At 32.3% G+C, this 116,664-nt stretch overlaps 3 protein-coding genes across 9 annotated transcripts; 1 reads left to right on the top strand and 2 right to left on the bottom strand.

Moving 5' to 3' along the window:
* Positions 1 to 14,034: 14,034 nt before the first annotated feature.
* On the bottom strand, positions 14,035 to 50,150 carry LOC134681040 (density-regulated protein homolog). Its single transcript, XM_063540422.1, has 7 exons — positions 50,038 to 50,150; positions 32,799 to 32,937; positions 29,441 to 29,460; positions 23,258 to 23,348; positions 20,278 to 20,445; positions 18,938 to 19,077; positions 14,035 to 14,129 (listed from the first exon to the last, which is right to left on the bottom strand). Exons 2-7 carry the CDS (start codon positions 32,899 to 32,901, stop codon positions 14,085 to 14,087), a joined length of 567 nt encoding a protein of 188 aa, XP_063396492.1. The 5' UTR covers positions 32,902 to 32,937; positions 50,038 to 50,150; the 3' UTR covers positions 14,035 to 14,084.
* Positions 35,667 to 38,396, bottom strand: LOC134727714 (uncharacterized). Its single transcript, XM_063592098.1, has one exon. The coding sequence runs from the start codon at positions 38,394 to 38,396 to the stop codon at positions 35,667 to 35,669; it is 2,730 nt and encodes a 909-aa protein (XP_063448168.1).
* LOC134681039 (kinesin-related protein 13-like) lies at positions 49,909 to 102,206 on the top strand. Of its 7 annotated transcripts, none has more exons than XM_063540418.1 (15): positions 49,909 to 49,924; positions 53,002 to 53,072; positions 57,539 to 57,594; positions 59,971 to 60,069; positions 61,001 to 61,753; positions 63,911 to 64,103; positions 67,694 to 67,860; positions 71,387 to 71,488; positions 73,004 to 73,175; positions 75,367 to 75,459; positions 80,380 to 80,468; positions 83,832 to 83,932; positions 84,937 to 85,522; positions 92,580 to 92,678; positions 100,481 to 102,206. In XM_063540418.1, the coding sequence occupies exons 2-15, from the start codon at positions 53,024 to 53,026 to the stop codon at positions 100,523 to 100,525; spliced, it is 2,604 nt and encodes an 867-aa protein (XP_063396488.1). In that variant the 5' UTR covers positions 49,909 to 49,924; positions 53,002 to 53,023; the 3' UTR covers positions 100,526 to 102,206. The 7 variants fall into 7 exon arrangements, with proteins under 7 accessions (XP_063396488.1, XP_063396486.1, XP_063396490.1 ...); XM_063540416.1 differs by lacking the exon at positions 49,909 to 49,924 and adding an exon at positions 50,114 to 50,216; XM_063540415.1 differs by lacking the exon at positions 49,909 to 49,924 and adding an exon at positions 50,119 to 50,255.
* The last annotated feature ends 14,458 nt before the right edge of the window (positions 102,207 to 116,664 follow it).

Here is a 116,664-nt window from a genome sequence, read left to right as displayed (position 1 = left end):
ATAAACAATTTCAAGATATCAATGATACATTTGTTTCCTTGGCAAACACAGTAAAAGTGCAAACTAGTTCAACATCAGCCTCTGTTGAAGAAGTGTTAGAACAAACCCAGATCATAAAAGCGGACATTAACTCTAATAACAAAACGTTCGTTGACAAATCTAAGAGTTTATGGGATAAACTTAACTCAGTATTCCAAGAAGTTAAATCATTAAATGCATCTAACGAAAATATCGCTATGCAAGAAAAAGTTGCCCAAATACATACCAGTACCCCAAACAGCAAAAGGAAAAAAAATAATTTAACCACAAAAAAATGACACCTGGAACATACAGTAATGCAGTAAAAAGTGGATTACAGTATAGAACAAGCAAATCAACTACTCCAAACACACCAGAACCGTTTTTGAGACAAAGGTGTGAACAAATACCAAACGTTCAGTATCATGTGACAGAATTGGAACGTCCCAAATATCCATTATTTGAGAAAAAGAAAAAAAAGAAAAACTTATTTCTAATAGGAAGTTCTACACTAAAACGAATGTCGGCCAGAAAAATGACAACAAATAGCATAACAACAAAAGTAAAGACTATCCGTGGAGGAAGAATAAGGGATATTGAGAATTGCCTTATAGAATATATATCTGATGGCAAACTCGACTCTGTTGATGTCATAGCTGTGCATGTTGGAACCAACAATGTGTCTGATAGAGATACTGTTCGTACTATGATAAAGGATTATAAAAATCTTAATCACACGGTAAAACAGAGCTTACCGGAAACGCAAATAATTATTTCATCAATTCTACCAAGGCCTACAGATTACAAGTCAAACCATATTATTTCTGAAGTCAACCAGCAGTTACTAACAGTTGAAGATAATCAAGTGAAAATACTGGATAACACGTTAGACTTTTTGTACGGCAATCGTCCTAATCAATTGCTTTTTCAGGACCATGTACATACCAACGTAGACGGTGCTAAAGTTCTAAGCCATAACATTATTTCTTGTGTTAACACAATGCTTAGATTGTACGATTCAAATTCACAATTTGAACAAAATTTTTATTCGGAGAGGATAATAGGGAGGAGATATGCGCCATTAGAGACAACCAATCAAGATTATCAACATCCACATTCATTTCGTCCAAACGTCTGGAATTAGAAGAAACTTTTGAATTCTGCTCAAGTCAAGCACACGATTGTATTTTATATCATTCTATAGTTATTCTCATTGTATATGTGTGTATTGCTATTTTTCTTCTTGAGCAAAAATCAGAATGCTCCAAGTATTTCCAGATCAATCCTTTTATATTCCCACACAAATCCCTTAACATTTGTCACTTAAATATAAACCATGTTTTACCAAAATTTGCCGAAATACAAATTATACTTAATTTCGGAATCAAAATCAAACACGCATGTTTTATGTTTGAGTGAAACATTTTTGTTAAAGAGTGTCAAAAATAAAGAGATCAATATTCTAGGGTACAATTTACATAGAAAAGACAGAATTGATAAAACTGGGGGTGGGCTTTTACTTTATACTTCAAAACAAATAAATACGCTTAGAAGGGACGATTTGGAAATTCAAGAAATTGAGTCAATGTGGATAGAAGTTATTAATATTCATCAAAAGCCTATTTTACTAGGTTATGTATATAGACCACCTAACAGTAATGCTGACTGGGTTTCTAAGTTTGAAACCATGATGATAAAAGTTGACACTGAAGAAAAGGAAACTATTATTATGGGAGATTTTAATATTGATATAATGTCAAGTAAAAAACATGCTAAGTGGTCACACATCAAAAATATTTTCAACATGAGTCAAATGGTTACAGAACCTACCAGAGTAACTAAAACTTCATCTACTTTAGTTGACCATGTGTATTGTAATCTGCCAGAAAATATTAATTATATTGCAGTTCCAAAATATTCAATCAGTGATCACTATCCAGTATGTATTTCTCATAAAAGAGGGTTCAAATCGAAAAAGCAAATTCATGATTATATAACTTATAGATCTACAAAATATTTCAACGAGACTGATTTTATTTACCATTTATCTCAGTGTCTCTTTGACAGTATACTAGAAATTGATGATCCTGATGAAGCGCTACTAAGTTTTATAAATATTTTTACTGAAGTGTTAATCAAAATCAGTGGATAAATGATGAAATTAAGGAGGGCATGAAAAAACGTTATTATTATCATAAGAGAAAAGACACATATAACTATAAATTTCGGAGAAACAAGGTTAAATACCTCATAGAAAATTCAAAACAAAATTTTTATACTTAAGTATTAGAACAAGAAAAAGGAAATAGCAGTAAATTATGGAAACACTTGCATAAGGTAAATGGTAGTGAAAATTATCATAACCATGCAATCTTAAATAACTGTAGCAATAAACTAATTACAGACCCTAAAAGCATTGCTGATACTTTCAATAATTATTTTACAAATATTACTGAAAATGTTAATCTTAATTCAAACTCAAGCACCAGTTGTTCTGGAAAACTTGATAATTATATTTCATGTCGTGTACCAGAAAATGTCTTTTTTACCATACCACAAATAACTAATGAATTTGTTCTCCATCAATTAATCACACTTGATGAGAAAAAAGCAACAGGTCTTGATAATATCAGTGCAAAGTTTTTAAAAATGTCATCACACCTAATTTCAGTTCCATTATGCCACATTTTTTATTTAAGCATCAGAAAATCAGTATACCCATCGTTATTCAAACTGGCTAAAGTTCTACCAGTTTTTAAAAATAAAGGTTAAAAAAATGATGTTTTTAACTACAGACCTATTGCAATTTTACCATTACTGTCTAAGATCCTTGAGCGACACGTAAAAACTCATTTGATGAATTTTCTAAACAAATATAATCTATTGTACATGTATGTCATGCAATCAGGCTTTCGTGCAAACCATTCCTGTCAAACTGCTATGACTTCTTTGTTAGATAAATGGTTAAAAGCCGCTGATGAAGGAAATTTAGTAGGGGCAATATTTTTAGATCTGTGTAAAGCTTTTGATCTTCTAAATCACAAACTGCTCCTTCAAAAATTACAAAAATATAAATGTTCTTATAATTCAATTCATTGGTTTACTTCGTATTTAGCTGATAGACATCAAGTCGTATCAATTTCAAATACTTTTTTCAGATGTATCTACATTAAAAGCAGGTGTACCTCAAGGGTCCGTTTTAGGTCCTATATTATTTTTAATATTTATTAATGATTTGCCTTTGTGTAATCCTAATCATAATCTTGATCTTTTTGCTGATGATAGCACTATTTCTGCAATTGAAAAAGACGAAAGGTATATAAGTCAGTCACTCAATGTTGTATTAGAAAATATTTGTCAATGGGTTGATGAAAACAAAATGTTAGTTAATGTGTCAAAAACTAAGACAATGTGTATAGGTTCAAAACAAAAACTGTCTGTGATGTGTAATGACACATTAAATGTATTCATTAATGGCCAAAAGATTAATGAAAGTCACTGTGAAAAAGTCCTGGGTATTTTTGTTGACAAAACTCTTTCTTGGTATGATCAAATTAATCATATAATAAAAAAAAGTTACTTCTTCATTAGCTTTATTAAAAAGAATCAAGAAATACTTGAATCACAATGCACGAATTCTATTTTACAATGCGTATATTCTTCCAGATTTGGATTACTGTTGTTCTGTATGGGGAAACTGTAACAAGTTTTTAGTTGACAGTTTACTAAAATTGCAAAAAAGGGCAGCTAGAATTATTTTAAACGAACACGATATTCGTAAACCATCTATTGAACTATTTAACCCATTAACCCCTAATGACGCATATAGGCGTCATGGCGACAACCATTCTTTGATGGCACGTATGACCCTCCATACCTTTTTTGAATTGCCCAACTTGAACTGTCATGATAGCAGGGACTTCAACCAAGCAGTTCATGGTCCATTACCTCTTGTCAGACGTCTGTTCATGAAAATATGGCACTTTGAAAGCCGTTTAAGAGTTCAAAATCGGAAAAAACGTGAAAAGTAGCCAAAATCAGGTGGGGGTGGGCATCTGTTGATGGCCCCTTCTTAACTGGTAGTCATTGTAGGTATACACTATTATCGTAAATGCATGCATAGGTGGTATAGGAACACAAAGAGGTATAATATGGCCAATAGGAATCTAGTCTGTAAAATCTAGGTCACCGTTTTGTCAAAAATCCGTAAAATCGGAAAATAGACGGAAATTACCATTTTTCAGTGGGGGTGGGTTCAAACCCACGAGAAAATCTTCGACCTTCTACCCCACCCCCCACCCATGCCATCCGCCCCCAAATTTCAATACATAGTTTAATAGATGAGCAGCAGTTACAGCATCAAGAGTCTGCTAATTTGCATATAATTTGCATATTATTGCAAATTTTCGAAAATGCCTGATTTTCCAGAAATCTCTTAGGGGCCAATGAGTAAGGAATCCGGAATTATTCCTGTTACTAAGAGAATATTTTACCACAAATCATTATTTATGTATAAATCAAAACACCAACTGGCACCAAAATATTTATCCAATCTTATTGTGCCTACAAGTAGTAAAAAGTAAAATCACAAAAATACTGAACTCAGAGGAAAATCAATTTGGAAAGTCCATAATCACATGGCAAAATCAAAAAACAAAACGCATCAAAAACGAATGGACAATCATACAATACTCGACTTTCATCATCGGATAATTTTATTGTCCCTAAATCAAATACAGAATTATACAAATCAAGTTTTTCTTTTAGTGGTCCAAAAGTGTGGAATTCACTGTCCAGTAAAATTAAAAAATCAAAAAGTATATCTGCATTCAAAAACTCTTACAAGTCATTTTATTTTTGAAAGTGTTAAATTTATAAGTTAAGCCACAATGTATACCATAGTATGGCACGCCTGAACCACTTTTATTAATTAATCTTAGATTATCTCAGATAAATTAGGTTTATCTGAGATAATCCCGGTTTATCTCAGATAAACTTAGATTATCTCAGCTTAATTCAAATTCGAAAAAATCCTAGTTTATCTCAGATAATACAGAAAATTCATTATCTGGAGAAAATCCCGATTTATTTGAAAATATTAAGAAAAGCTAGGTTTATCTGAACGATTTTCAGATAATCCTAATTTATCTCCAGATAATTGATTATCTGAATTTCAGATAATTCATTATCTCATTTTCCAGATAATTCAGTTTTAAAAATACCAAAGAATAATGTAACGAGTGTTCTGATTGGACGACAATCGTTTGCCAGATTATTTTTTAAAAATACCGTCAGATAATTCATTATCTCATTTTCCAGATAATTAAGGTTTATTACGGATTCTAAATATACCAAAGAACAATGTAACGAGTGTTATAATTGGACTACAATCGTTTGCAAGATTTTATATGAAAAATAGTTTTTATACCGTCCTTTTTTAGAAGAGGGGCGACGTTCTGCACACGGCACGCAATTAACAAACTACTTACGGTGTGGACATCATCGTTATTGACACCTGGACAAGCGAAATTTGTTGAATAAATAAAAAAAAAACCACTGTGAAATACAGAAGGGCTGATTAGATACAATATACATCATATACTTTAAACATACTTAATAAACACATTTGTTAGCTGTTTTGACGCTAACTGACTGTTTATAACTGACGGCTAATTTCCGGGGGCGACATCGCCGATAATAATTGAACTCTCATATTCATTTAATCAGTCGATTTTAATATAGAAAATTCATTATCTGGAGAAAATCCCGGTTTATCTGAAAATTCTGAGATAAACCGGCATTATCTGGAAAAATCGAGATAATCCCGGTTTAAATGAGCTTAATGTAAAAAATTGAGATAATCCTAGTTTATCTGAGAAAATCCTGGTTTATCTGAGATAATTTAGGATTATCTATAAAAGTGGTTCAGGCGTGCCATACATAGGTGTTTTTGTTGTTGTTGTTATATTACTTTATATACATCTATTGTTTACATGTGTGTAATAGTAGAATAGTAGAGGGTCTGAATGGGGGGGGGGGGGGGGTCTGTTATTCTGTAAACATTTAATTTTCACCCCTTTTTTCTCTAATCTTCAATAAATAAGTCTATTCTTTAAAAGTGATTTTTTTATGCATTATTCATATTGTTAACATTGTATGTAGAGAGCCTTATTGAAAATTGGTTAAATCCAAATCAGTATTATTATTATTATTATTATTATTATTATTATTATTATTATTATTATTATTATTATTATTATTATTATTATTATTATTATTATTATTATTATTATTCACAAAAGCGTATTTCTAATGTGAATTGGATCGAATTCGCGAATTCGAATCAATTCGTCTATTTCGAATTATAAAAGAAGAGTGTGTAAACGCAATTAGCGAATTCGATCCGCATTCGATTCGAATTCAATTCGAATTAAATGTCCGTGTGAACGACACATACATATAAGATTCGTGTTGCTTATTCTTAAATAGTTGTCATGTGTACCATTGTATGTCTACTTATACGGTTATACCTGTCTTTTTCATTTTTAGCCATGACGTTGTCAGTTTATTTTCGATTTATGAGTTTGACTGTCCCTATGGTATAGTTCGTCCCTCTGTTATATATTCCTAGCAGAAATATTCAAAAGAGCAGACTCATTTGGCGGGTGGGGGAACCTACTAGAAAACTTTTTGGTAGGAATTTTTCATAAATTCCACCTAGCCAAAAGAAACAAAAACAAAGGAAATGCATGGAATATCGAGTGTTAGGACTGGTCATGGTATTTGCAGTTACCACTATCAAAAACTGGCGAAGCCAAAATCAAGTAAATTTTACTTCTTCTAATTTCTCCGTGTGCACGCGTTGTTTTCAAGAATGTACCATATTGTTGGGCGTGCATGTTATTAATATCATGCGGCCTTCACGATTACCGAAATAATAACTACCGATATTTTATTCCAATAATTTTGTAACGTATGATAATCGTAACTGGATTATACGATGGTGGTTACTTGGACATGATAATAGTAACTTATCAGTGATAATCGTAACTTTCTTTATATGTTATATGATGGAGATGGCGACTATACATCGTGTTTGGATATAATTTACTAATAAACATTTTGCTTTGTAGATAGAATCATATTCAAAACAGTGTGGTCCTGGCCATTGATTGACGATCTAAATTATCCCATTGACTGGGACAGATTAGGTGAACGTTTGTCTGTAACGAGATGTAAGGAGATGCTGAAACGTTTTTCATGTTCACATGTTGTTAATGAAAACTTTAATGTTTAAATGGTTCGTTTTCAAGTAAAGATATGAGTATATTCAATGTTTAAAAACATTTTTTCATACTTTTATAAGATTAATATTAAATGTGCAATAATTAATTCTTGTTTATTTAGCAAAACAAACAACAGTTGCATTGTTTATCTAAGAACATTTTACTGCATAAAATAATGTGGGACATTCAGAATTTTTCATATGGGACAATCAGAACTCTAAAATTTTAAAAAGTGGGACAATCGGGAATAAACCACTGACGTAGTTGTACTACGTATTGACGACAAACAATATTCCTACGACTTGTGCCATTTGGGAAATCTAAACAACTTGTCTTTAGAGATTTTCGGCGATTAAATATTTCATACAGTTGTTTTTTGACATCTTAGCCAAAAGCTCAGGGGATAATAAACTACATAAGGATTCCTAATGTGCTGTACTTCCTATGTGCAACTTCAAAACTTTTGGGTGATTCGACGATCATTTAAGGTTTTTTTGGTCATATTTTTTGTAATCCAGAATTAAAAGTATGAAAATACTGTCCAATTAGTTATAAATAACATAATATCCAGCTAGATAATAACAATGGCACGTATTTCAGCATGTATTAGGTAGAACACAAATCTAGTGTGCTCGCATGAGGCAGCTTAACTGCCTAAAAATCATTAGACTGGAGCATAATTCGAAATTGATCTTTCACTTGTCATGATAAAACTATATACCGAATTTCAAATCAATATCTTTAAGCACGAAGAAACAAAAGTGCACACGCTGACATGTCTCGCCTTCTTTACTAATCATTGATATTATGTTGGTAGTCCTAAATATATAAAGGTTTATTACAACTGTCACACAAAGTTAACATTAACCAAGAAAACTAAACATTGACCAATGAAGCATGAAAATGAGGTCAGGGTCAGATGAACCATGCCAGGCAGATGTGTACAGCTAACAATTCTTCCATACAACAAATATAGTAGACCTATTGCATACAGTATAAGAAAAACAAACCAAAACACAAAAACTTAACTATAACCAATGAACCATGCAAATGAGGTCAAGGTCAGATGACATCTGACAGTTGGACATGTACACCTTACAGTCCTTCCATTCACCAAATATACTAGACCTATCGCTTATAGTATCTTAGATATGGACTTGACCACCAAAATTTAAACTGATCCATGAAATGAGGTCGATGTCAAGAGAAAACTGTCTGACGGGCATGACGACCCTGCAAGGTACGCACATACCAAATATAGTTATCCTATTACCTATAATAAGAGAGAATTCAACATTACAAAAAATCTTCTTTTTTTCAAGTAGTCACTGAACAAAGAACAATGAAAATGAGGTCAAGGACATTGGACATGTGACTGACGGACACTTCGTAACATACAGCATCTATATACAAAGTATGAAGCATCCAGGTCTTTCACCTTCTACAATATATTTGCTTTTAAGAAGTGAGCTAACGCTGCCGCCGGATCACTATCCCTATGTCGAGCTTTCTGTGACAAAAGTCGCAGGCTTGACAAAAAAGTATGGAAAATTGACAGATGGACAGACAGACAGAGTGCAAACATTAAGTCTCCACCGTACTGCTTTCTACAATGAGCAAAGCCCACACCGCATAGTCAGCTATTATAGGCCACGATATGACAATTTACAACAATTTAAAACAATTCAAACGAGAAAACAAATATGTAACACATAAGCAAACGACAACCACTGAATTACAGGCTCCTGACTTGGGACAGGCACATACATAAATAATGTGGCGGGGTTATAGGGACCCCCCTAACCTGGGACAGTGGTATAACAGTCCAACATAAGAATTGATCCAGTGGTTTCAGAGAAGATTTTGTGAAAGATTACCAAAAAAAATTGTTAAAAATAACTATAAAGAACTCCTTAACAGGTCAATTGACAGTTTTAGTCATGTGGACCTATTTAAGGATCTTACTTTGCTGAATTTTTTTTGCTGTTTGCAGTTTATCTGCATCTATATTAATATAAAGATAAAAACCAAAAACTGCAAAAAATTCTTAAAATTACTTTTTTTCTAAATTGTTGTCTGATTTATCTGGAAATTGAAAAACAAATATACAAATGTATTCCTGATGAACATTTTTACCCATGTCAGATATACTCTGAATGCTTAAATTTCGGAGATATTATCCAAAAATTTCATTGTACTCCTACGTTCTATTTAAACAATGTTCTGTTTAATGTGTCATTGCTTTTATTATAATTTGACTAATTGATATAGTCTGTTTGTCCATCTGTCGGTCTGACAGTCTGTCCAGCTTCAGGTTAAAGTGTTTGGTTAAAAATTTTGGTCAAGGTTAGCCAGTTGAGATAAAAATTTGTAAGGGTTCCGCGGAACCCAGTGTCTCGCCTACTATTGCTCTAAATCACAGGCTCAACAAAAATGAGGAAAAAAATCAATAAAAATATTCCTCTTGATATTATCTTTTGATTGTAAGAAGCTTCTGTCCAAGTTTGGTAAAAATCTAGGATAGTAAATGAATCTAATAAATGTTTTGAAAACTTTAACTGCAGACTGTATGCAATGTTAACTGGAAGAAAGTCCAAATTTACTTCTGGATACTATCTTATGATCATAAATAAGCTACTGTCCAAGTTAGGTACAAACCCAGGATAGTTTAAGAAAGTAAACTTTAACCACAGAGTGAATGTAATGTTTCCCCGCAGAAAAACTAAGTCCATTTAAAAGTAAATACGGAAAACATGGATTTATTTTTTCACAAAATTTACTTCTGGATACTATCTTATGATCATAAGCAAGCTTCTGTCCAAGTTTTGTACAAACCAAGGATAGTTTAAGAAAGTAATTAAAATTCTAAAAACTTTAACCACAGAGTGAATGTAATGTTTCCCTGCTGAAAAAGAAAAAACTAAGTCCATTTATAAGTAAAATACGGAAAAAATGGAATTTTATTTTTACAAAATTTACTTCTGGATACTATCTTAGGATCATAAACAAGCTTCTGTCCAAGTTTGGTACAAACCAAGGATAGTTTAAGAAAGTTATTAAAATTCTAAAAACTTTAACCACAGAGTGAATGTAATGTTTCCCCGCAGAAAAAACTAAGTCCATTTATAAGTAAAATACGGAAAAAATGGAATTTTATTTTTTCAAAATTTACTTCTGGATACTATCTTATGATCATAAACAAGCTTCGGTCCAAGTTTGGTAGAAATCCAGTATAGTTTAAGAAAGTTATTAAAATTTCAAAAACTTTAACCACAGAGTGAATATTTGTGGACGCCGCCGACGACGACGCCGACGACGACGGAAAGTAGGATCGCTTAGTCTCGCTTTTTCGACTAAAGTCGAAGGCTCGACAAAAATGTTAGCTTTTTATACCTTATATGGGATTTGCATATTGTTAAAGACTGTAATGTAATTTCAACGACAAGGCTGTCAGAGTGACAGCAAACCGGATTTTTCTGCAGAGGTGCAACCCTGAACAGTTGAGCTAGTCTTGACAATACGTTTAAAATTTAAACAACTCTGAATTTGGGTTGTGATTGAATATTTGACACAGCATATGTTTGTGACACAAAATGAATGTGGTCAAAGAACTGAAATTGGACATTAACCTATTATGGTCCAATATCCAAAATCTAAGTACGTTGTTATCATCAGCATATCAAAGAAACCCAAGAAATCAATTTTTGGATGAAATCAAACAAAAGTTTAATTTAGGACCCTTTGGATCCCAACTGTTCCCAAAAATTCGAAATCTGAATATACATTGTATGTTTATTAATATACAATATAAGTTCTTTAAGGAGCTTACTTAAAAAAAAATATATATAGCATTCCAAAAAATAGTGTTTTTTTTTTACAGAATAACAAACCAACCTACCACAAAAATTTACAAACAATTAGCCAAAGAAAAGAAAAAAATAACACAAAAATTTAATTTATCATTAATACAATGTCTTTTATAAATCTATAAAACTTATCTGTAATTATCTTCAAAATGTCTAAAACATAACAGTTACCCTTCCCGAGCACCTGAGATCATCCCTAGTTTTTGGTGGGGTTCGTGTTACTTATTCTTTAGTTGTCTATGTTGTGTCATGTGTACTATTGTTTGTCTTTTTCATTTTTAGCCGTGGCGTTGTCAGTTTATTTTTGATTTATGAATTTGACTATCCCTCTGGTATCTTTCTTCCCTCTTAATTTCTTACTATATTTATACAGTCCTATATAGATTATAGTCACCAGCATTTCAGAAACAGAAAATTTGGAAATAAATCTGTCACTCCAATAGTGTGATAAGCCATTTACTGAAATGCTTCACCAAGGGCAGCCTGATACGACCGCAGCGTTTGAAACCTGAAAAGTTGGGGCAAATATGGTCAAAATTCAAGCTTGATTCTGTCTGAATTAGGATTGTGATCAAATTTCTGACACAAAATAAATGTGATTTAAGATCTTACAAATCTATTGTGCAACTGAAGGTTTAATTTTTCTTCTTGAAACTTTTTTTTTCAATAATTGGAAAAAAAATCCCCCTTACTTCTTGAATCCCTTCTTGGAGCAATTACCCCCAAATGCAATCCCAGCCTTTCCTTTGTAGTATGGAACCTTGTTTTACTATTCTAGAGAGATCCGTACACTCACACACAACTTATTGTCTGGAAACTACAAAAATGCATGTTTTTTGTCCCTTTTTTCCTAAACTGTTGGCACAATAACCCCCCAAAATGAATCTCAACCTTCTTCTTGTAGTATCAAAAAATTTGGTACAATTTCAGAGTAATCATAAAATTGAGAAAGGAAATGGTGAATACGTCAAAGCGACAACCATATACTTATACACAAGTTATTATCCTGAAACTAGAAAGTGCTTTTTTTGGGCCCCTTATTCCAAAACGGTTGGGACCATCATCCCCAAAATCATCCCAACCTTCCTTTTGTGGTAATAAACCTTCTTAAAAAATTCATAGAGATCCATTCACTTAAACTCAAATAATTGTTCGGAAACTAAATGTGTCTTCCTATGACGATGCAGACGATGACATCATACCATTATACGATCCCAAAAAATATTTTGCAGTCGTATAAACACACTTAGTGTAATCAAACTTTTTATACCAGTATATAATTAACAATTTCTGTTCATAGAGAAATAACTGAAGCACATTAGAAGTACAAGTACCACTTTCGGATATTAAAAAGGATGTTAACTCAACAAGAAGATATCTGAAATCATGAAAATTGCAATTGGCCTTCATTTAGTCACAGGAAACAACTTATCTAAATTTGAAAATATTTCTTCCAAGGCTTTTCATGTAATTGAACACACATGCCCGCCAGCCGTATATCCCTAAATCAATAAAAGAACCTTAGTGAGCACGCTCACATACCCCACGTCCCCACATTGTCATTGGAGAAATTAAATAAGTGTAAGGAAAAAAATTGTATAAGAAAAAATATTGAATAATAATTTCCTGTCAATATGCACATCTACATGCATAGTATGTCCTTATTATCTACAAAATTTCATGAAATTCTGTTGTGTGGTTTCAGATGAGTTGAGATGACAAACTGTTGCAGAAGTACATTGAAGCAAATAAGTTCAAAGGGGCATAACTCTTAGAAAAAAAATGAATAAAAATGTCTTGTCGATATGCACATCTACATAGTATGTCCTTATTATCTGAAAAGGTTTCATGAAATTCTGTTGAGTAGTTTCAGAGGAGTTGCGATGACAAACTGTTGCAGTAGTACACTAAAGTAAATAAGTTCAAAGGGGCGTAACTCCTAGAAAAAAAATTGAATCGCAATTTTCCTTCAATATGCACAACTACATAGTATGTCCTTATTAACTGAAAAGGTTTCGTGAAATTCTGTTGTGTGGTTTGAGAGGAGTTGCGATGACAAACTGTTGCAGTAGTACATTAAAGTAAATAAGTTCAAAGGGGCGTATAACTCCTGGGAAAAAAATTGAATCGCAATTTCCCGTTGATATGCACAACTACATAGTATGTCCTTATTATCTGAAAAGGTTTCGTGAAATTCTGTTGTGTGGTTTGAGAGGAGTTGCGATGACAAACTGTTGCAGTAGTACACTAAAGTAAATAAGTTCAAAGGGGCGTAACTCCTAGAAAAAAAATTGAATCGCAATTTCCCGTCGATATGCACAACTACATAGTATGTCCTTATTAACTGAAAAGGTTTCGTGAAATTCTGTTGTGTGGTTTGAGAGGAGTTGCGATGACAAACTGTTGCAGTAGTACATTAAAGTAAATAAGTTCAAAGGGGCGTATAACTCCTGGAAAAAAAATTGAATCGCAATTACCCGTTGATATGCACAACTACATAGTATGTCCTTATTAACTGAAAAGGTTTCGTGAAATTCTGTTGTGTGGTTTGAGAGGAGTTGCGATGACAAACTGTTGCAGTAGTACGTTAAAGTAAATAAGTTCAAAGGGGCATAACTCCTAGAAAAAAAATTGAATCGCAATTTCCCGTCGATATGCACAACTACATAGTATGTCCTTATTATCTGAAAAGGTTTCGTGAAATTCTGTTGAGCGGTTTGAGAGGAGTTGCGATGACAAGAAACAGGACTGACGGACGGACGGACAGACGGACTGACAGACGGACGGACGGGTCAAAAACATTATACCCTCCGCAACTCGTTGCGTGGGGTATAATAACACATTTGTTATTCCAATGAAGTAAGTAGTGTAAATTATCATTTTAATATTTAAAGAGTAAAATGCACTGTTCTCATCACTTTTTAAGGTCACCAACATCATCTATACTATCTTCATCAATCTGAAACAAACAAAAATCAAACATTAAATGTTGTAACTTTCATCTGTAAACAAGAGTGCACACGCTGACATGCCTCGCCATCTTTACTAATCATTGATTTTATGTTGATAGTCCTAAATTTTTTGTATAAAGGTTTCTTGCAACTGTTAAATAAACTTAACATTAGCCAAGAAAACTAAACATCAGAGCAACCATAACAGGCAGGCATGTACAGCTAACAATTCTTCCATACAACAGTTAAAGTTGACCTATTGCTTATAGTTTAAGAAAAACAGACCAAAACACAAAAACTTAAAACTTAGCAATGAACCGTGGAAATGAGGTCAAGGTCAAATAAAACCACTGACATAGATCATAAAATATTTCCATACACCAAATATAGTTGACCTATTGCCTATAGTATTAGAAAAAAAGACCATAACTCAAAAACTTAACTTTGACCACTGAACCATTAAAATGAGATCAAGGTCAGATGACACCTGCCAGCTAGACAAGTACACCTTACAATCATTCCATACACCAAATATAGAAGACCTATTGCATACAGTATAAGAAAAACAGACTAAACACAGAAAACTTAACTTTAACCATTGTACCATGAAATTGAGGTTAACTTCAGATGACACCTGCCAGTTGGACATGTAACACCTTACAGTGTTTGGAATTTTTTCTTGAGTCACATTATAGAAGGGCAGACACGAAAACTACTAAACTTATAGATTGAAATGTTTTCCGTCCGTGGTAATTTTTTAAAAGAAATTGGAGGATATGCATTTTCTACATCCAACTTGAAAGATGCTCATGTCGTCGACCTGATATCTGATTGTTCTGCTTAACTATGTACTAGATAAATTGAACACTTATGCAAATGGTGTTTTTAAAATAAAACACTTCGTTATTGGGAAGAAAATTGTAAATTTGTTTGTTTCTATTAACTTTTATGTTTTTTGTCACTATAGTAAACATTACAGTACACATTTATCTCCTTCTCTAACAAAGAGCTTCGATTCTTTTGTTCTATTTCAACCGGTTTTCCGGCTGTTTAAAGCAGTGTGAGGGAGGAAATCCAACATATTATGTTTGGATTACATTTGGATTATCTCCCTTACACTATTTTAAAATTGTCTCAACTGTCTATTAATGATAGGAAAAGGAAGACATTTAAAAATACCTAGAGAAAAAAGACTATGCACATCCTGTAATACAATGGAGGATGAAGCCCATTTTATTTTATACTGTAAAAAAGTCTCAGCTTTATACAACGGCAGAGGTCGAACCCTAAACAGTTGGGGCAAGTATGGACACAACATTTAAGCTTGATACAGCTCTGAATTTGGATTGTGATTAAATAGTTGACACAACATAGGTTTCTGACACAGAATGAATGTGGTCTAAGAACTTAACCTTAAAAACTTAAAATTTTTAAATTGGACATTTACCTATTATGGTCCAATATCAAAAATCTAAATACATGGTTAGATCCAGCATATCATAGAACCCTAAGAATTCAATTTTTGATGAAATCAAATAATGTTCAATTTTAGACCCTTTAGACCTCAATGTGGACCAATCTGATAACAGGGCACAAATATTAAAAATCTTAATATATGGTTAGATTCAGCTTATTGAAGAACCCCATATATTCAATTTTTGTTGAAATCAAACAAAGTTTAATTTTTGACCCTTTGGACCTAAATGTAGACCAATTTGAAAATGGGACAATACTGTGCAATTGAATATTTCTTGCTATTGCACAAAACTGTGCAATTGAAAATTTCTTGCTATTGCGCAATATTGTGCAGTTAGATATTTCTTGCTGATGCCCAATACTGTGCAATTGAATATTTCTTGCTATTGCACAATACTGTGCAATTGAAGATTTCTTGCTATTGTGCAATACTGTGCAATTGAAAATTTCTTGCTATTGCACAATACTGTGCAATTGAAGATATCTTGCTATGGCGGAATACGGTGCAATTGAAAATTTCTTGCTATGGCACAATACTTTATATAATAATTTTTGACCCCAATTTGGACCTACTTGAAAACTGAGCCCATAATCAACGAGAGGCTGTCAGAGCGACAGCAAACCGGATTTATTAATATTTATCTGTATCCTGGCATTTTTCAATATTACAAGAACCATGAATGATGCACGGTTAAAGTGAAAAGCATCAATATCAAACTTGACGTCCATTTTGTCATCAGTAAGAACATATTAAAATCTGAAAAGCTTTGGTTGATTGGTTCATGAGTAGATGCAACAACATGACTGTGAACACAATTTTTCAATCTTTCAAGAACCCTTACTCTAGAACCGTAAAAGTCAAAATCGTCATTATTAAACTTTACCTTCATTTTGTCGTCAGTAACAACATTTTAAAATTTCAATAGCTTTGGTTAAACGGTTCATGAGTTAATGCCAATTAAGACCAATTTGAAAACAGGACCAAAAATTAACAAGAGGCTCTCAAGAGCCTGAATCGCTCACCTTAATTCTTTTGGTTAAATCTCTCATCAATGATTATTTTGGCTTTTCAATTTATTTAAATGTTCTTTGGATCGTCCTATTTTCTTCAAAAGCCAAAAAAAATAATTGTTTTCTCCTATGTTCTATTTTAGCCATAGGAGCTATGTTTCTTGACATACAAGGAAATAAAATATAAAATTTATATCAGATACTCTGAAACTCATTTAGCCTAAGTTTGGCTGAAATTGATACATCAGTTTCAAAGGAGAAGATTTTTTAAAGTAAGTCAACATGATGAACAAATTGTGAAAAAAGTCTTTAAAGGGCAATAACTCCTTAAGGGGTCAATTGACAATTTGGTCAAATTGACTCATTTGTAGATCTTACTTTGCTGAACATTATTGCTGTTTACAGTTTATCTCTATCTATAATAATATTCAAGATAATAAACAAAAACAACTTTGGATACAATTTACAAACTAGATACCCTAAGGAACATTCAGTTAAAGTTTGGAAGTATTTGGCCCAGAAGTTTCAGAGGAGAAGATTTTTGTAAAAGATTACTAAGATTTACAAAAAATGGTTAAAAATTGACTGTAAAGGGCAATAACTCCTAAAGGGGTTAACTGACCATTTCCGTCATGTTGACTTATTTGTAAATCTTACTTTGCTGAACATTATTGCTGTTTACAGTTTATCTCTATCTATAATAATATTCAAGATAATAACCAAAAACAGCAAAATTTCCTTAATATTACCAATTCAGGGGCAGCAACCCAACAACGGGTTGTCTGATTCATCTGAAAATTTCAGGGCAGATAGATCTTGACCTGATAAACAATATTACGCCATGTCAGATTTGCTCTAAATGCTTTGGTTTTTGAGTTATAAGCCAAAAACTGCATTTGACCCCTATGTTCTATTTTTAGCAATGGCGACCATGTTTGTTGATAGATCAAAACTTCGGATACAGTTTACAAACAAGATACCCTACGGAACATTCAGTTGGAAGTTTGGAAGTTTTGGCCCAGTAATTTAAGAGGAGAAGATTCTTGAAATAGTTTACGACGACAGACAACGACGGACGACGACAGATGACGGACGCCAAGTGATGGCATAAGCTCACTTGGCCCTTCGGGCCAGGTGAGCTAAAAATCTGAATACACAGTTAGGTTTGGTATTTAAAAGAACCCCAATAATTCATTTTTTGATGAAATCAAACAAAGTTTAGTTTTGGACTTTTGTGGTCATAAACCTTGTGTTAAAATTTCATAAATTTCTATAAACTTATACTATAGTTATTGTGCAAAAACCAAGAAAAATGCTTTTTTGGGACCAGTTTTTGGCCCCTAATTCCTAAACTGTTGGAACTAAAACTCCCTAAATCAATCCCAACCTTCCTTTTGTGGTCATAGACCTTATGTTAAAATTTCATAGATTTCTGTTTACTTATACTAAAGTTATTGTGCGAAAACCAAGAAAAATGCTTATTTGGGCCTTTTTTAGCCCCTAATTCCTAAACTGTTGGGACCAAAACACCCTAAATCATTCCCGACTTTCCTTTTATGATCATAAACCTTGTGTTTAAATTTCATAGATTTCTATTTACTTTTACTAAAGTTAGAGTGCGAAAACCAAATGTCTTCAGACGACGACAACGAAGATGAGGCCAATGTGATACCAATATACAACCAAAAAATTTTCAATTTTTGCAGTTGTATAAAAATTAAATATCTTCTTTGCCCATCAACCTCAAAAGAAGTAGAAAGCTTAGGGTCCTATTTTGAACAGGCATTAGAACTGAGGTCAGGGGACTCTTAATTTATTTATAAAATATATTTATATATCATATAGATAGATTGTTTTGCTTTTTTTGTTTTTATGGTTCTGATTGTTAAAATGTATTTTGTGTAAGTTTTATATTGTTTGTCACAAACTTATTGTTCAGAGTTTATAAGACAATAAATATTTGAATTTGAATTTGAATTGAATTGAATTAACCAAGAAACCCGGTTTTCCCTCTTTTTGGCCAATAATTAAACTGTTAGAACCATAACCCCCAAAATCAATCTCAACCTTCCTTTAATAGTAATAAACCTTGTGTTGAAATTTTATTGATTTCTATTTAATTAAGTTATCCGGAAACCATCTATTAATGGACGATGCCTACAACACAACGAAATGTGATACCAATATACTTACTGTAAGGTTGTATAAAAACTTCATTGCTGTCCTGTTTGTAACCTTACAATCATCTTGAACTTCTCAATATCTTTGAAGGGGTCTTCAAACATAATTTTTGAAAATAAAAAAATATTACAACAAACTCCTTGTTTACCTGGGGCCATTTCTCAGGAAGGAAGTCAAACAGATCATCTTTAACATCTCCTTGTATTTCTATTTCATCTTCTCCTTGTATTGATGACCCACATGAAAACTTTTTAGAAAATGCTTTACTTGCATCTTTTAAATCTATATCTGAAAAGAAAAAAAAGCTCAATGCAAATGATTATTTATAAAATAATTATCAACCTACTTATGCAGATTAAACCAACATTTAATCCTAGCCGTAGGTTATCTATGATTGGCTTAGAGATCATGTCAAACAATACACTTTGAGAGGCATCCAAAATTTTAAATTAAAGTTAGCCTTTTCAATCATCACTTTAAAAGTGCAACAAAATATTAAAAATAAAGAATTAAACCCTGATTAACACTCATAAGTTTTTTCCCTCAAGATATTGGCTATTGTTTGGTAAACACTTCTTTATAGAAGCTGATCCTATTTGAAGACACACTCATTTGTCTCCCTGTCTTCAGTTTTAGAATATTGAATATACATGACCTAGTGCAACTAGAAACAAATATCACCAACACCACAAAATAGAATACATCTTTATATTTTTTTAACAACAGCAATCAGTGGTTTTCATTTGAAAGCTTTCCAACTATCTATAATTTTTTTCCAAGTACTTTTTTCAAGTATTTTTTACTTGAAGAAAGAGCATAAAATTTGGTCAATTTTTCACTTCAAACCTTTATTTTCAAAGGGTACCAAGTGGACAATATTAGTTACATAGTGTGTTAGTGACCTAATATGATATATGCAGGGTCAGTAAATTCCATATAGCTCTCACCCATAGGGAATTTACTTAACATGTATATATCATATTAGGTCACTAGCACACTATGTAACAAATTTATCTTACCGACTATCTTTATTTGTTGAATTTAGACTAAAGTTGTCTTATTAGCTTTCATAATACATCTTCTTATTTCTGTATTAAAGTGTTCAAGTGTTCAATTTTAAGAACCTTCTTCAATTGGTCTGCACTAAACAACTAATGTAAACGATAAATATTTATTATCAACAACCTTGATATCAACAATATTAATCAGAACTTTAATAGTTTTAAATAATCAAACAGTTCCCAAGTCGTAAATCCACAACTAACCGTGTATTGAAATAAGCCCCGCCTCCCTAATAACCTAATATTGAATATACACGGTCTCCACGAGGTCGCTTTTAACCAATCATATTCCTAGAAATGTATAAGAGGTAAGATAAGTAGGCAACCTGAACAATAGTTCAAAATGATGTTATGATGGTATGACAAAATGGCAGCAGTACAGACATAGGTAACACTAAATACAAAAGCTACTTGAGGAAGAACTTACCATAAGTAGCTAAACCCATAACAATTGTAACCATTTTCTTCTTTCCTCTCTTTGCTGTGCCTATTCGAACACCCTGTGGTTCTGTTTTTTTCTTTGCTTTCATTTGTCCTTTTCCACCTCTTTTTTGTCTTTTTTTCTCTGCATCTCCCTCCCCACCCTCCTCTTCATCTGAAAACATACATGTAAAGAACTTGATTTAAAGATAGTTGTATTCATTTTCAAACGAATTATTCTAAATAAGGACTGTTCTAGACTGACATGTGTTGAGAACATTATGATTTGTACTTAATTTTATAAAAATTTAATTAAAAACACTGTAGCTACTTCCCAACAAACACAAAACACATTCAATTACATGTAGAACAGCTCAAATATCTACGAGCCCATATGCAATATCCATTTTAGGTGGCAGTAAAGAGTACAAGTAATGTTTTCCCAATTTTTCTGTTCCTATCATACATGTCATATATTTGGACATACATTTTTTTGTATATGATGGTTAGTTTAAAATCTCTTTTGCTCTCTTCACTTTTAGTCTACAATAAGGGCAAAATTGATTACAGAACATACTCAAGTTCTTGTTAACTTATGCATATCATGTTTATATTTTCAGGCAAATTCCTGATATCAATAAAATGCTTCGCTGAGCGCAGCCTGATACAACCACAGAGGTTGAACCCTGAACAGTTGGGCCAAATTTGCACACAATATTCAAGCTTGATACTGTCTGAATTTGGATTTTTATCAATTTTTTGACATAATACAGGTTTCTGATACAAAACAACTATCAAGATCATTCAAATCTATTGTGCAATACTGTGCAATTAAAGATTTCTTCTTGAAACTTAAGAAAAATTTTGAAAAAAAAATTGAACCCTGTTCAACTTTTTGAATCTCCCCTTGAAGCAATTACCCCCACACTTGATTCTTGCCTTTCCTTTGTAGTATGGAACCTTGTAGTACAATTTCATACACTTAAACACAAGTTATTATCTGGAAACTAGATATATAAAATTGAGAAAGGAAATGGGGAATGTGTCACAGCAACAACAACCCAACCATAGAGCAGACAACAGCCGAAAACCAATGGGTCTTCATGGTAGCAAGAAACTCCTGCACCCAGAGGTGTCCTTCAGCTGGCCCCTAATCAAATATGCATACTAATTCAGTGATAATGGACGTCATATGTATGCTCATTTTTGGCCCTATTTTGCCTCCTTTTTCCTGCATATATGGGGCAATAACCCCCAAATTTAATCCCAGCCTTCCTTTTGTAATATGGAACCTTGTGGTACAATGTCAGACAGATCCATACTCTTACATACAAGTTATTGTCCAGAAACTACAAAAGTGCTTGTTTTTTGGCCTCTTTTTGACCCTTAATTCTTAACTGTTGGCAACATAACACCCAAAATGATCCAAACCTTCAACTTGTGGTATTTAACATTGTGGAACAATTTCAGAGAAATTGAAATACTTATTTTCCTGAAAGTAGAAAAATTCTTGTTTTAGACCCCTAATGCCTAAACGGTTGGGACCATCATCCCCAAAATCAATCCCAACCTTCCTTTTGTGGTATTGAACTTCTTATTAAATTTCAAAGATATACATTCACATAAACTAAAGTTAATGTCCTGAAAACAATGTGTTGTTGTTTATACTTTTTGAAGTCATAAAACACATTATTCGTCAATGCAGATTAATCCTCTATCCAAAATTCCTAAATCTGCTTTGATCAAAAACAAATAACAAAAAAGAATTACATCTGCTGTCAACATATCAAAAAGTGCCATCATTAGAAGAAGAGATGAGCTTTTTATTTTCTATGTTTAAGTTAACAAATGATCTCCTATAAAAGAAATCAGTTAACCTGTTTCCATCCTGTCCTTCACATTGTTTGACCCTAGGCTTGTACAAGATATCAAATTGACAAATAATATAAATGACATTGACTTTTTGTAATGTATGGCACGTTTTCAAATCTTTTAAAGATAATATGTTCTGAATTGTGAAAGTGAACATATTAGTCAATAACAAACTTGACCTTTATTTTTATCATCAGTAACAATATATATATAGTAAAAGGGGGGGGGGGGGGAATAAAATCACAAAAATACTGAACTCCGAGGAAAGTGCCCAATCAAATGGCAAAATCAATCAAACGAATGGACAACAACTGTCATATTACCGACTTTGTAAAGGCATTTTCAATTGTAGAAAATGGTGAAATGAACCTGGTTTTATAGTATAGACCTCTCACTTGTATGACAGTTGCATGAATGCATTGGCTAAACAGAGAGCCATCTTTCAATATATCAAAGACCATAATTCAGGAACACAAAAAGTGAAAATTGGCAATACTGAAATTGACTTCAAATTTTGTTATTAGTAGCAACAAATTAAAATTAAAAAGCAATCTTTGTAAGGTTTATAATTTATTGCATGGAAACATTCATATTTTACAATCTAAAAATGGTCATAACTCAGAGACAATTGTCAATATCAAACTTGGCCTCCATTCTTTCCATCAGAAAAAACATACATACATGTAAATATGCATTAACTTTTAGTTAGTTATCCTCTTCCTAGAGATGATGAAGAGCTTCACATATTGTATATGTTGTGTGCATGTAATTATTTTGTATTCAGGAGTTGGTCATGAAGACATACTCAAAACTTATAAAGAATCAAGTTGACAATTTGGTAATAATTCAGCATAAATTTACCAGGATTTTCATCTGATGTGTGAACAGTGTACTTTGATCACGTCGCTCTAAAACCACTCTAGTAGCTCACTTCCGCAGACTTTAATTATATACACAATTCACCATAATTTTGAAGACTATGGATATCTCTTTTGTTGCAAATATTTCTTTGTTTAATTTAAACATTTGATTTTCCTCAAATATAATCATGATAATTACTCATGATATAACCTTAAGTAAATTTCAAACAGATTTTATACTATCACTGTCCAAACCTTTTATACTCATGAGCCTTTCAAATTCTTCTGGAAGATTTTTCTCCAACCATTTCTTGCATTTTTCATAATTTGGATAGTATTCACAATACTGAAAGTAAAAAAAACACTAAAAAAAACCTAGTCTTTTATTCTATACAAGTTTATCATGTAATTATGATAATACACTAATTGTGTAAGACCCTCATGGGTAGTCAATGTCTTTCAAAACACTAGTAGTGTGTTTAAAATATTCCAGAATAGATGTATGTATAATTAAAATTTTCTTAACAAGTTGCTAGCTTTTTGTCAGTCCTTTTTTCTTATAATTAAGATTCAACTATTCAAGAATAATAAAATAACTGAGTTCCAATGTCACGGGTATTGTTAATATGTTATCTGATCAAGGTACAAGGACAATAACTAAATAAACCAATCCTTCACAGTGTACAGTAAAGATTCAATTTTAAGGCGAAATTGGCAATAAAATCAAACTCATGTTTTGAAAATTTTGTTTTCACTGATCATGACTATTAAAACCTTAATTTTGACATTCAAATAGTTTTAAAGATTTACATCATATAAAATGAAAATTTTATTTAATATCAAGTTGATGTGACCACAATCTGGTCCGAGAACACAATTAATTCGTAGTGCATTTCTTTTAGAACATAAATAAAAATAAAAAAAATCCCACCTGCGCTTTCTCAATGAAATTTTTACAGTGTGTTGTACTACTTTTGGGACAAATTATATCAAAATTATAGAAAATTTCATCGCCTCTAACTCAAAATATGGACAATTTTGTGTTTAGGGTGTCTTGAAATCTTTTGACAGCTTCCGAAGTGCTAATTTTTAACCTTTTTCAGCTGGACCAAATCACTACTTTCCTGTAAAATTCTGGACCCAAATTTTTTTACAGTGTAATTTCACCCCCCTACTTACAATTTGAGGCATTAAACATGGAGAAATAAATTTGGAAGGGGTATAAAAATTATTGGCAAGTAACCCACTGTTAACACTAGGGACTATATTCGTGAACAACGAAAATCAAGGACGACAATTGTGGTCTCGGACCTAATAGGATAGAAAGAGTTGACAAATCTTAAAAAAACTTGGTATGACCAAAGCTTAATAAATTATAACACTGCTTGCAAAGTTTCATAACAATAGGATATATATTATAGACAATATGTTAAATTCTATACTCATCTTTGCGCGTTAAATTTTGACGTTAAAATTGAATAATTTCAACTATCAACATTTTGGGCTTTGAAAATTAAAATATTGCAAAAAAATACTTTTTAAATGCTCTAATATATCATTTGTTATGTACTTAAAGCAATAGAGTACTCATTTGATTTATCAGACTTAGCATAATTATTCAAAAGTCAAATTTATATCAGCCTGGGCCTAAAAATTGAGGTTTTTCAATGAAAGGGGGCCTTACATGAAGATGTAATATTTTCCAGCAATTTTAAATTTGTGAACCTTTTTGGTTATAAATAATCCTTACATATGTATTGAATGTACTTGAAATGGATAGAAAAGTCACAAATAACATATCATATTAGTTTAAAAGGGTCTTAAGCCAAGTAAGACTGGAAAAAAAATAAGGGTAAATTTAGGCCGTGCCACATATTTACATTAAAAAATGCATATTGAGGCTATAAGAAATAAAAAATTGTGTCTTTTTTATCATTTCTATACTCATGTGCCATGATACAACAAATCTGGGCACAAAAAGGCTCTTGCAATTAACCTTTCTTACAGACAGTATGGTTTGATACAAAGATTTTTGCCTTTTTAATGAAAAACTTGAATGCAATTTTAGTCTCAACAGGCTTATATTTAAACCACTTGCTATCCTACAGAAGAAAAGAAAGATATCATGTGAGATGGAACAGGTACAATAGACATTGTAAAGTGCTTTTGATACAAATTTAGTGAGGTCTTTATTGTGGACTTCAAATTTTATGTACCAAGAACCCCACTTTTGACTTCATCCAAACAGGGCGTTAGACAAGGGTCATTTATACAACACATTTTGTACATATTGTCTGAGATAATCTTCTTTTCTGTATATTCTGAGTTCATAAACAAGTAAAAGAACTAGATAATGGCATAGAAACACAAGTATTGTCACATGAAAACCTGTCAGATAGAAAGTCAGGATGCCATGTATGCATAAATATTGAAAAAGCCTTAAAATGCCTATTTTGACCATAAAATGCCAAAATTGGTCATTTTTGCAGTAATTCTATAAAATAAAAGTTTAAATCCTTTAGTTTCAAGCTATTTGACTTATTGACACCACCAAATCATTTAGGGAAGTTGCCAAAGTACAGATTCTATATTTACAGACTTCACCTCTTAGGTCCGAGAACACAATTAATTCGTAGTGCATTTCTTTTAGAACATAAATAAAAATAAAAAAAATCCCACCTGCGCTTTCTCAATGAAATTTTTACAGTGTGTTGTACTACTTTTGGGACAAATTATATCAAAATTATAGAAAACTTCATCGCCTCTAACTCAAAATATGGACAATTTTGTGTTTAGGGTGTCTTGAAATCTTTTGACAGCTTCCGAAGTGCTAATTTTTAACCTTTTTCAGCTGGACCAAATCACTACTTTCCTGTAAAATTCTGGACCCAAATTTTTTTACAGTGTAATTTCACCCCCCTACTTACAATTTGAGGCATTAAACATGGAGAAATAAATTTGGAAGGGGTATAAAAATTATTGGCAAGTAACCCACTGTTAACACTAGGGACTATATTCGTGAACAACCAAAATCAAGGACGACAATTGTGGTCTCGGACCATCTACTGGTAAACTGCCTTAAACCAAATCTTTAACGTCATGATAAAATCATCATATGACCAAGTTCATAATTAAATATATATATATAGTCAGGGATCTCACTAGGAATTTTTCATGGTGAGTCCTGGGACTCATCACTTTTAGAAATGGTGAGTCCCAAAAGATTTTGATGAGTCCAGGATGCATGTATTTTTTTGGTGTCATAATATAATGAAATATGACGAAATACAACTTAAACAATGCGTGTTGGGTTGGTAGTTTTTATTAAATCAATAAAAATTATGACCTCTTAATAGTTATTGTTCAAAATTTATACATGTAACAGACTTCTTTCTGAGTCTGTCATATTCTGTCATATTCTTGATATGGGGCCACATTGAAAAAAATGTTGGTTTGTCAAAGCCAGAGTTCCATAAAATAGATTTTTTGTACATTTGGTTGAATAATTTAAGTTTGGAATGTTGTGTGTGTCAACAATTTTTAAATGATTTCAGTTGTCGTTTGCTTTTAATTAAGTGAATTAGTAATTTCAACATCCTTTGGTTGCTATGTAAAAATGGTATATTGTTATGTATATTGTTAAAAACTTCATTATTTCTCAGGTTGTGAGTAGAAATGTACAGTAACAAATTTTCTTTTGTTGTTGCAGTTTAGTTGTCCGTAATTCCTGCAAGTTAAAAGATTTTGCTTTAGATAATTTTGCATGTACTGTCGTCAAATATTCTCTTAGAATAATTTCGGTACAAGAGCATGTATCTTAGTTCCTTTAAACTTGTATCCCTTAATTCTCAATTTGAAATGATAGTACATATGCATTTAGCTAGGTTATATGGTATATTGACTCTAGTGTGTTTAGGATGACATGATGTAAAAAGCAGATATTGTTTGGCCCCTAATTCCTACATGTTTGGGGCAATTAACCCCAAACTCAATCACTGCCTTCCCTTTGTAATATGGAACCTTGTCATGCTTGTGGTACAATGTCAGAGAGATCCATACACTTACACACAAGTTAATGTCTGGGAATTAGAAAAATGTTTGTTTTTGGAACTTAATTCCTAAATTGTTGACCCCAAAACCCCTAAAATCAAACCAATCCTTCTGCTTTATTAAACATTGTAGTACAATTTCAGAGCAATCAAAATACTTATACAGAAGTTATTATCCTGAAACTAGAAAAATGCTTGTTTTGGGCCCCTTATTCCTTCATGGTTGAAATCAATCCCAACCTTCAATTTGTGGTTTCAAACCATCATAAAATATTTCATAGAGATTCATTTACCTAAGTTATTGTCTGGAAACCAATGTCTTCAGACGACGATGTCGACGATGCAGACGACAACATCATACAGTGTACATGTGCCATTTTACGATCAAAAAAATAAATACTAAGATGTCAATTTGTATTTGGAGCTTATTATCGTTTACTTTTCTGCATTGGCTAGAGGTATAGGGGAGGGTTGAGATCTCACAAACATGTTTAACCCCGCCACATTTTTGCGCCTGTCCCAAGTCAAGAGCTTCTAGCCTTTGATAGTTTTGTATTATTTTAACTGTTAGTTTCTTGTGTACAATTTGGAGTTTAGTATGGTGTCCATTATCACTGAACTAGTATATATGTATATGTTTAGGGGCCAGCTGAAGGATGCCTCCAGGTGGGGGAATTTCTTGCTGCATTGAAGATCTGTTGGTGACGTTCTGCTGTTGTCTGCTCTATGGTCAGGTTTTTGTCTCTTTGATACATTCCCTAATTTCATTCTCCAATTTATCATAGACTACATGTACATTTGCTTATACACACCAGGATTTTATAATATTTCTGAAGACTTTCCCTAATTTAAATAATAACATACTGGGATTTTAAATCCATATATTTCTCATTATTTACCAACCATAAGACATGTAGATCAGTTTTATACTATGTCAATAGCCTGTCATCTGTTGCAATATGCATTCAGGACATAATTAAAAACATTTGCCTTAATTATGATTAAACTAAGTACTAAATAGGACCACTTTTCTTATTGCAAAATTTAATGTTTTATTGCTAACATGTCCTTTAATGTATCTCAATGTATGTAGGACTGACCCTTTATAATGAAAAGGATGTTGACAATCAGAAATAAGCAAGTTTCACATTTCTGCTGAAATTTTGAAATCTTTAACCCTTAAACTAGATACCATTGAGATGGGAGCCATCTCTGTGGGCCCCGCTGTCAATAACGTGGGGTAAATAAGTTGTATGGATAATCTGATATGAAGCATTATTCGAAGTCTCATGTGTGATTTTATTCTAAGATTTTAAGTTAAAACTGATAAATATTCTCAACTTACTTTCATAGTATAATAGTGATATGACTGCATGATGTGAACTCATTGTTGACTACTTTAAGGTGACTTCTGGATATATGGATTGATGTTTGAACAATATGTTGAAAGGTGCTGCCCAATTGATATTTGTCACATATTTTTAGAATTATGCCTTCAATATATTATGACCCACCAAGTATAAGTATGAAATATTAACGGTTCTCGAGAGGTAGAGCGGACACAATTTGGTAAGAACAACGAACGGATGGACAGACTGACGGACTGACCTTTGACCTAGGATGCATACATTTTGAGACATTCTCTGGTGTTGGTTAATATATATGTTAAGTTGAAAATGTTTGTCAGGTATAAAGTATGAAATAATAACAGCTGACCTCTCAAAATATAGTGTGGATCAAATTTGTTAGCGATGGACAGACCAACAGATAGACAGACCTTTGAACTAGGAAGTTGTACATACATCATGAAACACCCTCTGGTGTTGGTTAAAATGGATGTCAAGTATAATATTTGAAATCATAATGGTTCTCAAGATATAGAGCGGACACGATCTTCACCACAGGACACGGAGTTGTCAACTGAAACCAAAGTTTTTTTACTTTGACCTTTGACCGAGGAAGTTGTACATTCATCATGACACGCTCTCTGGTGGTGGTTAAAATGGATGTCAAGTATAAACTTTGAAATTATAACGGTTATCTAGATATGGAGCGGACACGATCTTCACCACAGGACACGGGGTTGTCAACTGAAACCAAAGTTTTTGACCTTGACCTTTGACCTAGGAAGTTGTACATACATCATGACACACCCTCTAGTTTTGGTTAAAATGGATGTCAAGTATAAACTTTGAAATCATAATGTACATACATCATGACACTCCCGCTGGTGGTGGTTAATAAACATGTAAAGTATAAAGTATGAAATCATAATGGTTCTCTAGATATGGAGCGGACACAAAGTTAAAGTGTTACGGACGGATGGACGGACAGACTGATCACTATAGGGCGACCCGCCTAAAGGCGGGACCCTAATTAACATACTCACTTCTAATGGCATAGTGCATTCTGAAAAATAAAGAAACAAAAGAGTCACATAAGAGTTGTGACTGTGCCAAGATGACTTATTTCAGATATGATACAAAATAAGTTAAAATTGGTAAAAAGACAGCCTGTACATGCTGTATGAGCCAAAAGCTGAAAACGCAATTACAGATGTGTATGGCTTTGTTTGTATATTGCTGATCATTTTAAGGGTGACAGTTCCTGTCTATCTATATAGATGTTTTACAATGTTTTAGGATGTGGCAGTTGCATATATATGATATGTTCTATAATTTTGCTTGTGAGATGTTAACATCAATTCTCTGTAATAAATTAATGGACCAAATATGAAAATTTTTGGCCAGATTATTTGTACAAAATGATAAATTGTACACAACATATACATATGATGTCACGTGGTTTCCATGGCAACCAGACTATTCAGAATTTTTTTATTGATTAATTTTTTCGATAACTTTTTTTTAAAGTTGAAATGGTCCAAACTAACCATGCTAACAGTCAAATTAAAAAAATACAATTGTTTTTCGCATTATAACTTTAGTATAAGTAAATAGAAATCGATAAAATTTCAACATAAGGTTTATGACCACAAATGAAAGGTTGGGATTGATTTAGGGAGTTTTGGTCCTAACAGTTTAGGAATTAGGGACCTAAAAAAGGTCCCAAATAAGCATTTTTCTTGGTTTTCGCACAATAACTTTAGTATAAGTAAATAGAAATCAATTAAATTTTAACACAAGGTATATGTTGGATTTGATTTTTGGAGTTTTTGTCTGAACAGTTTAGGAATTAGGGACCAAAAGGGTTCAAAATTAAACTTTGTTCGATTTCATCAAAAAATGAATTATTTGGGTTCTTTGATATATGCCAAATCTAACCGTGTATTTAGATTCTTATTTTTTGGTTCTGCTTTCAAATTGGTCTACATTAACATGATTAAGGTCAAAGTATCCAAAATTAAACTTAGTTTGATTTTCACAAAAAGGACTTAAGGATACAGGTCTGGTTCATCAAAGAATAAGTCAACAACAGAATCATTCTCTGATTGACTAGTAATTCCTAAAATGTTAAATGAAAACAAAACAAATAATCCTACTATCTATGAGAGCCTAATGTCAAAGGTCTCTGATATGATTTGCATAGACAGACAGATGAGATGGATGGAGACCATCGTGGGCATGACATTGAACAATAACAACCAGATGCTCCCCAGGGCACAGCTTTATACTACGGCAGAGGTTGAACCCTGAACGGTTGGGGAAAGTATGGATACAACATTCAAGCTGGATTCAGCTCTAAATTTGGATTGTGATTAAATAGTTGACACAGCATAGGTTTCTGACACAGAATGAATGTGGTCTAATGAACTTCAATTTTTTTTCTCACTTTGAGCAATTTACTATGCTGTTGAATATTAATCCTCTCAATAAAATGTTTGAAGAAATTTCCTTTTTTTTTTATGAAATCTGAATGAGAAAATTGACCCACCCCCCTTTTGTTTTCACATCCCCCTTTCCCTTATTCCAAAACTGATCTCAATTCAAATTTCTAATGGAGTTTGCAACAATAACTGCTCATTAAAATACATCATAAAATATCAAAATGTAAAAAAAAGTGCTTGTTATCACTGAATGGTAAAGATTGTTTTGATTTATCAGTTGGTAGTAAAAGTGAAAATACATTGTATAAAACAATGATTTAAGTTGATTCAACTACTATTCTGGACAAAGAAAGATAACTCAAATTTTCAAAGAATATTGAAAATATCTTGCTATTGCACAAATATTTATTCTGGACAAAGAAAAATAACTCCAATTGAAAATTGATTGCTATTGCACAATATTGTGCAATTTGATATTTTGTGCTATTGCGCAATACTGTCAATTGATGATTTCTTGCTATTGAACAATACTGTGCAATTGAAAATTTCTTACTATTGCACAATACTGTACAATTGATTATTTCTTGCTATTGCTGAATACTGTGCAATTGAAAATTTCTTGCCATTGCACAATACTTTATATAATATTTTTGAATCCTGATTTGGACAAACTTGAAAACTTTGCCCATTATCAAAAATATAACTACATGTTTAGATTCAGCATATCAAAGAAGCCCAAGAATTTATTTTTTGTTAAAACCAAACTTAGTTTAATTTTGGACCCTTTGAACCTTAATTAAGACCAATTTGAAAACGGGACCAAAAATTAAGAATCTACTAACACAGTTAGATTTGGCATATCAAAGAACCCCAATTATTTAATTTTAGATGAAATGAAACAAAGTTTAATTTTGGACCCCGATCTGGACCAACTTGAAGACTCGGCCAATAATAAAAAATCTAATCTAAGTACATTTTTAGATTCAGCATATCAAAGAACCCCAAGGATTCAATTTTTGTTAAAATCAAACTAAGTTTAATTTTGGACCCTTTGGACCTTAATGTAGACCAATTTGAAAACAGAACCAAAAAATAAGAATCTACATACACAGTTAGATTCTGCATATCAAAGAACCCCAATTATTCAATTTTTTAATGAAAAAAAACAAAGTTTAGTTTTGGACCCTTAGGGCCCCTTTTTCCCAAACTTTTGGGACCAAAACTCCCAAAAACAATCCCAACCCTCCTTTTATGGACATAAAACTTGTGTTTAAATTTCATAGATTTCTATTTACTTATACCTGTATACTAAGGTTATAATGGTGCGAAACCAAGAATAATGCTTATTTGGGCCCTTTTTTGGCCCCTTATTCATAAACAGTTAAAACAAAAACTCCCAAATTATATCCCAACCTGCCTTTTGTGGTCATAAACCTTGTGTCAAAATTTCATTGATTTCTATTTACTTAAACTAATGTTTTAGTGCAAAAACCAAGAAAATGCTTATTTGGGCCCTTTTTGGCCCCTAATTCCTAAAGTGTTGGGACCCAAACTCCCAAAATCAATCCCAACCTTCCTTTTGTGGTCATAAACCTTGAGTTTAAATTTCATAGATTTCTATTCACTTTTACTAAAGTTACAGTGCGAAAACTAAAAGTATTCCGATGACAACGCCAACGTGATAGCAATATACGACCAAAAAATTAAATTTTTGCGGTCGTATAAAAAGTAGGTGTTCATGGTGTTTGACAGATTGGAAAATAGATCATACATTACAAAAAAATCACTGTCCAGCAGGTCAATCTGGTATAGCTGCTGATCAAATATAAAATATTTTTTCCCATACTACCTGAGAAAAGTGAGATAGAATTATTTGTTGAAAGAACAGACAAAGTGAATGCAGCTATACACCACTCCTAGAGCAATGTAGAGTGAATTATAATATTTGCATATAACATACCTCCACAATAGAAAATCTGTATTGGATATGTTACACCAGGCTGTGGACAAGCCAATGGCAGAAATTTGCTATTTCCACAAGTCTCTGTATCTGCTGCTGCCATTCCTTTCAACAACAAGATTCTTTAATGCGTGGAACCCTAAAATATATATACAACACATACAGTCAGGGTTGTACAAGTTATTTTTAATTACTTGAAGAAGTAATATTAATATACTTATAAACATGATATAAGTAAATTTGTAGGATACTTAAAATATAAGTAAATTTCTAGGATACTTATACAAGTGAGTTTTATTTACTTGTATAGGTAAAAAAACAAGTGAAACTGTGAGATACTGCTCACTGATGATACCCCCGCCGCCAGTGGATAATATTAATAGTGTAAAAATATGCAAGTGTTCCGTAAACAGGAAGTTGTTGAGTGATGAATCTGAAAACATATCACACAGTATAGCTGACTTATATGAATCCTGAAACCAAATTTCAGAAATCCTTGTATTGTAGTTCCTGAGAAAAATGTGACGAAAATTTTCAACTTGGCTATCATGTGTAAAATCAGATAAGTGTTCGGTAAACAGGAAGTTGTCAAGAGATCAATCATCACATGGTATAGCTGACTTAGATAAACCCTGAAACAAAATTTCAGAAATCCTTGTATTATAGTTCCTCAGAAAAATGTGACGAAAAATATTCATGGGACGGACAGACTGACTGACGGACTGACGGAAGGACAGACAGAGGTAAAACAGTGTAACCCCCCCCCGCTAAGCAGTGGTATAAATATTGGCTGAGTTATGGCCCTTAAACATTCAGATTGTTTACTTGTTGAAGTAAAAAAGTCATCCTATCTTCTTTTATTGAATTCTTATGATTTCTTTGCTCTAATAGAATCTTCAAGTAAATAAAAATAACTTGTATACACAATGTAAGTAGTACCCCTGACTGACATACACATACAACATTTTTGTACAATAAATATGAAATGACACAAGCATTATGCCAGTTTTGCATGGCAATACATATTTCCTTACAGGTTAAAATTCATAGTAATGGAATGAAATTCTAACTTGATCTATAATAATTATATATAACTTGTCATGGTGTAAACTTTGTAAAAATATCAAGTCTTCAAGCAGGACGAAAAAAAACCGATGAAACTGATTCAATGAATTATTTCTTAAATGAAGTACATACATGTATCCTTTATCAAAAATAGATTATTAATAATAAAAGAGTTCACTTTATCCAAAAAAAAAATATATATATCATGTATATATATAGCATTCAGAAAATTAGTTTATACAGAATAAAAGACAATTTACCATGCTGGCCAAAGAAAAGGAAAAAATTCCAAAAATTCATTTATCATAAGACATAATATATGGACATAAGACATTTTATTTCACTAGAACCCCCACTTGGGGTATGCCGTATGTTAGTACACCATTGTTTTACAAACAATTAAAGTGCGAACATATTTACATTAGAACAACATGGTTAACAAAGGTGCAATTATAGTATATATGGACCATAATTTGGTATTCTGCCTTTGGTTTCTTTTTGTATCCTTTTTTATAAGTTCTAAAATTTTAACTTTTATTTTGTGTGTTGTGTTGGTGTTAGAATAGTATGAATGGAACAATTGAGTTTTTCGAGAAAAAATTAATACATTTTGATTCACCGTTTACGTGACATGAAACCAAACAGGAAACCAATCTTTATTTTCTTTATTTTGCACAATATAATTCAAAAGGCATAAATAAACACCATTACTAGTGTTACTTGCTTCATGTTAATATTTAAAATCTATTTTCAATGTTATATTAAAGTTTTTTTTAAACCTGACAGGAAACCATAAGAAACCGAAAGCATTTTTTTAGTTTTATTTTATTGCAAAATCTGCTTAAAATAATCTGAACAGTATACTTTTTCTTAAAATCCATCTTAAATGTAACAGTATTATAAAACTCCTAAATATGTGCTTGTTTTGAAAACAATTAGTACAATTTATTCAGAATTTTCCATATTTTCTTCATTGATACAGGATACCATAATCGTTGTATCTTGATGTTTAAGCCAAAAAAATGTATTTATATTTGGTTTTGATATTCCAGTTATATACAATTTATTCCAAATCATTGGCAATGTAACATTCTTCAAATCCAGTAAAGAAAAAAACTTTAAACTTGGAATTTAAATCTTTAAAATAGGCACAATGTGATACTTGTGACCTGTACACCATCTACATGGTTTCCACATTTTAACCTACTTTAGTGGGCTAAAATCAATAAAGTACTTCCTTTCAAGTCATGCATGGTAAAAGTTTACTTCTCCTTTGACAAGTTTATTGCGTTTCTGATAAGTGTTTGCAGAACATGAATAAAAAATATTAATTAAAAACTGTGACAAAGATTCCAACTTTGTACATTCCAAGTACATGTATAACGGTATATGTTAACACATGTTAGTTACACCATTTTATTCATCCAAGAGACAATTAGCATCTTTAAGACAAAAGAGCTTATTACAGAGAGTAAGAGTTATCTTTCTTGATAGTGATTTAAGTTATCAACATTAATTAAAATGTCTTCTTTTGTAACGTTAATAAGTCTTTATGAGATAACACAATTCTTTAGCTCAATGAACAAGATATGGTGATTAACTAATTTTTGATGTGACTGTCATAGGATAGACTGTCCTCAAGTCACGGGGATTATTCTGCCCCTTTTTCCGAAAACAAAGAATGAAAAAATTAATTTTGATGTAACCTTCATGGGATTGGACTATCCTCAGGTCACGGGGATTATTCTGCCCCTTTTCCGAAAAACAAATGTAAAAGTAAATGTAAATGTTAATGCTATTGATTCACACAAATTCTTCAGGCATTTGTCCTTTCTGTAGCACATTTAAGAGTTCAATTCCAGAAGCTCCTCTTTTGGTCATAGAATTTGCTAATTGGACTTTTCCTGGACACCATTTTACTTCAACACAGCTGTTTTCAATCATTTCAGATATAGATGCAATGTCTATTCTTAATCTTTTGTCCTCTACCAACTTGGTTGATTTTAATGCCTCGGTAACACTTTTGTTGTCAATAAAAGCTGTAATAGGTATAGTTCTTTGTGCAACTCCACAAATGTCCTCAATAATACTCCGAAAATATAATGCTGTTTCTAATCCATCCTGCAGACTTAAAGCTTCTGCAGCTATAGTAGAACGAACAACCCTTTTGATCTTATTGGCTTGCCATGAAATTGGACAACATTTTCCTATTCTATCTTTTATCCAAACAATGTGAGCTCCTGTACTCCCTTTACCATCATTTATATTTCCTAATGCTGCATCACTAAATACAAAAAATTCCCAGTCTTCTGTTTCCTTTCCTTTTAATGATGGGAAAAGCTGAATAGGCCTTATGTCTTTTAACTTTCCAATGTTTTTAATAGCACGTAAAAGATCACAAACTAATGCACTTTTCAATTTAGTACTTAAATCAACAAGTTCAAAAGCCAAATCTGGTCTTGATCCTTGCACTGCCCAGTTCAGTTGCCCAACCATTCTGCGATAATCTTTCTGCTCTTCTTGGGTAGGTTGTTTCAATTTCTGAAATGCACGCTGTGGCTCTATATGTTGGTGATCTAGTTTTTCCATGTAAATTGAATGATCAAGTTGTATACCTTCATTGTTTTGCTTTATCATAAAACCTATATAACGAAAATTCTCTTCTTCAATTTTTCCTGCTATAAATCTCTTCCTCAATTTTTCCATCAGTTTCTCAAATTCTTCATTTCCTGCATGGAGAAAGTCATCTACATGACAACAGAAAATACCTTGAAGAGATCCCTTTACTGTCAGAATAAACAAAGCAGGGTCAAGTTTTGATTGTCTGCATCCTAAATTTAAGAGTTCATCCTTAACACTTATATAAAACTGCCTAGCGCCATCCTTTAGTCCATACAATCCATGTTTAAGTTTCCAAATGAGTCCTTTTGGTGTATCACTTTCAACTGGAGGTTTAATATGGACATCACGATCTAATTTCTTTCCTTGTAGAAATGCTGATTTAATGTCGGTAGTTTTTATTGACCATTTCTTGCTTGCAGCAAATGTAAGGAATATTCTAATAGATCCTTTTCCTATTGTAGGACTATCTTTAGGAATGAAAGAGTGTTCTTCAAAACCCCGAGCTACTAATCTAGCTCTAGTTTCTCCATTTTTATTAGTTATTACCCATCTAGTAGAAATTGTCTTTTGACCACCATCTTCAACTTCCTCATAAGTGTTAAATTGTCTCAGCTTTTGTAATTCTAGTTGCTTTGCAATGTCACTATCATTTTGATCCACTTCATCAGTTGTTTGAACTTCAATGTCATTGGTCTGGTCTTCTAAAATATTCCATTCTAGATTACCCAAGTCTACACTTTTTTGTTCATCGCTTACATGATCTTTCACATTATACCAACTTTTGTTCCCTCCTGTTGCTTTGCCCGCTCTTCCAAGCACAGTTGCACTGATCCATTCATCTGAGCCTTGTAGTTTATATCGAATGTTATCATCTTTCTTTATAAGCTGTAAATCATGACTAACAGCTGTTGCTTCATGAGATGGATCTTCTTGAGGTGCACTTGTTATAGTTTCTGAAATAATGTCAAAGGATTTCTTTTCTTCATTAGTTTGTTCTTTAATTTCATTACTAATAATAATGTCACTTTTCTTCAACGCTATGTTATCTTGTTCTTTATTTTCTCCCAAATCAGTATTTATTTTGCATAATCTGTTTGGGGATACTCTAACAAATACTCCACCGTGTCTGACAAAAACAACTTTTCCATCTTGAAATACTACTTTCCCTGGTCCGAGCCAACGTTCTTTCCCTTCCCTTTTGTAAAACACCATGTCACCATTCTCATATACTTGTTCAGCTGCTCTTACTTTTGAGCGCAAAGCTCTGCGGATTCTTTCGTCTGCTTCAGTTTGAATATAAGCTTTTCGTGTCTCATGTAAAGTATTTAAATGTTTAGCAAATGCCTCACTACCAGTTGTTCCCTCTAATGCTGGTAGCTGTGCATGCATTAAGTTTGGCAAATTAGGATTTTTACCAAAAACTAATTGGTGACTGCTGAAACCATTCCACATTTGCAGTGAATTCCGTGCCATATTTGCCCATGATAAAAGTGTTCCTGATTCTACATTTTTATTTTCAGCCTCAAGTTTCATCAGCATAATATCAGTAATAGCATGTACACGTTCACAAAGTCCATTCTGATATGGGCTCATTCCAGCTGTTGTACATACTTTAACATTTAAAATAGATGCTACCTCCCTCATCTCATCAGAACTAAATTCACCTCCATTGTCAGACATGAGAGCTCCCATGACTCCGAAAATTCCTACCCAGTTTTTCATTAATGCCTCTATTACATTAGTAGGTTTCTTTCTATTTATAAAGACTGACACTGTATATCTTGACCACATGTCTATCATATGGAGAATCCAACGGTCTTTATACTGTTTCAAATCTATTGTAACTTTTTCGTTAAATTGTTTTGCCATAGGCATTGAGACTACTGGCCTTGGTGGTGTCACAGCATACATTTTACATAGATCACATTTAGATTAAATTTCTGATAGGTCCTCATCATATTCCTCTTTCCAAGTCCCAGCATCTTTTAGCAATGCCACAAGGCGTTTTTTAGGTGGATGTGCAAATTGACGATGAAGTTTGAGTAAAGCTGTTTTTCTTTTCTCTACATTCAATTCATCTAACCTGACAGCATTTACTTCTTCTACTTTCAATGTTTCTGTCTTATCTATGGGTATACAATAGTGCCCTGATGATGTAAGATTCAGTGATACTTCCTTTCCCATAATTATTGCTGTGTCATTCTCTAAATCCATTTTTACTCCGGCCTTTTTCTAGCAGACCTTGAAAGCAAGAGAGGGATATCTGAATCAACCACATCAGTTTTTAGTTTCACTTGCTCACCAACCATACAAATAGGCAAATCATACTCTCCAACTGATTTGAGCCTGGTTCCTCCTCCAAACTTGAATACTTTATGTCCGCTGCGATTGACAACCTTTTCACGATCCTCTTCATTCAATGAATAAAGATAACTGTTGAGCCATGTTTTTCCACATACTGTACTACTACATGCACTGTCCAATACTGCACAATTACGAGCATCATTTCCTAGCTGTTTAATGTCTTGTTTTTGGTATCCAGTGAATAAAACAGCATGTTCTTCCTCTTCTGTAATATGGACTTTTGACAGATTTGCCCAGCTGTCTGGACATTTTGCAACAAGATGTCTGTAGGATCCACATGATCTGCATGTTAAAAGTTTCCCATCTGGTCCTGATGGGTTTAAATTCTTTGCCCTTCTTTGAGATGACTGAAATCCTTGTCCACGTCCTCCACCTCTGCTATAGCGGCCTCCACGTTTATAGCCATAGCTGTTACCCCTTTTCACATAACCTGCAGCCCACAATGCTTCCTCGTTTTCAGCCAAAAAAGTTGGTTCAAGTTTTATACTTTGAGCTACACCCTTCACTTGACCTCCTTCTCCCTTGAACTTTTTCAAAGACCGTTTTGCTTCTTCATAAAGTGTCATTTTATTTTCATAATTCATCCCAGTCAAGACTAACATCTTTTCTTCTTTTGATATGTTAGCTTTCCTTAACAATTTGAAAGCCAAGATTTCCGAGGGCAATTTCATGTTTTTCTTTTCAATTTTTCTGTACTTGCTGTCAAAATAGGCAACATATTCATTGATTGATTGACCTTCTGGCCTTGTATAATCTTCGAAATCCTCAAATTTTTCTAAGCTATCTGCAAGGTCATCCTTAGCCAGATGCTTGTCAAGAAAATCTACTAAGGTATTTAAACCTGTATCTTTCTTCAAATCATCAAGAACAATTTGGTCAAAAACTTTTTCCCTAATCTTAGTTTCATCATCTTCAGGTAAGGAGAGTGCTACTGCAATTCCTCTTTTCTTTTTATCTAGGTCTGTTATTTCACTCCATGCTAATAGTTCTTGTTTATATAGTTCATAAGATTTAGATTTGTTGAATGATGGGAGGTTAATTCTGGTTGACATGATTGTTTTTACTTTTCCCCCTTTTTTTCTTTTTTTGTCTAGAATTTCTATGCATACAAATATTAAGCTCTCAGGAGGTCAGATACTCTTCCAGTATTGTTAATTTCAACTTTTATAACACTCTTGACAATTACACTGGACACACTATCTCAAATATTTATGCACGCTCTGCTATCATTGTTAACACATGTTAGTTACACCATTTTATTCATCCAAGAGACAATTAGCATCTTTAAGACAAAAGAGCTTATTACAGAGAGTAATAGTTATCTTTCTTGATACAGTGATTTAAGTTATCAACAGTATATTAACATGTATTTTTTATTAAATTATATTTATTCACCTAAAATATCCAGTAATATTTACTGCTGAAGTTAAATCAATCCAACGAGCATTGGTACAATGATAAGAGACGTAATTTCGATTGATTTTTCCAAGGACTCTTCACGTCATTATCGGGAAACGAAGTGTGTTCTAACGTCTGTCAAATATGAAATCGATTTTGCCAAGTCATTGGGCATTTATTTTCACACAGGATCGTATGTAACATTATGCACATAGGAAAAATAACAGACCACCGGCGCAATTGTATTTTCCTCTTTTAAACAAGACGAAACAAGTCTACAGATTATGTTTGCTAACATCCCGTTGGAAACAAAAACAATGTTTAGACCCAGTATTTCCTACATCCGGCCGTAATGGCGTTATCACATGTTAGTCACATGTTTCACGTATGACAGGAAATGATTAGAACTTAAGGACAAAAACAATTTTAATAAATAACTGGACTTCTGTTTCTTGTGAAATGTAACGCATAACGATAACGTAATTTTCTTACTTAATTATTACGAAGATCAAAACAAGAATGTAAATCATCTCGGATTTACCTGTTTGAACATCTCGCGAGAGTTTATATTTGCATATTGCATATTGTTTTTAAGAATTCTATTACAACAAAGCAGATTACATCATCTAAAAATTGCGTTACGAAATCGGACACAAAAAACACGCCACTGTTCTTACATCTGCTACATAAATACTTATAGTTCTCTGCATTTTCTTCTCACTATTCTTATTGGTCGATGTTCTTTGTTATTTGAAAGCAAAAGTTACAAATTTGCCGGTGACGATTATCTATAAATCAGTCAGCGTAATGCTCTTCGGAAGGAAGCAAAAAGTAACGCGAGAAACGACACAAAAATACGGTTGTAGAATCTTTGAAATTCGTATATTTTAATTTTTTTCTAGGGAAGAGTAGCATACACTTGTATGTTGATAAAAATAATGGCTTCTTTAGATGTAGTTGCAACTTTCCTTACAGTAATTCACATTTTATCACTTTTCTATAGTTATAGAAAACAGAGCCCAATAGCAAATTATGGTCCATATATAGAATATTTAGACAATATACGTAAAGTGTCTTGAAATATGAAATCTATTTGTATGAGGCTTAGAAACGGGGAAAATGCAAAGTTCTATCGATAAAAAAACATAAAAAAAATATGAAACAAATGTTGTTATAAAAAAGTGTTTTGAATTTCCCTACTGGGGTACCTTTTTGGGGTATTTCCCTATGAGCGTAGTCCAGGCGGTAAGAAATTGAAATTTTTAGGAATTAGAAAGGGGAAATGAACTTAGTTAATAACATTTAATTAAAAATAGTACTAGTATATCAATTACCAATTTGCAGACATAACAAGTTTAAATACATAAATGTTTAATCATTGTTACTACACGTTGTCATGGTTGTGATGTGACGTTGTTGATGAAATACAGTAGTTCAGGTAAGTACATGTAGGCGGGGCTAATAGGTTAGTTGAGGTCATTGACGTATAAAACTAACGTTTATACGTCATGTACGTATAGCTTTATCTATTTGGTAGAATAGCTGATTGCAGTATAAGTAATGGTATTCTACCCAATTCTCCATAAATCATACAATGAGCAGTACTTTTTTGAACCTTCAAAATTATTTTACAAAATTGCATATATATGCAAGTTTTCTATACCATTACATCATTAAAACAATGTCTTTTAAAACCAGATGCTCCACAGGGCGTAGCTTTATACGACCGCAGAGGTTGAACCCTGAACGGTTGGGGCAAGTATGGACACAACATTCAAGCTGGATTCCGCTCTAAATTTGGATTGTTATTAAATAGTTGACACAGCATAGGTTTCTGACACAGAATGAATGTATTCAAATGAACTTAAAATTTTTGATTTCTCTTAGAGCAATTCACTATGCTGTTGAATATTGAAAGTCTTCCAATCTAGCAGTGCGGTGTGAATTGGGCACTTTACCCATTAGCATTAAATGTTATCAACTTATGTTTAAATATTATGAGCGTCTCAGTAATATTGGTGAACGGTCTGGTGGTCCGCATGAAATTCTCAAAGCTGCTTTTGAAGTGGACAAAACTCTCACAAATAAAGAAAATTCATGGTCTTATAAACTATCTGAATTAATGAAATATATTGGAATATCCTTTAACAAGCATTGTAATATTAATTTCAAACAGAAACTAGAAGATTTCTACAAAAATAAAATTATTTTTGAACTTTCTAAGATAAAAGATGGAAACTGTGGTAAACTTTTATTTTTTAGTAAAATTTATACTAAATTTAAACAACAAGAATATTTAAATTTTAATATTCCTAAATACCTTAGAAAAAAACTCACTAAATTAAGAATAAGTGCACACTCATTAGCAATAGAAACTGGGAGGTATGCAAGACCAAAAATACCATCTAATGAGAGATTTTGTAAATTTTGCACAGAAAAAATTGAAAATGAGATTCATTTCTTGATTGAATGTCCGCAATATAAAAACATTAGATCTAAATATAAAATAAATGATATTAATTCAAATAATTTGGATGAAAATTTTACCAAAATGTTAAATCCTATGTCTGAAAAGGAATTAAAATCTATTTGTATGTATATTGAAGAAGCTCTTGATTTGAGAGACCACCATACCGTTTCATCAGATAATAATCTTTTACAGTAGTTTGTGCATATACATATATATATATCTTGTATTGTGTGTTTTAAGTAAATATACGAAAATCTATAATAATACTGAAATATAAGTCTATGGTATCAATATCAGTCTATAATGTATTTGTATACATAGAATTGGCTCATGACTTGTTACATGAATCTTTATTTCATTTATATGTTGTTTTAATATTATAATTGTCTGTATTTGGATCACGCCTCTATTGTGCTCTTTCCAATAAAATATTGAATTGAATTGAATTGAATATTAATCCTCTCAAAAAAATGTTTGAAGAAATTTTCTTTTTATTTATGAAATTTAAAATGAGAAAATTTTAACCCAATTTTTTATTCACATCCCCCTTTACCTTATTCCAAAACTAATTTCAATTAAAATATTCTAATGGAGTTTGCAACAATTACTACTCATTTAAATACATGATGTAAAAAAACTGCTTGTTATCACTGAATGGTAAAGATTATTTAAATTTATCAGTTGGTAGTAAAAAGTGAATATACATTGTATATTGTATATAACAAAGATTTAAGTTGATTCTGGACAAAGAAAGATAACTCCAATTAAAAAAAATTCTTGCAGATATTTCTTGCTTACTATACTGGACAAAGAAAGATAACTCTTAATTAAAAAAAAATTTGCTATTTTACAATATTGTGAAATTAGATATTTCTTGCCATTGCACAATACTGTGCAATTGAAAAGACTTGCTATTGCACAATACTTATTATAATAATTTTAGATCCTGATTTGGACCAACTTGAAAACTGGGCCCATAATCAAAAATCTAAGTACATGTTTAGATTCAGCATATCAAAGAGGCCCAAGAATTTATTTTTTGTTAAAATCAAACTTAGTTTAATTTTGGACCCTTTGCACTTTAATTTAGACCAATTTTAAAACTGGACCAAAAATTAAGAATCTACATACACAGTTAGATTTGGCATATCAAAGAACCCCAATTATTCAATTTTTGATGAAATCAAACAATGTTTAATTTTGGACCCCGATTTGGGCCAACTTGAAAACTGGGCCAATAATCAACCAGATGCTCCGCAGGGCGTAGCTTTATACGACCGCAGAGGTTGAACCCTGAACAGTTGGGGCAAGTATGGACACAACATTCAAGCTGGATTCCGCTCTAAATTTGGATTGTGATTAAATAGTTGACACAGCATAGGTTTCTGACACAGAATGAATCTAGTCAAATGAACTAAAAAAATTTGTTTTCTCTTAGAGCAATTCACTATGCTGTTGAATATTAATCCTCTCAAAAAAATGTTTGAAGAAATTTTCTTTTTATTTATGAAATTTCAAATGAGAAAAATTGAACCCAATTTTTTATTCACATCCCCCTTTCCCTTATTCCAAAACTAATTTCAATTAAAATATTCTAATGGAGTTTGCAACAATTACTACTCATTTAAATACATCATAAAATATAAAGATGCAAAAAAACTGCTTGTTATCACTGAATGGTAAAGATTATTTAAATTTATCAGTTGGTAGTAAAAAGTGAATATACATCTTATATTGTATATAACAAAGATTTAAGTTGATTCTGGACAAAGAAAGATAACTCCAATTAAAAAAAATTCTTGCAGATATTTCTTGCTTACTATACTGGACAAAGAAAGATAACTCTTAATTAAAAAAAAAATTGCTATTTCACAATATTGTGAAATTAGATATTTCTTGCCATTGCACAATATTGTGCAATTGAAAAGACTTGCTATTGCACAATACTTAATATAATAATTTTAGATCCTGATTTGGACCAACTTGAAAACTGGGCCCATAATCAAAAATCTAAGTACATGTTTAGATTCAGCATATCAAAAAGGCCCAAGAATTTAATTTTTGTTAAAATCAAACTTAGTTTAATTTTGGACCCTTTGCACTTTAATTTAGACCAATTTTAAAACTGGACCAAAAATTAAGAATCTACATACACAGTTAGATTTGGCATATCAAAGAACCCCAATTATTCAATTTTTGATGAAATCAAACAATGTTTAATTTTGGACCTCGATTTGGGCCAACTTGAAAACTGGGCCAATAATCAAAAATCTAAGTACATTTTTAGATTCAGCATATCAAAGAACCCGAAGGTTTCAATTTTTGTTAAAATCAAACTAAGTTTAATTTTGGACCCTTTGGACCTTAATGTAGACCAATTTGAAAACGGGACCAAAAATTAAGAATCTACATACACAGTTAGATTCGGCATATTAAAGAACCCCAATTATTCAATTTTGATGAAATCAAACAAAGTTTAATTTTAGACCCTTTGGGCCCCTTTTTCCTTAACTGTTGGGACCAAAACTCCCAAAATCAATACCAACCTTCCTTTTATAGTCATAAACCTTGTGTTTAAATTTCATAGAATTCTATTTACTTATACTAACGCTTTGGTGCGAAAACCAAGAAAAATGCTTATTTGGGTCCCTTTTTGGCCCCTTATTCCTAAACTGTTGGGACCGAAACTCCCAAAATCATTACCAACCTTCCTTTTGTGGTCATAAACATTGTGTTTAAATTTCATTGATTTCTATTTACTTTAACTAAAGTTATTGTGCGAAAACCAAGAATAATGCTTATTTGGGCCCTTTTTTGGCCCCTAATTCCTAAACTGTTGAAACCAAAACTCCCAAAATCAATCCCAACCTGTCTTTTGTGGTTATAAACCTTGTGTCAAAATTTCATAGATTTCTATTAACTTAAACTAAAGTTATAGTGCGAAAACCAAGAAAATGCTTATTTGGGCCCTTTTTGGCCCCTAATTCCTAAAATGTTGGGACCAAAACTCCCAAAATCAATACCAGCCTTCCTTTTATGGTCATAAACCTTGTGTTAAAATTTCATAGATTTCTATTCACTTTTACTAAAGTTAGAGTGCGAAAACTAAAAGTATTCGGACGACGACGACGACGACGACGACGACGACGACGACGCCAACGTGATAGCAATATACGACGAAAATTTTTTCAAAATTTGCGGTCGTATAAAAATCTAAGTACATTTTTAGATTCAGCATATCAAAGAACCCCAAGGTTTCAATTTTTGTTAAAATCAAACTAAGTTTAATTTTGGACCCTTTGGACCTTAATGTAGACCAATTTGAAAAAGGGACCAAAAATTAAGAATCTACATGCACAGTTAGATTCGGCATATTAAAGAACCCCAATTTTTCAATTTTGATGAAATCAAACAAAGTTTAATTTTGGACCCTTTGGGCCCCTTTTTCCTTAACTGTTGGGACCAAAACTTCCAAAATCAATACCAACCTTCCTTTTATAGTCATAAACCTTGTGTTTAAATTTCATAGATTTCTATTCACTTATACTAACGCTATGGTGCGAAAACCAAGAAAAATGCTTATTTGGGTCCCTTTTTGGCCCCTAATTCCTAAACTGTTGGGACCGAAACTCCCAAAATCAATACCAACCTTCCTTTTGTGGTCATAAACATTGTGTTTAAATTTCATTGATTTCTATTTACTTTAACTAAAGTTATTGTGCAAAAACCAAGAATAATGCTTATTTGGGCCCTTTTTTGGCCCCTAATTCCTAAACTGTTGAAAATAAAACTCCCAAAATCAATCCCAACCTTTATTTTGTGGTTATAAACCTTGTGTCAAAATTTCATAGATTTCTATGAACTTAAACTAAAGTTATAGTGCGAAACCAAGAAAATGCTTATTTGGGCCCTTTTTGGCCCCTAATTCCTAAAATGTTGGGACCAAAACTCCCAAAATCAATACCAGCCTTCCTTTTATGGTCATAAACCTTGTGTTAAAATTTCATAGATTTCTATTCACTTTTACTAAAGTTAGAGTGCGAAAACTAAAAGTATTCGGACGACGACGACGCCAACGTGATAGCAATATACGACGAAATTTTTTTCCAAATTTGCGGTCGTATAAAAATGAGTTATTTCCCCTTTGAACAAAAAACTAGTAATTAATAAGTATTTCATTAAAAATTTAATTCTAGGGAGAGGGCTATAACTGGAATTCTAGCATGTCTAGACAGTTCAGCACCCAGGAACAATTCAGCACCCAGACAAATTGGCACCTTATGAATTATTTATCTTTGATCTAAATATACATTTGTAGTGAACCACAAATTAAATGGCCATGGAAAAATAATTGATGGTTTCCCCAAAGCTGACCGGGTATTTTTTTTACCGCTGGCTCATTTAATTTTTCTGTGAAAAAAATAAATATATTTTTTTTTAAATGTCAGATTAATGCATGTTCCCTAAAATCTACAATACAGTTTAACACTAATGCAGTCAATTAAAATTATATAAAATCTACAAGAAATCCTTAAAAGCAGTTTGAAATAAGTGAGTCTTGAGTTGCAACCATTCCAAGTTGATAGAGGGATGTGTGTCGGAGATGTTAACTTTGGGAACAAGTTTATTTCCTAGGTCCTATTTTGATGTTTCCTGAAATTAGTTCTGTTTTGTCGCTACAAAAACTCTGTGTGAGGCCAAGGTCATGTCGTGCTGCTATGATCACCCCTCCATGAGGATCTCCTTTTCTATCCCTACGAATGATGTTAAAACCTAGGGAATCTGGGAAGATCTCCTTTCTATGAATCTTGTCAGATAGCCAACTTTCAGTTCCAAGTATGACGACTGGTATTGTAGATTCCAGTAAAACTTGCAGGTCATTACTTTTGTTTTTAATACTCTGAAAATTGAAAATGAGTATTCTGAGTGAACTCTGCTGTCGTTATAACCCTTTCACCGATTGCTGCCCTGACAGAAGTTACTCCGAGACGATGGCTTCCCTTGCTACTATTACTCAAGTGGAAGATCTTCATAATAAATGTCAATAAAAACTTGTTTATAATTATTTGTGTATTTATTTCATTCACTAACACCATGTATTCCGCTCTTTCACCCCAAATCGTAATTTTTTAACCCAAAACGGCAAAATTTTGAAAAAATTGATGAGGCTGTACATATTCCTCACCCTGATCGATGTCCATTCCAAGTGTTTTGTACATAAAACGACATTTTATGTCAAAAAAGTATACTAGTTTCGCTTCAATTCTTCCATATTCTATCAAAAAAAATGTTCCCTCATTCAAATTCTCGTAAATTCTGTAAATTTCCTCTGATTTTGACACGGTTTTCAACAAACGGAACTGCCATGTTTACATTTTCATCCGGGTTATTCATCAAAGAAAGATAACTCATGTTTGCCGTGGTGTAGTGGTTAGTGCATCGGACTACTAACACAAAGGTTCCTGGTTCGATTCCCGTTTGGGATGAAAATTTCAGGAACTCAATTTTCGGCTCTCCCTTGACACCATTTGCGAGTATGGTCTTGAGGAAACGATGATAGTCCGTCGGACGGGGACGATAAATGGCTGACCCGTGTTAAGAGAGAGCCATATCTCTTGCACGTTAAAGACACCCTTGTAGATTTCGAAAAAGAGTAGGCTAATGCCGCTACAAGGCAGCACTCGCACCCGAAAAGTGGAAAGGGATTAATATAAGTTGTAAAACTTGTTTCCCAATCCACTATAAACAAATATGTTTAAACTAACTCATGTTTGCACTGTTTGAGTTGGAAATATAAAAGAGGTATTCCGATCCCGGTAAAACAGGACTCATCGTCAGCTGTCTGAAGCGTGAATCCCGGTAAACCAGGACTCGTTGGCAAAAGGGTTAATGGTAAAGCCTTTGGTTTGTTTGGCTTTGGTGATGATGCGGCTTGTGGATGACCAGGGCTAGACATCAGAGAATTCGACACGCTAGCATAACTCTGGTTTGATGATAATACTGAGTATGTGTTACTATTCTAGTAGGTCGTAAAGTACAGTTGAGTAGTTGCAGTTGTTACATACTACACAATGCCAGGAAACAGATGTGTTTGCTAGATCTGTGTATTCTAGGGTATCAGGTCCGTTCGCGCCCAATACACTTTCGCATCCTACACGTTCGCACCTCGCACGTTCGCACCCAAGGTTCGTTTGCACTCTACATGTTCGCGTCCAATTTTAATTCAAATTCCAGTAGAATAATTGGAAAATCATGATTGTTGTTTTAAATTGCTTTAACTGAATGTATTTGGCTTGGTATGAGTAAAACATTGAAGATTTTAAATGAAAAACACATAAAAGATAATTGTTTTTAACAGCTTGGTCCCTTTGATCTGAACAATGAAACAATAAAATATAGCAATACACTATTATAATCAAAACATGATTAAAAAAATATTCAACACACCAGAAAAAGTCGGAAATTCACTTTATTTTGAAACAAATCAAAGAAAAAATTATAACAATACACTTAACAAAACATGATATAGAGTTATTCAAACAAATTAAAACGTTGACAGAATCTCACTTTATTTAGAAAGGATTATTTTTTTTTAACAATTCACTATCCAAAACATGATAAAGATTTATTCAACACCAAGCAAAATGCTGTCTAACTTTATTTTTGAGACAACGACAACAAATACACTTGCCAAAACTTGATTACAAAGTTATTAAACACAAAACCGATTAAAATTGGGCGCTAACATGTAGGGGGCGAAAGTGAAAGGGGGCGAACATGAGTGGGTGCGAACTTGAATGGGCGCGAACGGACCCGGATTCGTATTCTAGTGTGTCTATTCCAGTGCATGTGGCCTGGTACCAGTGGTCGCATTCGTCACATTAAGGGCTTTTTGACCCCATTATATTAAAATGGGTACGTTTTTTTAGGCAAAAATGGCACACCCCTACCAAAAAAATACCCCCCCCCCCCCCCCATATTTTGTATTAAAAGTTTTTTTAGATATCTTTGCTATTCCCGTGATATATCTCTGACATGTTATAGATTAGCATATTAAAAATATTGAATAAACAGCAAAAGCAAGGATTTGTATAGTAAGATCTTAATAAAATACTATAGTCTTTACAAATACTTTGCAAAACATACATTTTTGTGTACCACTTACTGGGGGATTTTATTAACACGGAATAAATTAAAAATTGAAATGGTAAATGAAATATCCTTATATAAATATATATTTAAAGGACTGGGAGTTTGTGTAACAGGCAAAATGTGTTAATCATGCATTATCATCATCATTTTTATGTAGAACCAATTTACCCTGTTACCGGAAGTAATATTGTACATTTGTACTTATAAAGGATTGATTTTATCTTGAGTTCTATTATCGCAAAATCTGGTCTTTATTCTCCCCCGGAACCGGAAAGAAAAACAACAACTGTAAACAAGTTCAAACCAATATTGAATAACGTACAAAGACTACTGTAGGCGTTATTCTTGTACGTCAACGTACAAAAATAATTATAGATTTAATTTATGTTAGTCCTTTTTCTAAAATTTTATGATATTCTGTATATAAAAGAACTTTTAAGGTTACCATACGAGGTGCACCAAAGACTACTGTAGCCGTTATCCTTGTCACATAATTATTTATGATATGATTATGAGGCAGATGTTATCTGTGAGTGTTAACCCCCAGTTTTGAAAATTGAAGGCCTAGCTAAGCATCCACTAAATGTATAAAACTTATATTAATTTTGCATATCAAAAATATAATATCCTATTTGGATTGTGATGGTTTTTTTTTCATTCCAGCAGAAGGTGTTAAAATCTGTCTCAAGGTACTTGTTACTTGACAATGCTTTAGCGTACATTTTTCCTACGATATATCTTTCTACATTATACGAAAACTAAAAATCTGGACTTAGAATAAGGCGTATACAACATTGTACAATGGTATAGGTACATCACATCATGAAATTTGAGCCTGTGTATTGTTCTCAATGAACCTCCAATTATAATGGGTACAAATTTAATCGGCACCTGGTCAAATCGACACCTTAAGAAAAAGTCAAATCGGTACCTGGTTAAATCGGCACCTGGTCAAATTGGCACCTAATTATTAAAATCGGCATCTGATAAAATTATAAATGATATAATATAATATAATATACATGTATCAACACATATTAATCATTAAGCAGTTAAAATACATTTTATAAAAAAAATAATTTTATAAGTTAATCATGTTAATTTGTTTGAAGTTTTCTCAACATTCTTTGACTGATGTTTTGATTAGACTATTCTGTGCATTAATTAAGTAATCACTTTTATCAATCAAATAATTAACATGTTTGTTGTTATGAAGTCAATGACCTATATGTAATACTATAGTCTGAAACACCAGGGTCACAGCATCTGTTTACTATCCAGAGTTCTTATCAGATCCTTACTGTTACCACTTTTATATATGAGAACTGTTTCTAGATCAGCATCACTTGTGTGCTTTATACTTGACAAGACATGTACTGTATATAGTTTAGATTAGAATAAAACATCTGTATATATAAAAAAATAAATAAAAAAAAATGAATAATTCTTATACTTACCATTTCCCTGTGAGGATTAAACAGCACCAACAGTCATGCAAGATCTCAACTGTTCCAAACATGCATAACAAATATCCATTACCTTAGCTTGATGACATATTAAGTTGAACAACAAGAACAAAAACATACTAAAATTCACAGAGATGTTTTAAAGTCAATATTTGTACATTTTAGATAAAACCTTCATATTAATGAAAAGAATAGGATTATTCAACATATTTTAAAATGGGTGCTGAATTGACTACAATTGGTGCCAATTTAACCAGTTGCTGATTTGACTAGGTACCAATTTGACTATACCAGGTGCCGATTTGACCAGGTGCCGATTTAACTGGGTGCCGATTTGACTAGAATTCAATTATAATGATACTGAAAAAAAAATATATCACATCACATACATGTAGCATGTATAGTGCGCAAGTCCAGAATGTTCTCCATGAAGCTACCATGATAACAATAATGATTCAGAAGTACATCACATGATATAGTGCAAATCCAGTATTGTTCTCCATAAATCTCCCATGATTCTGATTGAGAAGTACATTTCTTTATCATGTTTGTGTAGTCTTAAGTTCAGTATTGTTCTCCATGAACATTATATATATATATATGAACCTCCCATGAAAGTGATATTGATTCAGAAGTTCTTCATGTCATTTATAGTTAGTTTTGTATTTTTATGACCCCGCCTTAATGGGCGGGCATTATACTGATACCAATAGTATATTCACCTGTTACCTACTGTGGATTCATTATTATTCGTTGTATACCAATTTTCGTGGATTTCGTGGATACAGGAGAACCACGAATTCAAATGTTTAACGAATTACAAATTCTCTTAAGGAATATATGCAAACCACGAAATTAAATATCCACGAACAAGCAAGTTTTCATCAATCCATGTAAATTGGTGCCCATGAAAATAAATGAATCCACAGTATCTACATGTACATGTATATCTATTACCTTATCTGTACATTATCTGTACGTTCCGCATCTGACAGGCCCACCACCAAACGGTGTATTTAGGATTTTGCTATATCATGTATATACACGGGTCATAATCAAAGGGGTGACACTTCTAAATTCAATCATTGTCAAATTGTTCCCTATTGTAGTATTTCAATCAGTGAGACTTTCTACGATATACATGTACGAATACTAAAAATCTGGACTTAAAATAAGGCATATAGGTACAGTTTTTCAATTTGTTAGCAGGCATGACGTAAAACAGAGAATAAAAAAAACAACTTTAATTTATGAATTATAACTACATTGTCATGATTGTGTAACATACATGTAGTACAAGGCTGTTGATTAAAAAATACTCCATTCCAGGACTTTTTGTTTTCCAAATAATTAATATTATCAATTATTGATAAGTTTCAGGTCGACAGGTTCAAACAGAAAAATTTTGAAAGCAGAGAAAACTGTGTATCTTATAATCGGCATGACTATCAGATGACAATACCAAATACTAAAATAAGGCTTACCCATACATGTAGTTATATACTTAAATTCAGTCACAGACCGGCGATATCAAGGGTGTGTTCTTGTTTATTTTAAAATGAACCTACATGTATAATGATTATGATACTTATATATCTTTTGACTTAATTGAACAATGACAGTTCTAGTGGGATCAGAGAGTGACTGTATTATATTATAATTTTAGGTCCTAAATTTTTGTGAGACTTATGAGTGACCAACAAGAAACACTATGGACTGCTTTAATGGATGAATCAGGTATGTTCACTGGTTTTTTTCCAAAACATTTATTGTGTGTACATCAAAGTGTTTATGTATATACTTTTATCACCTCACTTTAATTTTCCCTCTCCAACATGCCCAAGGGGCCATCCTTCAAACGATATATTAAATATTTGTAACAAACATACATTTTGTAGGTTACTACATACTTCTGTAGGTTTAACACCTCTATTATTCTTGTAATCTCCATTATCTACATTTGTACTATGTCTATTTATATGAATTAAAGGAGATGCAGGAAGTATATAATATATTGATTGATTGATTAATTGGTGGTGTTTTAACTCCACTTTTGATTGCAACTTTTGGACTATTTCATGGCAGCCAGTTTTTATTGGTGGAGGAAGCTGCCAGGAGTTCTAAGAGAATACCACCTATGTTTCGATCAGAAAACTGACAATCCTAGTCAATTAAGATTGGAGTCGAGTGCACTCACATGAGTAGGGTTTGAACTCACAACCTCAATTTTGACTGGCTATTGATTATATATTACAGCACAAGAACTACTTAGACCACTTGGCCACTGAGCATGATGAGGCCCCTTGATGTATATATATATAAACATAGTATCTAGAGGAAAGCATTTGGTGTCCAACAATGAATTCACACTAGTCTAAGTTTTAAAAAGTATTGAATGACATTCCAACTTGCTTACATGAACATTTGGCAGGGTTAACAATTTTTTCAACTCTCAGCCTTTTCATGTTCCAATAGTATTATACTGCCATCATGTTATATACAAGATGAAAGTAAAATCCAATAAGGTTCAAATCAGGAATATCATATACTGTGGATTCATTATTATTCGTTGGATACCAATTTTCGTGGTTTTCGTGGGTAAAGGTGAACCACGAAATTCAATGTTCAACGAAAGACAAATTTTCTATAGGCTTGTATGCAAACTTTTGCAAAACCACGAAATCGAATATCCACGAATATGCAAGATTTCTTTGATCCACGAAAATTGGTACCCACGAAAATAAATGAATCCACAGTACATGTAAAGTATAACACAAATACAAAGTTGAATATTAGTAAAATAGTCTAGAAGAAATTCAGATTCAAAGAATGCTTGCAGTATCTGAAGGAAAGCTTAAATGCTTAATATAAGAATTAAAACATAAAAACAACACACAACTTAAGCCAGTGAAGACAACTTTAGCCAGTTAAGGTCTTATGGCCAAATTCATGTTTTATTTTCTCAGGACAAACATTTTTTCTTGCAAATAAGAAACTACAGTATATAAATTTCAGATACATACACATGATACAAGAAAAAAGAAAGGGGCAGTTCCGGTAAGGACCGATTTTGGCCTCAAATTCTAGGTTTGTTTAATAAAATATTTTTGGACACTTTTTAAACACTTATGTGTCTATTTCAATTGATTCAATTGGTTATGTGAAAGATTTAAACTTAGTAAGTCATTAAAAACGCTCCGATTCAAGCTTAAATATGAAAAATCTATCAAATATGCAAAAAATTGTCAGTTTTCAGATGTTTTTTATATGACCGCAAAATTTGAAAAAAATTTGAGTCATATATTGCTATCACGTTGGCGTCGTCGTCGTCCGAATACTTTTAGTTTTCGCACTCTAACTTTAGTAAAAATTAATAGAAATCTTTGAAATTTTAACACAAGGTTTATGACCACAAAGGAAGGTTGGTATTGATTTTGGGAGTTTTGGTCCCAACATTTTAGGAATTAGGGGCCAAAAAGGGCCCAAATAAGCATTTTCTTGGTTTTCGCACTATAACTTTAGTTTAAGTTAATAGAAATCTATGAAATTTTGACACAAGGTTAATGACCACAAAAGAAAGGTTTGGATTGATTTTGGGAGTTTTGGTTTCAACAGTTTAGGAATGAGGGCCAAAAAAGGGCCCAAATATGCATTATTCTTGGTTTTCGCACAATAACTTTAGTTTACATTTGTAAGTAGATAGAAATCAATGAAATTTAAACACAATGTTTATGACCACAAAAGGAAGGTTAGTATTGATTTTGGGAGTTTAGGTCCCAACAGTTTAGGAATTAGGGGCCAAAAAGGTACCCTAATAAGCATTTTTCTTGGTTTTTGCACCATAAAGTTAGTATAAGTAAATAGAAATCTATGAAATTTAAACACAAGGTTTATGACTGTTTTGGTCCAAACAGTTTAGGAATAAGGGGCCCAAAGGATCCAAAATTAAACTTTCATCAAAATTGAATAATTGGGGTTCTTTGATATGCCGATTCTAACTGTGTATGAAGATTCTTTACTTTTGGTCCCATTTTCAAATTGGTCTACATCAAGGTCCAAAGGTTCCAAAATTAAACTTAGTTTGATTTTGACAAAAAATGAATCGTTTGGGTTCTTTGATATGCTGAATCTAAAAAGTACTTAGATTCTTGATTATTGGCCCAGTTTTCAAGTTGGTCCAAATCAGGGTCCAAAATTAAACTTTGTTTGATTTCATCAAAAATTGAATAAATGGTGTTCTTTGATATGCCAAATCTAACTGTGTATGTAGATTCTTCATTTTTGGTCCTGTTTTCAAATTGGTCTACATTAAAGTCCAAAAGGGTCCAAAATTAAATTTAAACTTAGTTTGAGTTTAACAAAAATTGAAATCTTGGGGTTCTTTGATATGCTGAATCCAAACTTGTACTTAGATTTTTGATTATGGGCCCAGTTTTCAAGTTGGTCCAAATCAGGATCTAAAATTATTATGTTAAGTATTGTGCAATAGCAAGTCTTTTCAATTGCACAGTATTGCGCAATGACAAGAAATATCTAATTGCACAATATTGTGAAATAGCATTTTTTTTTTTATTAGAGTTATCTTTCTTTTTCCAGAATAGTAAGCAAGAAATATCTAATCGCACAATATTGTGCAATAGCAAGATTTTTTTTTAATTGGAGTTATCTTTCTTTGTCCAGAATCAACTTAAATCTTTGTTATATACAATATTACTACCAACTGATAAATTAAAATAATCTTTACCATTCAGTGATAGCATAAGCAAGCAGTTTATTTACATCTTAATATTTTATGATGTATTTAAATGAGTAGTTATTGTTGCAAACTCCATTTGAAATTTTAATTGAGATTAGTTTTGGAATAAGGGAAAGGGGGATGTGATTAAAAAAATTGGGTTCAATTTTTCTCATTTGAAATTTTATAAATAAAAAGAAAATTTCTTCAAACATTTTTTTGAGAGGATTAATATTCAACAGCATAGTGAATTGCTCTAAGAGAAAATAAAAATTTTAAGTTCATTAGAACACATTCATTCTGTGTCAGAAACCTATGCTGTGTCAACTATTTGATCACAATCCAAATTTAGAGCTGAATCCAGCTTGAATGTTGTGTCCACCATACCTGCCCAACTGTTCAGGGTTCAACCTCTGCGGTCGTATAAAGCTAAGCCCTGCGGAGCATCTGGTTGTCAAGTGGCCGCATCCGTGTTCATCCTCAACCTTTATATATATGTTATGTATTATCATCAAATACACATTACATTTCATTATTATGAATGAACATGAATGCAATGCGGCCACTTTCATTTAAAAGACAGAAACCGTCTAAAATATTACTAAAATGCTAAAATTGTGAAGATTTCTGTAATTTAGCATGACTAAATGATGTTAGTACCCAATATATGTACATTGTATTGTCTAAAACATCCAATATTTGTGAAGCAGAACCATTCTACTTTCCAATAAATAGCTAAAAGATAACATTTTCACAATTTTGTAAAACTGTCATATTTTGGAGCCAAAAATGGGTTTTACTGAACCTACTCCTTTGTTTGGAAACACAATGTTGACTTTATAATTTTTCTGATTTTCATCGAAAACTATTTTTTTCCTCAAGAGATTGCAATCAAATATTATAAAAAGAAAACACTTTACCCTCAAAACTCATCAAAGATATCAGGCTTATACATTTTATGTGTACGCCAGACATGTTTTGTCTACAAGACTCATTGGTGACGTCAAGTTGGATCAAATTGATGGATGTTTGTGAACACTCAACCCTTCCCTTACCTGGGGACTGGTTTCAAACTGCTATGTGGAACATTATAAGTACAGGCAGACAATACTGTTGTTCATGATGTTTCATCAAGAATGAAGAACTACTTCTGCATGACATGAATTTTTACAATACTGTAAATTCAGAAATTATTGCATGCATTTATTATTGCAATATTTGAGAATTAAACAATAATTAGAGATTAATTATAAATGCAATTTTATGAAAATCTGGATACAGATATATGTATTCAATATAAGAATGAAATGTTCTATAATTGCAATATTAATACTCACCTAGTCACATTATTTGCATTAATAAAAACCTCCTAATAATTTCTGAATTTACAGTAACTAATTATCATATGATATTTCAGTTTTGTATTAACATGATTAAATCTATTGGTTTTTGTGTTATTTTTTTGTAGAGATTTTTCCTGTGCCAACATCAGATGATATTCCAACGCATAGTACTCCAGTTAAGGTATGATTTATAAGAAAATAGATTTCAACACATATTATCCAGGTGAAATAAAATCTTTGAAAACTATTCCGACACAGCTGTAATTTTTTTTTTATTAAATTGGTACAGCTTTTACTAAAAGATTGAGTATCCACTGGGGTATGATAATTTTGCATTTATGACAATAAACAACTTCAAGATCATTTTTAAATCCATAAATAAAATTGACAAAACCATAGTATTACATCAATGTTCTGATATATAAAGTGACAAAACCATAGTATTACATCAATGTTCTAATATATAAAGTGACAAAACCATAGTATTACACCAATGTTCTGAAATTTGATTTGTTACAGATTGAAAATTGATGAATAGGCTGTGATGCAGTGGTAAAATATTAGGCAAAAGTTCCAAATGAATCCCCAACAAATAAAAAAACAAACATATTGACACATAGGTATTGCTTTCTAAGGACAGCATCAACAAAGTCAATTGTTAAGTTTTCTACTTATTAATAAAGTGAGTTGGAACAATTTGTTATAGATCATTGATATTTGACATAAAATTGTATGACTATATCAGTTTGACTACTTTTTAATACCCTATGCTCAAGGTCATGGTCCTGTGACTTTTGAATTAGCAATTTTCAATGATATGTTAATTAAATAAGAAATGTTGCTGTCCATCAGATTGTCTTTTTTTGAATTTTATGACAATAGACAGATGTCAACAGTTTATCTTTGATCATTTTTGAATGATATGTAGGCAATTGTGCTGCACTTTCTTGGTAATTCTGAAAAATCTATAACATCACCCTGGATTGTTGTCTTAAAGTTTACATTCATCAATAACTTTGTCTAAGCTTTATGGAATTTTATGACATTCAGACAAAAGCTTGTAAATGACTGAAACACAGTACCCAGAGCAAATTTTGAAAATATATAATTCCATTTTTTCCTTCTTTTACTGATAAATGGATTTCAATATTTTTTACAATTAACAAGAAGGTACAGTCATGACAGTCTGGGTTAAAAATTTAATATACGTCAAAAGTTTGTCAAACCATCATACAATTTTATAAGACTTTGGCAGAATCTGCTTTATCATGTTTATCATCATGATCATGTTTATGGTTAAATAATGTCTAAAACAAACTTTAATTATTTTTTTTTTTTCAATTTTCAGTACATTTCTGATAGAGGGACTTGTTTTACAGTTTAAATTCACATTTTTTCCTTAAGAAGAAAGATAAGAAGTTAGCAAAAACCTGTAACTCTACTTTTGCTATATAGATGTTGCTCTTTTACTAAATATTAATTCAAAATTTGGTGGCTATTTTGAACTATCCCATCAAACTAGAGATAAAGGTTTAAAGGTTACAACAGATACAGTTAAGTCGGCCTCATATCTTGACTTACATCTAGAAATTGACAATGAGGGTCAGTTGAAAACAAAACTTTACGACAAAAGAGATGATTTCAGCTTTCCAATTATGAACTTTCCATTTCCAGTAGCAACATTACAGCAGCACCTGCATACAGAGTATATATCTCCTAATTGATATGATATTCCTGTGCTTGCATTTCCTATCAGGTTTCTTGATAAAGGGTTGCTGCTCACAAGGAAGCTATTAAACCAAGAGTTCCGAATGGGGATCAGAAGTTGAAATCATCTCTTCGTAAATTTTATGGACACCAACACGAGTTGGTTGACCGTTATGGAATAACCGATTCACAAATGATATTGGATATGTTCCTTATGTAGTAATTACAATCCCTTCCCTTTCATGAATGTGACCTACCAATAATTAGACTATTACCAGATTTGTTATAACATATAAGCAAATTGACGGGTGCCACATGTGGAGCTGGATCTGCTTACTTCTGTTTTTTGGTGGGGTTTGTGTTACTTATTCTTTAGTTTTCTACATTGTATGTTGTGTCATGTGTTCTATTGTTTGTCTGTTTGTCTTTTTCATTTTTAGCCAGGCGTTGTCAGTTTATTTTCAATTTATAAGTTTGATTGTCCCTCTGGTATCTTTCTTCCCTCTTTTACAGACAGTCTGGGATTGATTTGATAAATTTGAAAACCTTCATGGATTGAAATGACATTTGGACAGATGCTTATTTTTTTACCATGCAAAAATGCTCTATATTCAAAGGAAGCCATTACTTTTAATAAATCAAAAGACACTACTTGCTGTCATGTACAGTTAGTTGATGGTAATGGAATAATATTTCACAGATGATAACAGATATGTTCCTTATGTCTTAAGTAATAATACATTGATATTAATTACGAAATACTCCTATAAAAATCCCACAGAGTCCCTATCTTAACTACAATCTGTCCCTTTTTCCTGATTGTGACCTACAAAATTTGACTTATTACCAGGTTTTTACTAACATGAACAACATGATGGATGTCACATGTATAGCAAGATCAGCTTACCCTTTGGGATCTGTAGCACCTGAGATCACTCCAGTTTTTGTTGTAGGTCATGTATGCTTACTTTTTAGTTTTGTGTACTGTTGTTTGCCTGTTGGTCTTTTTTGGTTTTAAGCCATAGTGTTGTCAGTTCTGATATCTTTGCCTTGTTTTTATATGCATAATAATTTTTCACCCACTTGATTTAATTTTAGATAATGTTGCAGTAATTTGAAGGGTGTCAGTACTATATGAATTCACTCTTTCTACCTGTTTTGAAAATTATATAGTTCATAACAATTTCTCATTTTCTTATATGTGTGTGTTTATTAATTTGAAAATCTTTGTTTGCAATATTTAAGAAATAAAACATGGGGCTTGAATTTATACTAATTTTACCATCATGGCCCATGGGTTGGCCCTTTGTGCTAAATACTTTACCTCAAGTGACAGCGAGGGGTAAAATAACAGCATACAGGGCAATTTTTTTTGGATCGAAGCGCTCTAGGTGAAGGCAAATATTTGCCATTCCCATAAATAAACGCACTATTAACTTAACGTAATGTCTTATATGTATAAATAAAAAATAGCTTGTAACAATTTTTAGCATCGCTTGATTATGTTTCCCAAATGTGATGATTTTCTGTTTTACAAGCATGTATTTCAAGTAAAATGGTTATATTCTTACATCATTGTTCTTTGACGTCAGGTAGCTTAATAAATAAAAACGCATAGGACGTTGGAGTACGATCGAAACAGCATTAACAATACACAGGTGTGTACCTACTCAAAGCATATGAAGCATGTCATAATGAATTCAATTTTTTTCATGAGGGCCTGTGGGAATATTAATTTTGTAGCTTACTGTGTGATCCTCTTTTAATGAAGAATTATTATTATTATCATGGGTATTAATATTATACTGTTTTTACTATAAATATGTATGCAATTATAATTGAATTTACAGTAATGTGAATTGAACTTTTTGATTTTGTAGCATTCTATTCCACCATTTACGACAAAGAGTAGATCTCATTCCAAAAAAGTATTAAGTGTTCCTCCACAAGGTTTATCTCATCCATCAACCTCAGCACCTTCAACTCTTTCACTCAAACACTATAATGAGGCACATTCTCTTAAAGATTATGAATATAAATATGGATCATGGGACATAGATAAAACACCAAAGACCAATGATGTACCTAAAGAGGACAATAAATATGTACAAATATTCCAGGATGTTTCTAAAGAGGAAAAGAAATATGTACAAATATTAAAGGATGATAATCTTATCTCATTACCTAATCAATTAGAAAATATGAGACATGAAAATCAGCATTCAGAAAACTCTAAACATCTTGGTTTACATAAACATGATAAATCAGGTTCAAACACGGGAACCAGAAATCATTCTAATCACAACCATAGCCGATCACTTAATCCAATCAGTTCACTATCAACTAACAACCAATCCTCTAAGGTACCTGAGGGTGTAGATGATTCTTTTCATGGTCTGTTTAATAAACATTCTCAACATTCTGCAAACCATGTGAAGGAGTTGTTTAATTCTGAACCAAAAGACAAAAAAGAGGACAATTCTAAGAGAGAACACACTATTCATACTGGGTCATTCAGAGTTCAGACTGACAGTGTAAAGGAAGTTGTTGATAACAATGACAATGCTCCTGGAAGTCCAAGGGGTTACTTTCGACATGGTAATGGAAAGCTGACCGAACAGTTCTCTCTGAAGGTAAGTACCTCTAAAAGCATATAAGCGATTTGGGGTCTTTTTGGTGTTCATTCAGAAAATGATAATGCATTTTAAAAATGGCATCTTGAAATCACCAACAAAGAGATATATGCAGACACTTTACACTTTTATCGGTAATAAATTACAGTACAAACCTTAAATTGCATGTTTTCTTATAGTTGTGATAGCAGAATTTAAAAGGATGTCCAAAGACCTAACTTTAAAACTAGATTTATGAACTGAAAAAAAGATCCAAAGAATCACAGACAAACTCTGCCAAAATCACAGTAATTTTTAAGGAATTATATATACATTGTGTAGTTCTTTAAAGTCTCAGTATCATAACTCTTTTTCTAGCTAATAGCAGGTTAGGCTTGGTATTATGTCACTTTTTTATAGATGCTTACATGTGTTCCTTGTATTTATATGTTAAATCAAATGGTTGAATAGGACAAGCACACTTTCCATTATCTTAATTAATTTTTTAGTTAAATAATCAAGAATTCTCATAATATTCTAATGACATAATAAAGGCACCTTTAACCAATGGAACTTACCTAAAATAAATCAAATTAAATATATACAGCAATAACTGCCCTCCTCTATGGGCAAAAAAAGATTTGGTTTTGAAGTTTGGCTGTACCTTTGTATGTGCATTCATTGTAGGCTGTAAACAATACACCTACTTTATGTACTTAATGATATCAGTGGGAGATCCAGGGGGAGGTTTCGGGGGGGTTGGTGGACCCCCTTTTTTCAGTCGATCAATGCATTTGAATGGCGACATATAGTTGGAACCCCCTTTGTCCTGGGTTGGGACCCCCCCCCTTTTTAAAATGGCTGGATCCGCCCCTGGATATGATATGTACAAGGATGACAGTAATATATATACATGTAAAATGATGTATAAGATACACATTAAATTATTTACAAATGTTGATAAGATACATAATCAATACTAACCCTTGAATTAATACATGCACTCATGAAGTATACTTAAGAAATAATTCATGGAAGCCATATATTGTTAGAAATTTACACATGGCCTGAGTCGCTATTTTTAAATTTAATTCTGAGTGTTTGTGTCGTTTGTGGTTTTTAAATGGATTTTCGAAGGAAAAATTGGTTATTGATTTGGGGATGTTCAGCCCCCAGGCTGCTGCCAAACAGTGTCCATTCATTGATATGGAAATTTTTTGACAATTTTTTTTCAAATTAAGATATGTTGTTTCCTGTGACCAAATGAAGGTAAAGTTTAATTTTCAGGATTTTAGCTTTCCTCATTGTTAAGTTATATCCTTGCCAATAGCCAAAGTGGTACTTATTATGTGATTGAGTTATTCCATATGAACAGAAATGGTAAATTTGATTACAGATAAGTTATAGATTTTTTGCAGACATTGTATTAATGTTTTAAAAATCCTTATTTAAAGGACTGGATACTCAGTGGGCAGTCACTCCTATAAACACTGATAAAGAGTAACACCCTACTTAGTACTAACTATATCAGCATGATCAGGGAAATGTGTCTTAATAGTAAAACTTGCCTTGCTAATCAATTTTGTGATTTTTTAAAAGTGTATACTATTTATCTATTATAGTTTTTTTTCATGTACAAGACAAAAACCCCCAAAAATGACAAAAAATCACCATTAAATAGCCATTAAATAGCAATAACTTCAAGGAGACATCAGATGATTTCCTCTACCTTGTCTTAAATTTTTTATCCTCTTTTGTGTTTTGAGCAAACGCTTAAAAAGATTGTGAGTTTAATCAGACTAAATGACCAGCAAAGCATGCTTAAAAAAAGGACAAACACATATACAATGATATATGAATACAGTTAAATAAACCAAGATATGATTTTTCAATATAAAACAATATTTTTGTAAACAGATATAACAATTGTCAATTGTTTGCTACATTTCTGGGTATTGGGAAAACTTTTTTGCCATTCCCATTTATTAAAAATGTTCAAACACTTTTAACTACCAAAATTAATATTGGATTCTCTATTGAATGAACAAATTAACAATTTCATGAATTTGTGGACTCTAAGATATATACATTTGTATTCAATAAAAAAAAAAAAGTGTGGCAAATGACTGAACAACATGTGTAGTATTTTTTGTTTTCATAGTCTTTTTTGAATTACAGGGAAACAGTTCAAGTATGGATACATCAACTATAAATAAGCAAAGACGTGAGATTCAGATGCTGGTTGGTGAGTTGAGAGATCGTGATCGTGAGCTTAATGAGATGACACAAGCACATCAGCATCAGTTACAGGCATGGGAACAGGACAGACATAGGCTATTAGCACTTGAAGAAAAATGTCATCAATATCAAGGTATTATATTCATGAACTATATGGGTGATTTGAACATTGTTTGTTCTGTTATCTTTATATCTTTATACAAACAAAAATATGTGTACACCCATGAAAGGTCAACACCCTTGTCAATACTTTCAATGATGATGGAAGGTAAACGGCCTTGACTGGCTTTACAGCCCTCACATGGTTGGTAATACTTTCAAATTGAGTCGAACTGATTTATATACTCAGTTTCATAAACTGGTTACAATTCTATTAAAATTTAAAGAAGTGTTGTGGTTGTTTCCATTTCACTAGTTTAATACTGTTATACATTTTCTCATATGGTTATATATAAGTTTGTTATATATTTTTTTCGCATGCAGAGATATTTGTAGTGTCACACTGCATGGAGTGTGATGCAAAGGAGTAGAGGCAAAAGGGCTCTTATTTGGCCTAAATATTCCTGCAAATTTAAAAGTTACATGTATAGTACATATTCTTACATTTGTTCAAACTAGACTCAGGTGCAAGGTTTTTATACGACCGCAAATGTTGAAATTTCGTCGTATATTGCTATCACGTTGGCGTCGTCGTCTGCGTCGTTGTCGTCGGCGGCGGCGTCCGAATACTTTGTTTTCGCACTATAACTTTAGTAAAAGTGAATAGAAATCTATGAAATTTTAACACAATGTATATGACCATAAAAGGAAGGTTGGTATTGATTTTGGGAGTTTTGGTCCCAACATTTTAGGAATTAGGGGCCAAAAAGGGCCCAAATAAGCATTTTCTTGGTTTTCGCTCTATAACTTTAGTTTAAGTCAATAGAAATCTATGAAATTTTTACACAAGGTTTATGACCACAAAAGAAAGGTTGGGATTGATTTTGGGAGTTTTGATTTTAACAGTTTAGGAATTAGGGGCCAAAAAAGGGCCCATATAAGCATTATTCTTGGTTTTTGCACAATAACTTTGGTTTAAGTAAATAGAAATCAATGAAATTTAAACTCAATGTTTATGACCACAAAAGGAAGGTTGGTATTGATTTTGGGAGTTTAGGTCCCAACAGTTTAGGAATTAGGGGCCAAAAAGGGACCCAAATAAGCATTTTTCTTGGTTTTCGCACCATAACGTTAGTATAAGTAAATAGAAATCTATGAAATTTAAACACAAGGTTTATGACCATAAAAGGAAGGTTGGTATTGATTTCGGGAGTTTTGGTCCCAACAGTTTAGGAAAAAGGGGCCCAAAGGGTCCAAAATTAAACTTTGTTTGATTTCATCAAAATTGAATAATTGGGGTTCTTTGATATGCCGAATCTAACTGTGTATGTAGATTCTTAACTTTTAGTCATGTTTTCAAATTGGTCTACATTAAGGTCCAAAGGGTCCAAAATTAAACTTCGTTTGATTTTGACAAAAAATTAATCGGTTGGGTTCTTTGATATGTTGAATCTAAAAATGTACTTAGATTCTTGATTATTGGCCCAGTTTTCAAGTTGGTCCAAATCTGGGTCCAAAATTAAACTTTATTTGATTTCATCAAAAATTGAATAAATGGGGTTCGTTGATATGCCAAATCTAACTGTGTATGTAGATTCTTCATTTTTTGTCCCGTTTTCAAATTGGCCTACATTAAGGTCCGAAGGGTCCATAATTAAACTAAGTTTGATTTTAACAAAAATTAAATTCTTGGGCCTCTTTGATATGCTGAATCTAAACATGTACTTAGATTTTTGATTATGGGCCCAGTTTTCAAGTTGGTCCAAATCAGGATCTAAAATTATTATATTAAGTATTGTGCAATAGCAAGTCTTTTCAATTGCACAGTATTGTGCAATGGCAAGAAATATCTAATTTCACAATATTGTGAAATAGCATTTTTTTTTTTTAATTAGAGTTATCTTTCTTTGTCTAGAATAGTAAGCAAGAAATATCTTATTGCAAGAATTTTTTTTAATTGGAGTTATCTTTCTTTGTCCAGAATCAACTTAAATCTTTGTTATATACAATATATATTCACTTTTTACTACCAACTGATAAATTTAAATGATCTTTACCATTCAGTGATAACAAGCAGTTTTTTTACATCTTAATATTTTATGATGTATTTAAATGAGTATTTATTGTTGCAAACTCCATTAGAATATTTTAATTGAGATTAGTTTTGGAATAAGGGAAAGGGGGATGTGATTAAAAAATTGGGTTCAATTTTTCTCATTTGAAATTTCATAAATAAAAAGAAAATTTCTTCAAACATTTTTTTGAGAGGATTAATATTCAACAGCATAGTGAATTGCTCTAAGAGAAAACAAAAATTTTAAGTTCATTAGAACACATTCATTCTGTGTCAGAAACCTATGCTGTGTCAACTATTTAATCACAATCCAAATTTAGAGCTGAATCCAAGTTGAATGTTGTGTCCATACTTGCCCCAACCGTTCAGGGTTCAACCTCTGCGGTCGTATAAAGCTACGCCCTGCGGAGCATCTGGTTAGAAAATATAAACAAATTTTATATTGAATGGGTTACCCTGGCAACAAATGATGACAAAATTTGCATATTTTGTTTAATTTATAGATTTGCCTTGTTTTTCATCAAATTTAAAGTATATTTTAGATTAAAAAGTATAATCACACCGAATAAACAGCTTTATATTTGGTGAGATTATGTAAATAGTTATAATAAAGCTTTCCTTAAATAGTTTTTTTGTTTATTATATAAATCTTGGCTGCAGATGATGTTTCTTCAAAGGGAATAAAGTTGGACAACTACAAAAATTCTGAATTTTCATATTATTTATGAAAATGGAACATATTATGACGTTATTGTGACGTCATCAGATAAAAATCATAAAGGGGCACTAGCTGTCAAAATCACATTCACAGATTTGACTGAAATTCTCATATTTGAAATTTATAACACTAAAACACATTTCCAACTTATAACAAGTCTAAAATAAACAGTTAACAGTGCATATATACTTGATGATATATATCAGCATTTCATGTGTTTTTTCGTCTAAAAGCCATCTAATTAACTATTGAGATAGCCCCCAAAACTACAGATGGTCAAATAACATGATATACACATAAACAAAAATAAAATTTTAGTAGTAATAAAATGAACTGGCCATAGGTTTATTAATTATTACATATACTGTATATAATTACAGATTAATAATTTGAGTTGATATCAAGCGATATCCAATAATCACTGGTTATGATACTTATGTTAAACATTTCATTTACTCTTATGCCTTGTTTACACCTACATTTAATTTGAATTGAAATATGTTTTTGTTAATAAGAATTAGTTAATTGGCACTAATTGGAATTAAACTATGGCATGGACACTTTCTAAATTGTAATTTGAATCTAATCTGCTAATTATAATCAATCAAATGATAATGCAATTAAAATTCAATATCATTCCGACAGTAAAGCAAATCTGACACGTATTGCAATTGGTATTTGAATTGGAATTTGGATGTAAAACAATTCAAGTGCCAATTAAAGTATAAATTAGAAGTAGTATTTTAACGCAAATCGAATTTGAAATTATATGTTAACGCAGCATTAATTTAGTAGTGACATTTAAATGTAGTGAACTACTTTACACTTACAGAGGAGGTAAAGCACAGAACTAAACAGTTAAGACAAGCCATTGCACAGCTAAGGTCAATGAGAAATGAAACTACATCACAAAACTCAACATTGGAGACAACACAAGATCAACTGAATAGAATTACAGAGGAAAATTCTAGACAGGTCACATATTTGCAGGATTTAAAGGTATAAGATGATTCCTGCAAATAGTTTATCTTGGTGAAATCAGTAGAATAGATTTGAATTTTGTTCATAGAGCTTATTCAATTAGCATACAAAAATATGCCTACTAGCTAATTCAGAGCAATAGCTATTAATTCCCCTTACATATATATACATGGCCCAAGACCACAATTAATGACCCCGCTTTTCGTTGCTCACAAATATAGTTCCTTTTAAATAGAGTGTATTTTTCCTTAATTTTTTTTCTTTCCCTTCCTCACTCATTTCTTTGATTTTTTTTGGTGGAAATGAAAGAAGAGAGGTGAAAATTTTTTTGGGATGTTGTATTTAAACTGATTTTGATATGGAATGAGTGATTAGGCCAAGTGCAAAAAGGTAGTATTTACAGTTTTCGGAACATCTCTTGACTTGTCCATAGGGGTATGGATGTGTATTGGCTAAATTTGTAAAAGTGATTGCTTCAATCTTTCTGAATTTTGAATATATATTTGGACTAGTACTATACATTACACACACAAAAAATTTGACAAAAGTGCATGGTGCAATTTTTTTAATGATGCAAAACGTTCTAAAGAACTGATAGAGAAATTAATTGTGGTCTGTGGCCACATGTGAAAGGACTCTCTTAGGGTGTAAAATGATAACCTGAAAATTTATAGGGTTATGATGGTTTTATATAACTATAGATTAAAATAAACTCACTGATGGTCAGTGAGTTTGATGGTAACATTGAAATTGGCACAAATACAAATATAACAAGTAGCTGCATACATGTAGTTAGTAAAAAATTATTAAGCTGAATCTAGTTATATATTATCTGTAAGTATGGGTATCAATATATTGAATAATCTTGACATACAGATAGAAGTCTCGACAGATTAATGTTCAGGAAAATTCTACGTCGACAAAGCCTTAAAAGTTAGAAAACTCAACTTAATCACCCATTAATCTTCAGATTTTTATGCCCCATCTGTTCGTTTATCCATTCATTTATTAATAAGATTACCCTTTGCTAGTAACTAGTAACTATGTATCATACTATTTAATTAAATCATAGATTACTGTTTTATACATATTATATCAATATCTTTAATACTTACATGTATATATGAAGACTACTTTATTACTGAATATGTATGGAATAGGCTAATATTTTTGTATTTCAAAAATTAATATTTTTGATTGATATGGATAAATAACTGTTAATGTCAGAACTTAATAGTAAAAACATCATTCAATTGACATAACTTATCATATTCATGTTAAGTTCATGTTGGGTTTTTATTTTTTTGCTGTTTTTCTCAACCTACCTGTCTGAATGTGTCTGAAAAATAATTGATATATGTTTCAAAAGTGCTAATTATTACATTTGTTGCAATGAATTCATTGATTTCCCAGTGAAATAAAAAGAGATAATTTCACATGTGAAATAAACAAGGTTATTTCACTCTCTGTCGTCATACAACAATATACAATTATGGCCTGCTGAGGAGGTGAATTTCCAAAATGGTCAACCTGAGGAAAAGTTATTTCACGAGGGCCTTAGCTGGAGGGGAATAACCCTTACTCAGGTTTACCATTTTGGATATTCACAGACTCAATGGCTCATAATTGTTTATTTTTCTACTGCCATTTCGTGTATGTACAACAAAGGTAGACTCTTATATAGATGGCCATGAAAAGGACCGTTTACACTAGATGAATTTCCAAGTCTTGTAAGGTCATGTTTGTCATCACCTGATGAACTTCTAATCTGGCCGTTGCCATATTTTTTTTTGTTTATCTGACTTTCAGTGACAACATACTTTATAGGGAGTCAACTCTTGATCATTGAGAACAACAAGGATTATTCACTGGTGAATGATAGGGTTGTTCGATGGAGGCTTAAATTTGTTAGGGTTATTCAGAGTGGAATAATAGCGTTGTTTGATTGAGTCTTCAATTTGTTAGGGTTATTCTGCAGGGAATAATAGAGTTGTTTCGATAGAGGCTTCAATGTGTTAGGGTTATTCAGTGGGGAACTATAGGGTTGTTCAATGGCGAATTCAACTTGTTAGGGTTATTCATTGCTCTTGCCAATTTTTGGAAAAACATCGAAATTAAACTATGAGACATGATTTGTTTTAACCAATCAACTATTTACTATATAAGATGAAAATTTGAAATAATATACAATTATGGCCTGTTGAAAAGGTTAATATCCAAAATTGTCAACACGAGAAGGTTACTTCAATGAGGGCGCAGCCCGAAGTGAAATAACTTCTGTGGGTTGACAATTTTGGATATTCATTGATTCTAAGGAGCCACAATTGTTTTATTATACGGATCTAACAGTGGAAAGGCCTTTCGAATACTTTCTATATTTTTTAAACTTTACAAAACAAAGTCAAAGACAAGCTGATGTTTGAAAATACATTTGTGTTCTAGAATTTCTAGAATGTACAACAAAGGTAGAATCTTTTTGTAAAATATTGATGGCCCTGAAAAGGACTGTTACTCTATAAGAGCTATCATCAGCTGCTGGCACTCTATTCATGTCCAATGCCTTATTTCCTTGTCTATCTGTGTGCTTCTAGTGTAACGTGAACGCTGCCATTTTGTTTATTTACGTCTGTTACGTCATTATTATGGGAGATAACTCAAGTACAAATTAACAATCTCAAAAGGTTATTCACCAGTGAATAATAGGGTTATTCAGCGCTGGTGGAAATTTTTTAGGGTTTTTCGTCCTTCCATGCAATTGAATTATTCCATGTCACGTGATAACGTTTCACCCAATAGAATTGTTTAAAATATATGTAAGGTATAATAATAAGAGTTGTCAAGAAGTTGTCGATAACATGGGATCCACACGAATTGTGAATGCATAGAAAAAGATATAATTCCTTACAATTTCTACATTAATTTCATTATAAAAAAGCGTTTTGCCAAAATAATAATCAAAGAATTCAAATATTGAAAAAATATTCAACTTGTGACAACAACACTGATGATTAACTCATGTGCTTAGTGAATTAATGTGTGTTCAGTCACTCCTTTAATATTATACAATTACTGTCTTTTGATGAGGTATATATGTGGTTTTATTGACTTTTGAAAAACTGATATTCAATGAGGCCAAACCACATATTTACCGAAACAAAAGACAGTAACTGTCTTATTCCATATTCTGAGAGAAATGTATGTAATGGGAAATTATAATACCAAAACCAATTGTACATCAAACATTTTTTTACCAAAATTATACTTGTAATAGCATGTGACATTTTGCACGGTAAATACACTTTTTCCGCAGGGGTAATATGCTTATTTATTCAAAATCTTATTTATATACAAAAACCTACTAAATTTTTATTAATATGGAATAATTTCATTATTTGAACCTGCGATTAGTTATTTTATAATTATCTGATATTTTAACAAAAACTTTTCATAAATCAAATATCTTCTTTTCTTTTATTAATTGAAAAAATTACCCCTTGCTTTTGAGTTGTAACATTGTATATTTTATCATTCAATATATATACAGGATGAAAATACAAGATTAAGAAGTGTATTAAAAGACATTTCCAGTATAAAGGGACAGTTTCAAGCCAGAGAACAGGAGCTTATCACTAAAATTAAACTGAAGGTTTGTTGTACTTGACTGAATTACTTTTTATAAGGGGTTCTCTGCATCAAGCAGCTCATCAGGTACTTTTTTTATCTTTTCATTTGTCCTCTTTTTCAACATGTAGAGAACGAAAATATGCATATAAAATTGAAAATGGAAATGGGGAATGTGTAAAAGAGACAACAACCCGACCATAGAAAAAACTACAGCAGAAGGTCACCAACAGGTCTTCAATGTAGCGAGAAATTCCCGCACCCAGAGGTGTCCTTCAGCTGGCCCCTAAACAAATATATATACTAGTTCAGTGATAATGATTGCCATACTGATTTCCAAATTGTACACAAGAAACTAAAATTAAAATAATACAAGACTAACAAAGGCCAGAGGCTCCTGACTTGGGACAGGCGCAAAATGCAGCAGGGTTAAACATGTTTATGAGATCTCAACCTTCCCTCTATACCTCGAGCCAATGTAGAAAAGTAAATGCATAACAATACGCACATTAAAATTCAGTTCAAGAGAAGTCAGAGTCTGATGTCAGAAGATGTAACCTAAGAAAATAAAGAAAATAACAATAATACATAAATAACAACAGACTATTAGCAGTTAACTGACATGCCAGCTCCAGACTTGAATTAAACTGATTGAAAGATTATGATTTCATCATAGGAATATCTGGCACAATCCTTCCGGTTAAGGATTTAGTATCATACCATCATAACATATATGAGTAGAACATAACTGTGTCATGCCAACAACTGGTTTTTGAATAAATATGTTTAGTCCCGATGCAAAGACCCTATAAGTGAATTAATATTGACGCCAAAATATGCAATCTTTAATGCTCTGACAACAGTATCGTAACTTTAACCCTTCATAATAAGTCTATTTTAAAGGTTTTAAATATACATGGATGTATTTATTTTTACTTCTTAAATATTTTAATGTGTGTAATTCATCAACACTAAGTTAGTTTTTTTGTATGGTGTATCATGAATATCTTATAAGCTGCCGTATGTTTAGATATCTGTTCCCTGCAATAATTTGCTTGGTTGATATTGCAGATAACTGTTTCTTTTTTTAATGGGTAGTAAGAAAGGTAATACACAGAACAACTAAAAATACTGAAATGATGGTATAAATTTCTTCAACACAAGCCATGTGTAAGTAATAAGTGTTCTGAATTGCTGATTGAAAGACTTTTGTTATTAAAAGTTTTTAAGATGAGATGAAATTAGGAATCAAGTATAGGATTCTGTTACACAGAGAAATATCTGCAATCATAATTATCTACTCACAAACCACTGTTATATGTGATATGAGTCAATGTTTTGCATTTACATTTTATTTTACTTCTTCAATTTGTGTTTCCTCATATAAATGTTTAGTAGGAGTTAAAGTTGGCAACTCCGAAGTTACTCCTATAATATACTGATGTATTTTCAATCCACTTCATTCCAAATCTTTGATTCCAAACAGTTGTGGTTTTACACAAGCCTGGCTTTTAAATTTATATTTTATTTTTCTACTTAGGATAAGGACTTAGAACTGGCTACAGCTCAAATAAAGGAGTTAAGTGACAGATTACGCCAATTAGACATCAGATCCAGGGAGTGTCAGGAGAGAGAGCTGGACTCAGTTAATCAGACAAATCACTGGAAGGATCAGTATATAAAGATGAAAAATAATCTGAAGGAATCTAGTGGTATTAAAATCATAGACTTAATGTACATTAAGAATATTTTTGCTTTTCCTTCAAGATGAATGAAATGTATAGGCTATTGTGGTTTTTAAAAAAATCTGGGTCAGTAGTGTAAAAACAAATCTTGAAATATTTTGAGAAAATGAAATGTGTTGTATAAGCCATTGACAGCGCAACCTTATGATACAAAAACTGAAAGTGTTAAAGCTTTTGTGTAACTGATTGATAATTTTACAGCAAGTCTTGATTTTTGCCGAGCCTTCCATTTTTGTCTAAAAAGCGAGACATAGCGGCCACAAATATTCACTCTAGTTTCTGCCGTATTTAACTACATGTATTTAATGAACTTGTTTATGATAAAAAGCTAGTATCTAGTAGAGAATGGTAAAGGGGGTACTGAACAAGGAAACACATTAAATAAAAATCGCAAAAATGTTGCACAAAATATAAAAATCGGGAAAAACGAAGCACGAGAAATAATCATAAGTATGAAGGAAAAAAGTACCAAAAGTAATTATTCAGTCATTCTTGGAGATCATGCAGCGTTTATTTGGACATAGAGACCTTGCGGTCAACTTTTAGCGTTTGCTACTTGCATCTTATTTGAAAAAAAATTATTATTCATAGTAATCTGATGGACTTCATAGACATTACTGGGACTATTAGACTGTTAGTATACTAGTCCCAGATACCATACATATTGCAAAAGAAGAAAGGTAACAACATACATCAATTACTATTAGATTACACAATTTTCAGAAGGTATTATAACATACCGATGTTCTAATCAAATGCACTACATGGACAAGAAATTAACGAGCACAGACATGAAACAAGGAAAATAAATAAGAGGAAACACGAAGCAAGCATATCAAGTCAAACACAAGAAAACAAAAAGTAAAACTTCAAAATATGGGAAATAAAAAGGCAGAAAAGGTTGCACGAAAATAACCCTTTACCACCATCCTAGAAGGAAATTTTATTAATTTAAAAGTTTTGTTCCTGCTTTTCCGTATTTTACTTATAAATGGACTTAGTTTTTCTTCCAATAACATTACATAAAGTCTACATTTAAAGTTTTAAAATCATTTATTTGATTCATAAACTATCCTGGATTTTTACTAAACTTGGACAGAAGCTTCTTATAATCAAAAGATATTTTAGAGAGGAATATTTTTATGATTTGTTTTCCTCATGTTTGTTTAGCCTGTGATAAACAGCAAAAGTAGGCAAGATACTGTGTTCCGTGGAACCCTGACTTTTTTTCTACTACTCTGAGTCCCAAGATCCTGTTTTCTCACAGTTTATTGTAATGCCCCATCTGTTGCCAGAGGCATGCATTAAGTGTTACCCTTTACCATCTGTATTTCCATAAGTACATAACAAAATTGGTCTCTGTTCTCTAACTTTAGTTTGATCCTTTAAGCTGATTTTTTTTGTTTCTGTTCCCTAATATTATCTTGCCTCAACCAAATCATGCAAACGCTATAAAACTTATACACAATGCTTATTACCACACATTATTATTCATAGAAAAAAATATCGGAATCATATATTTAAAAAAAATAATTATACCCGCGAGCCCCCTTAAGGTACAGTTGTTGGACTTTAATAAAATATATAAAAGTAGTCCAAAGTAGTATAGGAAGTAATTCATTTAAAATAAGGTTTTAAGTAAGTCAAAATCATGGCTAGATTTTGTTTCAAAATAAAGTTTTTAAGAAATATTTTTATTAGATATGTGTCTCCAGACCTGAAAGGTTAGCCTAAGTCATAACTAGCTAATATGAAAACTTTTGTAAAAAAACTGTATCAAATGCTTAGCCCTTTAATATGAATTGTTTATAGCTTTTATATCTCACAATTCATGAGTTTGCTAAATTGCAATCAACGCGTCTGGTTGTTTGTCCAACACATATTTTCTTCACACTTTTCTCCAGGACTACTGAACAGAATTACTTCATATTTGGCCTCCATCATGACATTGATGTGAGGTGTGAATAATGTTGGAAAATGCAGACATTGGCTGCTTGTTGCTAAAACTTTTTTTCAAAAATTTCTCAATATGATGTATATACTTTTTCAAACACTTACTTTCTGTTTTCTTGTTCTTTGATCATGAGTTATGGCATCCTTAGTATGACAATTCACATGCAACTTCTTGTTTTTATTGGAATTATTTTCTTTACTGTAGATGTTTTAAAGAAAAAAGATGAGGAGTTACAAAATCAGATGACAATAACTGACCAAACTAAACAAGTGCTAGGAAAGTTACAGGAGGAGTATAGTAAGTGTCTTTCAGCCAAAGTTGTTATTTCCCTTTAATTATTGGAAAAATATCATTTTGTCATAAAACACATTTGATAACAAATTGTTTAAAGCTTTTAAATGAACAACTTGTTTTGGTTGCAATTGTGGTAAATTTCCTAAATAATATGGTTGCAAACTTCATTGGAAATTTGAATTGAGATTTTGACCATATCTTGAGAGAAAAAATTTTGGTCAAGCCTGGGACTTTTGTCACAGAAAGCTTGTCATAGCGATTGTGAGCATAAGCTTACTCCTTAAAAGCTTTATATTTTAGAGGGTTGAAGACCTAGCTGCTTCATACTTTGTATATGGATGTCTCATGTTATGAATTTTCCTTCTGTCACATGTCCATTGTTCTTGACATCATTTTCATGGGTCAGTGACTTCTTGAAAAAAAGTTAAGATTTTTATACGACCGCAAATTTTGAAAAAATTTTCGTCGTATATTGCTATCACGTTGGCGTCGTCGTCGTCGTCGTCGTCGTCGTCGTCCGAATACTTTTAGTTTTCGCACTCTAACTTTAGTAAAAGTGAATATAAATCTATAAAATTTTATCACAAGGTTTATGACCACAAAAGGAAGGTTGGTATTGATTTTGGGAGTTTTGGTCCCAACATTTTAGGAATTAGGGGCCAAAAAGGGCCCAAATAAGCATTTTCTTGGTTTTCGCACTATAACTTTAGTTTAAGTCAATAGAAATCTATGAAATTTTGACACAAGGTTTTTGACCACAAAAGAAAGGTTGGGATTGATTTTGGGAGTTTTGGTTTCAACAGTGTAGGAATTAGGGGCCAAAAAAGGGCCCAAATAAGCATTATTCTTGGTTTTCGCACCATAACTTTAGTTTAAGTAATTAGAAAATAATGAAATTTAAACACAATGTTTATGACCACAAAAGGAAGGTTGGTATTGATTTTGGGAGTTTAGGTCCCAACAGTTTAGGAATTAGGGGCCAAAAAGGGACCCAAATAAGCATTTTTCTTGGTTTTCGCACCATAACTTTAGTATAAGTAAATATAAATCTATGAAATTTAAACACAAGGTTTATGACCATAAAAGGAAGGTTGGTAATGATTTTGGGAGTTTTGGTCCCAACAGTTTAGGAATAAGGGGCCCAAAGGGTCCAAAATTAAACTTTGTTTGATTTCATCAAAATTGAATAATTGGGGTTCTTTGATATGCCGAATCTAACTGTGTATGTAGATTTTTAACTTTTGGTCCCGTTTTCAAATTGGTCTACATTAAGGTCCAAAGGGTCCAAAATTAAACTTCGTTTGATTTTGACAAAAAATTAATCGGTTGGGTTCTTTGATATGCTGAATCTAAAAATGTACTTAGATTCTTGATTATCGGCCCAGTTTTCAAGTTGGTCCAAATCGGGGTCCAAAATTAAACTTTGTTTGATTTCATCAAAAATTGAATAAATTGGGTTCTTTGATATGCCAAATCTAACTGTGTATGTAGATTCCTCATTTTTGGTCTTGTTTTCAAATTGGTCTACATTAAAGTCCAAAGTGTCCAAAATTAAACTTAGTTTGATTTTAACAAAAATTGAAATCTTGGGGTTCTTTGATATGCTGAATCCAAACATGTACTTAGATTTTTTATTATGGGCCCAGTTTTTCAAGTTGGTTCAAATCTGGATCTCAAATTATTATATTAAGTATTGTGCAATAGCAAGTCTTTTCAATTGCACAGTATTGCGCAATGGCAAGAAATATCTTATTGCAAAATATTGTGAAATAGCAATTTTGTTTTTAATTAGAGTTATCTTTCTTTGTCCAGAATAGTAAGCAAGAAATATCTAATTGTAAGAATTTTTTTATTTGGAGTTATCTTTCTTTGTCCAGAATCAACTTAAATCTTTGTTATATATACGATATACAATGTATATTCACTTTTTACTACAAACTGATAAATTAAAATAATCTTTACCATTCAGTGATAACAAGCAGTTTTTTTACATCTTAATATTTTATGATGTATTTAAATGAGTAGTAATTGTTGCAAACTCCATTAGAAATTTTAATTGAGATAAGTTTTGGAATAAAGGAAAGGGGGATGTGATTAAAAAAATTGGGTTCAATTTTCTCATTTGAAATTTCATAAATAAAAAGAAAATTTCTTCAAACATTTTTTTGAGAGGAATAATATTCAACAGCATAGTAAATTGCTCTAAGAGAAAACAAAAATTTTAATTTCATTAGAACACATTCATTCTGTGTCAGAAACCTATGCTGTGTCAACTATTTAATCACAATCCAAATTTAGAGCTGAATCCAGCTTGAATGTTGTGTCCATACTTGCCCCAACCGTTCAGGGTTCAACCTCTGCGGTCGTATAAAGCTACGCCCTGCGGAGCATCTGGTTTGTAATGCTATTTTCTCTTTAACTATGAGTAGTGAGATAACTATATTTGGTATGTGCGTACTTTGGAAGGTCCTCATGCCTGTCAAGACAGTTTTCACCTGACCTCAACCTCATTTCATGGATCAGTGAACAAGGTTAAGTTTTGGTGGTCAAGTCCATATCTCAGATACTAAAAGCAATAGGTCTACTATATTTAGTGTATGGAATGATTGTAAGGTGTACATGTCTATATAGCTAGCTAGGAGGTGTCTCCTGACCTTGACCTATTTTCCATGGTTCAGTGGTCAAAGTTAAGTTTTTGAGTTTTGGTCCTTATACTATATGCAATAGGTCAACTATATTTGGTGTATGTACATGTCAGTCTTGCAGGATTTATTTGACTTTGACCTCATTTTTACAGTTTATTGCACAGTGTTAAGTGCTTGTGCTTTGGTCTGTTTTATTTAAACTACAAACAATGGTCAACTATATTTGTTGTATGGAAGAATTATAAGCTGTACATGTTTGCCCGGCATAGTTCATGTGACCTTGACCTCATTTTCATGGATTATTGGTAAACGTTGAGTTTTCTTGTTTAAGCAACTATAGAAAGTTCGAAACTGTAAGCAATAGGTCAACTATATTTATTGTATTGAATGATTGTAAGGTGTACACATATTCCTGGTTTGGTTTTTATGACCTTGACCTCAATTCTAAGTTTTTGACTACAGTTATTCTGTGTCAGAAACCTATTATGTGTCAAATATTTTTAATTACAATCCAAATTCAGACCTGTATAAAGCGTAAATATTGTGTCCATTTTTGCCCCAACTGTTCAGGGTTGGACCTCTGCCATCATATCCAGCTGCACTTGGTGAAGCAATCTATTCTTGGATCATGTTAAATTGATGTGATAGTTGTTGAAAAGCAGATACTTTATTTCACGTTAAGCCTTTTCTAGTCCATTTTGCAGTGATTTAATTTCATGATTTTCAAATTAACTTGATGTAATTAGGAAAGGATAGATCCAAGTTATACATCATGTACGTAATCGCGTCAATTTGTAATTTGGTTATTTTTCTTCTCACAAAAGTCATGAAAATAAATCGCTCTCGAAAATTAGTTGGTTTACAGTATACGTAATTATTTCATAATGGTTGAGAATTTGCTTCTGTTATTGGATAACAAGGGTCCACATAACATTCTTTGTTCTTTAGTAAAAAGTGCCATTGGTCTTTAACAGAAAGAAACTGACCAGAAAACCAGTCGTTATTTAAGTAGACTTTTACATGTTTTTACCAGTGGGGCGTGTTTTGTCTGTTTAGAGTGATGTCCTTTTAGTAAAACTTGTTCTTGTTTTTTTTTAATATATTTTCGTTTATCATAAATATATAGAAAACTTCATTTTGCATTCATATACTGAAAAATTGAATGGCAGTGACTAATAGGTATCACTATAGATGACTGGTCTTCTCTCTTTCCTAGAAATTGTACAATAACTTAAGGGCATACGATGCAGTTTTGATCCCGCATTTACTGTTTGATGAAAATTTCCATGTAGGCTAATTTTTGCCTGATTAAATCAAATATGTTATAAAAAATATACCTTCATGTGCTACTTTTTTAGTTAAATGCGGTCGAAACTTTGTATATTTGCTCAAAATTAGGATTTGTGGCCGTATTTTTCCTTTCAAAAGAAAGACATTACTTTTTTGTTTTAAAAGATAAACCCACAAATTTTTTTTGTTAAATAATTTGTAATTTCAGTATTTTAGAAGTATCCTAAAAAATTATGGACTTTTTATTTAGAAATAACTCATATTTATCAAATGGTCATGAATTGTGTTTTTGCTGTATATTTATCAAAATTAAAAAAAATGCACTATTTACAATTTTATAAAATTTGGTCCACATAATCTCCCTGCAAAATGAAACAAAATGTTGTTTTAAAAAATAGGGGTCCATGCAAATTAAATTAGTTTGAATGATAAAAATCAGTCGAAAAATGCTTCTTTTCCCGATATGTCACTGTTTGACGTCGGGAAAATAACATTTTATGTTAGCAACATCATTACCTCCCCTGTAACTGTATCGTATGCCCTTAAGTTTTCTTTAAACAATTTGAATTTATAAGAATTTTTTAAAACATGGTTTGTCAATGAAATACACATAATAGTTTTTGAAGAACTGTTCATTATTGTGATACATGGACTGCCCATAGACCAGTCCTTATATTACCATAATGACTAGTTTTTCAATAGCTTTTAAATTATTAATGTATGGTATATAAATCTGTTATAAAAAAGGTTCACCTAAAAATGGACATTTGTAAATATAGGACAATAACTCCAATATGATTAATTCATTCATATTTATAATTTTCCTATCTTAATACAATACAATTTATTATTTCAAAATTTCCAAATGAAAGCAATCTTAACCCATCAGTGCCTACCAGTACTATGATTTTTTTCAATGACTTGTTTGCTAAGTAGGTTGACTGTATTTGTTATTAGTTATATTTAACTTTTAAAAATGTACTTGTAGACAGTAGAGAGAAATGTAAAGACCAGTTGATTGAATCTCTAAAATCAAAACAGACAAGAACAGATTCACAGTTAAAGCAACTAAGAGAGGTATCTGAATGCTAAGATTTAACTTAAGGTCAAGGAACAGTAAATGGGCTATGTCGCGGATTTTGCTAAAATTTTGCATACAACCTTGGATCGTTGAACTACAACTGAAAATCGAAACAATAATACATTTATCTCTTTTATTATCTGAAAAATTGCAGATTGATTTAGTTTATTATGGGTGAATATTTGTATAGAAAGCACATAAAATCGGCGAAAAACCTTCTAAAATTTGTCTTAAAATTGCCAAATCTTTAATTCTACTCCATAGATTTTTCTTTAAAAAACTATATATTCTTGACACATAAATTTCTGTTTTAATGATATAAAATAATCATAGGGTCACCGACTTCGTTTTTTGTCTAATAATCAATCTTACCTTGTAGGTAGTGAAAAACGTCAAAAATCAACGTTTTACAGCCTGCAACGCGATAACGTCCCGATTATTTCGACGTTTTGTTGGATTTTTTCACAAAGAACATAACTTTGAATGATGTATACTGTAAAAACGAAGTCGGTGACCCTATCTTTATTTTGGATCATTATAACGGATATTTATGTATCAACAACATATAGTTTTTTAAGAAAAATCTATGGAGTAGAATTAGAGCTTTGGCGATTTTAAGACAAATTTTAGAAGGGTTTTCGCCGATTTTATGTGCTTTCTATACAAATGTTCACCCATTTTGAAATAGTTCAATCAGTAATATTTTAGATGATGATTGAGATAAATGCAATATTTTTTCGATTTTCAGGTGAAGTTCACCAAGCCAGAGTTGCATGCCAAATCTTACTGAAATCTGTAACACAGCCCATTTACTGTAACTTGACCTTAAACAAATTGTGTACACCTTTCCAGTTATAATTTTAAAAACAAAAGGAAAAGTTCATTGGGAATAAAGCACCTGTTTATTCTCAAGGAAGGTGATGCATTCATAGCAGCAACAAATGGAAGTTTTAACAACATTGACTGGCTATACAGCCCTTGCATGTTCATAATGCATAGTAGGGGACACAGACTTGCTATTTATAGTAAGTTGATGTTATTCCCTTGGTTTGTTACCATGATTTGTCAGAATAACTAAATTCTGCTGTCTTTTATATATTGCCCAAATCACATGTCAGTATACATGTATATCAAAAAGAAGATGTGGTATGATTGCCAATGAGAAAACTCTCCACAAGAGACCAAATGACACAGATACTAACATCACATATATGTATAACAATTCAAACCAGAAAACTATCAGCCAAATTAATGTACCAAAAATTAATAAAAAAATCAAATATGTAACACATCAACAAATGTCAACCACAGAATAATTACAAGCTCCTGACTTGGGACCCATAAATTGGCAGTCAGTATCAAAATTGTTTATGTCTTAAAAAGTCAGTGCTTCCTAACCATTTTTTATGGCCCCGCAACTAAGTTGTCAGTGCCATATAGTTTTACCCTTGTCCGAAATTCCATAATTCTGTAATTCCGTAATTCTGCAACAAACCATTGTACAGAGTTTTTTTCTAAACGCCTTCAGATGTTAGGCTGATTTTTGGTATGTGAGTTAACTATGATGTGGTACAGTTCAAGTTAAAGGTTTGCTCCGCTAATTTTTGTTGAAATTGCGGGCTTTGGACTTTGATAAATTGTTGAAAATCACAGTTATACAGACTTTTTTTTCTAAATACCTTCAAATATTGGGCTGATTTTTGCTATGTGAGTTAACAATGATGAGTTTCAGATAAAGATTAAGTTTGTTCCACTCCACTAATTTTTGCCAAAATTATGGGCTTTGGACTTCGATAAATTGTTGAAAATCACAGTTAAACAGACTTTTTTTCTATTCGCCTCCAGATTTTGAGCTGACTTTAGATATATGAGACTACCATCATGTTTGTGTCCACATGTGTTATTCAAATTGCAGATTTTTCAACTTTTTGGGACGGGGCCATTGGTGTTGCTTTGACACATCTAGTTTACTGTTAAGTCGTCTGATAAGTTGTATGAATCAAGTCATTGTGAGTTTGAGTATAAACACAAAATCTGTGTTTACAAAATTGAATTAGAAGGGATATTACATATTATTTCAACACCAATGAAAGTTTTCCACAGTGCCATCTCTGTTGGACCAGGGTATTTAAACTTTTGTAAGTTCACCTGTCCAATTGAATGAATTCACTAGGTATTGTTCTCTGTGTAGTTTATTTGCTGAGCCATTTAAATTTCTACTAAGAGAATCTTTCACTCATTGATTTATTTACCTCTCGGTTCGCAATGATAAATGGGAGCATTCTCATGAAACAAAATGGGAAACAGTTGATTACAGGTTACAAGTGTGCAATTTTTTGTAAGGCATTTTCCATAGGGTACCAGTGTTTTTTGTATTTAATTTCTTGAAGTCTTCACAAAGTGGGGAAAACAGATAGCATTTTCAGAAAACAGGAGCCATAAAATATCTTTAATTTATTTAGATTGTAACCAACAGTCTTATCATCATATTTTTATGCCCTATTTATGAGTATTATGTTTTGTAGTCCATTCGCCAGTTCGTCCGTCCTGCTTCAGGTTAAAGTTTTTGGTTCAGGTAGTTTTTGATCATTTTGATGTCCAATCAATTTAAAAATTTAGTCCACATGTTCCCTATGTATGATCTTTCTAATTTAATGCCAAATTAGATTTAAACCCCATTTTTACAGTCCACTGAACATAGAAAATGATAGTGCCGATGGTGCATCCCTGTACTATAGACACATTGTTGTTAATAGATTGGGAAACAGTTGATTACAGGTTACAAGAGTGCAATTTTTTGTAAGGCATTTTCCATAGGGTACCAGTGTTTTTTTTGTATTTAATTTCTTGAAGTCTTCACAAAGTGGGGAAAACAGATAGCATTTTCAGAAAACAGGAGCCATAAAATATCTTTAATTTATTTAGATTGTTACCAACAGTCTTGTCATCATATTTTTATGCCCTATTTATGAGTATTATGTTTTGTGGTCCATTTGCCAGTTTGTCCGTCCTGCTTCAGGTTAAAGTTTTTGGTTCAGGTAGTTTTTGATCATTTTGATGTCCAATCAATTTAAAAATTTAGCCCACATGTTCCCTATGATATGATCTTTCTAATTTAATGCCAAATTAGATTTAAACCCCATTTTTACAGTCCACTGAACATAGAAAATGATAGTGCCGATGGTGCATCCCTGTACTATAGACACATTGTTGTTATCACATGACTTAAATTTTCATATAATTGTTTAAATAAACCAATTTTTCAAGACGTTTTGGCCAATGGCCTTCTTCAGTTCTTTATTTTTCCTCTCAACTACATGGCTGAAATTACATTCAATCATTTTAATCTTAATTTTCAGTTGTTTGAGAGACAGCAGAGGGAATTGACTCTGTTACAGTTGAATTTGGAAAGTTCAAAAGAAGTTATACATAAGCAGCAAAGTAGTTTAGATGAAATGAGGTTAGTAAATTATATAGAAGTCTATACATAAGCAGCAAAGTAGTTTAGATGAAATGAGGTTAGTCAATTATATATAGTTTAGATGAAATGAGGATTTAAGTAAATTATATAAAAGTTGAAAGATTTCTGCAACAATACTAATAAGCAATACATTTACATAGATTAAATTATGTTTTACAGAAAGATAAATATTTCAGGAGTCATGTTACATTGTCATTATCAGACAATCTGATACTGATTAATTAGTTTTATAAAATCAGAATTCTTATATGACGTGCTTCTTTCACTTTATGAACAGACCCATGCTCTAAATCCAATAGAATTTGTTTGCACATGCGTATATTGACTTCTGCAGAATAATGAATTTTATCAAATTATCATGCACTTCATATATTTCCTTAACTTTCAAACACTTTCCAACACTTCAATGGTGCACATGATGTTACTACATTTGTAATTCATTTATTATGACTGTAATGTGATGCATCTTGAAATTGACATATTTGACCCAGATACGAAAACCAATCATGTTGGCTGTTCAAACTCCTCCCTCTGAAAAATCACAGCCGTTTGCTTCTTTACAAACAAAAAGGGAGGTTCATGGAAGAGCCCACACAAACGCTTTTAAACTTATACTTCGAGGACATAGAAACTGCAATAAAGTATACCTTGCATCAATTATTTCTTAAATATTTTTTTCATAACATTAACATTGTGTTGTTGAACTTTAATAGTCAATGTAAATGTTTGCATGTACAGCATATTGTTTGTCTTTGTATTTAAAGCTTGAACCTCTTAAAAGTTACAGTTACTTTAACAATTATCAGGATTTGGATTTCTTTCAATATTTCATTAAAACTAGATGTAACTGAAAAGTAAAGTTCTGAGTTATTTACCTTATTCCTTATTCCTGTTATTGAATGGACACTGCATGTCTGTACATAGATTGGAAAGTTTTTGTTATTAGTTGCAGCTTGAATAATTATATTTGTTTTCCCTTTCAGTGCTTCTAGAAGTTGTTTCTCTTGTAGTAAATCATTCAGTCGAATAACTGCAGATTTATCTCCACAACAAACTTTTGCAGAATCCATAAAGCAAAAACGATCACTTTCTCCCTCAATACACTACTCAGAAAAATATAAAACTCCACAGTCTGAACAAAAGCCCATGTTATCAGACATTGAATTATATGGACCATCAAAAGAAAGTATAAATGACCAAGATGATCTGATGATATATGATGAAAGGGAGACAATTCAAGAGGGTGAAAATAGGGAAAATAATATTAAAGCAAGATTTGATCAACATTTGCGTAATTTAAGTGGTGAAGGACCAATAGATGATCAGTATGTTCAGGATAAACAGGATTCTGGACATTTTTATGGTGCTAAGGAGAGTAGAATAAGTAGTTTAACTAGGGACAGTGGTATAAGTGGAACACACCAAGTTGACTTTACTGTTCAACAAATGTCCTCATCCAGGAGACAAAGAGTTTCTTTTGAAGAAAAGTTGTCCAATTATCTAGACGATGAAGATGATGAAGACAATAATTTGAATAATAGCTTTAATTTAGGAAGTCCATATAAAGAGGTAAGAACAGTAATATAAAAATAAATAAAAATAGACTAACATATTAGCAGTTCTTATGTGAAGTTCAATATTTAATCTATAGAAATTTATTCCTAAATCTTAAAAATGACCACAAAATTTTAATAGAAATAACTTTGTTCTGTACATGTCAGATGGCAAGACAGGAGGATCCCAACTCAGGAATTCACTCTACACATGTACATTGATTGTATGCAACTTTATATCCCATCAATGTTCCATACGTACTAATACTGTGCTTATTTTCTCTTTGACACATTCCCCATTTCAATTCTCAACTTTAACAATCTCAATGGTAAATATGCAATGCAATATTTTTTATGTTCCTTCTGTAGGGGAGGGGAAATTAAGTTTTACCCTTGTCAGTATGTCCATGTGTCCAAAAAATTTGTAACTGTTCTCAAACTTAAGATTACCATAACCAAATGCTATGAAACTTATTACCACAGATCCAGTTTGAATTTTTGTGGTATCACTTTTAATGTTCTAGAGTTATGCCCCTTTACAAATTGAAATATTGGTGACCTTTTTTTTTCCTTTCTCTAACTGAAAAGTTTGCCTCAACCAAATGCTTTGAAACTTATACACAATGCTTATTACACCAAATATAGATCAAGTACATATTTGGGGCAATATGCGTAATTGTTTCTACATAGGCGGTAATGGTAACGTTTTCTTCTGTTGCTCAGTCCATATCGTAAACTTGTATATATGTATGATGGCTTGTTTCGAAGCTGAGCCATTTTTACATATGTGGTTAAATTTTCAGGGTACGAAGTGTGATTCATTTTTCTGTAAATTAGCAAATCCTGATTACCCTTTTGCGATGTGGCTCCTCATGGTAAAAAATCCATTTTTAACACAATAAGTTCTTTGAAATTTTAATACTTTGAACACATTTAAAAGCTCCATAGTTTTTACACATTTATTCTGTGTTCCCTTACTTTCTAAATTAACACAAATGGTTCAGCTCAGTCATTTGTTTATCATATAAATGTGTCAAATATCACTACACAGAGATTTTTTGTTTACACATGACTTTAGAGTTCCTCATTTCAAAGCGCATTAGGGATATTGTCCCATTTGGATAGCATCACTTATACTGTTCTTGGGTTATGTCCCTTTATAATGTTATATGGAAGTGGGGGCATCATCTGTCCCTTCCCAATTTATTTCAACAGTAAATGTTGATTTGAATAAAGTTCACTCTTCACATCGATATCGTATATATAGTTATTTTTTCTATCTAAAAGGAGTGAGACACTGAATTGGCCCCACAATCATGACAATATAGCTTTTTTACAAATTTCTTGAAATTTCTTGAAATGTAGACTTTTAGCTATTTATTGGAAAATAGAATATTTTAGAATGTTCAATAAATATGGACTGTTTTTGACAATACCATGCACATACATCTTAAATTCATGTAATATTAAGAAAATCTTCACAATTTTAGCATTTATGCTACTTTTACAATGTTTTTTGTTGAGCCTTCAATTTTAGTTGAAAAAGCGAGACTAAGCAATCCTACATTCCGGCTGCATATGGGGCGTCCACAAATATTCACTCTGTGGGTTAAAGGTTTTGAAATTTTAGTAACTTTCTTGAACTATACTGGATTTCTACCAAACTTGGACAGAAGCTTGTTTATGATCATAATCATATATTCAGAAATAAATTTTGTAAAAAAAAAATCCATTTTATCGTATTTTACTTTTAAATGGACTTAGTTTTACTACAGGGATACATTACATTCACTCTGTGGTTAAAGTTTTTAGGATTTCAATAACTTTCTCTTTCTTTACCTACCCTGGGTTTGTACCAAATTTGAACAGAAGCTTGTTTATGATCACAAGATAGTATCCAGAAGTAAATCTTGTCAAAAAATAAATTTATTTTTTCCATATTTTACTTTTAAACTTTGGACTTAGATTTCTACCAGGAAACAACACATTCACTCTGTGGTTAATTTTTTATACGACCGCAAATTTTGAAAAAATTTTCGTCGTATATTGCTATCACGTTGGCGTCGTCGTCGTCGTCGTCGTCCGAATACTTTTAGTTTTCGCACTCTAACTTTAGTAAAAGTGAATAGAAATCTATAAAATTTAATCACAAGGTTTATGACCACAAAAGGATGGTTGGTATTGATTTTGGGAGTTTTGGTCCCAACATTTTAGGAATTAGGGGCCAAAAAGGGCCCAAATAAGCATTTTCTTGGTTTTCACACTATAACTTTAGTTTAAGTTAATAGAAATCTATGAAATTTTGACACAAGGTTTATGACCACAAAAGAAAGGTTGGGATTGATTTTGGGAGTTTTGGTTTCAATAGTGTAGGAATGAGGGGCCAAAAAAGGGCCCAAATAAGCATTATTCTTGGTTTTCGCACAATAACTTTAGTTTAAGTAAATAGAAAATAATGAAATTTAAACACAATGTTTATTACCACAAAAGGAAGGTTGGTATTGATTTTGGGAGTTTAGGTCCCAACAGTTTAGGAATTAAGGGCCAAAAAGGGACCCAAATAAGCATTTTTCTTGGTTTTCGCACCATAACTTTAGTATAAGTAAAAAGAAATCTATGAAATTTAAACACAAGGTTTATGACCATAGAAGGAAGGCTGGTAATGATTTTGGGAGTTTTGGTCCCAACAGTTTAGGAACAAGGGACCCAAAGGGTCCAAAATTAAACTTTGTTTGATTTCATCAAAATTGAATAATTGGGGTTCTTTGATATGCCGAATCTAACTGTGTATGTAGATTTTTAACTTTTGGTCCCGTTTTCAAATTGGTCTACATTAAGGTCCAAAGGGTCCAAAATTAAACTTCGTTTGATTTTGACAAAAAATTAATCGGTTGGGTTCTTTGATATGCTGAATCTAAAAATGTACTTAGATTCTTGATTATCGGCCCAGTTTTCAAGTTGATCCAAATCGGGTCCAAAATTAAACTTTGTTTGATTTCATCAAAAATTGAATAAATGGGGTTCTTTGATATGCCAAATCTAACTGTGTATGTAGATTCCTCATTTTTGGTCTTGTTTTCAAATTGGTCTACATTAAAGTCCAAAGGGTCCAAAATTAAACTTAGTTTGATTTTAACAAAAATTGAAATCTTGGGGTTCTTTGATATGCTGAATCCAAACATGTACTTAGATTTTTGATTCTGGGCCCAGTTTTCAAGTTGGTCCAAATCAGGATCTAAAATTATTATATTAAGTTTTGTGCAATAGCAAGTCTTTTCAATTGCACAGTATTGCGCAATGGCAAGAAATATCTTATTGCAAAATATTGTGAAATAGCAATTTTGTTTTTAATTAGAGTTATCTTTCTTTGTCCAGCATAGTAAGCAAGAAATATCTAATTGTAAGAATTTTTTTTATTTGGAGTTATCTTTCTTTGTTCAGAATCAACTTAAATCTTTGTTATATATACAATATACAATTTATATTCACTTTTTACTACCAACTGATAAATTAAAATAATCTTTACCATTCAGTGATAACAAGCAGTTTTTTTACATCTTAATATTTTATGATGTATTTAAATGAGTAGTAATTGTTGAAAACTCCATTAGAAATTTTAATTGAGATTAGTTTTGGAATAAGGGAAAGGGGGATGTGAATTAAAAAAATTGGGTTCACTTTTCTCATTTGAAATTTCATAAATAAAAAGAAAATTTCTTCAAACATTTTTTTGAGAGGAATAATATTCAACAGCATAGTGAATTGCTCAAAGAGAAAACAAAAAAATTAAGTTCATTAGAACACATTCATTCTGTGTCAGAAACCTATGCTGTGTCAACTATTTAATCACAATCCAAATTTAGAGCTGAATCCAGCTTGAATGTTGTGTCCATACTTGCCCCAACCGTTCAGGGTTCAACCTCTGCGGTCGTATAAAGCTACGCCCTGCGGAGCATCTGGTTGGTAATTATCTTGAATATTATTATAGATAGAAATAAATTGTAACAGCAATAATATTCAGCAAAGTAAGATTTACAAATAAGTCAACATGACCAAAATTATCAGTCCACCCCTTAAGGATTAATTGCCCTTTATAGTAAATTTTTAACAATTTTTGGTAAACTTATGTTATTTCTTACAAAAATCTTCTTCTCTGAAACTTAACTGAGACAAATTTAACCAAACTTGGCCACAGTCATCATTAGGGTATTTAATTTTAAAAATGTGTCAGATGACCCGGCCTTCCAACCAACATGGCTGACATGGCTTTAAATAGAACATAGTGGTAAAATGCAGTTTTTGGCTTATATGTCTGAAACTAAAGCATTTACAGCAAATCTAACATTCGGTTATATGTTTAACAGGTTTAGATCTATCTGTCCTTAAATTTTCAGACCAATCAGACAACCTGTTGTTGGGTTGCTGCCCCTGAATTGAAAATTTTACGGAATTTTCGCATTTTTTTTATGACCACTGGCACAAAAGTTTTTTGTGTTTGTAAATTGGTATCACATTGTCCATCTGTCTTTGTCATCGTCGTCAGTGTCATCCAAAGACACTACGCTTCAGGACAATTACTTTAGTTTAAGTGAATGGATCTCAATGAAATTTTAACACAAGGTTTGAAACCACAAAGGAAGGTTGGGATTGATTTTGGGGGTTATGATCCCAACAGTTCAGGAACAAGGGGCCCAAAAAGTGGTCAAAATAAGTATTTTTCTAGTTTCCAGACAATAACTTGTGTGTAAGTGTATCGATCTTTCTGAAATTGTACCACAAGGTTCCATACCAAAAAAAGAAGGTTAGCCCAAACTGTTTAGGAATTAGGGGCCATAAGGGGGCCAGAAACAATAAAAATACTTTGTATAAATTGCTTATTTCTTGACCAATTTCAATGGGGTCTATTCTAGAAATCTTGGGGTTCTCTAATATGCTGCATCTAACTGTGTACTAAGTTTTTGGAGATTGGTCCACGTTTTTAAATTGGTCCACATGAGGTCCAAGGGGTCCAAATATTTTTTTTTTGATTTCACCAAAAATAAAGTTTTGAGGTTCTGTGATATGCCTAATCTTTAAACCCTGTATTTAGATTTTTAATTTTGGTTCCCGTTTTTAAATTGATCCACATTATGGTCCAAAGGGTCTAAAATTAAACTTAGTTTGAAACAAAAATTGAATTTTTAGGGTTCATTGATATGCTCAATCTAAACATGTATTTAGATTTTTGATTATGGGCCCATCTTTTAAGTTAGTCCAAATTGGGGTCCAAAATTAAACTTTGTTTGATTTCAACAAAATTTGAATAAATTGGGTTCTTTGTTATGCCGAATCAAACTGTGTTTTTAGATTTAAAATTTTAGTCCTGTTTTTAAATTTTGATAACATAACTATAGCAAGAGATAAACTGTAAAACAGCAAAGTAAGAGCTACAAATAAGTCTTCTTCTCTGAAACTGCTGAGCCAAATTTAAACAAACTTGGTCAAAATCATTATTGGGGTATATAGTTTTAAAATGTGTCCAATGACCAAGCCTTCCAAGTTCCAACCAACATGGCTGACATGGCTAAAAATAGAAAAAAGGGGTAAAATGTAGTTTGTTGTTTAAATATCTGAAACTACAGCATTTAGAGCAAATCTGACAGGTGGTCAAAATGTTCATCATAATTAGGTTTAGCTGCCCTTAAATTTTCAGAAGAATTCCAAAATCCTTTGTTGGAAATTTTCAGTTTTTTTGTTATATTTTATCTTAGATATCATTACGGTTGCTCGGGCCTATTTAAAGTTTCTATCAGAAGTGCCATATTATTTGTTATTTTATTCTTTACAGAAACTGAATCAAATTGGTCGAAAAAAAAAATAGGGGGTCATGGACCAATTAGGGTAGCTCACTTTTAAACAGGTATGTAAAAGGGACCATTTTTCAATGAAATGATAGGGAAAATAGATATTTTTATCGGAATTTCAAAAAAACGTTCTATGACACTTGGTCCAAAACTGCAATATAAGAAGCTGAAATATAGTTTTAAAGAATAAGCAAATAAAAAACATAGGTCACCAATAAGGAAAAATAAATATTTTACCTTAAGGTAAATAGGGTGTCTTCCTCCATTTTGGATTTTGAAATACCAGAAAACAAAGTCTAGATTTTAGATAAAATGTGCAAATTTTAAAATTAGTAGGTAATTCATGTGTAAGATTTTTTATTTTGATATAGAAAATGCCATTATTTATCATATTTATGGTTGTATTTTACCAAAAAACAAATACTTTTGTTTGATTTATTTTTTTCCAACTTTGCCAAATAAGGGCAGACAACTCAAATACAAGGGCAGATAATTCAGATAGTGTTACTTTTACAATAGAATGTGTTAGGAATTTATCCATTTTATTATGTAGCAAGAAAACGAGTCCGGTGACCCCATTTTTTCTTCTTATTATCTGAAAGAATAATATTTGAGCTATCTTCTCATATTTAATCTCAAAATTCTATGGTGTACTTTACGTTTTATGACCAAAAATTGGGTTTTCCATGCATAATCTATACAATATCTGACAATTCTGCACAACTTGTAGTGTAAAAATAAGTCCGGTGACCCATTCTTTTTATTAATGTTCTTAAACAAGCAGGATATAAACTACATTTTGGCAAATTATTAAGAAATTCTATGGATTATAATTTAGACTACCGTAAAACCCAAATTTTGGTGGGAAAAGGGTGAAAATATGGATAAAATGTCATTTTGACCCTTTAACAAATATGGATATATAATAACGAAAATATTCTATAAGTCACATAACTACAATAATTTAACATTTATAATCAATCAAAATATTTAATAAAAATTATATTGAATTTATGACAAATACTTTTGTAATTCATGGGTGAAATTATGCGCAGTCCAATTGTCCTGAGCCACCTTTTAATAATATCTAATATTCAATACTTTTTATTATGATTTTAATCTTATTTAACATGATTTTAAAAGCATTAGTAAATTCAGGTGAGTGACACAGGTTCTTGAGATTCTCTAGTTTGTTAAGTAACCATTATGCTATCATGAATTTTAATGCAGGTGGAGGCCTCACCATCCAGTAAGTTACAGAAGCTTTTATTAGAATCCCGACAGATGATAGCAGGTCTAGAGAAAACAGCAAAAGTTAGCATTAGAGAGGTATTTACTGTGTTACTTCTTATTCTTTACAATTTAGTTATGCTGGTGAATGCTGCAAATCTTAGACAGTAACATTTGGAATGCAATTAAATATGTATTGTATATATACATCTCTCTGGGAATTTTCTTTCTTGTTACTTATGATATTACCATGACTATATTGAAGAGTTGTCCTGCTCCTTTTGCAAGCTGGTACAATTTTGAAGAATGTCCATTTGTTATATTCAACCAAACTAATTTGTTGAATAATATAATGCCAGAGTACCCAAATTGCACCTATTTTGACATTTTTTTCACCAGTGTTTTAAGCTCACCTGACCTGAACAAGTGAGCTTTTCTCATCACTTGGCGTCTGTCGTCGGTCGTCCGTAATCTTTTACAAAAATATTGTTCTCTGATACTATTGAGCTCAAGTTAACCAATCTTGGCCACAATCATCATCTAGTTTAAAAAAATGTATGGAGTGACCCTTTCAACTAACTAAGATGGCCGCCATGGCTAAAAATAGAAGATAGGGGTAAAATGGAGATTTTGGCTTATAACTCTGAAAGAAAAGCATTTAGAGCAAATCTGACACTGGTAAAATGTCTATTAGGTCAAGATGTATCTGCCCTGATATTTTCAAACAAATGGGACAACCTGTTGTTGGGTTGCTGCCCCCAAATTAGTGATTTTAAGGAAATTTTGCAGTTTTTGAGCCCTTTATTGTCAATTTATAAATTATTGCTAAATATACACCCTAAGGGGTCATGCCATTAACACTTATCAAATTAAAAGGGCTGATTATTGTTACATAAACAAATCTGCATTTTAATCAGAATAATTACTTACTAATTAGTGACAGTATTTAAATGCATTTTTTCTTACATGTTATTGTTAATTCTTAAAAGGAGGTATATTTATTTAAAAACAAGTTTTTTGCTTTACAGTTTTACCAATCCAGACGAAACAAAAAGGTTATTTTAAATGTATAAAATTTGATGACTGAATCCTCTATAAAATTCAGACTAATATTTTATATTACCCAGTATTGCCCAGTATAACGCACTAAAACCCAGTAAAACCTGGGTTTTCCCAGTATTTCCCACTGGGCTGGGGAATACTCATAAAACCCGGGTTTTTGCCAACCCTAAAATCAGACAACCTGTTGGTGGGTTGCTGCCCCCAAATTAATAATTTTAAGAAAATTTTGAAGATATTGGTTATTTTAATCTTGAATATTATTATAGATAGAGATACACTGTAAACAGCAATAATGTTCAGCAATATAAGATCTACAAATTAGTCAAGAAGACCAAAATTTATCATAGATACCAGGACTAAATTTTGTATATACGCCAGGCGCGCGTTTCGTTTACAAAAGACTCATCAGTGACGCTTGAATCCAAAAAAGTTAAAAAGCCAAATAAAGTACGAAGTGGAAGAGCATTGAGATCCAAAATTCCTTAAAGTTTTGCCAAATCCAGCTAAGGTAATCTATGCTTGAGCTAGAAAAACCTTAGTATTTCAAAAGTTCTAAATTTTGTAAACAGTTAATTTATAAATATAACCAGTAAATTTTTAACAATTTTCATAAATTTTGTAAATGTTTTGGAAAATATTTTCCACTGTAATTACTGGGCCAAGTTCATTATCCATAGAGATAATTGTAGCAACAAGAATGTTCAGTTAAGTAAGATCTACAAACACATCACCATCAGCAAAACACAATTTTGTCATGAATTTATCTGTGTCCATTGTTTAATATGCACATGGACTAAGGTGAGGGAATGCCGGTTCTTGTATTTTGCTACGGTTAAACCAGAGGGATGTGCAACATATTTTCAACTTTTATTTGCCCTGAAATTCTATAATTTTAACTTATATACTAAGTACTCTGTACTACCTATGATATCACTTTACTTTGAGTCTTCCTGGGAATTATTTTACCACTATCCAACTGTATTTATCCTGGTAGAATTCAAAATTGCTGTCTCTGTACGATATGAATCATGGAGATCATACCTTGGAACCAGTAGGTAAAGGCAATCAAAATATTCATAAGTATTTAGTTTATTCCCAAAAAGTCATGGTTTGCAAAACATTATTTATATTTAATACATAGTACTAACTATAGCATAGGCTATATGCATAATGTGTGACATTCAACTAATTTAGATAGTTTACCAATTAAAAAGTAAGCAGAGGGGTGATATTCACAATATAAATTTGATTTTATATATATATTGTTGTCCACTGCTAACATGCCATTCAATTATTTTAAAAAGAGTTATGCGCTTTGAAAACATTATTTATATGGAAAATTGCATTGCTAGTGCTCTCATGTGTACAATTCTTGCCAGATATTAAAGAAACTTATATCATAGGTTTATATCAGGAATGTCTTGGAAGAGTTGGAAAATCAGTGTCAAACAATGGGGCATTATGTTTTCTGGTCTGTGCGTCCATAAGTGCGTCCATTCGTCCGTCCTGCCTCAGGTTAAAGTTTTTGGTTGAGGTTGTTTTTGACAAAGTTGAAGTTCAATCACTTTATATGGATGTTTTTGGTTTGTTGCTAGTTATCAAACACCCACAATCTACTAGTATTTTAAAAAGCTATCAATGTTCCCATTTTCCAGAAAACAGGAGCGATAAAAAAAAATATTTAGATTGTAACCAACAGTACTAGACTTATCTCAGATGTTTATGCCCCATTTATGGGCATTATGTTTTCTGGTTTGTGCATCTGTTCCTTTGTTTGATCGTCCATTCGTTCGTTCATCCGGTCGTCAGTCCTGCTTTAGTTTAAAAAAAATTGTTGATGTTATTAATCTTATATCAATTGGACTATATAAAGAGAGATTACTCTATATTATGTTTGAACACTAACTGGTTTCATGTTGGATTTATTCTCTTCCTGTTAACGGTGAATTGCGTAACATGTGTTAATAGTTATTAAAGTATTAAAACTTATTGATGTCCTTCTGAATGCATTAACACATGTTAGCAGAGCGAGGTTGAAAAGAAAAGACATCAGAGTGTATAATAAAGGAGTTTAAAGTGGAGAGAAAATTCAAAGGTGGACAAAATGTCAACAAAAATAAACCCCCCCTAATTACAATGCAAAACTGAAATCATACGAACTTTACAAGCAAGCACTTTTGGCCTGGAAAGAGATAACTGATTTAGATAAGAAAAAACAGGGTGTTGTAATTGCATTATCCCTACCTGAAGATGATGAATCAAAAATAAGAGAAAAAGTTTTTGATCAGATAAGTTTAGATGATTTAAAGGAAGACACTGGTATGACCACACTAATTACTTTATGGACAAGCATCTTGCAAAAGATAATTAGCTGACAGTCTTGCTAAATTCGAAGATTTTGAAGATTTTCAAAGGGGTCCTAATCAATCAATTCAAGATTATATGTAGAAACATTTAATGCTAAATATCGAAAAATCGAAAAGAAAAACATGAAGTTGCCCTCTGAAATATTGGCATTTAAATTACAGAGAAGAGCAAAAATTACAAAAGAAGAAAAAATGTTAGTCCTTACAGGCATGAATTATGAAAACAAACCAACATTGTATGATGAAGCAAAGAGATCTTTAAAAAAAATTAAGGATGAAATGTGTGATTCAGACAAAAAATCTGCCCCAATAAGTAGCATTAAACTTGAACCTGTTTTTTTTTGGCTGAGAATGAAGAAGCCCTCATGGCAGCAGGGTATTCTAGAAGGTAGAGACAATTTTTATAGAGGATTTTATAAAAGTCAATGGGGTGGACAAACAAATTGGACAAAGGGAGGCAGCTCTACAAAAAAAGAAGAGAATAAATCCAAAAGGTTCAGACGGCACATTATTGACATGTAGTTCTTGTGGATCTTTTTGACATATGATGGCAAACTGTCCACATAGCTGGGAGAATATACAGGAGAGAGTAAATATAACAGAGGTAGAAGAAGTAGTATGTTTACAAGAAATGTGTGTGAGGATATCACTCGTATTGAGATGGATGCACGAAACTGTGCATGTAGTAGCATGGTTTGTGGACAATTATGGATGAGGAGTTATGTTGACTCTTTTTAAGTGAAAAAGTTAAAGCGAAGATTTTTAAGGAGGATGGCAACAAGGTATTTAAATTTGGAGGTGGAACACGGTTAAAATCAATTGGAGAGTATAGTCTGCCAGCAGTTATCGCAGGTAAAGATGTCACAATAAGAACTGATGTTGTAGATTCGGACATACCGCTTTTATTGTCTCGAAAAGCTATGAAAAAAGCAGGTGTAAAAATGGACATGGAAAATGATACTGCAGAGATATTTGGTCAACATATGTCATTGAATTTAACTTCATCAGGCCACTACTGCATTCCAATAGATAAAACTGAAGAAATTCCAGACACAGACTTGAAGAGTTAAAATCGGCAAAGAGATATGCATCTTTACTGAAGTTGCACAGACAATTTGCACACCCACCAATGAAGCGTTTAATTGCACTTTTGAAAGATGCTGGGGTATGGAAAAAGGAATATGAGCAAGAAATGTTGACTATAGAGGAACAATGTGAAATTTGTAAGCGATATGCAAAACCGCCACCAAGACCAGTAGTGTCCCTACCTATGGCATCTCAATTTAATGAAAAAGGGGCAATGGACCTAAAACAGTGGAATGGACGGTGCATTTTGCACATGATCGACATGTGGTCACGGTACACTGTATCCGTTTTTATTGATAGGAAAAAAACAACAGGTGTTATTGAGAAAATGATGACTAATTGGATCGGAATATTTGGTGTTATGGGAACAATATTAACAGATAATGGCGGTGAATTCAGCTCAGATGAAATGAGAGAGGTTGCATCAATACTAAATGTTTAAGTTTATACCACAGCTGGTGAAAGTCCTTTCCAAAATGGACTATGTGAGAGAGTCCATGCAATTACTGATACTATGCTGATGAAGCTAGAAGCAGATTATAGACAGGTGAATAATCAGAGCCTTCTTTTTTGGGCATATATGGCAAGAAATGCTTTACAGATGTGGAATGGTTTTAGTAGTCATCAACTTGTTTTTGGACTTAATTCTAACCTTCAGAACATTTAAAAGACACTTTGCCCGCTTTAGAAGGAAGAACTTCAAGTGAAGAATTTGTAAATCATTTGAATATTTTACATGATTCTCGAAAAGCTTACAATCAATCAGAGTCAGATGAACGCATTAGACGAGCACTACGTGGCAAAATGAGAGCATCAGAGCAGGTATTTGATCACGGTGACAGCGTTTTTTTATAAGCGAGAGGGAAAAGATCGCTGACTAGGGCCGGGAAAAGTAGTTTTCCAGGACGGAAAAGTAATTTTTGTTCGACATGGAGGAGTATTTGTAAGGGTTTCACCAAACAGATTAACTAAAACTAAAGATATTAATTCTCGAGAACAAAATGGCAATATTGAAACACCTGATACAAATGAAACAGGCATTCATGAAACTAGATATACCAATAAAAATAATGAAGTATCCCATAAAGAAAAGAAGAATTGTTTTTCTGAGTTATTATCAACATCAAAAGAAACAATTCCTCAGATGGAGAACATTCAGGCTAAAATAATCCATAATCTAAAAGAAAATGACAAATTCAGTACAAACTGCTTAATTCGAACACATGGACTAAAGCTACTGAACTAAGCAAAGCAGGAAAAACAACTTGGAAAAATAAACATTGGTATAATGTTCATGATGATATTGATGAAGATAAGAAAAGTGTAGATTTAGATAAAGTTGAGTGGGAAAAGGTCTAAGGTGACAGTGATGAGAATGAAATTGGTGTAAATATGACAAAGAGTTCCTTTTTAAATGATGAGGAAATTGCTAAACAAACAGAACTTTCAAATCTCCATAATTTTGACACTTATGAAGAATGTGATAACATAGGTCAGAAAGCAAGACTTGTTATTTGAGGTTTTGAAGAAGAATTTTCTATGCAAAGAGACAGGCCAACAATAGGAAAAGGAATAATTAAAATATTCCTTTCAATTACTGCTAGCATGAATTGGACCGTTAAAACAACAGATATAAAGTCAGCTCTTCAAGGGAAGTTATTAGATAGAGATGTTTTTCTGAAGCCCCCCAAAAAAGCAATTATGAGAAAGGAAAATAAAAAGATTAAAGCACTGTTTGTTTGGACTTTAAGGTGGAGCTAGACAATTCTATTTAAGTGTAAGGGATGTAAACAATGTAATCTGAAACCTGCAGTGTTTGTCAAACATACTGACCAACGTTTAAGTGGAATAGTTTGTTGTCATGTAGATGACTTTCTCCATTCTGGGGATGAAAAATTAGAGGAAGTTATGAGAAAACTGCGGACAAGATTTGTTGCTGAAAAAATGAAGAGAAAACATTTTCATATGTAGGATTTCAAATTCATCAGGACAAAAAAGGCATAATTCTGGATCATTCTGCGTATGGAGAAAAAAGTCAATACAACTATAGAACCATCAAGAGCTGCTATGAAACAGGATGTACTTAATACAAGTGAGCAAACCTTGTACAGGAAAGTTAATTGGCCAAATAAATTGGGCTGTTCAAGTTTCAAGACCTGATATGGCTTTTGAAATGATAGACATGAGTTCTAAACTTAAAGAAGGGACAGTGGCACATTTGACAAGAGCAATCAAAGCAAGGAATAGACTTAAGGAAGTTAAATCAATATTTTCATTTCCAAAAATGAATAAAGATATAAAAGAATGGAAAATTATCGTTTTAACAGACGCCACTCTGGGGAAATATTAGTAATGGAACTAGAAGTACAGAGTCTCGTGTAATTTGAATAGTTGATAATGAGAGTAATAGCTGTCCGAAAAGTTGGCAAGCAAACAAAATCAAACGTGTAGTAAGATAAAGAATTGCAACAGAAGCCTTAAGCTTACAAGATGAGTTAGAGTCTAGTTTATTTCACCGTCGAATAATAAAAGACATTTTAGGATTAAAACATAAGACTATACCAATTGAAGCTTACATTGACAATAAAAGTGTAGTTGAAGCTGTTTAATTGACTAAACTTGTAGATGACAAGCGTTTAAGAATTGACATTGCAGCAATAACTGAATCATTGACATCAAAAGAAGTAGATAATATTAAATGGTGTACAGGAGATAAAAATTAGTTGGTTGTTAATGGTCGATTGTGTTACATGTGCTAATAGTTATTAAAGTATTAAAACTTATTGATTAGTTGAATTCCAATCAGTTTGAAACTTAGTACACATGTTCCCTATGATATGATCTTTCTTATTTAATGCCACATTAGAGTTTTTACCCCATTTTGACTGTCCACTGAACATAGAAAATTATAGTGCGGATGGGGCATCCAAGTATCGGTCGTTTTTAAGTTTTTAAGTTTTAACACACTGTATAGGATGATAGTACATTTATTAAGTATGTGCATTATATAAGGATATTTATTTTCTTTAAATTTTACATAAATGGGGTGTTGATGAACTTTGTCAGTTTTAGTGATATCAGGCATACAGAGATCTTTGTTCTTCTTGTTTACTCCTCTTTCGGTTATCATGCTAGAACTTTGAAATGCTAAAAAGGTTTTGCCTTCAATCATTGTAGAATTCCCCAACATAGCTTATGATTTACCAACACAACTTCTATGATTTTTTTGTCAAATAATGACTGTTTATTGTTTTGAAAACTGTAATGAATATAGACATGAATCCATATTTAAGTGTTCAATACAAACTGTTTAAATCAGTTGAACCGAACCTTGTTGAAAATTATACTTTTTCTTGTATTTACTTTCATATGCATTTCATTTTCTAGGAAGAAGATAAGAAAAATAGTGAAGAAAAAGATGAGATAAAATAAGGAAATTTTCATAATCCTGAACATGATTTGCAAAAAAAATGCAGAGCACACCAGTTTACACATTGCCATTAGAACTTTCAATATCAAAATACTATGCAAGTTATTCAAGCATTATTTGTTCTTGCTAAAGAAAAATGAAGAATTTAATGCAGGGCATCTTGATTATTGATTACAAATTTATGTTTTTTTGGAGTTTATTGGGAGTATTTGTGTATGTCAAAATGAAGTCCCTTTGAATTTACCTATGTGACATACAGTTGTACATGTATAACTGTGTGTCATTTGTTTTTGGTGTGTTTTTTACTGATCTAGCTATGATTATATAATTTCTCTAATTCTTACAAAATTGATCATTTTGCTGACCTTTTGATTATTTAAAAACTCATTCAGGGAAGCCATAGATATATTGGAAATTTAAACATGGCCTTGGCCGTGATATTGGAATTTTATCCTGAGCGTTAGCCATGTGTAAATTGTCAACACATCTATTGCTTCCATGAATTTTTTTGATTCTAATAGGACACATATCTTATTTTAAAAACTGAAGGGTAGGTTTTTCATGTGTGCGGCTGTTTTTAGGGGGATATTCAATTTTTCAGACAAAAACTCAAAAATAATTTCACCAATTTGCAAGAAACTTTGGTGAATTGTTAATTTCTATCAGAGCTCCCTTTTGATTTTTATAAATTTAAGACTATACGTTTCCCCTTGATGGGGTTACATTTTTGTATATTCATTACAAAAAGAGTGATTTTCCAGTTTTATGACAATTACTCAATAAAAAATCCTGATTCAGCATTTTTTTATGAAACTTATTTAAATTGTTTATATCTATTTTATGTAAGCACCTTTTTTGATTTTTATAAAATTTTCAATTTTACCTTTTTTCGAATTATAAGGTTTTATTTGTTTATAGTCTGACAACTGATTTCACAATCCAAATTCAGACAGTTTCAAGCTTGAATAGTGTGTCCAAATTTACCCCCAACTGTTCAGGGTTCAACCTGTGTGGTTGAATCAGGCTGCGCTTAGGAAAGTATTTGTTTATAAATTTTAGATTTTACTTTTCAGAGTTTACATAAGTCAAATTTATAAATTTTGGACACATCAGTTTTAAGTGTCTTAAGACTCAGTAGAAAGTGTCCATGCCAATCTGTTATGCTTGACTTCATTTTCTTTTTTCTCTGATCAAACTCTCCCCAAATATCCTTCTGTCATTATCAATCAAACACAAGCTGTTTTGATGGAGTTACTTGACGTTGATCTCTATTTATCTTAAATGATCAACCTAAGCTTTATGTTCAGTTGCAATCTGTAAAATGTATGTTTGTTTTGTTTTTAGTATCATTGTGAGATATATATAAACATGTCTTTATAGCAAATTCAGCTGATAACATCACTGTTTTATAGAATGTATATGTCATTGGTCTAATTACTTTGAGTGTTCAGTCAGTACATTTTGTTTAAAAAATTATTGTTAGGTTATTTTTTCAGCCTGTAAGGACCGAGATACATCATCATGATAGCCCTTGTTTCAATGGATATAACCAGAATATTTTTACTTTCATAGATTATTGGAAGTGATTAGATTGAATAGGGCAATACTTTACGTCCAATTGTTAGTTTATTGTTATATTTTTATTTATTTACTTATAAAAAATAAAATCATTTTAAAGCAGAATTTTCCTTTAAATTTATATTTGGACAATTTCTTGCAGTTCTAAGTTGTTTATATAATAATGTAAGTACAGAAAAATCAATTCAAACCAAAATGATCCACATACAAAAAAGAAATTACCATGGGCAAATGAGAAATACATCACTGATTAGAAAAAGAAACAAACTGTTCAAAAAGATGAAGATATTTCCAAACAGGACCATATGTAAACAGTGCAGGATTTTTATACCCCACATACATGACATATGATATAATAATATTTTTATTGCAAAAAGTGAAACCAAGACGGGTTTAAATGCAAACATAGTACATGTATACACAAGTGACAAGATGCATAATACATGATAAATGTTTTAAACAAGTCAAGTTGATATGAATGATATATATATTTATTATATGAGTATATAACTGACCTTATTTTCGTAATTCCATAGACTGCTTTATATAGTCTACAACAAGAATGGCATTATGTTTTTTGGTATGTTTGTCTGTCCATCTGTCCCGCTTCAGGTTAAAGATTTGGTCAGGGTAGTTTTTGATGAAATTGAAGTCAAATCAACTTGAAACTTAGTACACATGTTCCCTATGATATGGTATTCTAATTTTATTTATAAAGATTTGACAGTCCACTGAACATTGAAAATGATAGTGCCAGTGGGACATGTGTGTACTATGAACACATTCTTGTTTTTGTTTAAAAGAGACAAAAAAGTAATTCAACATATCTGCAAAACATCATACGTAACTACATAAATTAAGATGCTGCACAAAAACCAAAAACGGTTTCAAATAACATCAGGAACAACAAAGAATAACCTTTTGCCTCATTGTCCATAACCTTTTTCAAAAACCTTTTCTGAAATTGCATGGCCAAATTGAACCAAACTTGGTCAAATCATTATTGGGGTATATAGTTTTAAAACGTGTCGGATGACCACGCCTGCAAACCAACCTGGTCACCATGGTTAAAAATAGAACAAAGGGTAAAATGCCAGTTTAGTCAATTTAAAAAAAACAAAACATTTAGAATAGAGGAAATCTGACGGGAGAAAATTGTTCAGAATGTTGAGCTCTACCTATTATTGATATTTTGTCAAAATGGGCAAACAATTTCTTGGAATTATTGTTCTTAAATGACAAATTTAATGTTTTTTTTAAACATTTTTGTTTATTATCTTGAAAAACATAAAAGAAACATTAAATTGAAAAAAAAATCTACAATTACTGTCGAAATCGCCAGCAGATCGTTGTTCGAGTTATTGCCATTTGATGAAGATTTTTACCATTTTATTTTGTATTTTTCGTTTGTTGTCTTATATTTTAAAACAAATAATAGATATGCAAAAATTATCAGCAAGAAAAGATCCACTATTTAGACAATATACTGGAAATCGTTCGACGTCTTCTTGGAGTTAATCTGTTTGTTTTTCCCTGATGTGATGAAAATTATAAACGATTAATAGACACTTCAAATCATAAAAATTATCAGTAAGGCACGATCTACTAAGAAGTCACATTTGAAATTCGCTGATACAGGCAGTAGGCTGTCACTACTTTTAGGAGTGATTGCCTCACTTTGGGCATTATGTGTTCAGGTCTAAGCGTCCGTCCGTTCGCCAGTCCGTCTGTCCCACTTCAGGTTAAAGTTTTTGGTCGAGGTAGTTTTTGATGAAGTTGCAGTCCAATCAATTTGAAACTTAGTAAACACGTTCCCTATATATAGCTATGATATGATCTTTCTAATTTTATTGCCATTTTCACGGTCCACTGAACGTAGAAATGATAGTGCGGAAATGATGGGGCATCCATGTACTTGGGACACATTCTTATTTACCCTCTTTTGTGTTTTGAACACATTTTACTAAAGAAGATAGAAATTGGAACTACACAGAATAATAATAAGAAATACAAAAACAACAAAACAGATTTTTGTCATAAATTCTATTCTCGTATACAATGTTGGAGAGTGTCCTTTGTTGAATAAGCACATATACCAAGGTCATCGATTCAAAGATCCTCTAGTTAATAATGTTTTACTTTAAAAGTCTTTAATTGACAATATAGTACACCATAACGCGTTTGTTGAGCATTTACATGTTTTTGTTGTCCGGTAGGAAAGAAGGGGACCGTTTTGGTTTTGCTGATGTACTTGGGTTTTTACTAATTTGGTTGATTTGCAGTTTATTTCCCCCACAACGCCTCGTTTCAGGGCCAGGTTGGTCAGCTGTGCAGCCCGCTAACCACGATTGTGAAGTACTGGTCGATGAGTCTCGAACGATAGGAAACATTATCAGGACAAGTCATAAGACAGTGAAATGCCAGGCCATTTTTCTACCACCACGGATACAGCCCTCGGACGTCAGTCGGCATAACACTCCCAAATCAATAATGGCTTTTGAAGTGCAATTAATAAACAGAAACAAGAAGAACTACCTTTAAACAGGGACTTTTTATACAAGATAGAAAATCCCTGCTTTAAACAAAGAAAAAAAACTTTGAGATTGGATTTAATGGCATAATGACTTTAATATTCGTGAAATATTTGTTACTGGACATTAAGTAAAAAATTTTCAAATTAATCTGCTATATTTGATACAAAACAACACTGGTAGTGCCACCAATATACACGGAAAATGAAATGATGTAGGTATAAAAGATGATGAGTCTTTCAGCAAAAGAAAGGTGTCCTTACATTATGTCTTTTACGTGCTAATAGACTATTTTGTTATTTTTGTAGAGCCTTCGACTTTTGTCCATAAAAAAGACAAAGCGATCCTACATTCCGTCGTCGTCGGCGGCGTCCACAAATATTCACTCTGTGGTTAAAGTTTTTTAAATTTTTATAACTTTCTTAAACTATACTGGATTACTTTAAAACGTGGACAGAAGCTTGTTTATGATCATAAGATAGTATCCAGAAGTAAATTTTGTAAAAATAAAATTCCATTTTTCTGCGGGGAAATATTACATTCACTCTGTGGTTCAAGTTTTTAAAATATTAATAACTTTCTTAAACTATCCTGGGTTTGTACCAAACTTGGACAGAAGCTTGTTTATGATCAAAAGATAATATACAGAAGTAAATTTTATAAAATAATGAATCTGGTTTTTTCGTATTATACTTTTAAATGGACTGCCAGGAAACACGTTTTTATAAATATTATTATTTTCTGTGACTGTATCTTGCATTAATTTGTAGGATCCTTTACTATAGATAATTGAGCTGATCTGTAACAATAACATCTCCATGCCTTATATATCATGTACTGTATTACGACGCTAGATTGCAACTGACGAGGAAAGGTAACACACGGCCACCGCAAGTTTTATCTTTCAGAAGCCAAGGCGGTCATGTGGTCTAGCGGACCGGATACACTGCAAGTGATTTAGTGTCACGATATCTCAGTAGCATGGGTTCGAATCCCGGCGAGGGAAGAACAAAAAATTTGCGAAAGCAAATCTACAGATTTTACATTGTTGGGTTGAAGTTTAGACGAGTTGTATATACATTAAGTACACAGCCATGTATTAACACAGCCATGTATTATCATCATTGCTGGTGATCTGATTAATAAATCTGTCGTAGAGTTGTCACTGACTCAGACGTACTTATATATATATAATTATTTTCTGTGACTGTATCTTGCCTTAATGTATAGGATCCTTAACTATAGATATTTGAGCTGATCTGTAACAATAACAATTCCGTACCTTATATATCATGTACTGTATTACGACGCTAGATTAAAACTGACGTGGAAATGTAACACCCAGCAACCGAAAGCTTCATGTTTTTGAAGCCAAGGTGGTGCTGTGGTCTAGCTCACCGGATACAGTGCAGGCGATTTGGTGTCACGATGTCTCAGTAGCATGGGTTGGAATCCTGCTGAGAGAAGAAAAAAAAATTTGCGAAAGCAAATCTACAGATCTTACATTGTTGGGTTGATGTTTAGACGAGTTGTATGTGTTCCGGACCATATGAGTATTTGGACCATACGCGTATGGTCATGACCATATGCGTATACTCATATGGTCCGACCATACGCTTATGGTCCGACCGTACGCGTATGGTCGGACCATATGAGTATTATACTCGTTTGTTTATTAACGGGCCGGACCATATGAGTATTTGGACCATATAGGTATTTTTTTCAGATATACAATAGAAATAATACGTTTTAATTTTACATTTCAAAAGCTACATAAACATTAAATATTAATGGCACAGTCAGTTGATCTTAGTTTTCATCGCTAATTGTATTCGTGTATGCTTTTGTATACTTGAAATGGCATTCACACGGTATCATACATGTAGCTTTTCTGCGCGGATTGCTTGATTTGGCTGCGTGCAGTGATATCGACTCGGACAACTCCGATGTGTCTACGGTGTTAAAAAACTCTAGATCGTATAGATCTCCAATATTGTAAAATGAATATCACAGGTCTAATTAAATAAAGGCAGTAGCTATTTCATGGCTCTTAATGCTATTTTACCGGTCTTATAATTAAGATTAAAATAGAAGTATAGAAAAAAAGAATAGAAAAAAATAAGGAAACATAGTACATACACTTTTAATATTTTACTTTTTAATAAATATCATGATCTTTAAAAAATATCATATACTTGCCGATGATGTCACCTACTTTAAACAATAAAATTCCTTTTTACACTATGTTCATCTGATTTTGACGTCTTATAATTGTACTTACAAAAAGTAAGCAATATTAACTGTGTGAAACTGTTGGTTTTTTTTTTAAAGTTTTTTTAATATATAATAAAATGAAAATTTAGTGACGTAACAACCAGAAGCGTCACACCTAATGAAGAGTTTAAAAGTATACGTGTTGATTACCCCGACCATACGCGTATGGTCCAGATACTCATATGGTCCGAAACATATATACATAATGTACACAGCCATGCATCACCATCATTGCTGGTGATCCGATGGATAAATCTGTTGTAGAGTCGTCACTGACTCAGACGTATTTATAAATATAATTATTTTCTGTGACTGTATCTTGCATTAATTTGTAGGATCCTTTACTATAGATAATTGAGCTGATCTGTAACAATAACATCTCCATGCCTTATATATCATGTACTGTATTACGACGCTAGATTGCAACTGACGAGGAAAGGTAACACACGGCCATTGCAAGCTTTATTTTTGTGAAGCCAAGGCGGTCATGTGGTCTAGCGGACCGGATACACTACAAGTGATTTAGTGTCACGATATCTCAGTAGCATGGGTTCGAATCTCGGCGAGGGAAAAACAAAAAATTTGCGAAAGCAAATCTATAGATCTTACATTGTTGGGTTGAAGTTTAGACGAATTGTATATACATAAAGTACACAGCCATGTATTAACACAGCCATGTATTATCATCATTGCTGGTGATCTGATTAATAAATCTGTTGTAGAGTTGTCACTGACTCAAACGTACTTATATATATAATTATTTTCTGTGACTGTATCTTGCCTTAATGTATAGGATCCTTAACTTTAGATATTTGAGCTGATCTGTAACAATAACATCTCCATGCCTTATATATCATGTACTGTATTACGACGCTAGATTAAAACTGACGTGGAAATGTAACACCCGGCAAAATGTTTTTGAAGCCAAGGTGGTCCTGTGGTCTAGCTCACCGGATACAGTGCAGGCGATTTGGTGTCACGATGTCTCAGTAGCGTGGGTTGGAATCCTGCTGAGGGAAGAACAAAAAATTTGCGAAAGCAAATCTACAGATCTTACATTGTTGGGTTGATGTTTAGACGAGTTGTATATACATAATGTACACAGCCATGCATCACCATCATTGCTGGTGATCCGATGGATAAACCTGTTGTAGAGTCGTCACTGACTCAGACGTATTTATAAATATAATTATTTTCTGTGACTGTATCTTGCATTAATTTGTAGCATCCTTTACTTCATGGCGTTGTCAGTTTGTTTTAGATTTACGAGTTTGACTGTCCCTTTGGTATCGTTCGTCCCTCTTTTACTATAAAAGATAATTGAGCTGATCTGTAACAATAACATCTCTATGTCTTATTTATCATGTACTGTATTACGACGCTAGATTAAACTGACGAGGAAAAGTAACACCCGGCCACCGAAAGCTTTATTTTTGTGAAGCCAAGGTAGTCGAATGGTCTTGCAGACCGGATACAGTGCAGGCGATTTGGTGTCACGATATCTCAGTAGCATAGGTTCGAATCCATATAATTTAGGATAGACTCTTGAATTTTAAAAGAGTCGAAATAGGATACACGGATCATATCAACCAGAAGGAAAATATAATAAAAGCCCAAACAAAGAAAAAGAGAAAAAAAGACTAAATTGAAAATAACTTTTATTTGGTCTTTTGATAAAAGAGAGACGAAAGATACCAAAGAGACACTCAAACTCGTAAATCTAAAACAAACTGACAGCGCCATGGCTAAAAATGAAAAAGACAAACAGAAAAACAAAAGTACACATGACACAACATAGAAAACTAAAAAAAAAAACAACACGAACCCCACCAAAAACTAGGGGTGATCTCATGTGCTCCGGAAGGGTAAGCAGATCCTGCTCCACATGCGGCACCCGTCGTGATGCTTATGTAATTACAAATCCGGTAAATAGTCTAATTCGGTAGGTCAAATTCATGAAAGGGAAGGGGATTGTAGTTACGACGTAAGGAACATATCCGATATCATTTGAGAAACGGTTATTCCATAACGGTCAACCAAATCGTGATGGCGTCCGTAAAATTTACGAAGTGATGATTTCAACTTCACCATTTGGAACTCTTGGTTTAATAGCTTCCTTTTGAGCAGTAACCCTCTATCAAGAAAATCTTGATAGGAAATGCAAGCACGGGAATATCGTATCAATTGGGAGATATATACCCCGTATGCAGGTGCTGCTGGAATGTTGCTACTTAGAAATGGAAAGTTCACAATTGGAAAGCTGAAATCATCTCTTTTGTCGTAAAGTTTTGTCTTCAACCGACCCTCATTGTCAATTGCTAGATGTAAGTCAAGATATGAAGCCGACTTAACTGTATCTGTAGTAACCTTTATCTCCAATTCGATGGGATAGATTCGATCCACATAGTCACCAAATTTTGAATTGTTTAGTGAAAGAACGTCATCTATATAGCAGAAAGTAGAGTTAAGGGATATTGCTAACTTCTTATCTTTCTTCCTAAGAAGTTCCTGCATAAAGCCAGCCTCAAAATAATAAAGAAACAAGTCAGCAAGTAGAGGGGCACAGTTTGTTTTCATTTGGGATGCCGACAGTCTGTTGAAAAACACGTCCTCCGAACGTAACAAATATGTTGTCAATCAAGAAATCAAGCATCTTGACAATATCGGTTTCAGAGAATTTTTTGTTTGAATCAGAATGATTCTTTACAAATTAGGATTTATCCCTCCCTAAGACAAGATACTTGTATCTACGTTGGCCATTCTTTTTTATGAAGCCAAGTAATACCAACTCTTTTAATTTGATTTTTAGTTTGGAATGTGGAATACTTGTGTAAAGAGTAGAAAAGTCAAATGTTTTAATACTGTTACAAGATGAAAGAGAGTTAGATTGTATGTACTCTAAAAGATCTTTGGAATTTTTAAGTATCCACATCTGATTCACGCCACCTCTAGAATAGGCAGTTTCACAATAACTTTGAAGCCCGTCTTTGATTGCTGATAAAATAGATGTTAATAATTTAGAAAGGGGTTTCGTGGAGCACTTGGAAGACCCAGCAATATACCGTTGTTTGTAAGGACACTTATGTAATTTAGGTATCCAATACAGTGATGGAAGATCCAGTTCTTCATCTTTGGTTGAAATACCAAAGGAACAAAGAACAGACCTATGATTATCCAGGATTTCCTCTTTAGTAAGTGTCGTGAGGGTATATGTTTGGTTTCCAAGTGAATTGTCTATACCTAATTCGTTTATCAAGCAATTAATGTAATGACTTTTACAGACAAAAACGATGTTATTTGGGGCTTTGTCTGCGAAGACAACAACATATTTATCATGGAGGTCAGATAAGTGTTTAGCAAAATTTGGATCTTTGAAGATTGACGTAGCATGGGCATTGATGGACCCATTCAGTTTCTTAATTCTGATTTGTATTAGCGAACTCACTGCCTTAATCCATTCGGATAGAGTGTCTACGTCTTCCTTCTCGCGCTTAGCCCATTGCCTGGCATAATCCTCGACTGAATCCATCAAATTGTTAAAGTTGTATTTCCAATTGATGGATTTAGGCTCACGATATTTCGGACCTTTCGATAACACGTTTCGTAGAGAAGTGTTATTAACAATGTTAAGGTCACCGGTAATAACGTGGCCAGCAGGATTATATGTGAATTGGGAACTAGCACAAGTGCAATCAGGAGGTTTGGACTTGAAGTCGTCAATATCGAGATCCTGCAAAACGCGTTTGTAATTGAAAATTTTAGTTGCAATATGTTTGGTATAGGTATAAGAAATTATTGGAACAGACTGGTCTTTGAAATAAGGAGGTATTTTCGATTGAACTAATTTATGATGAAGGATATTGCCTAGGTTGACGCCATCGAGACCTTTGTTGACAAAGGAAAGATTTAGAAAAGATCTTTTCTCTTTTTCATCTTTTCCAATGCGAACTGGCTTGAAAAGTCTGTGACTACCAATATCCGAATTTATAGCTTGTAGTTTGTATTGGTTTGAATGATGATTTGTAACAGTGGATTCCAAACATGAATTGAACATAGAATGAAGTTTTGAAAGGGGTAATGAATAAAGTTTCGTGCGAATGTGATGAATACCTAACGGATTTTGTATGCATGGCAGCAAGTCATTAATAGAGACATCATGCAGAGAGGGTGATGTATAATGACGATGGCCATGACTACGTCTACGTCGAGGAGTCGAGTTGAAAATATTCATCACATTCACCGAGTTACACGAAGGACTAGATAGAATACCTATACCATCAATTTTGTCATTGCAGCCATACGGTGTTGCAGTTCCCAATTGTCTAATCCCGTAGTCTTCTTTTTGTCTACGGAGAGTCGTTGAAAGATTAGGATTGTTCGAGCTATGGTATATTTTTTCGATAATTCGAACTGTCATAGAAACGATGGAATGATCGGGCTGATTGAAATGCTGGTAAAGAATGTCGTTAGCATTGAGATTAATGTCTGATCTATGACCACACATATACATTTGTTTAGCCTTCCTTTCGTTTCACCGACGTATACCAATCCGCAAAGGTTGCACTCTAATTCGTAGACGACATTTATCGATTTACAATTCAGATCATCGTAACTTCTGGTAAAATATGACTTCTTGGTCAAATTGCTAGTGAATTCAGCATCTGTAATTAAAATAGCACAAGTTTTGCAGCCTTTGGTCTCACATTTTGAAATGCGACAGTGTTGTACTGTGTCATCAAAAGACCAAAATGTCTTTATGGAGAACTGAACAAGGCTGTATATGTATATGCTGTTGTCACTAGGACGATGATGTGAATGAGACGTGTTTGGGATATTTGTCATGTCTGGTGATGAGGGGACACCTGCCGTATCAGACGACACCGTGTCCATATTGACGTCTGTTTTGGACCTTTTTATACTGGGCGACGTCCGAGCCAGTTTCCTGTTAGTTCTTCGTGAGTTCATGCAATTGTAGTTTTGCTACTGGGCGGATGATGTCCTCGGGGACAAAATGTCCACCAGCAGAGACATCGACCCAGTGGTAATAAAAGAGGGACGAAAGATACCAAAGAGACAGTCAAACTCGTAAATCTAAAACAAACTGACAACGCCATGGCTAAAAATGAAAAAGACAAACAGAAAAACAATAGTACACATGACACAGCATAGAAAACTAAAGAATAAACAACACGAACCCCACCAAAAACTAGGGGTGTTGTTGTTTGTGCTGTATTTAGACATAAAACCTATGATTGCGTTGGATAAAATCCGAAATTTTTATACGAGTGCATGTAAAACAAAAGTCTTGGTAGAGGTGTCTAAATACAGCACAACCAACTTTTATCAAAAGACCAAATACAAGTAAACAGTATATTGTAACAAAACGCATTTGACTAACAGGTCGAACAACTGATGTTCTTAAACCCGTCTGACTGCCAGTGACGATTGCCAAATAAATTGATCACGAGATGTAATATGAATCTGAATTATTTATTTAAAACCAAACAGAAAACACTAAAATTGCGGAGAAGTTGGCATACAGCAAACATGATGTGCAAACATTTGTACACCATATCCAGATTTCGACAATTAATGTCTCTTAGGTGATTTTAGGGATCGAAACGGTAGTAGGAAGGCCAAATAATTTACCTCAATATATATGTATATATAAAGTGCCTAGAAAATTAACATAAAGATGTTAGAGTAAATATGTTTCTTAACTTCCTTTCCGAGCGGAGCTAGAACCTGTACATTTTATTTTCTACGACAACGCCATCTAGCATTGCGCAGAAACCTTATCCCCTCCTCTCACTATAGCTGATAAAAATCCTTTTTCATTTCGGTAGATGGTATACCTTCCCGTAGGAATTAAAACAGGGGATACCGTATCAGATACAATACACGAAGTAAAAAGAATACTTAATGTATTGAATCAGATATACTTAATATTCCAAGCAATATATAATTAACATACTAAGGGGAACATTGCAATATGACAAACGACAACTGACGACAGCAGTCCACACTTAGATATGATATTTTAACTTCAGTTTCGTTTTAAATCTCAACCATCCCATTTTAATCTTGCATCGTTACGAAAAGAGGGAAGGGGAAAGTTGCATCTAAGATTTTACTCCGTCGACTCAATGTACCAACAAGGTTCCCAGCAGAACATTTTTTGTCGTGATAATATTGATTATTGATTTCACCCGACTTAACTTTATTTTCGTAAACAACAACACTGCTTGGTCTAGAAGGAGAGAAGGGAGGTATTTTGGATAAGAAAATATGATGATTTAATGATTTCATCTAAGTTACTATGTATATAATGCTTCAGCTATAAAATTTCCTCAGGTCTAATTACTGTTTAACTAAATATGTCATCGTTACAGAGCAAATATTATATACTACACCTTACTAACAGATTTAAATTCGTTTAAAAGGTTGACTTAAGTTCATGTTCCTCAAACTATCATTCAAGCAATAAATACTGCATTAAATCTAATGCCATCAATACTAAAGATTAAAGATTAAAATTTAAATTAGATTAAACAAAATTAAGTAAGTCTACTTGTTTGACACACACTCTTTTCAATATAAACCTTGATTAATCGGTTTAAACCTTTTATTAATTATTCTTATGAAATATTAGCTATATGGAATTGTCCTTCGAGACAGATATAGGTTAAACACCTAGATGGAGAAAGTACTGACCATTGTATTTGTCCTGGTAGTTCTTCACTCTATCTGTGCTTTATGTAAGTATATTTCATTTCTTTCTTTTTTTCCTTTTGGACAGTAAATAATCTTTCATATATACATAATAGATTAACCTATATTTTAACACAAACCATCGTACGTATAATACTTTTTAATGCAGACGGAATATAGAATATATACTCCTTCTATTTTTAGTTTGAAGAAACAAAAACGCATTATTTAGATACAATCATATTTCTAGGCTAGTCTCATGCGTTTTACCTAATTATACATAGAGGTAATTTCATATGACTAAAATAAAGCTAGTTGCGATCCTGAGATATTTAGCCATCAGTAACACCTTAGATTTGTTTATAACAAATTACCAAGGTATCTTTAGAAGAACAGAAGTGATACCTGGCCTATCCGAACATAACATTATTTATTCTGAATTGGAAAGAATACAAGCAAAATTACAAAAGAAACCAAGAAAGATCATCCTTTAAAAAAGTCAAAAATGGCCAAATGTGAAAGAATACCTTCACAATATTAAATCCACAACCAAATAACTTTATGATAACAAGTCCTCTGTAAATGACATCTGGAACCTATTACTAGAAGATAGCGTTACTAAATATATACCAACTAAGACTGCTCGTAAAAAAGATGAATACCCATGGATAACAACAGACCGAAGAAGATTGATAAGAAGGAGGGACAGAGACACCAAAAAAAAAAAAAAAACAGCAGATAAAAGAGACAGTGCTTGATATACAGACATTAAGAGCAAACACAAAAGAGAACTATGAAAGGCATTCTGGACGTACATTAAGCATAAACGGTCAGATGGGAGTCGCATACCACCTTTTAAATCAGCAAGTCTCTTACATCACGACACAACTAACCAAAGCCAATGTCTTAAATGCACAGTTCCAGGAAGCATTTAACATATAATAGGGACACGAAGGGATGAGTCTGTGACTATGTTTAGAATAGTCCTCCTGGCGGAAATAAAAACTTGAGACTTTATTGAGGGAGTAGTTCAATCTCCGCTTTCTAAAATTGAAGAACAGTTGACATTTAAAATCAAAATAACATCTCTATGTTCAAACAACTATTCTAAAAGTGTACTTAGTTATTGATTATAAATTTTTGAATTACCCAATTCTGCTAGAATAATATCTACAAATAAAAAAGAGAAATTGTATTCAAGTCGTATGAAAAGCCCTTTCAATTCTTTTTAAAAAACCAAACTAGAAACCATCTAACATCTGCTCTGAATAGACTTTGGGTATTTGGAAAGATATGACACATTGCATGGGTGGTCAAGCCATATTTACCGCTTTACAGCACGCATCGACGATCCATCAAAACTTTTGATTTTTCAACCCTGTATACCACCATTCCCCATGTAAAATTGAAAAATCGCCTAAAAGAAATTATCCACAATGCCTTTCAACATAAAAATGGTAGCATACGCTATAAATTTATTACTTTGAGATTTCATAAAGCATATTTCGTAAATAGTGACAAACAAAAAGGTAAATCATGCTACACAGAAGAACAAGTAGTCAGTATGCTGGAGTTTCTTATCGACAACATATTTGTTGAGTTTGGAGGTAGACCTATGGGAACAAACTGTGCGCCTCTTCTTGCCGACCTCTTCTTATTTTCATATGAATTGGAGTTCCTCCAGTTACTTGTCAAAAACAAGAGGATCAAAGAAGCCAGATTATTTAATTTCACTTTCAGATATATTGATGATGTTCTTTCCTTAAACAATCCGAACTTTTCTGATTGGGTTCCATTAATATATCCCCCAGAACTCGAGATTAAAGAAACAACAGACACGGCTTCCTCCGCCTCATTTTTAGACTTATATCTCGAATTTGACTTACACAGTCATGTCAGTACCAGAATCTATGACAAACGAGACGATTTTAATTTCGAAATAATAAATTTCCCCCACCTTAGTAGCAATATACCAACTTCACCTGCATATGGGATATATATTTCCCAACTTATTCGATATTCAAGAGCTTGTCGCTCCTACTCAGACTTTGTAAAACGTCATCAGTGTCTGAGTAGAAAGTTGATGAACCAGGGGTATGTTAAAGAACGTCTCGTCCTTTTTCTAAAAAAAGTTCATCGGAAGGTACCAAGACCTTGTTGATAAATATTCCGTATTAACTTCTCAAATAATACACGATGGTCTTGATGTATAGATTCTGCGTACTGATGTTGTGTATCATCTTAACAACATGTTTTATTGTTCTTTTATTTGTTTTTGTTCTATTATTAAAATTACTTTTACTGTTGAATGGTTTTATGTGATATCAGTTTGACGTGGCTCGGTACTTATACATCTCGTCAATGTGTTTGTATTGGCTTTCATTTTTTTGTGATTTGTTTTGAATATGTGACTCTTTGTATTTCTTTTCTACTTATAACGTGACTCTGTACTTTAAAAGATCCCGTCAGTATGATATTTGTCTATAATATGTCATTATGATATATTTCTATTATGAATTACTATATATGTTGAACCGCAAACGTCAAAATCAATCAATGGCGTAGTGGAATTAACAATTTTTGGATTCTCATAAATTCTATGTATAACTTTTGGACTAGTTTGAATCTCGGTCCATTTCTGTAATTTATTCTTATATACTTTTGATTTTTTGACCCTGTATGCGTACATTGCCTATGAAAAATTTAAAATTGTTTGTATGCACATTGAACGACAAATTTATGTGACGTATATAATTTTTCTGACGTCAGACACTCAAATCAATCCTTGTTCTTAGACAGTAGATGTTTTTGTGTCCTGTTAAATTGTTCCTTTTAAAAGTTTTGGATTCTCATAAATTCTATGTATAACTTTTGGACTAGTTTGAATCTCGGTCTATTTCTGTAATTTATTCTTACATACTTTTAATTTTTTAACCCTGTATGCGTACATTCCCTAATATGTAAATTTTAAAATTGTTTGTATGCACATTGAACTACAAATTGATGTGACGTATATAATTTTTCTGACGTCAGACACTCAAATCAAT

The sequence above is a fragment of the Mytilus trossulus genome, chromosome 8, assembly GCF_036588685.1.
Source record: "Mytilus trossulus isolate FHL-02 chromosome 8, PNRI_Mtr1.1.1.hap1, whole genome shotgun sequence".
Lineage (NCBI taxonomy): Eukaryota > Metazoa > Mollusca > Bivalvia > Mytilida > Mytilidae > Mytilus > Mytilus trossulus.
This window is presented reverse-complemented; position numbering and strand designations above follow the sequence as displayed.

Coding starts and splice junctions, on each gene's coding strand:
- LOC134681040 (XM_063540422.1), bottom strand. CDS start 32,901: ATGGCAGCAGCAGATACAGAGACTTGTGGAAATAGCAAATTTCTGCCA. Junction 23,349..29,440: donor AATGCACTATGCCATTAGAA/GTGAGTATGTTA, acceptor TTTTACTTTCAG/TATTGTGAATACTATCCAAA. Junction 19,078..20,277: donor TATGGGTTTAGCTACTTATG/GTAAGTTCTTCC, acceptor TTTTCTTTTCAG/ATATAGATTTAAAAGATGCA.
- LOC134681039 (XM_063540418.1), top strand. CDS start 53,024: ATGAGTGACCAACAAGAAACACTATGGACTGCTTTAATGGATGAATCA. Junction 71,489..73,003: donor TCACTAAAATTAAACTGAAG/GTTTGTTGTACT, acceptor TTTTCTACTTAG/GATAAGGACTTAGAACTGGC. Junction 92,679..100,480: donor CAAAAGTTAGCATTAGAGAG/GTATTTACTGTG, acceptor TTCATTTTCTAG/GAAGAAGATAAGAAAAATAG.
- LOC134727714 (XM_063592098.1), bottom strand. CDS start 38,396: ATGTATGCTGTGACACCACCAAGGCCAGTAGTCTCAATGCCTATGGCA.